The sequence below is a fragment of the Camellia sinensis genome, chromosome 3, assembly GCF_055761805.1.
Source record: "Camellia sinensis isolate YWXY chromosome 3, ASM5576180v1, whole genome shotgun sequence".
NCBI lineage: Eukaryota > Viridiplantae > Streptophyta > Magnoliopsida > Ericales > Theaceae > Camellia > Camellia sinensis.
In genome coordinates, this window is record NC_138963.1 from 186464315 (window position 1) to 186608493 (window position 144179).

At 37.7% G+C, this 144179-nt stretch overlaps 3 protein-coding genes and 1 long non-coding RNA gene across 16 annotated transcripts in view; 1 reads left to right on the plus strand and 3 right to left on the minus strand.

Annotated features, from left to right (window-relative positions):
• Nucleotides 1–12845: 12845 nt before the first annotated feature.
• Nucleotides 12846–29103, minus strand: LOC114287940 (uncharacterized). Of its 9 annotated transcripts, none has more exons than XR_014362914.1 (16): nt 28839–29103; nt 28394–28453; nt 26960–27053; nt 24934–25112; nt 23970–24020; nt 19596–19652; nt 18402–18522; nt 18172–18238; nt 18023–18064; nt 15800–15905; nt 15623–15733; nt 14818–14889; nt 14630–14731; nt 14497–14543; nt 14175–14321; nt 12846–13256 (listed from the first exon to the last, which is right to left on the minus strand). XR_014362914.1 is itself a non-coding variant. In XM_028231400.2 (16 exons), exons 2-16 carry the CDS (start codon nt 28409–28411, stop codon nt 13155–13157), a joined length of 1197 nt encoding a protein of 398 aa, XP_028087201.1. In that variant the 5' UTR covers nt 28412–28453; nt 28839–29103; the 3' UTR covers nt 12846–13154. The 9 variants fall into 9 exon arrangements, 6 of the variants coding, with proteins under 6 accessions (XP_028087201.1, XP_028087204.1, XP_028087202.1 ...); XR_003638077.2 differs by lacking the exon at nt 28839–29103 and adding an exon at nt 28652–28814; XM_028231400.2 differs by having other exon boundaries at nt 14294–14321.
• A 2987-nt stretch (nt 29104–32090) lies between these two features.
• On the minus strand, nt 32091–33554 carry LOC145822990 (uncharacterized). The gene is made up of 3 exons (XR_014364999.1): nt 33418–33554; nt 33180–33247; nt 32091–32317 (listed from the first exon to the last, which is right to left on the minus strand). It is a non-coding gene; the product is annotated as an uncharacterized LOC145822990 (long non-coding RNA).
• Nucleotides 33555–33764: 210 nt separating this feature from the next.
• On the minus strand, nt 33765–77418 carry LOC114287941 (uncharacterized). The gene is made up of 5 exons (XM_082918691.1): nt 77226–77418; nt 70676–70863; nt 36634–36783; nt 36416–36460; nt 33765–34541 (listed from the first exon to the last, which is right to left on the minus strand). Exons 1-5 carry the CDS (start codon nt 77416–77418, stop codon nt 33963–33965), a joined length of 1155 nt encoding a protein of 384 aa, XP_082774817.1. The 3' UTR covers nt 33765–33962.
• A 23500-nt stretch (nt 77419–100918) lies between these two features.
• The window catches only part of LOC114275677 (isoamylase 3, chloroplastic), a 44142-nt gene continuing 881 nt past the window's right edge, over nt 100919–144179 (plus strand). The window contains exons 1-24 of one of the 5 annotated variants that reach the window (XM_082917515.1): nt 101033–101317; nt 101430–101487; nt 101575–101649; nt 102582–102641; nt 103040–103197; nt 111129–111222; nt 115289–115525; nt 115776–115880; nt 119766–119870; nt 123699–123833; nt 123942–124028; nt 129207–129264; nt 130104–130167; nt 130618–130717; nt 131074–131174; nt 132056–132107; nt 132351–132413; nt 137072–137161; nt 137248–137320; nt 138078–138157; nt 139277–139381; nt 139460–139558; nt 143266–143327; nt 144077–144179. The exon at nt 144077–144179 is cut by the window's right edge and continues 6 nt beyond it. In XM_082917515.1, the coding sequence (XP_082773641.1) occupies nt 101169–101317; nt 101430–101487; nt 101575–101649; nt 102582–102641; nt 103040–103197; nt 111129–111222; nt 115289–115525; nt 115776–115880; nt 119766–119870; nt 123699–123833; nt 123942–124028; nt 129207–129264; nt 130104–130167; nt 130618–130717; nt 131074–131174; nt 132056–132107; nt 132351–132413; nt 137072–137161; nt 137248–137320; nt 138078–138157; nt 139277–139381; nt 139460–139558; nt 143266–143327; nt 144077–144179 (2313 nt within the window). In that variant the 5' untranslated portion in view covers nt 101033–101168. Of the gene's footprint in view, nt 101318–101429; nt 101488–101574; nt 101650–102581; nt 102642–103039; nt 103198–111128; nt 111223–115288; nt 115526–115775; nt 115881–119765; nt 119871–123698; nt 123834–123941; nt 124029–129206; nt 129265–130103; nt 130168–130617; nt 130718–131073; nt 131175–132055; nt 132108–132350; nt 132414–137071; nt 137162–137247; nt 137321–138077; nt 138158–139276; nt 139382–139459; nt 139559–143265; nt 143328–144076 lie in introns of all 5 variants that reach the window. The other 4 variants (XM_082917517.1, XM_082917516.1, XR_014362916.1 and 1 more) reach the window with 4 other exon arrangements.

A 144179-nucleotide genomic window follows, 5' to 3' on the forward strand; every position in this document is an offset into this window, starting at 1 on the left:
ATTTAACTCATGATAAAACTAATAATATTAAGGCATTATTCAACATTACATATCTATATCATCCTAATACCATTAAAATTACAAAAAATCAATTAACAAAAATAAAACTTGATATGATAATATTAAATATTATATATATATATATATATCTTATTAAATAACATTTATGCATGGTTCAAGATTTATTAAATATTATATCTATATATATTTTTTAAAATTCGGTTCAGTACGATTCGAACCGTGATTTTTTTATAAAATCTATTAACCGAATCGTTTTACAATTCTCGATATTTTTTGAACCGAAACCGAACTAGTTCTTAATATAATCAAACCAAACTGTACGGTTCAGCCTAGTTCGATCTGGATTATCAGTTTGAACGAATATTTAAACAACCCTAATCACTAGTGACATTTTAAATGATATGTAAAATTTAATCACCATATCATATCATTATTGATGTAATTTTTATAATTGAAAAATGATATAAAAGTTTAATTTTTATATACACTTTTTAGATCTAGTGAAATGTTAAGAAGATAATTAATTGATAATTAGAGAATATTTAATTATCAGTCAATTATTTTTTTGAAACTGGTTGGAATAGTAATATTTAATTATCAACTAATTATCTAAAAAATAAATCTAATTTTTTAACCTGAATAGTACTATTTTTTTATAATTAAATTTTATACATCCAACTTTTCTCTTTCCAAATTCAAAAATAATAATAATAATCCCCATCAATAGGAAACTGCCTGGAATATTTGGGCAAAAGAATTTTGCCAGCTGTTCAATGAGGCTTTTTTCTTGAATGTTGATTCTTTGTTGATTCTTTCCAAAAACAAAAGCATACCCGCAAGCAAGGTTTTTCTAGAGTATTTTTTTTTAAAATTTTTTTAAAGTGGTGTATTATGTGGTCGAGATTTAATGATAAGTCACATTAATTTTTTAATATTAAATCTCAACCACACAATACACCACTTTAAGAAACTTTAGAAAAAAAGAGTAATGATTCATCCCCCTTTTCCCCCCACCCCCTTTGACCCCTTTTCTCTCTCATTGGTTACCTTTTCTTTTTCTTTTTCTTTTTTTTCCTGCTCCACCAATCACCCCCTGCCACGTGGCAAAGGGGGGGGTGAGGGGGTGACCCCCAAAAGGGGGTCCCAAGCATTATTCAGAAAAAAAATACTCTAGAGGATCCTTGGTGATACCCAACCCCCCCCCACACACGGGGTTGATTGGGAGAGAAGAAAAAAAAAAATTACCCAACCACGTCGTAGAGGGGTCGTGAGTAGGGGTGTGCATAATACCGCCGAAACCGCTGAAACCGCCAAAACCGCACCGAACCGCACCGCCAAGGCAAATTCGTTATTATTTGCCAATCGAACCGCCGGTTTTTGGTAAGAAAAATGACAAATTCTAGTGACACTTTTATCAATCCGCCGGTTTCTATTTTTCTTCCAAACCGCACCGATCCGCACCGCTATTAAATCATGTTTTATAATATTCTAAAAATTCTTTTTTACTTAAGTTTGCTTGTTGTTCTATACCTTAGAATATACTATTACATTACTGTTCGAGGGGAATTCAAGATGCCAGTAATCCAAAATAAAGTTATACTCCAATTCACTTTTCAATCTTTTTTTTTTCTAGCAATGTTGCAAACTTGCATCTGCTCACTTTTCAATCTAAATACTTTTCAACAGTAAACATTTTCAATATATTGTAAACCCTGAATGATATTAATTTTATGTATTGTATTTGATCATTGTAGCCTCCACAGATGCTTATAATGAATTGATGGCATAGTCGTTGATATTATCATGTTGTTGCTACATGTGCTGCATCAGAAAAAAGCTTCGCAAGATGCTTAACATCACGGTATCTCTCGTCTTTTTTTTACTCTTTGATTTAAGTTTTGTAATTTGAATTATATTTTTTATAAACCGCCAATCCGCCCGAACCGTCAAGGCAAATCCGTCATTATTTGCCAACCGAACCGCCGGTTTTTGATAAGGAAAATGACAAATTCTAGTGACACTTTTATCAATCCGCCACCCACCATACGGTTTCTATTTTTCTCTCAAATCGCACCGACCCGCACCGCACACACCCCTAGTCGTGAGGGTCACTTCGGATTTTTTTCCATTTTCCAAATGCATAATGTTTTAGACCTTCATTGGGATCTGATTAGCCTGAATTTTTTTTTTATTTTTTCTTTTTCCAATAACCAATCCCTATGTGTGAGGTGGGAAAAAGTGAGGGTCTCAATCACATTTGTTTCCAAATATCCATTAAAGAAAACATTATACCGTTGGATCACATAACCAACCCTCTTCCACATGACCGAGAAGTTTCCGGACTGGCCAATCTTGAATGTAACTGTAGGTCTGGCCATGCTTGAATGCAACTGTAGTTCTTTCTATAAATTAATTATAAAATTAAATATAATTTTAATATGAATATTATTATTTAAGACTAAAAATTTAATTCAATTTTTGAATTCAGTGATGCGACAATCAATTAAAAATAATACTCTTTCTCATATGTTTTTGTAATTATCAATCAATCATATTACTAACACTTTATTAAATCTAAAAAATAGATTTAAAAAGTGAGTTTGTACATTATGTTTCTTTTTCTTTTTTTATATAGATGTGGAGTTCATAAAAAGTTATGACCCATCTCTTGTACTAATTAGGCTATTATATTTGATTTTGTAATTAATTTGTGTGTTTTTAAACTTTTTAATTAGCCATCCAACACCAACAATAACATCCTCGTAAGTCTTGTTATTATCAGTAATATTATGAAGCTCAAACATATTATTTGAAAAATTAAAATAATTATTCAATAATCTTAAAATATCGTGAGACATTATTCACGAATGCTCCATATCAATGATGGATCAAAAAAATTACATGTAAAATAATATTAATTTACTTTTGTTAGATAGTTAAGAGATATTAGATGAGTTACTTAACATAGTTTGCAATTCGTCTTTTGTAGAGAACATCACATAGGTAATGTCACATACTCCTTCGGTCACTTTGTTTGTCTGGCACAAAAAATAACAATTTAAAAATAATGTGTTTTCATACTAGAACTTTTGAAAAAAAAAATTTCCACCATTTAAAAGATCTCATTTAGTATTCTTAATTTGTTTAAAAAGAGAAAAAAAAATACAAATTTTAACACAATAATACATTATTTTTAAGTTTTTATTTTTTGTACTGAATAAAAATTTGGAATGGAGTAAGTAGAGATGTAATCAGTTTGGGACGGTCGGTATTTAGGTAAAATGTTTCACCAAATCAATAATGTCATTTTATTATTTTAAATACAGATACAGACCGCTTCTCTCATCAAATCATACCAAATCGAACTGATTGAAACGATTTGGTTTGGTGCGGTTTAATCAGTTTAGGATTTTTCAAACTTAAACAACTTTTTAATATAGTGACAAATCTATATAAAAACATTGAATTAATTATTTGTCTACTATTTTGAACATATCTAATCCATACATTTAATAAATACTTTTCAATTCCTACAACCAAAAAAGTTAAAAAAAAATACTTCAATTATAATGAGTTAGAGTTAAAATAATATATAACATGAGTTTACAAAAAGTTATAGAGATGATAAGATTAATTAATTAAGGTTAATATTTATGGGATTTTTATTGATAAGTCCAATTTAGAAGTGTTTTAACCCAAGAAGTCCATGAAGGAATTTTTTAACCCATTTAGTCCCATGTATGTATAGTTTTATTCCATAAAGTCCATTTTCTTGATTTACACTATTTTCTTGGACACTTATGCCCTTATATTTAATTTTGATACCCTTATAAATATTTTTTCAATGATTGGCAATTTAATGATGTAAACATTCATATTTTAAAATTCACATTTGTAGGAATGTAAATTGGCCCGTGGGCGGCTCGAAACCCGCCTGCGAGCCAGGGCGGGCCCGGCCCGTTGACAATGTGAATATTCACATTGACATGTTAAAATTCACATTAATAAGAGTGTAAAATTGGGCCCCGTCCCGTGGCGGCGCGAAACCCGCCCGCGGCCCATGGGTGGCCCGGGACGGGCCCGATCCGGCCCGTTGACAATGTGAATATTCACATTGACATGCTAACATTCACATTGATAAGAGTATAAAATTGGGCCGCGGCCCATGGGCGGCCAAAAGCCCGCCCGCAGCTCGGGGCGGGCCCGGCCCGGCCCGTTGATAATGTGAATATTCACATTGACATGTTAACATTCACATTGATAGGAGTGTAAAATTAGCCCGCGCCTCGTAGCTGCCCGAAACCCGCCCACGGCCCGTGGGTGGGCCCGGCCCGGCCTGTTGACCATGTGAATGTTCACATTGACATGTTAACATTCACATTGATAAGAGTATAAAACTAGACAGCAGCCCAGGGCGGGCCCGACTCGGCCCGGCCCGGCTCATTGGCAATGTGAATATTCACATTGACATATTAACATTCACATTAATAGGAGTGTAAAATTGGCCCCCGTCCCGTGGCGGCGCGAAACCCGCCCGCGACCCATGGGCGGCCCGGGGCGGGGCCGGTCCGGCCCGTTGACAATGTGAATATTCACATTGACATGTTAACATTCACATTGATAAGAGTATAAAATTGGCCTGCGGCCCATGGACCGCCAAAAGCCCGCCCGCTGCCCGGGGCGGGCCCGGGCCGGCCCGTTGACAATGTGAATATTCACATTGACATGTTAACATTCACATTGATAAGAGTGTAAAATTGGCCCGCAGCCCGTGGGCGGCCCGAAACCCGACCGCAGCCTGAGGCGGGTTTGGCCCAACCCGTGACAATGTGAATATTCACATTGACATGTTAACATGCACATTGATAGGAGTATAAAATTAGCCCGCGCCCCGTGGCTGCCCGAAACCCGTCCATTGCCCGTAGGTTGCCCGGGACGGGCCCGGCCCGGCCTGTTGACAATGTGAATATTCACATTGACATGTTAACATTCACATTGACAAGAGTGAACAATTAGCCCGTGACCCGTGGGCAGCCCGAAGCCCGACCTCGGGCCAGGACGGGCCCGGCCCGTTGGCAATGTGAATATTCACATTGACATGTTAACATTCACATTGATAGGAGTGTAAAATTGGCCCGCAGCCCGTGGGCGGCCCGAAGCCCGATCGCAGCCTGAGGCGGGCTTGGCCCGACCCGTGACAATGTGAATATTCACATTGACATGTTAACATTAACATTGATAGGAGTGTAAAACTTGTCCGCTGCCTGAAGCTCGCCCACGGCCTGGGGTAGGCCCAGACCCAAACCCGGGCCGCCCACGGGCTTCGAGCCGCACACGGGACGCGAGTCAATTTTACACTCTTATCAATGTAAATGTTAACATGTCAATGTGAATATTCACATTGTCAATAGGCCGGGCCGGGCCGCCCACGGGCCGTGGGCGTGTTTCGGGCAGCCACGGGGCACGGGCTAATGTTACACTCTTATCAATGTGAATGTTAACATGTTAATGTGAATATTCACGTTGTCAACGGGCCGGGCCCGCGTCGGCCCGGGGCCGGGCTTCAGGCTGCCCACGGGTCACGGGCTAATTTTACACTCTTATCAATGTTAATGTTAATATGTCAATGTGAATATTCACAGTATCAACGAGTCGGGCCGGGCCCGCCCTGGGCAGCGGGCGGGCTTCGGGCCGCTCACGGGCCATGGGTCAATTTTACACTCCTATCAATGTGAATGTTAATATGTCAATGTGAATATTCACATTGTCAACGGGCCGGATCGAGCTCGCCCCGAGCCGCCCATGGGATGCGAGTCAATTTTACACTCTTATCAATGTGAATGTTAATATGTCAATGTGAATATTCACATTGTCAACAGGCCGAGTCGGGCCCGCCCCGGGCCGCCCACGGGCCGTGGGCTAGTTTCGGGCAGCCATGAGGCGCAAGCTAATTTTATACTCTTATCAATGTGAATGTTAACATGTCAGTGTGAATATTTGCATTATCAACGGGTCGGGCCGGGCCCGCTCAGGGCAGCCCACGAGCCGCAGGCGGGTTTCGGGCCGGCCATAGGCTGCGGGCTAATTTTACACTCTTATCAATGTGAATATTCACATTGTCAACGGGCCGGGCCCGTCCCGACCGGGGCCCGGGCTTCGTGCTGCCCATGGGTCATGGGCCAATTTTATACTCTTGTCAATGTTAATGTTAATATTAATGTTAATATGTCAATGTGAATATTCATATTGTGAACGGGCCTGCCCGAGCCTGCCCCGGGCGACTGGCTGGTTTTGGGCCGCCCACGGGCCGCAGGCCAATTTTACACTCCTATCAATGTGAATGTTAACTTGTCAATGTGAATATTCATATTATCAACGAGCCAGATCGGGCCTATTTTTTTGGCTTGTGGGCCGGCTCGGCCCGACTCGAATTTTTCCGGGCACCCACGAGGATTGACATGAGCCGGGCCCTTACACATTGACGATATAAACATTTATATTGACGGTGTGAACATTCACATTAAGGGTATTTTGATAATTATGTCACCCATAGGACTTATTGAAACATAAGAAAATAATGTGAACTAAATGGAACATAAGTAGATGAAAAGGGTATTTTGGTCTTCTTTTCTCAAATTGGACCTAATGGAATAGTCAAAAAGAATATGGGTTGGATGGAATAAAGCTCTTAGAAAATGAATTTATCAAAAAAGCTCCCATAATTTATTATACTTATTAATATCATTGTATAATTATATTATAAATGTAAACTGTTTTGGTTTAATTCAATGCACAAGGTACTTGAACAGATACAAATCGAAACCAAATCGAAAATTGAAAAAAATCAAATTAAAAAATAGCACAAACCGATTCTTGTTAAAAGATAAATCAAATATAACCGGATTGGTCCGATTCAATAAGTTTGCTTGATTTTTTCGATTTTTCTTACATTTCTAATAAGTAATATTCTTGGACTACCAAATATTTTTTGAACAATTATCAAAAAAATAAAAAATATAAATCAAATTCATTGTAAACAAGATTCACATTACAAATTTAAATCTCCAATACATATTTTATTTTCTCTTAACTTTTTGTGCTACTATTTGTGGCTCTCCAACTTTTTCCTATTAGCACAGGAGACAAAATTGAAACACCTCCGTTAGAAGCATTTTAAAACAAAATTTGTGTTCGTGATTTTATGCAGTTCATCCTTTTAACATTATTCAATGTCCAATCTAATAATTTTTTATTATCTGCTAAAAACAAACATGTATTGAATGAACACCTCAAAAATTAATTACATGTATATGAGAACAACAAAGAATTCTTTATTTTCTTCACAATCCCATGGAAACCTAGCTCTTACATTCACAAATCCATGCAAAAGTGTACATGCTAAATAAATATATTTTGTAGCTGAATCCATTCACTCAATTCTTTTTTCTGTTTCTTGTAAAAACAAAAAACCCTAATTACAATTTTTTTTTACACAAAACAAAAATAAGAGAGAAAAAGTATAAAAGATTAAAAAAGATAATCAAGAAATCTCCATTAATGGACCCTTGTACTAGTAGTAGTGATCACCCTCTCCCTCATAGTCCTTGAGTGCATCAAACCCCCATCGATCTTCTTCCTCCTCGGCCGAAGAAACTTCGACCAAAACCCATCTTTCTTCTTCCCATGATCTCTTCCCTCTCCATCTCTCGTTCGATTCACAACCGCCATTGATCTACTCTTTCTGAGTGCATTCCTCAACCCTTTTGCCTCCGAACCCAAACTAAACCGGTCATGAACCGGAGATGACTCGGAAGAAGAGTAATGAGAAGACAAAGAAGATAGAGACGATAAAGAAGAACAAGAAGAATCCTTAGTTGTAGTATTGATACGTGAAGTTGTTGATAGTTGAGAGAGTTTTTCTCTCAGGCAAACCGAGCAGACGCCCGGTGATTGCTGGTGTTTCGGGTGCTTTTTGCACCCTATACCGGGCTTTGTTGATCGTCTGGGTCTTCTGTTTTCCATTTTTTGGGGGCTTGCTTGGAATGTGAAATCAGTGGTTTTATAAATGTGTAGGGAAGGTGTTTTTCGATGAGGGTTCATGAGAGCTTCGTTGTGAGTTTCATGAAATATGGCTTTTTTGACGGTTTGAAAAGTCGGTTGGACTGAGTTTGGACGGTTGAGATGTAATGAGAAGGACTGAGTCGGTGGTTGAGATGTGTTTGTGTGGAAAGCACCAAGCGTCTGCGTGGGGGGTGCGTGGAAAAGTGCATATCCACATTAGAAATCAGGAAAAATAAAATAAAATAAAATAAAAAGTAGAGCGAATGTAAATCAGGTATAGAAAAATGATTCATCTATATAAAAAAGAAAATTCTAACTTTCTTAAATGACCTAGTGAGTCAGTTTTAAGTTGCCTCATATTTAAATAAAAAAATATTTGGAAGCATTAATTGAACATTTTAATTCACCTTTAATGATATGAAATGAACCATATGAAGCGGTGGATCCACATTCTTCTCTCTGTTCTCTCTCTTTCAACTCATTAGGGATCAAAATGGGGTACCATATTAGAGGATACAGCATGGTTGATTCAAATATTTCTTTAAAACGCTCCTTATATGTATTTTGTTCTATCACCTCATTAAAAATATTGTAAAAGAAAGAAATTGTGTGAATATAATACTGTTATAATATAAAACAAAGACTAATGCAAGATTATATTTGAATATTGATGAGAAGTGCATTCTTAGAACGATAAGGATCTATCAAATGTATTTTTTTATTTTATTTTATTTATTACAGTTAGTATAGATATTTATGATTAATTCTCTTGCTTAGAAATAATTATTAAAGAATTAATAAAAATAAATTATGACTTGCCAAGTATTTTGGTAATGTAAAACTGGGATAAATATAAATTATATATAACTAATTTCAAGTAATTATTATTTGATGTGTGCCATCACTGTATTAACAAACAGGAATTGTGGACCTTTTAAATCAGTACAACAGTCATCCTTATGATAGTAGATGCGTTACGATATATATAAAGGGAAATGTTAATTAAAATTTGATACCTAGACTTGTCCGCATTGATGTGGTAGCGAATTAGGTTTTAAGTGGATATTTTTGGAACTAATCAATAACTGATGTAAAGTGGTCCTTATTATTGTAGGTAAATTTAAAAGGAAAAATTACATGCAGGTGGCAGAAGAGAAAAAATTTACAAATATATGGAAAGTAAGTGTCTGTGATAGAATGCAAATAAAAGGCCGTGAGGGTGTAAGTGTCACTTGTACCCCTCCATGTGTTAGTAATTTTTTTTTCCTTTTCTTTCACCTGCATATAGTTTCCCCAATTTAGAAATCAAATCTCAAGTTTTTTTTTTTTTTTTTCCCATAAGAATATGTAGACTGTTAGCATTTATTCTTGGAAAAATTACCACTCAGTGGTACTTGCACAAAATTATTATAAATTGATGAAAAAATTTAAGACATTAATATCAATAAAATTTCTAATTATTTTTAGAATCTATACAGATATAAAAATTCCCTTTTAATTCTTTCTAGAAATTTTGTAACTACCAAATATGATGCAACAAATTTTATGCACAAAATAACACACTCTTATTTTAGGCGGTGGAATCAAAAAATAAGGCCAATCAAGCAGTAATGTTATGAATATAGAAATCAAACACAGAATGGGATTATGAGAGAATTGTATCCCATTCTATGTTTAGTTTCTGTGCATGTATAGGTACTGATTTAGTGTCATGTGAGTCATCATGCTCAAATGACATTTAAATGTGTTTATCATAACATTAATTAATTGTGTGAGATTTAAAAATAAGAAGAATATTCATAGAGTCAATATTTGGAAACATTAAAGATTGAGGCCTCGAATGTGTGGAGCGCGAATGGCGCGAATAGTACGGAAAATATTATCTTACCGGTAAGAGAATAAAAAAAACCCTTAAAACGACGTCGTTTTGAGATTTCGAGCCATTCGCGCCTTTAATATTTCGAGGTACGTAGCATTCTTCATTTGGAAAATATGTGTATCGTTGCGTAAAAAGCGCAATGTTCGCTGCTTAGATTTTATTTATTTATTTATTTTGCTTCTCTACTTAGATCTTAGAAGACTCTTCAAATTAAAATTGTCTTCTTCTTTTCTTTTTCGTTTTTTAATGTTTTGCCAATTTTTTCAAAATGAGAAGTTTCTTTGATTCAAAGTTTCTTTTAATTGATAATTATTTAATGTATGCATGTCTACATGGAATAGCAGTTACAGCTAAGATGAAATTTATAGCATGGAATTCTCTAACTCAATACATTCTCGGTTGTATAATCATGTATCGTGTGATTGAAAGTTTATTGAAAACAAAAGTTAAAGATCCTGACTAAAAATTGACAAAATAAAGTCTTCTTTATTTCATAGAATTTTATCACTATTACTTACCAGCTCTCTTTCTCTTGAAAAAGAAATAAAATAATAATCTTATGATTTAACTAAAAGTGTTTCTAGAACATAAGAAAAAAGATTAATAAATACATAGATAAATTGAAAAACATAAGACGCTTCTCACTAAATTCAATGTATTTTTTTTATTAAATTTAATACACTTTTTGATATTTTTACTTATTTTTAAGACACATTTCATGCCAATCCTAAAATTAAATGATATCCCAAAGACACTACTTAGCATTTGTCTAATCTTACTAACATCTTAGAGTATTCAGGCGGTGGAAAGTTGTAAGGAGTTACACTTGAATATAGGTCCAAGCTTATCTATATATATGCCTGTAATAGCCATCAAACACAGACGTTTTGTGAATAGAATTCATTCCACTTTTCCTATATGGTTGTGTAAAAGTGTTCAGTGAGTAGATTTTGTTTATACATTTAAAATTTGACCATTCAAGAACAAGATTCAAAGACTTAAACATCATGACAGAATGTATTTTTCTTTCTAAATTAATATTATTTTAATTCTCACAATTGGAATCCCGCTCTATCCAATTAAGAGGAAATTCACATGATTTTTAAACAATCAATGGCTCATCCATCAATGTGTTGACTATATATAGTGAGCCCTTTGAAGAAGTGATTTTTTTTTTTAAATCAATAAGAAATTAATTATAAATATAAGAATAATTATATTAAATTAGATAATTATAGCTCAACAATCAACCACCACAAAAATAATTCAATACAAATTTCATGATGAAAAAAAAAATCAAATTGCCTTTAACAAGAATTAATTTTCTAACTTAAATAAGAAGTACACAGAAATAGATAATTAAACTGACTCTGCACGACGCAAGAGAGCCATTCCTAATTGGTTCCTTTGGGTGAAGTCCTTACCAGACCATGATATGATGAACTTGATCTGTTACCCAACTTGATGTTGGATTGTGTTGGAAATGAGCTGGGAGCAAGCTGGTCAATTTTTAGAATGGAACACATCTATTAATGTTGCCCACCCCAATAGAGCAGAAGAAATGCCTACAATTTTTTTTTCTCTTCATATTTTAAAGATAATCCCTTCCTTCTAAATTTGTTTTATTTGAATCATAGCAATCCTGTGGTTGAGTTTTAAATTTTTATTTTAAAAATTAAAAACAAAAAAAAAAATGAAAATTCAGGTGGGTGCAACCCTAATATCAACTTTGTAACATTTTCTATTAAATTGACAAATTTTCTATAAACTAAACACATGAATATGAACCCTCAACATGAATGCAAATCTCACATCTCATATGTATAATTGATAAAATAAAAATTAATAAAAATTTGATAGAGATCTCTTATTATTTTCAATTGAATATTTGTATAGCATTGCCCACGCCATCCAATCGTTGATGCGTTGTCTTCTCAATTTGGGTGGGCAGTGCTGTTGTTTAAAAATAATAAAAAATAAAGGGTAATTATAAATATATTTCACTTAAAAAATAATTTATCCTCTGTAATTTTAAAAATTACATCATGTCGCCTGAAATTTCTAATTTCATAACAAATAATTTTTTAATTAATAAATTATTAAATCAATTAATAATTTTACTGATATCAAAAATTGATTTCAATTAATAATTTAAATAATTTTATCATTGTAGAGCAGAATAATTCATAATTTCATTTTTTTAATTAATCCTGTTAAATGAAATTTGTTGACAATGGAATAGTTATAATTTTTAAAACTATAAAAGATAATTCATAGTTTAAGTAAAAATCTCAAAGGTGTTTTTGTAATTTATCCCAAAATAAAATAAAAATGAAAAATGATACATAGGTGGGTGGGTAAAGTCGGCGTATGTTGAATTGCTCAACGAAAGCAATTTCTACAATTGCTGGAAATAAGACAACCCTTTTTTTTTTTTTACATTTTTTTAATTTCAATTTGGAAACACTTGATTTCAAGCACAAGAAAAATGTTTCTCACTAATCCTATGCACAAGATTCATTACGAGTAATGTTAAGTGGCCTACTGGATTGATGATATCTAAATGTAATATGTGGTCAGTCCCAGTAGTATAATCTTATTATTTTACTATTATTATAATTAAGTAATCTATTCAATGATAATATTAAGAAAACAAAACAGATCTCAAAAAATTGTTCGTAGTAGTGTAAACGAGACCTCTGACTGGGAACGAAAATGACTACTACTGGGTCAAATATCAACACACTGAAACAAGCTGGCAGGGCAAACCCACATTGCCCTTCCCTCCTAATTCATTCATTCATTCAATGAAAGCCGTTCGTTCAACTAACTCCCACTTCTGCACGCAAAAGGGTACAGTTGTTGACTCGCCCAGAAAAGAAAAGAAAAGAAAAAGTAGGTTACCTGTAATTGAGAAAACAACAGATAAGAGTCCATGAAGACAATGTCACTCTGAAGCCTTGGTGGTAAAGGGAGAGAAGAACATCATGTCCAAAGTGAAACTTTTAATTGATAACAAAATTGTCCTCCAAGGACAAATTCCTCTAGTTCAGTATAGTTCCGGGTAATGCAGCATATTGAACTACAAAATATATGCTGCCGTGTATCAAACTACTTCTATGTCACTTTCTTTCACGTAAAACCTGTAAAAATTCCAGTTGATTAACTTCTGTCTTCATGTACTTTTTACTATTCAATATTGGGATGATGCGAATGGAGAACAGCAGGAAGAGATATCGATTCCAGCGACCTCCATGGCATTGCAGACCCACTCGGGAACATCACCCTTTGGGAACTGCAAAATAATATCAACAGCAGAATTCTTAAGAACTCGTTGCAAGTAGCACAAGAAGATGAAAAGCCTCCTTGCCCAATTGAATAGTTATATAAACAAAACTCTAGGATTATTCTGTGAGCACTATATCAACTATCCAGTAGCCAGATTTAGATAATTCTAGGTAAATCAGGACATAATGTGGAATGACACATGTAGAGAAGGAAAAGCAAATCAATGACAAATTATAGCAATCATTATCAAAAATAATTTACAAAGCAAAGAATTAGTAACCCCATTTTCTCTCTGCTGTCTAAAAAGAATAAAAGAAAAATACAGAACCATATATCAAATCTCTGCATGTATATATATACACGCATGCACAGACGTTGGACATTACAGCATGGTTCATCCAAGGTACCTTTTTAATTTTCCTATTGACACACTTTATGATACTATGAAAAAGTAAATAGAAAGGAAGGAAACTGTAAATGGAGATAAGAGTTGAAAGATACCAAAAACTACATAATCTATGATCTTACTGTTTATTTGACAAGCACCCTAGAGAAAACCCACACAGTAGACTCCATGTTAAAAAATAAAAGTGTATATGAGATTCTACATTTCAGTAAATTGGCACATGGCAATATATGTTCTTACAGTTCATATCAAGGCTTCAAAACTCCAGATATACCATATTAGAAGGTAAATATCATAACAAGAAGCCAATGGATTCCACAGGTAAACTCCAGTGGTGTTAATACCCTAGACCTGGGTTCAAGTCATGTATAGGAACTCGAGCACCATCTTCATCACATAATCTAATATTATCATTTGATAATTCATAAACATGCAAGTGCCAGAAAGAGTACCAGACTGCATCAAATGCCCACAACACAACGAAGAGACTGCAGTTGTTAGTAACACAGAAAACTTTACCTCGGTTGAGAGAGACAGAGAGAGTCAATCAGCATTGTGCACAATAACATCTTGTCAATGTGCTAGAGGAAAAGTAAAATCACACAAAGAGATTAATATAAGGGCCACTCTCAGCATACCATTTTCTGTAAGAAGCCACAAACAAACCTGCAGGAAGGGGAAAATGTAGTGTTAACCAAATAAATATAACTTCAGAAATTGACTGAAGAGGATACATATATGCATAAAGTTCTCCACTGTAAACAACTAACCGGTAGAGATAAAAATGAGAACAAAGAAAAAATAAAAGTTGATAACTAAACAAAACAAAAGGCACACATACTCGGGAAACTGTCCTCCAATAATCGACGAGTGTAGATCATTGCTAAGCTGCAATTTTGGGAATAATTTTACATTCAAATATATATAAACAATCAATCAAAAATTTATTCAGTACAAAGTTTTTAGGTCAGTACCTTCATCATGTAATACAAGTTGTGATATGACAGAAGCTGAGATCCCATAGCATCTTTTGTAACAAGGCAATGAATGTAAGCTCTTGTATAGTTTTTGCAGACCTAAAGCAAGATCAATAAAACAAGTTGGAGATATGCCATAAACCAATTTACAATCTGAGGCAATAAGCCTTCCAAATACAGCATACCATGCACATGCATGTAGGATCAATGGGGCGGGTATCATCAGCCATTGCTCTGTGCTTCAGCTTTAGAACTCCCTACATGAACAACTTTGTATTAGTGGAAGCAGTAGGAAAGTCGCTCTTTAAGCTAATAGTCATGCCCCATTACATTAACCACTTCGTAGGGTTAATAAAGTCTTTGCCCCCGGGCAAACAATGTGCTCCTCATTTAAACATAAACATTGTCTTACTGGTTTTTTTGGTGTAATTTGCTGTGTTCAGAAAAATAAACCTAGTAGACCTTATCTTTACTTTTCTCCTCAACCTACAATACTCTCTAGTATTTGTCCATTAGTTTCTTGTTGATTTTCTTGTGTAGGATTGGTCCCCTCCAAAAAATCTACCGGAAGCTTCAAATAAGTTATTCGCATTAAAAATATCAAAACCAAGATAACAACATGCTTAAAAGAAAGATATGACGTTCCTCTGAGGGTGTAGCGTATACAAAAAAATGGTAACATGGACAGTTAAAGAGTCTTCCAAACAAGTAATAATTGTTTTTGAAACAAGTAATAATTGTTGGTCTGTGTAAAATACTCCTCTCACCCATAACGTAAAGTATTAAAAAAAGGGAGTTCCTAGGCGTGAATAAACTAGCATTAATTTATATATATATATTCACTCCTTTTGAGTTTTTAGTAGACAAGGAACCAAATTAGTGAGATATTTATTGATCAGATGTGGCAAGCAAGCACTTCTTTTGCATCTATGTTGGTGTTAAAGTACAATTCAATTAAGTTCAACGTATATTAAACAAGAAGCCACAAACCTCAGGTATAAGAGCTGTGCCAAAGCGAGCAGTACGGGTAGGATAGACACAGTCATACATGTCAGCACCCAAAGCACTGCAAACTACAATATCCAGTGGATAGCCAACGCCCTGAGAAAATAACAATATATCAAGAAAATGAGAAGTAGAAGCTGAAACTATATTACTGTTTCATACCATAACATATCGTGGTTTATCCTCAGGCAATGAAGCAGTACACTGAGCAACAACACGCCAAAATGAATCTTTATCTTCACCTCCTGAAAGACCACCAATAGCATAGCTGTCTCACAAGTAAACTCAGTTATTTCAATCCCTTGATCACTGACCACAGTACTGCCAACATAGTTCTGAACTAAAAAAAAATTATTACCAAGCAATCAATTCCCAGCAACACGTGCAAGAAAGTTCAACAAATAGAGTTGTAATTCACTAGCACGCGTAAAAGTCTCTGACTGAACAATTTAGCCATTGAAGATGAAGGGCATAAAAAAAACATTTAAAAAAAAAAAGAAGCAAAGCATGACCAACAAACACCACCACCAGCCTAATGCCACTTGTCTACAGTATATTGATAGGGTAATAAGTTCAAGTTTTCCCAGAAAATTTTTAAGTTCAATGCCACTTGGCCCAATATCTTATAGGCAGGCATTTGTTACCTAGTTGCTATGAACACTTAAAAGTTAATGTACAACAAGAGAGAAAAATAAAAATAAAAATAACCTATTAGATTATCAAAATAAAACATGACCCCGTTTCCCTTTAGACCATTGATACAGGACAAAACAACCTATGGCATACAATTACATGACTAAGAACGTCCAAACTTTTACCAACAACACTCAATCTAGCTTCAGTTTCAGCATACTATTCCTTAACTTGGCAGAATTGGTTAAAAACAAGATTCTTTGTAGCTCCTTTCCTCCAGCAATGAATTTATCATGAAATGGCAGCAACAAGCTCATGATATACCACCAAAGCGGGTTCTGGATATTGTAAGACACCTATATAACGGTCTATTCAGTCATGCTGCCACAAATGTTCCTTATAGTTGCCTTTTATTCCCATTTTTATGCATTTTTTCAGGCAAAGTACGGAAAAGCTTGGCAGAAAAGTTCATAGAATTATTGGAAATACAGGGTTTCAAAAGGTACAACAAAGGGGTAGGGTTTTGAGAACAAAAATATGAGATATTGGGGACTGTTATAGGGTTATTCCTGCCCTATGAACAGTACCCCAGAACACTTCTTTTATTAGCAATAAAGATTTATTAATAATAAAGAAAGAAATAGAGCATACGAGGAGAGAGCAAGGAGGACGAGATTTACTACTAATAAAAATAGAGTGTATGATATTTACTGCCCTTCAATTACTATTTACTACTAATATAAAAATAAAAATTAAAAATTAAAAAGGAAATTCCTTTAAAAGGTGTCGAAACTGATACCCAAAAGAAAGTCAACTAACAAATCTTATCCCATAAACTAAAATTATCATCATATTTATCTTCAGATACCCTTGCATTTCTTCCTAACCATAATAGCCACAACACTGCACAAAATTGCACAACTCCATTGGGCCTGTGACATATTTAAACCAAAGCCAATAAAGTCAATAGGAAACAATTGATCAAAGGAACATGGAATCAACGAACCACATCTCTGAAATAATTTCCACCACAAGCCCATGGCCATGGTACTTTTACAGTATTTCTATGTAAAAGTGCAAAACAATAAAGTTGATGCTCTTTGAGGTGGTGAGGTCATCGATAAGTCTTCTCACCCCTCCTACACATCACACACTACTGTGGGGAATAAAAAAGTAATTATGTCTCCTTCTCTGATCTGAACCATATCATTAGTATTAAGTTTCTTATAAAATATAGACCTCCCAAAAACTTTAAGGGACACATTTGCACACAAAATTACCTTATGTGATAAAATAAATTAAAAAAATAACAATAGGATCAATAATGGAAAACCTATCTAAGATCAAATAAGAACCATAAATGAAAACCAACTATATAACCAAACTCATAGAAACAAAAGACTGGGGCAAGGAACAAAATGCCACAGTATTATGATAAAATTTCTAAATAATAATATGGGTAAATTACACTTTTCACCACTGAAGTTTGACCTAAATTTCACTTTGGTTCTTAATATTTCTATTTGAACAATGTTGGCCAAAGTCAAATCCAATTTCAACTTGGTCCTTTTTTCCCAATTGCCGTTAAATTTTTCAGTGTGTAATTCTCTGTGACGGACAATTGTTATAAAATAGCGAGTTTTAACATCCAATTTGGACAGAAGTACCAAATTGAAAATGGACTTAAAATATGCACAATTTCAAATGAAGATGAAATAAATAAAAAAAACAGTTGAGGGGCTATAAACTTACCCAGGTAAATTTCGGTCCACCAAACCTCTGACACATATATCCCTGATAACAATAAATTAAGATATGAGAACTTACAGTCTTACAATTCAAATGAAACATATATGTTGCCCGTTAAGAAACTGAAGATTACATGCTGAATTGAAATTCACCTTAATACAGGATCTAAACCCCCTTGTACAATACCAAATAAATTCTGCTCATTTGGTCTCTTGTGAGCTGTTAAAATCAAATAAACAGAAAACTTTTATAATTGAAACAAAGAAAGAGAACCAAAGCAAGACATGGGTCCAATCTCTAGATATGCACATGCATGTTTGGTTTGGATTTTGAAAGCATGTGAGAGGAACTTGTTTAATAATTTAATATTAAATAGAATTACCTTCTATACACCTATCTATCCAACGAAGAGTGCGATACATAGCCTCTTCAATTCGTGGACCAGTAATGGTGGTTCTCACAACATCATCAAGAGCCATGATAATATCTGCTCCAATTCTATTCTACAAAAGTTATAGACAAAAAACACAAACAGATGAGATGCTGATGATCCAATTCCATTCCACAAAAGTTATAGACAAAAAACACAAACAGATGAGATGTTGAAGAGTGAAGCACCTTAAAAAGAAAAGCTGAACAGATATAAAATAACAATGAACCCATAAAATTCTCACACAGTGCTTATGATAATCACTGCTTAATGCAAATCCCACAGATGACGTGATTGATTAAAAACAGCAGCCATTTTGTAAAAACATTGATGTATGCGAAATTTATATAATGAACATAATTATTTTTTAAGGTGCTTAATTCACAAAAAATTGGAAAGCTTATTTTTAATGGCATAAGTCATGACTCATGTATTATAGTCCCCCAACTGGTACAGTTACACATTTAAGAAAAAAAGATGAATCAATGTAATACAGAAATCTAATCTACAGTCCAATCTGTGAGTTGATACATCAAAGTAGCACGTTAAGGAGGGTTTATCCATCAATCAATGGATTAAGAGAGTATCCATCACCCTCCCAGCAAATTAAGAATCCTGGGATGAGATTACAGATAACTAAGAATTGCTAGCTGACTGTTCAATGTGAGGTGTATAAATTTGAATAGGAAGATGTTTCAAGTAATAACAAAAAGGGGTGGTTTAAAAAACAAAAAAGACACATGCTAGTTTTGGCCAGTTAATCGACAGAGTTAGGAGGGGTGAACCTGATACAAACATAACCTTTGGCATTATTTGCATGCAATGGCTACTCTCACACAAACTTGTATTCCCATGATTGCCAAGCCAGGGATTTCACCATTGAACTAAGCAATGCTGCTTGAATGGTTCGAAAAGTACAAAACTTCGAAAGAAAAAGAAAGAGGGAAAATTTAAGAGGAAGTGGCACAAAGAGAGAATTAAATCCATGCACATACAAAGAAAAGTCATGGCCACAATATGGCGCCTTTGTTAACATAACAAACCATACTAAAATTTTATTGGCAAGAAAATATTACTATAAAAATTATGAGTCTGTAAATAAAAATTGATTCTCCAGTTTGGCAAAAACAAGCAAAATGTACCCACTTGGATCTGAATTGATTCTTCAGGTGTTAAGAGCATTGGCTTTCCATCAACCGGTGACTGCAATAAGATAATTAAGCCTCAGTTACTAGCAACATCAAAAACAGATGTGAATTCCCATACTTGGTAAGTTTAAGAGTGAAAACTAATAAAACAGGGGGAAAAAAAAAACTCATAAAAGTTGTAATTAATACAACAATAGCTAAGTAATTGAGCATTGATGAGAATGTTTTCTACTATAACAAATGCATTATTTGCTAGCACAACGTACAACACATAATGACGAAAAAAATCATAACCACAAGACAACTTTCAACTTTCCTGAATCCTAAAATAACCAGAAGTATCTCGAGGAAAATAACCTTTCAATGTGTTTCATTAATCAAAACATAGTTAGGGTATATCTGTTAAAACCTATCACCTACTTCACCTACTTAAACCTACTCCACTTTTACATGGTATCAGAGCAAGGTTAAGACCTTAGTATTTCTCGCTTCACCGGCGGGCGGCAACCTCGCCTTGGCCGCCCGCCGGACCTCAACCTATTCCGCTTATTTTCTACACATACCTTGACTTCTTCAACATTTTCTTACACCCCTCCTCCGCTATGTCGGCGGCGGCACCCGCATCATCGTCTAGCCTCTATCGCCGTTCACCTCGCCTCTCACATATCCGTGGTTGTACTCTTACTCGTCGTCGTCGTTGGCGTTTCTGGCGCTGCTTTTCTGCTCGTCACTGCTGTTTTTTTTTTCCCCGATTTGCTCTCTCTCTCTTAGCCATGGATTTGGGTGTGGGGTGTAGAGCTGTGGCTCTGTTGTTGGTAGCCATGTTTGCTGGCTTGAAGGTTTCAATGGCAGCAGTGTACAAGGTTGGGGACTCCGCTGGTTGAACCATCATTGGGAATATTGATTACAAGGCCTGGGCTGCTTCCAAGACGTTTCATGTTGGAGATGTCATCATTTTCGAATACAATTTTCAATGTCACGTGTTGCAAGTGCCCCACAAAGAATACCAAGCCTGCAGAAGTGTAAGACAGTAACATGCATCTTCACATACAGCTTGGGTAATGTGTAACTATCAAAAGCACAAGCTTCTTGGACATCCCTCTCTCTCTCTCTCCATGGACCCAACATCATCATCATGCACCCACTCTATCTCCCTCTCTCTCATCTTTTCCCACTTTCAAACCCACTTTAATCATATCTCTCCTTTCTCTTAATTTATTTCATCCACGTTCTTTCACCCTTTTCTTTTATTTTAATATATATATATATATATTTTATTATAATATATTTTCCCTATCCCTTGTTAGTAAGCATCACCCGTTTTCCATTCTCTTATTATTATTTATTTTATATTCCACCAAAAAAAAAATCACACTGCTGTTTTTCTTATCACCCATCCACAAATATTTTTCTCTATTTTCTTTATCCATTATTTTCTTTTATTTTATTTTTCTTATTAAACAAAACAACACCACAAAATAACACCAACAACATTCCACAACCTTGTCATTTTATTCATATCAGGGGATCAACCCCGATCACACTTTTACATCAAAAAAAAAAAAAAAAAAAAAAACCACACAAACAAAAACAAAACTACCACACCCACAGTGGGATTTTTCTTCTCTACTCAGCCGCCGGTCTTTTCTTCTTGCCTCCGTCCTGGGTGGTCCTTGCCGGTGTTGCCTCTGTGCTTCCTAGACCACCAAGCAAGTTGCCTCCTCCCTGCTCCTCCACTACAGCATACGGTGGACCTCCAAATCGGAACATCACGGTGGCCTTCCGCTTCAGCTCCTTATTTTCCGCCTTTAGCACACTTAACTCTGCTCGCGCATCCTTATACATGCGTTGGAGCCGAGCCAGTTGGGCGTTTAACTGTTGCACCTCATTTGTCCTACTCTGCAGCCGGTTCGACAAATTTGTAACCGCAGTCATGGTTTCCACACATGACTTCAATGTATACTGATTGGCCTCCACATCCGACTGCACTGCCATTCTTTGCTCCACCGACCGCATCGGAAAGTTCAACGGAGCAAAACCAGAGGTGTTTGGTTGAGGTTCACGGGCCTCCGCACCAGTTATCTCTCTTGTTGACTCGTTGAGGTCGGGAAAGAGAGTGAGTAGACCACGGGATGAAGAGGCCATATTCTGGGTAGCTGAACGGGAAGAAGAGGCCATGTTTTTTGGGTTGCTGAGTGTTTCAGCGAAATAGCAATTTCAGACTGATAATGTTCGGAAGGGGAGTGTTTCACGATTTGCAGCTCTTAGAGGCAATCTCTCAGAAAAACGAATATCTCTCTCAGAAAATGAAGAGTTTTTCAGAAGTTTTTTCTCAGGTTTTTTTGTCTTCGCTTCTGCCTCAAGCACAGCCTCCGCATTGGTTTATATCGACACTGACGACGCGGCCGACACGCCACTCTGTCGCTCACGTGCCTCGCCGCGTCTCCGGCTCACCTTTTGATGGCTCGACGCTTTTTGTCGGGCACGACTTTTGATGAAGTGGGCGCGCCTTTTGAGGGCGCAACTTTTGATGGCACGTCTTTTTATGGATTGGGCACGCATTTTGATGGCACGTCTTTTTATGGATTGGGCACGCCTTTTGATGGCACGCCTTTTGAAAGATTGGGCACACCTTTTGAGGGTGCGACTTTTTAGGGGTCCGACAAGACTCTGTAAACTGTCCCGACATTGATTCCGGTTAGCTCCTTCATGGGTCCGACAAGACTCTGTAAACTGTCTCGACATTGATTCCGGTTAGCTCCTTTATGGGTCCGACAAGACTCTGTAAACTGTCCCGACATTGATTCCGGTTAGCTCCTTTATGGGTCCGACAAGACTCTGTAAACTGTCCCGACATTGATTCCGGTTAGTTTCTACAAGGGTCCAGCAAGACTCTGTAAACTGTCACAACAACTGTCACAACATTGTCTGCTCCAACGGTCCGACATGACCCTATAAACTGTCTTCTACATCGGTCTGACACCACCATACAGTGTCCTCTACAACGTTATGACACCCCCATACAGTGTCCTCTACAACGTTATGACACCCCCATACCGTGTCCTCTACAACGTTATGACACCACCATCCAGTGTCTTCACCAATGGTCTGACACGATCATACAGTGTCACCTATCCTCTTTTATTTTTATGTATTTTCTTGTTTTGTAACTCTCTCCAAACTCAAGTTGGTTAGTTCCTATCCCCCTTGAGTTTGAGGGGGGCTGTTAAAACCTATCACCTACTTCACCTACTTAAACCTACTCCACTAAACCTAACCCACTACACCACTACCACCTCACCTACTCCACTAAACCTAACCCACTACACAACTACCACCTCCACTTCACCTACTCCTTACCTACTACACACTCACCCTCTTCTATATATAGGAATCATGAATCATTGTAATAAATCAATAAACATCAATCAATAATACATAAATTTTTACAATATCCATCCCTTAACTCATTGATCTGGTTCCCAGTTCGCTCAAAAGCTCATGCAAAGGAAGACAAAGAATACATACATGCAAGCTCATGATGCATTTGTTTGCAGGCAATCATGTAGTTGACTACAAGACTAACAATTGGAAAAGAACATTTCACAAAATCGTGTAAACAGAAAATGGCTAGAACCCAACATTAGTCTCATCTCTTTAATATATATATATATATATGGTATTGGTCCCACCATGACTCAAATCACATACTCAAACTAGAGAACTTGAGCTTTTACCCTTGGAACAATACTCTAACTACATCGGTTAGTTGCTTGCACAAACATAAAAGATTTTACCCTAAGCGACCCACCCATCCTAGGATGTGAAGGTGTGAAGTCACTAAAAAGCCAAAAAGCCAACAAACTATACAAAAAAGTAAAAGATTCCCCTTTCTCTCTATTTGCACATTTTTTTCATAAAAAGCAAGTCATCCTAAGCATACTAGTTTTTTTACCTCATATTTTAGCCAAAAAGTTACTAAAAATAGCATGTTCTCAAACAAGACCTGAATGGTTGTGATGCTCTAGTATAACTAAATTTACTAATAGATTTGTCAGCATAAGAAGTTTGGAGCAGCATGAAGTCATATATATGTATGTACAGATTTACATGTAAGTAGCTGTTCAAATAAAATAAAATAAAAAGGAGTATAACTAAATTTACTAATATACATTAGTCAACATTAGAAGTTTAAAGCAGCATGAATCGTATATATGTATATGCAGATTTGCATGTATGTATGTACAAACAGATAAAGATATTTATCTATAAGAAAAAAATTATCCACAAGCTTGGTTAACATAATACAAGTACATCAACATTAATATCATAATAAATAGTGGCTACACCAGTAAATGCAAAGAAAAAGTACCTGAAATGTGACACCTTTTTCAGTAATGTCAGCCAAATGCAGTAATGAGACCTGGAATCATCAACAAAAAATATGCTTATTGCATTTATTATCATTTCTCAAACCTATTGGCAGAATAAAATCCATAAAGATTGAATCACCAAGGCAACGAACTTTATAGCATGAAACGATCACAAGCAATGTTTAAACATTTTGAGTTTACCAAAAACCGCCATACTTTTTAATCCTGACAACTAATCATGGAAGTACGAAACACTTGCTGCAACTTGTGGCACTGCATCTTATAACTATAATATCTATCACTCAAAACAACTATAAATAAATATTATAAAATGGGTCCATTCACGTGGTTTTCTTTGTTGCAAACTTGCAATACTAACAATTCAAGCTCGAAGCTGCATACATTTCCAATTTTGAGTCATCATCTACATCTAAAATTTCTACTCCATCCAGTATGTCACATGAAGATGTAAGGGCAATAATCTCATTGATTTTTTTTTTTCTTTTTTCCCCAAGGTCCCCTTGATGAAGAAAACATGACAGCTTTCTAAGGTAATTTCATATACATTTACAATAATACAGTGGTGAGGCAGTGCAGCACGCACATGATCCATAAGGCATAGTAACAGGACTTTAATTCAAACATTTGGCATCTTGTACACCAAATAACAAGGTTCAGAAGACAAGGAAGGGACATGATACACATGAAGCAATGCAGCATGTATGTAGCCCAGAATGCATGCTGTGAAAACGTAAAATTCAACATTTAGCATCATGTAAACCAAACAAAACAGATCAAGAGTCAAAGCAGGGACATGACACAATGTGTCAAATTCTTTCTAATATAAAACTGAGACCTCATGTCCACCAAGTTCTAGAACACAAAGAATCACAAAACTGTGAAGAACAAGAATAACTACAACAATTCACATGAATATAACACTACATCATCATAAAAAACAACCATTTGAAAGCCACCAGAATCAGTAAGCAGAGCCCTTGGCCAGTTCATAAATTTGTGCAGGCCTCCCAACTCGTCGATCAGTTCAGAAGTAGGTCGAAGTGCCAAGTGATATGTATTCCCAAGTATTATTTGGCAACCAATTTCCTCAAGCTGGCTAGTTGTCAAACCTTTTATTGTCCCTGTAACCATGAGAATCCACCTTCTTTAAGTCAATGAATTAGAGGGGGTGTTTGGGAAGAAAAAAAATAGCCCAATTTAGGCTAAAATTCACAAAAAGACAAAATAGGCTAAAATAGTTAATAAAACAAAATATCACATCAAACTCATAATCATTTCACTTTTTCTCTCACAAACATCACATCCAACCACAAAAAAATCCAATCATCTTCCCAAACACAAAAATTTTAGCCTACTAAAATAGCCAAAAACTAAAATAGCCTATTAAAATAGCCACTTCCCAAACGAGGCCAGAATAGTGCATGCAAGGTTTCAAAAAGTGGTGTTACGTAACGGTTGCGGTGATAGGCACTACCCGTTACACCCGCTTGTGCGGTGTGATGGAAATTCACACGTGTAACGGCCGTTTCAGTGTTACGTAACGGCTGTAGCGGTACCGTAACGGCCCGTTACACACATTTACAATATTCTGAAAAGCTTCCTTTCAAAAAAAAAATCTACAAAATGTACATTATACACATTGTGCAATATTCAGTAGCTCAAAAATAATTTTTTTTTATGTCTCAATTTTTATTTTTATAATCATTTCATTTAATAATTGTAAACATTTTTTATTTAGTTAGCTCAGGTATTAGTCAAAAATAATTTTGTAGATATTTAAAATCAATTATTCTTAAAAAATAAATAAAAAGAAGAGGTACAATATGGATTTATGACATATAAAGTCATTAATTATTGAAATAAAATGTAAAAAGCACTTTTATAGTGATTTAAAAATATGAAATATAATGGATCATAATTAAAAACTAAATTATGGTTTTTAAAAAAAAAAATATGCGTGTTGGGTAAGTTTTTTTCAAATTGTGTGAAAAAAAAAAAAAAAAATCACGGTTCCAATTACGGCAACCGTTACGATACAACATTTACACCCTGGAACTGCAACCGCACCATCACAACCGCTTTTTGAAACCTTGAGTGCATGTAAATACAAATGAAATATGCATAACTTTATGCGAATTATGAAGATCATTTTGTAAAATAAATTATAAACTACTTCAATGAAATATATGAATACAAAATTACAAAGTATCTCTACCAATAACCATAGTTAATAGTCAACTAACCATCCAATTTACCAGTATGGACTAGGCCCAGAGATGCTCATTGCAAATGCCAGCAGAAATAGAATATTCAGTGCCCACAAAAACATTTAACTGATCAATTGAATCAAAATCTAGTGGTTATTAAATGAATGGAATACTCCAATAATTTCCTTTTTTGAATAAAGCAATTAACTATTATAATCTCCATGAAAATGGATGATAAGACTATAAAAGAATATGAGTTGACATAAAACCTGGCTATGCACTATCAAGATACTTAATCCAATATCTTTACAATTCTTCAGTCAAACATGAGTGAAATATGCATGAGTTCATGTAGATTATGAACATTGTTTTCTGAATTAAATTGCTTCATTGAAATATGTAAAATGCAAAGTATCTCCCCCAACCACCATGGTCAATGGTCAACTAATCATCCCATTTATACCTGCATGGACTAGGCCCAGAGATGCTCATTGCAAATGCCGGCAGAAAAAAATAATATTCAATACCCACAAAAACATTTAACTCATCAATTGAATCAAAATCTAATGCCTATTCTATGAATGAGAATAATGAAATAGCTTCCTTGGTTCAATAAAACAAAAAAACTATTATAATCTAAGAAAAATGAGTTGATAGAAAACCTGGCCAAGGAGCTAAACACCATGAAGATACTTGCATGTGTGTGTGTGTCGAAAGTAGTTAAACACTCTTTGTAATAATGTGATAATGAAAGCTCTAACCTTGTGTACCCACTGGCATAAACAAAGGTGTCTGGCAAACAAAGTGAGGGAGTGTCAATTGAGCAGCACGAGCACGATTGAATCTCCCAAGAATCTGATGTAATAAACAAAAAACATAGCTTCCAATAAGTAAACAACCACCATACAACCAAATAGGGGTTGGTCTTAGTTGTGGCCTGCCCAAAAGGGGGTGGACCATCAAGAGGGGTGTTCATCAGAGAGTGGATGCACATAAAGTTTATCCAAGACTCTAATTTACATATACATGTGCCCTTTGGTAAAAAGATCCACATCATCTTAAGCCTAGTACATGGTGACACTCATTAACATGATTCCCTTCTTTTAAAAACAATACTTTATTGTGTATATACTCTAGCTTTTCTTGTTTCTGAATACCTGATTCAATTAGTGATCAAATGAAGCAAGGGTTCACTTGAAAGGAATGCATTTCAATTTTGAATGACATTAATAATGCATTTCAATTTTCAACAACCAAGGAACCATTTGAAAGGAATGTTGCTTCTTAAAATATTTTAATATCTTTCAAAAGAAAAATAAACTCTCAAGCCTTAATTTATCAAAAGAGAAAAAAGGAGAAAAAAACCTCAGACCTCAGACCTCAGACAGGAGTTGTTCCTCAGATTTTCAAAACCATTTTCAGAAACATAGACCACTGTTAGTAATTCACAGAGTATACAATTATGCATTTCAATATAAAGGGCTATTACTCAGTACAATGGTAAAAGCTGGAGTTGCCAGGCATGAAAATGTGGGCTCAAGTCTGATAACAGCCATTTAATGCAAATAAGGCCGAAGTTATATATATCATAAGAATCCACCTTCCATCACCCACAGAAGGAGAACCGAAACTGTCTATCAAACCTTATTTTATACATCTCTAAATTGTAAAGCACATTTCTCGTTTGACAACTCACTGTTTTTGCCTAAAAGTCAAAAAGTCACTAAAAAAAATTAAAAAGCCAACAACCTATATCAAAAAGTCAAAGATTCCTTTTTCTGTCTACTTTTTGCACATCTTTTCATAAAAAATCAAAAAATCATTCTAAACATACTACTAATTTTTTTACCTTATATTTTAACCAAAAATAGAAAAAGTTACTAAAATAGCATGTTCCCAAACGAGATCCAAGTATTATTTTCCCCCAAAAAAAATAGAAAAGTGATACGGAAAACATTTTTAGCATAAACACCCTTTTTTAGGAAACACTGCAAAGGTTTTCTAGATTTTCAAAACCTATTTTCCCATAAAAATGAAATCAATATGAAAACTATGGTGTTTCCAAGCCTTCCATTGTTTTTGTTCCAAAAAAATATAAATAAAAAAATTGCAAATGACACAAAACAAGGCCTAAATATTACTCCAAAATAAATAAAAGGCATTCCACATAATGTGGATCAAATTCAAAGCCACACCTCAAATCGAAGAGCCATCAAATAATAATTGCACCTCTTCCAGCAGCCTATGTATAAAAACTGTCACCAATTTCAAAAAAACAAAAACACAAAACCATAACAATTACTAAAAATAAGATAATACAACCACTTCAACCACATAGTTTTGCCCTTCAATCCCATGATATCAAAACATATTTATAAAGGATTCAGAAATGAAAAGGAAAAAAAGTCGTGTGTAATAATATGAAATATAGTTATATTTTATTCACATTTCACGTTCATTTACTCTTTTTCTTTCAAAATTCTTTCCCAAATCTCAAAAAAAAAAAAAAAGGCACAAGCAAACAAACAAACAAAAAAATGCGGGAAAACATATAGCATATGAGGTAAGTCATGTTAAATGAATGTATATGGAAACAAAGAGGGAGTAGAAGAAAGAGAAAAGAATGATTGAGAAGTTTACATTACAGGGGATATAGAGATAGCGGCGGTGAAGAAACACAGAGCAGCGGCGGCGACGAACAGAGGTGCCCTAATGGGGTGTGTAGAAAGCGTGCCGGCCACGCGTTCTTTCACTTTGCAATATATACAAAGTACGCATTGTATTGTATTGGGCACTGCTAAAGATACGGAAACCGTTACTGGGTAATGGATTGGTTGGATTTTGGACTTGGATCATTTGGAAGCTTTAGTGAGAAAAATATACGCGAAAATTGCAAATCAGTCACTATTACCTCTTTGGGACGTTGATTTTTGACCCCTTTTTTTTCTGTTTTTTTAATTATCACCGTGCTATACAGGATAAAATAATATATTATTTATTAAAAATAAGATAATTATATTTAATTTTTTTATATTTTGTCTCTCGTAAATAAAATTTTATATATAAATTTAAAGGTTTTGTTTCAAATGTTCCTTTATTATGATATATAATATACATAGATTAAAATTATTGTATTGATAATTAATAATTAAAACTATGTTTTTTTTATAAAAAAAAATGACGTAGTTCTAATACTTTACTATTTTAGAATAAAAATATATGAATTTCAAAAAATTATTATATTGGTTTTTGAAAGGAAAACAATTAAATAAATTTTAAAAACTTAATGAATAAGAAAGAATCATCGTAACATGTAAAATCACTAAAATCATTATTAAACTAGCAAATCATTCAAATTAAAAACGATTTAACTTAATCAGTTAGATTAAAAGACCAACCAGTTTACACAAAAATTAATTAATTAAAACTTTTAAATTTAATCTGTTACTAAATATGAAAAACAATCTATTAATTTAAATTTAAAATTGACACAATATAAATTTAAAATTATAATAATCTATCTCATAATTTATAAGTTTTAAATACAAATTTAAAATTATCATAATTATCTCATAATTTTTATATTAAGAAGCAGTAAGAGTGACATTGAAACATATTGAATTGAAACATGCACAACTCTACAATTATCATAATTATCTCATAATTAATTAATTAATTAAAACTTTAGTAATTAATTAATTTAAAATGATCATTTTTATTAATTAATTCATTATAATGATCTCGTATTTAATTAATTAAAACTTTTTAAATTGAAACATGCACAACACTACAATATTAAATGGGATCAGAGTATAAAATTCACTTTATGTGAGTAAAATAATCCATTTTTTCCTTATTTTCATGATGTAAGATTATCAAATAAAAGTTAGTCAATGGAGATTTTCTTAATTGTTTAAAATTAAGAAAATCAAGAAAATTAATATGAGATATTGAAACTCTCACAAGGCTCCTCACTAAATAGGATGAGAGTATAAGATTTACTTCATATGAGTAAAACAACTTATTTTTTTCCTTATTTTCCCGATATAGGATTATCAAATAAAAGTATAAAATCGCTAAAATCGCAGTTAAACCAACGAATCAATCAAATCAAAAATGATTTAGCTTAATCGGCTAGATCATAATTAATTAATTAAATTTTTTTAAATTTAAATTATATTGAATTAAAACATGCACAACACTATAATATTAAATGGGATGAAAGTATGGCTCTGTTTGGTAGAGCTGTGGGAAAATGATTATATATTATAGCTTTACAAATTATAGCTTATAGCTGTGAGTATAAGTTGGTAACGTGTTTGCTGTACCTATGAGATTATAGATTTAAGTAGCAGAGTAGTGTTTGGTAAGTAAGCTGTAAAATAGTTTTTTGCTGTGTAATTGTCATTTTTGCCCTTATGAACAGAAAATTTGCAATTTTGTCATTTTCTTCTCTTTAAATTTTGAAAAAATTATTTCATTAATGGAAGTTAATTAATTAGTTGGTACATTTCATTACCTCAAATTTATTTTTTTATTTTTAAATTTTTTTTTAATAATATTGAGTTGAAAAGGGAACAAAAAAATGTCGTTACAATAAATTACTATTAAAGCAATAAAAATAAAACTTCCTACATATTTAAAGATCTCTTAATTTCGTCTGCAAATTGACATACAAATATTATGTCTCCTCACTTCCATCTCGTTGTCATCACAATCAACATCATTTCCATAGCGTACTTGTTGAGACAAAGATCCTTCATCTTCGTTAGGCACATAATTCGTGAATATATCATAAGAGTCAAATGCAATATTGCGGAACTCACTTCGTCGGATGAAATTATGAATTGTCATTGTTGCACAAACAAGTTTCACTTGGGTCGCCCAGTTGTAGTTTGGTAGGATATTCTTTATCATCGGTCATCTTGCTTTCCAAACCCCAAACGTTCTTTCTATTACACTTCTAAGTGATGAATGTGCTTGGTTGAATTTTTCTTATGCATTTTGAGGGGGTTGACCATGTTCAAATTAAGCTATATTGTATCTCGCTCTTTTGTAAGGTGCAAGATATCCTTTCATGTTTGGATACCCAGCATCCACTAAGTAAAACTCATCTATTTTAAAATTACAAAATAAAATTAAAAAAAGTAATTATAAATGTAAAAATAAATATAGAGATGTGAGTGTGGTGCATCTATTGTAGCAATCAAATATAAAACAGTTACCTCCTTATGGTTTTGGAAAATTATAATTAGGATTCCTAATTGTATCCAAGAAAATTTGAGTATCGTGTGCACTTCCTTCCCATTCTGGTAAGCAAAATGTGAAACACATATCAAAGTCACATGCAGCCATTATGTTTTGAGTTGCATATCCTTTTCTACTTATTAAATGAGGTTGCTTATCTGGAGATATATATGCTTTGATGTGTGTTCCGTCAATTGCTCCAATACAATCCTATTATAAAATAGTTCATAAAATTATTTTTAGTCACAGATTATTAGAAATATCCGACCAACATTATTATATGCAACACCCAAGTTCCACTTGTAATTATTTTTTTACCTTGAAATGAGAATAATATTTGCGCTTGCTTCGAATATATAGATGCACACCATTTCTCGATTGAGGCTTTACCCAATCAATAGACATCATTGTAACAGCTTTTAACACCTTCTTGAAGTATTTTGAAATAGTCTCGTCGGAATGTTGAAATCTTTCTTGGGCATTTCTGTTTCGAATGTCACCGCCAACAATATACAAAAATATTTTAACCTGCTCCTGAATCGAGACTTTTTGTCTAGTTTCAAGGCCATGCTTTGTCTGTAACAAATCACACAATTGATAACATACCTCTCTTTCCATTCAAAAATTTTCAAATATTCTTGTCCGATTCCCTTCTTGTAATTCTACCATCTACTTCCTCCTTGTTAAACTAGATGTCCTACATAATTCTTTTATCAAATAATTTGTCGCATATGTCACTGCAGCCATTGCCGCCGTAGCTAAGAGCATATTACTATGTTGTTGGGTTTGCAATGTGCTGCATTCATCTTCAGTATCTTCATCATGGTGATCATCATTCCATTCGTCATCACTGTTACTCATTTCCAAAATACCTACCCATTTAGAGGCTTAGTTACTATTACAAGAATGACCTTACTTTATTGTAATTAGATTTTAGTTCAAATTAAGCATTATAAATCATCATGACTTCACGCAAAATTAAGAAACATCAAATTTTTAAAGAATAAATTAAACTTTTATTCTTATAGTTTAACTCAAATTTCATTTTTAATTTTAATAATTTAGTCCATACAATTTTACTCCAATTTTAATTAGGTTATTTCGTTCAATTTGGCTCAAAATGTATAAATGGAAAATTAGATTTTTTTTCTTTGTTATCCAAATGTGAAACCACAGAAGGCCTCACTAAGTTTTGATACACACCATCCAATTTATAATTAACTTAAAAAGGTCATCTGAAGATACTCCATTCCACCCATCAAATTAATAAAGAGAGAAAAGAATTGTGATTATGAATTAACTCCTATCATCTTTATTTTCAATGTTTTCCTTTTGTTTTCGAAAATAGAAACACTGATAAGTTCAATCACCCCTACCTATTGTTTCACATCATTTTATTTTCTACTAAAAAAAAAAAAAACTTCTAAAGGTATTTCTTAAAAAATAAATGTATATTTTTTAAAGGATGAAGCATTTTTTCTAAAAATACTTTCTCATATCTGTTGTTTGTTTACCACATATAATACACTAATGAAAATCTGACCTCACTCTTTTTTTAATTGCATGTTAGATGCAAATGATTTTGTATAAAATCTGACCTCACTCTTTTTTGTATAATATTTTTTAATTGCATTATGACGATGATCATTATATATAATATTTTTTTTTCATTATTTTGATAACGCTGCCTGTGCGGGAAATCCCACATCGGTCTGTGAGGGACTACTTTCCTACCTTTTAAGCAGACTGGCTCCTCTTACTTTGCATATGCCATTTCCCGCACACTGCCCATGTAAACGAATCTGCTGGAGCAAATTTGTGCCTTATTAATACATATAATTTACCCACATAGAAAAAAACTTTGCTTTCCCTAACTCCTGTGCAACCTATTATTTGGGAATTAAGAAGAGCAACAATAATGATAACCTTACAATTACCAAAAAGTGTATAGGCTGTGTTTTTAAGAGTTTACCTCTCTGTTATACAACAGCAACAGATTGAAATTCAAACCAGAAACATATCCAAATTCAGCACAACAATAGCAACAAATGGAAATTCAACATAGCAACAGATGGAAATTCAGCACAAAAAATAAATACAGCACAACAAACATAAGGTAATTCAACCTTTCTCATAACCAGCTGGAGAACATCTACATATATATAAAAGTCTTCATTATTCACCTACTATTCATATTCAAGATTGAATTCAACTAACATTCAATCATTCAACTAACATTCAACAAGTCAACCATTTATCTACCATTCAATTGAGAAAATGCCACCTACCCACCAACCATTCAACTAACAAAGTCCAACATAATCAAACTCCAACAAAATATTAATAAAAATCCAAATAATAATGAGTCCAACATAAAAGTCCAACATAGTCAATATTAAAAAAAGAAAAATAATAATAAGTCCAACACAACAGCCCACAATTAATAATAAAAGTTTTAATAAAGGTATTAAATATGAACTAATTAGGAAATTCAAAAACATCCAACTTCAGAAACAATTAGCCGCGATAACCTATGGTGGTCTTCTCCATCTCAATCTCCAACTTTAGAAACCTCAGGCGAACTTCATCCGTAGGAAAAGTTATGAAGCACCTATGACGCTTGTCTCGTAAGAACAATCTGGCAGCCCATACATACAGCTCATCATCCGGGGACACACCAGGGATGCTTTCCAACTTCGCCAAAAATTCTGCAATTGAAGGATATCTTGATGAGGTTTGTGTTGAAGTTGCTGAAGATGACTCAACCACATTGACTATACGATCAAGTGTCTTGATAAGCAGAGCTGCACTAGTAAATTTCTTCTTTGTCTTGCTGTTGGTTGATGAACCATCAGTGTTTGATGAACGCTTTTTGTTTAACTCGGAAGAATGAACCACCTCTAAATCATCGTCATCATGAAATTCAGCATCATGTGGGGTATGAAAGTCCTCCACAATCTCATCAGTGTGAGGCATAACCCTTGAGCTAGGGATGTATGCCCATTCCCCTGTAGCAGCTGCATCTAAGAATAGGATGTCTAAGTCTTCACTGAATTGCAACGGGATATGTCGAAATTTAGCAGCATCAGGATACCTCTGCAACAATTACAAAGGAAAATTTAACAATTTCAAGTAACAAATTTGGTCTGTTTAAACATAAAAAAAAAAAAAAACAGAATATAGTCATTAATTAGGAAGAATTGAATCCAAATCCTCTAAAATTGATTGGGAATTTAAAGATGTTATAAATGGCCATTGTCTTTAATTCTTAACACTATTGTGCACTTTGGTCCTAAATTCCCATCAACACAATCAAACAAACAGATAACTAGCATATAATGGAGAGCATGTTTGGTGATAGGGAAATCAAAGTCCTAAATAGTGTAAAGAATTGGCTTGTTTCTCTCAATTTAATAAATCAGCTTCCTACTTTGTTGTTTTACAGTTACAGAGAATGAAAAAACAAATATGTGCCTTTAGTCAATATGATTAAAGAAGCCCTGATTTGTGGTTTTGGATATAATGTTTATGTGCTACTAGCTTTCTAACATATTTTTCTGCAGAGTGTTAAGTTGGTCTAACTGTAAGGAGGAGAGTTGAGTAATGAAAGGTCTATGCAGGTTTGATGAGTGAAAGATGTAAGCTTAGAGAGTTGAGAGATAGGAGTCTCATATTGTTTTTCTAATTGTTTGTTGTTGCAGATTCTAAGCTGGCCCTTAGGTAAAGGATATTTTCAAAGAGGTGTGGTCACTTGCTATACCAACTTCAATGAAATAATTATCTGTCACAATAAGTATTTGTTTATACCAACCATTTGCTATACATATGGGATTCATAGCCAAAAAAATGTAGTGGTCATTCTTTTAAATAGTGGAGGCTCTAATCAAAGCACAAAAGAAATAAAGACAGACAAACTAAATCAGTGGCTAAGGAAAAGGGTATTAACAAGACATACCAAATCAAACAAGATGGAAGCCCAAAAAGAAACCACAAAATGTCACAAAGATGGTCCACTTTTTTGCATAAATTATTAAAACTTCACCACTTATATATTTATTTCAGTTTGGCCTCGTGGAAAGTGGTAACAATAGTTACAAACTTTTTTCTTATCAAAACAATCCTTACACTCAACAGTGCATGTGCTTGTGTGCTAGGAAGCTTACTTGAGCAATGCAATAATGAATTGAAACCAAACTTTGAATCCTTCCTGAACCACTATACTATAAATGGCCGTATCAATATCAAAAAGTGAAAAACCAAACTGACCTCTTTATATTTTTGTCTTGTTTATTTATCTTCTATTTGTGACCATGAATTGATTAAGGAAAATTCTCTATTAGTAATTGCCATTATTTGAACTCATCAAAAGAAGGGTAACAAATATCATGTATTTCACAAAAAAATTTTGTCAAGCAAGCACATAAACCATACAAGAAATATTTTCTGCCATGGATGTGAGGTCGGCACTACACCAGGGAAAGCATTTAAACTGCCCTTTCCTTCCAACTATAATAGTTACTAGAGAATGACATTTGTTTATACCAACTTCAATGAAATAATTATTAGATTAACAGATCAATCAAATACCTATTATGAATTTCCATTTTCTCCACAAACCCAATTTTCATAAGGATCAGAGGATTATTGCAAGATGTGTTTAAGAAAATCTATGGCATTATCAATTCAATTCATTTCCTTCTATTATAATACAAAAACTAGCAGAAAACTAAATGCTGATTCAAGATTTTGTCAACATTAAAACTGATTAGGCCAATCTTTAAATATATATAATATATATAATTTAAAAAAAAAATTGAACCAAAAATGATTTTGATTTTAACACTACAACAAACAAGTGAACAAGAATTGAGCAGAGATTGAACAAAAATTGAGTAGAAATTGAATAGAAATTGAGCAGAAATTGAGCAAAATTTAACAAGAACACTGAAAATTGAGCAGAAGAATCTTACTTGAGTACTCAGGTGTCGAACTCGTCCAACGGCTGCAAATGGTGGCTGGGAAAAAAAATAAACAAAAAGATGATGAAAATCGGAGAAGAAGAAGAAAACAAAGAAAGGAACATGGAGTGTGATCTGGTCTCTGTCTGTGTAAACCCTAACTCGATGTGTGTATACATATATATATATATATATATATATATCACAAACAAAAAGGCATGAACTCTAACCTTTTTGGTGCAGATCAACGGAAAACAGGGAGGAAAGGAGTTCGATCGGTTGATCTTGGAGATGTGGAGGAGTTTGATCGACTGCTGTGGAGGATCGTCTTCAGTCGGCAAGAGAGGAAATGAGAAGAGGAGTGTGAGGAGATGAGCGGGCTAGGGCAACAAGAGGGTTTATATAGTGGCAATTCTGTAATTGTTGAAGTTTTGGAGGGGCATTTTAGTCATGTCATCACCCATGAATCAACTGCGCGCTTAAGCTATAATTCATAAACATGCCTCGAGTTGCTTATAAATTTGAGCTGAAAATAGCTTTTTTAAAGCTATAATCTGTTAATATAAGTTGTACCAAACACAACATTATAGCTTAAATTAAGTCAAAAGCTCAAATAAGCTGCTTTTAAGTTATACCAAACAAGACTCACTTTATATAAGTAAAACAACTCATTTTTCCCCTTATTTTTCCGATGTGGGATTTTCAAATAAAAGTTAGCCAATAGAGATTTTCTTAATTGCTTAAAATTAAGAAAATCGAGAAAAATAATATGATATATTGAAATTCTCACAAGACTACTCACTAAATGGGATGAGAGTATAAGATTTACTTTATATAAGTAAAACAACTCATTTTTTTCCTTCTTTTCTTGATATGGAATTATCAAATAAAAGTTAGCCAATAGAGATTTTTTTAATTGTTTAAAAATTAAAAAAATCAAGAAAATTAGAATAAGGATTTGAAACTCTTAAAAGGCTTCTCACTAAAAAGTTCATTTTTCTTATATTATATATATATATATATGTTAAATACTCAAAAAAAAAAAAAATCAAAATTTCTACACAATATTCATATGGTGTGTGAGTCTCATATAGTATCAATTCTATTCATATGATTATTGTGTAAAATATTTGATAAATTTGTTTAGACTTTTAAGAAGTTGTTTGAGAAGTATTTTTTTAATAATTTTTTGACTTTTTAATTACAATGTGAGGTGAAAAAATTTAGTTAAAACTTTATTATTTAATTATTTTAAAATTGTCATTTTTATTAATTAATCAATTATGATAATTATAATTAATTAATTAAAACTTTTAAAATTTAAACTATATTGAATTGAAATATGTACAACACTATAATATTAAATGGGATGAGACTATAAGATTCACTTTGTATGAGTTAAACAACTCAATTTTTCTTTATTTTCCCAATGTGGGATTATCAAATAAAAACTAGCCAATGGAGAATTTTTTAATTGTTTAAAATTAAGAAAATCAATAAAATTAATATGAGATATTGAAACTCTTACAAGGCTCCTCATTAAATGGGATGAAAGTATAAGATTTACTTTATATGAGTAAAACAACTCATTTTTTTCCTTCTTTTTCCGATGTGAGATTATCAAATAAAAGTTAACCAATGGAGATTTTCTTAATTATTTAAAATTAAGAAAATCAGGAAAATTAGAATGAGGATTTAGAACTTTTAAAAGGCTTCTCACTAAAAAAATCCATTTTCTTTATATAATATATATATATATATATATATATTTATTTATAAACAGACAAAATAAATTAAAATAATCAATAAAATAAAATGTCACATCACTAATCATTTTTTTTTCACAAATATCACATCCAACTATAAAAAAAATCTACCTATCGTCGTAAATATAAAAATTTTAACCTACTAAAATAGTTAAAAACTAAAATAACCTATTAAAATAACTAACTTCCTAAACGATGCCATGTTTGGTTTCACATTTTGAACTCAATTTTACAAAAATTTAGCCTTTAAGTCTAAAAATTCAAAAAATGTTCCAAAATTTTATTAACAATTTGGGAAAAAGAAATTATGGGGTGGTTTAGCAAGTTGGATTTTAGCCTTTTTTGGATAAAATTTACAAAATGATAAAATAGACTAAAATAGCTAATAAGACAAAATATCATATCAAATCCATAATCATTTTACTTTTTCTCTCACGAATATCACATCTAACTAAAAAAAATCCAAGTATCTTCCTAAACACAAAAATTTTAACTTACTAAAATAGTCTTCTAAAATAACAACTCTCCAAACACCCACTATGTGTCCTTTATATTAAATGATTAGATATTTTCTGGAGAGACCCATTGAATTGGGCTTGGCTTTGGTCCAATCCACCATCGGACTGGACCGTGCTGTTGGACCCGTGGGGGTCCATCACGGGTCCCGTTTTGAAAATATGAACCGTTCAATGTATAGAACTCTTCGAGTACTATATCTCTGTGAAAAATCACGTTGATCGGATATCGATAGCTATGTGATCAAAATAGTTTTTTATCAACCGTTAATTTATTCACCGTCTATTTTTTTATACAAAACTAATTTGATCGCATAGCTATCGATATCCGATCAACGTGATTTTTCACAGGCATATAGTACTCGACGAGTTCTACATATTAAACTGTTCAGATTTTCAAAACGGGACCCGTAATGGACCCCTACCGATCCAACAGTACGGTCCAATCCGATAGCGAACTGGACCAAAGCCAGACCCTTTGAATTTACTTACAAAATTTAACTCCAACAATCAAACAATGGTCACTTTTCTAAAAATACTTTTTAAAATCAAATTCTAAAAATTAATTCAAAAAAGTGAAACTAAACGAGATAACTTAGGTCAAGTTTGGCATATTGAAAAAAAGTCAAAAAGTCAAAAAATTACTCAAAAAGTTAAAAAGTTAACACTATTCACTAAAAGTCAACAATTACGGTTGCACAACTCCCAATCCTAATTTTTCCCTACAAATCAATTTCTACAATTTTTTATTACACATTTTTTATAAAAAGTCAAAAAGTTAACCCAAACATCCATATTTTCTTCCTCAATTTTTTAGTCCAAAAAGACAAAAAATGCACTTATTTAAGACACTCCAAACAACCCCTTACTAATTTTATAAAATATTATAAATTTATGGGTAAATTACACTGACACCCCTTATGATTTAAGTTTAATACAAAATTTTCCTCATATTTGAAAAATTATATTTACCCCCTATCAGATTAAAATAACATATTTACCCATTACCCTTTATACATATAAAAAATAAAGTAATATAGATATTTTGTTCGTGTCATTTCAAAGGAAATAACAATCATCTTCTTTGCTTTAACTCACAAAAAAAATCAAGTTTTTTTATTTTTATTTTTACTAATTTTTTTTAATATCTTAAACAATTTTTTTTTTTTAGATACACCTAATGTAGATATATTTAAGAAGTATAATATTTTGTGGTTTTTTTTTTTAAATTCACCAAATATAAAAAGAAATAAAAAAAACGACAATGCTAGGTAGCTCAAATTTTTGTGGCTCAAATGGCTCAAATCTGTCAAAACGACGTCGTTTTGACAGATTTGAGCCATTTGAGCCACAAAAATTTGAGCTACCAAACATTTTCCTAAAAAAAAATACAAAAATTCAATGCGTAGGTTCTTTGGGATGTGGGTTGACTTTTTGACTATTTTAGTTTGGGGCTAAAAAGCCTTGTTTGGAATAAGTTTTTTGACTTTTTTGACTTTTGTGAGAGAAAAAATGAAATGATTATGGTTTGGATGTGGCATTTTGTTTTATTTGACTAAAAAGCTCATTTTGTCTTTTTGTGACTGTTTTAGCCAAAAAATCCTCCTTTAGCTTATGCCAAACGCGGGCATCATCTTATTTTGTTGTATTCAATGGATTTTTTTCAATTTTGTTGTACAAATTTTATACTTTTTAAATATATCTAGATTAAATTGATTTAATTTAGATAAAATAGTGGAAGTAAAAATGAAAAATTATATTCATATATAAAAAGTATAAAAATGTTGTGATAGTGATGTTGTTGTAAATATAAATCATATTTATGATTGTTTTGTTTTAAAGTAAAAGACCACTATTAAGTTATATTATTGTGTTTGAAAATTCTATAAAAATTTATGTTTATATATCATCACTCAATAAAAATATGTTAATGTAGAATTTAATAATAAAAAATTTTAGAATGCAGTCATGATGATGGAAAGAATAAATGGTAAAAAAGAGAGCAAGATGGTCATTTAAAAAATTTTAAGGTATGACATTAACAATTCAGAAGGTAATTTATAATGAGGTTGCAAACCTTAAGGAGGGAAATGTAATTTTTCAAATGTGAGGAACGATCTATATTAAACAGAAACCTCAGGAGGTGTCAATGTAATTTACCCCAAATTTATTATGGAAAAGTTTATAATTTTAATTGTTAAAGTTGGTAAAATTTAACATTAATTTGAAATTGTTTTTGAAAATATACACTGATTTGACATTTTCTCAAAATAAAATAAATGGTAAGAAATATGCTTTTACTTTCATATCCCTTGTTTTTAAAATATAATAAATAATAAAAAAAATTTAGAAAATAATGAGACCAAAAAATTTATAACTCTTGAAATTCATGTTTTGTTTCCCGTCAAATTATAAAAATGTTTCTCGTCAAAATATAAAAATTAGGGAAACTTCTATTTACATACAACCAATCTCCTTCACTCAAATTATCCTTTTAAAATTTCAGCAATGCTACAGACCCCCACTGGGGATGACCCCCAGTGACCCCCCAGTGCCACGTGTCGGCCTGGGGTTGGCTGAAAACTCAAAAAAAAAAAAAAAAAACTATTTTTTTTTGGACCAATGGGAGGTGACCCCAGTACCCCCACTGGGGGTCCAAAGCTTTATTCTTAAAATTTTATTGAATTATTATTGTGCTTATAAGGAAATTAGCATTGACACCTTCCCTCCCAACCCACTGTCGACAATTGTCACCTTCTCTCAACCCTACTATCTTGGCCCCTTCACAGGGAGCAAGGATCTTCTCCTTATCTTTCCTACTTCACTTACTTCACTTTCTCCTTACAATGGTCAAGATTTATTTTAAGAGAATTTAATGGTGTAGATCATTCTAAAAAAATTATTTTTTAATTTTTAATAAAGTAATCCAAGTCATTAAATTCTTTTAGGATGAATCTTAAGCATTACAAGGAGGAAGTGAAGGAGGGAATGCAAGGAGGGAATCCATGCTCCTTCGTAGGTACTCTATCATTATAAAATTAAAGAGTAATGTTAGACATATCAAATTTTTTATCAAATATATTTATCAAATGTTTTTATGAACGTAAGATTCATATTTATGTGAGACATTTAATAAAATTTTTGATAAAAAAATCAGGAGCTCTAGCATTTTTCTGAACTAAAATATCTGAAGTGTGAGAAATAAGAAGAAGAAGAATGAAATGAAGTGAGGTGTGATGAAGAGCGACAATAAACGAGGAAAGGATTGACCGGGGAAGGGTGGGTAATTGGAAAGGTTAAAAACACGATAGTAGAGAGGAAATGATTGGGCTAGCCAATAGAGGTGGCCATTTGTATCTTGTTAGTGATTTTTTTTTTTTAAGTTATGCCAAGACTTTACATTCAAGTCTGTGTTGCGTAGACAAATTTAAAAAATAAAATAAAATTTAAAAAATTAACACAAAAGAAGAAGGGCACCGAAGTCATAAATTTAAATTTAGATTTTTTTTATCTAAAAGTCTAAGCGTTAAAATATTAAGACATAAAGACAAACTTTTGCAAAATGACCAAAATAGCTGTAACGATCCCATCACGTATAATGATTAGCATTTAATTAATTAAAGAGATTTGAAATTTAATTGCCAATTATTCTAATTTAATCTGAGATTTACGAAGATTATGGAGATTGATTCATATATGGTTCTATTAAGGATTTATTTTGGAATTAGAAATTGAAAACCTAAATGGCTCAAGAAAATACAAATAGTGAATTGAATTATTTAAACTTCGAGTATCGGAGCATATGGGAGTTTAATTAAATATTCAATTCAGATCTATAAAACTAAAATTTGATTAATTGGGTCCGAATTGGAGTTAATTAAGTTATACGAATTAGGAATTAAGATTATTATGAATTAAATTTAATTATGAGGCGTTCAATTGATTATGTAATTTATTGATGAAGATTTTGAAATTTAAGCTGAAATTGAAGGACCTAATGATTTGGGAAACCAAAATTGATGATGGCAAAAGTTTAATTTAATATTTGGAGCCTTCGAGAGAGTTTGATTAAAATCTGATTTAGAATGGTAAAAATTAAATATAATTAATTGGGCCTTAATTGTAATCAATTAGACTAATTAAATTATGTTAGACGTGTAATTAGTTATGATTAATTAAATTAAGTGCTATTCAAGTGTTAATTACAATTGGTTGGGATTAAGTGATGATTAAGTAAATTAATGTGTAATTGGTGTGCCAAACTAATCCTATTCAATTAAAATGATGTGCAATTAGTAAGTTAGGTTAATTCTAATTAATTATAAAAAAAGAAGAGTTGAGAACAATTGAGAGGGATGAAGAATTCAGTTTGCTGGGGCAATGTTTACTTATATGTGAGAAGAGAGAGAGAGGAAGTACTCAATTTATTTGTGGCTGGAGCATTGAGTTGAGAACTCTAAACAGAGTTGGTGAACCGTACGGACAGAAAAGAGAGAGAGAGAGCGCTTCATTATCTATATATATCCATACATTGTGGTTAAATTAGCTCGAGCAACCCAGGGGTGAGTGGCAACTTAGTAAGGGTCTGAGGTTTAAGTCCCTAGGTCTTGGGTTCAACTCCCTTCTGGGCCAATCTTTTGGGCGTAGCACAGTTGGTTAGGAGGTTGACCTCAAGAATGCCTTATCAGCTACTTGGTGTGGGTTTAATTCTCCCCCGCTGTGCGAGTCCTGACTTAAGTGGAGCTTGCCTTGGGAGGTCGGGACAAGCTTCCTGCCTTGGACCTGCGGGAGAGTGGGAGGATTTTCCTGTAACAAAAAAAAAAAAATAGCTCGAGCAAACCTGGGAAAGGTTAAAGAAAGGAAGAAGAATAAGATGGAAAAATGGAAGAACATCGAGAAGTTTATCAAATTAAAGATTAAAGGTAAGGATTCAAGCTTGAATTTTGTAGAATCCTTATATTACACTTGAATTAAAGATGAGTTTGGGTTCAATTTCATATAATTTGAAAAAAAAAATTAGAAAACAAAGATGAAGAAATTAAGGTAGGTTCATGGTTATGAAAATTAATTATTTTGGATTTGTTGATGTAGTCCTGGATAAATTAAGCCTCATTGTTACATGCATGGGAAAACTCTGCAAGATTAATACTTCAATTAAACATGCATTGTAGAATTTCAAGGTTTTGAGATTTTAATTCATGTCTAAAAGGTTTATGGATTTGAATTTGGGTCTAATATGAACAAAATTAATAATAATCCAAATTAGAGCTATTCTAATTAAAATTATTTAGTTTTGATCTTAATTTCATACATGCAAAGTTTCATTACTTCAATTTCATGATTTAAAGGAAAATAAAAAGAGCTTGAAGTCAATTTTATGTAATTAAAAAGAAAATGAGAAATTGGAGCTATGTTCAAATTTATGGAAATTAAATTAGAAATTAATTACTTTGGATTTGAATTTAATTGTCTTAATATGAAAACGAGTTTTAATTGTACATTCATTATGATTTTTTCAAGAGTTTTGAAAGTTTAATTCATATTTTAAAATTTGTGAGTTTGAAATTGGGTTGATATGCAGAACATAAATTAAATCTAAATTTGAACAAATTTAGAAATAAATTATAATTTATATTAGAGAATCAAAAATTAGTTTGATTTTGATTTAAATCTCTTACATGTAAATATTTTGAAAGGGCTTTATAGCTTTAATTTATGTTTTATAAAACAAAGAAGAATGTTGGAATTGTTATACTCATGAAATTATTAGTTTTAATCTTAATGATCAAAGATATTTTTGTATTAGAAATTGACTTTTGTCATAGGTTCATCTTTATTAATAAAATTACATGTTTGAATTGGTTCCTACAAGAGTTTAAGTTTTGAAAATGTGTTTAGAAATTATTTGTTGATTTTAACAACACAGGAAATTTGCTGGCTGCACGAGCGGAAAAGCCGCCGCTTGAGCGAACATTAAGGCCAACCAGTATTTTTATAAGCTTTGCAATTTTCAGCATATTTTGAAAAATTGCATTTAATTCGCATTTTTTTATTTTCATCTCTATTCAAAGCATTCTAGACATGATTTATAGCTCAATAAGGATTAATAAGCTAACAATCAACATTAATTAGTTGATTAAGGAATAAATCATTAACTTAGTAATACTTGATTAAGAAACCAAGTAAGAAATTGGTTTATTCAGAAAAGAATGATTTAGTAATAAAAAGGGTTTGTGAAATGAGAACCCGATTCATTTAACTGAAGAAAGGATAAGCATGGTAGACCTTCGGATTATTTAGACAGAAAACAAGAAAGTCAAGTTTGATCAAGAAAGTAATATTGTGCTTCAATGTGTATATATTATGCGTTTGTGTAGGTCACGCGTTATTATCTGCCTGATCTGTCTGATCTGCTTCTGCTGTTATCTGTGAGTAATAACTTTATAAAGTTATGTTCAATCATAAGTATTTTCTGAATGATAATAGATGATCTGTTTCTGAAATATTAGTTTCTGTATGAATGAATGGTTGTCCAATGTTTTTGAAATGTATTCGTGGCATTCTTAGCTTCAGATGATATCTGTTATCTGTTCTGTTACGTCCTAATTATGGGTCAACTGTACATCTCATAAGCCAACTGATACGGATCCTTATGTGTACGTCCCATTTATGGGCCAATTGTACGTCTCATGAGCCAATTGTACCGTCTTCGTGCACGAGAGTCAACTGTATGTCTTTATGGCCGTCCCTCTATGGGTCAACTGTTTCTGCTAGTGCTAATGAATGTACCACGTATGATTACCTGCAAATTCTAATTATGAATATGATTCTGAATTTGTATCTGTTATGAACTATGATTTCTGAACATGATTATGAATCCATTTCTGATAACTACTGAATTTTGTTTTTTGTAACTGTTATGGACAACATTCATTAAACCCTTTATTCTATTATTATTCACTGAGCTCCAGCTCACTGTTTATATATATATAGGTGATCAGGCGCGTGACTAGGCTTAGAGGCGTCTTCCTAGAATCAGTTTTTGTCAGCCAACCTATGTGCTTCCCGTGGAGGTTCCAAATATATCAAGTGGTAATGGCTACGTGATTTGAAGTTTAAGTTTTGTCTTCTTGTTTGGTTAAACAAGTCTTTGTGTATTTTGTAAATTGGACTAAGTCCATTTTTGTCTAATCTGTATATATATGATGACGTAAGAATGATGTGTATATATGTATGTAAAAGTTTAAAAAAAAATTATGTCTCATATAAGTCTGCACAACTCAATGGACGTTGTATATTTGTTATTTGCTTCCACTAGCCCCTAATATTTTGATTTCTGCTTAAAAGGCCTTCAGGTAATCCACGGTTTACTGGCCGGTTACGACGCTAAACCTATAGGGGCCGATTTGGGTTGTGACAGAGTGGTATCAGAGTACAAGTTAATACCTCACACACCTATCCATTGAGCATTAGAATGTCTAGAATGAATTTAAGTTTTGTGCATCCATAAATATGTATATATGTTTGTGTAATACGTTTAAGTATTGAAACTAAGAATTAAGGGCTATTGTGGACTTTTGATAATTATAAGGAAACTGGAATGTGTTGAATCAGTTTAGCATTGAGGCTAAAAGTTAAGAATTATGGTGAAATTTCTGAAATTTCTACTGTTATAAGAAAATCAGAATATTTGACTAGTATGTTAGTGAGAATAAGTATGTTGATTTGTGGAAGCATAGTATTATGCAGAATTAGAATCTTTAATGAAAGTCATGAAAGCTATATGGGTTATATGTCAAATTGGACTATGAGAATATTTGGGAATTAAGGAATTTGATGACCAATAAAGTATGTGAAACTATGGTAACCGAGGATGAGAAAGTTATTTGATATGTTAGATGACATATTTTGGCAGGAACCTATCATGTGAAATGTTAAACCGTAGAGTCTCATGCCTTTGTTGAACAACCTTGAAAGTCCGATTAAAATCACGTTTGGCCAGCGTAGCTTCAAATCGAAAATTCTTGGTAAATTCTATGGGAATGAATAGGTTACCCTACCAGTGTCCTTATATGCCTATATGTGTATGTCTACTTGTATATGATATGTGCTTTGTGTTATAATCTAAGTTGGCTAAATTAACCCAAGTGTTTTCAACCATCATCTTGTGTTTAACCATTTTCTTCTGTCATTAGGAAAATATGGTGAAAAGTGTGAAGGAAGTAGGAGTTGAATCCTTATCGAAGCGCCTAGACAAAGTAGAAAAAGTGTTAGAGAATATGATGAAAGCTATGCAAACATGTCATGAGAAAATACAAGATCAAAAGAAAAAGCTAAGTGTGAAATCAATGAAGGGACCAAAGAATATGTTTGAGAGTTTGTGATAAGAGAGACGAGCAATCTTAAGCAAGGTCGTAAAAGAAGTAAACCTACCCCAACATACCTAATATGTCTCAAACGTCATAAACAATTATGTTATCGACTCACAGGAGCATGCTTTAGATGTGGAGTAAACCTACCCCAATATACCCCTTCTTATACATATACGCATAGAACAAGGAGTATCTATCTGTTTAACCTATTTGGAATTTTATTCTTTTTTTCTCTCTTTATCTTTCTATGTCTCTGTCTTTGTCTCTCGTTCTCTCTTACACACTCCTTCTCTTGTCTATCACTCTCCACCACCACCCCAAACCCATACTTTCTTCTCATGTGATCTTTTTATCTCTCTATGTCTTTCTCTCTCTCTCTCTCTCTAAAAGCCAAGCTCATCTCTCTCATCTTGACCTTTTGGATTGTAGGCCTTGGCAATGTTGAATGTCAATCTCATGTCAGAAGCAAAATCCAACGATAATCTATACTCTTTCTTATTAAGCCTTGACTTCACCACACACAGATCCATCGGTTGCTTGATGATTTGGTGGTAATCGTGAAACACTAAACTAACCAAATCAACAGGTGTATTGAACACCCAACCATGCTTGTACTTCATTAATTTGCCCAAGAATTGTCTGCATCTTTTCGTCATACTCATCACCAGCTTATCCATATACAAATCCATTGCTATATGTCGTTTCAGATCTCTACTACATAAGAATGGAAACACATGTTTCTGCCATGAAACATTCTTGTTTTTGTTGGTAGCAAAATCAGCCACCGATTGAAAACTGATTTGCCTTAGGGATCAATTTTTCCTTCGAACCGGTAGCAAAAGGGGACACCATTACAGAATCCAGCTGAAGTAGTGACGGCCATAGAACCATGGATATGATGTCTTTGCTGTCTCCATGATATCCAGATCTGTAATCTATGGCACAGTGGTTGTCAATTCGACTCTAGATCTATAAGCTCATCCAAATCAATACGCTACAAGATTAAAGGTTAAATAACCCTCGTGAGATGATTCTCTCTTGCTGTTGGATTTATTAGGTTTCCGATTAAGCTCCAACGAGTCCTCCGAGAGAGCCAATAGCTGCGGAGTAGGTCTCTAGGGTGATCCATTAGTGTACCAAGCATAAGCCTTGGTAGAAGAGTCATGGACCTGTCTGTTATGAGTCCGGATCCTCTCCGTGAGACCCCTCCTCCATTCCCTACTTGCAACGGTTCAGATGAGCCGTTGGACATCCAACGGCTGAGATTAAAAAAAAAAAAAAAATTGAAATTTCGTGGATCTCCCGCCCAAACAAAACACACCTCTCAACGTCCAAACAAAACACAGCTCACACAGCCTTGAGTCCACCAGAAAAACATAAATCCAAAAAATTTGGGGAAAAAAATGGATTTCATCGTGATTTTTATGGTTAGCACCACACTGGCCCTTCTGTGTTCTCCATCAACACATGCCTAGACTGCTGCACCTGCATGACTAGCCCCGACTCCGGCGCCTGCATCAGCACCGGAGTTCGTGAACCTCACTAACTTACTCTCCGTCACAGGCCCTTTCCAACCCTTCCTCAGTTACCTCGAGTCCACCAAAACCATTGAAACTTTCCAAAACCAAGCCAACAACACCGAAGAAGGATTGTGAACTTGGGTGTTTGAAGTCGGCTGGTTTTGGCAATTGCTAGTGGGCTGGTTGTGTTCTTTTGAAAGAGGGTGTAATGGGTATTTTTAATTTATGTTAAGAGAGTTCATTGATTCATTTGCTTTGATTTGAAGCCATTTTTTGGATTATATGTTGTTGAATACAGAGAGTATGAGAATGTGAGTTACTCTTGTAATTACTTTTTTTTTTATTTTTTATTTTTATTATTATTAATGAAAATGGCCTTTTGCTTGCTTTCTGGTTTAATTTGTGAATGGTTAGCAGCATCTGAATAACACATATAGCAACCAAGTTTCCAAATTTTGAATTCCAATTCTCTATGGGTACAAAATTTGATCACAAAACTGGACATAATCTGTAACCATTGCAAAACCATTGCAAAATATAGACAAACTGTAACCATTGCAGAACCATTGCAAAACCATGTCCATCTACAGAACCAGAACCACAACCGACATGGACAATAATGATAAACTGTAAAATTTACTAGAATTCATACCAAATCAGAAGCATACCAGCAGAACCAGAATTCATGTATGTTCAATACAGAACCAGAATACATGCAGAATTAGAATCAGAATACATGCAGAATCAGAATTCTGTTATATTCAAGCAACCAACATGGACACCAAGTTAAATAAACATGAACATCAGAGGGCATGACTTCACTTTCCAGCCCAATTTCACCATCAGTTTGCTTCTGTTTCTACTTCTGTTTCTGCTTCACAATTAGTTGTATTAGTTCAATTAGCCAATCTGTTAAACTCGTTATGATAGAAAGCAGAATGAAAATGAATAGCTTGTCTATTTAGAGAATGTAAATTACCACACAAAAAAAAAAAACCAAATTATCAATAAAAATATATATATTGGCATCATCTCATAAAATCATAATCGTATCTGTTGCAATGGATTCAGAAATTGTAATTCTTTAACACTTTTGAACATGTAACTAAATCAACATTTCATTAAGGCATTTAAACAAACATCTCAAATTCACAAACAACTCAACCCAAAATTCTACAAATCAATAGCCACTGCAAATCCACAGACTTACAAATCATTATAAAAATAAGAAAAAAAAAACCCTAAAATGCAAATTTCTATTTCTCTAAGCAACTGCAAATTCACAGTCTTACAAATCATTATAAAAATAAGAAGAAAAAAAAAATTAAAATACAAATTTCTATTTCTTCAACAATCTTCAGTTTTCAGATTGACTCATATTTTTTGGTGAAATCTTGTCAATGACTTTCAAATTAACGAACGATATTCTGCAAATGAACAACAACAGTTTCAGCAACTTGAACAGCATCAGTTTCAGCAACACTTTTCGAAAGCTTTCATTTATGAGTTGCTATTGTTGAAGCTATAGAGACTGGTTTGCTCACAGGGGAACTCTGGTTCTCGAAGTGAGGGCAGAGAGAATGAGGGCAAAGTAATGGGTTAGGTTTGGGGAGTGGGTCTCCGTTGAGAGGCTCGTCGGTGAGACGGGTTCAGTGGTGATAAAATCTGAAGAATCAAAGCTGACCTTCTCGTTGAATTTGATCTAAATCTATAGATACAGATAGATAGATAGATAGATAGATAGATAGATATAGATTCCAGAGAGAGATAGAGAGAGAAAAAGAGACAAGGGTTTGAAATTTGTATAACCAAAATCTGTATAGGCTCTGTTCTGTGTCTTTGGGCGGGAAGATGAAAATGAAAATGAAATTTCAATTTTTTTATTTTTTTATTTTTAATCTTAGCCGTTGGATGTCCAACGGCTCATCTGAACCATTGTAAGTAGGGAATGGAGGAGGGACCTCAAGGAGAGGATCCGGACTTGTCTGTTATGGACTCAATTGAATGCTTGAACAATTGTTTTTTAGCAATTTTTTTTTGGCAGATCTTCGGTAAACAATTGTTTTTTTGTTTTGTGCCATTGTCTTATTGGATTCTTCATTTTGATGTTCCTCATCTTGACAAATATGTGAGAATCTGTATTTAATTATTCTTATAAATGTATTATATGATGTGAATAATAAGTTAAATCTTATATGAACTAATTAATAAAATCAATATTGAGTAAATTAGGTAAAAACTATTCCAATTTAAAATACTAACAAAAATATTAATAAGAATAATAATTTTAGGGGTATTTAATATTTATTATTTGTAATTATTTTTAACAATGATTCAACCTAATAATTACTCTTATTAAATACCTTAGTTGAACCCAAGGGGTTGTGGCATTGTAGTAAGGCCTTGGGTAAGCCCCAAGGTCACAAGTTCAATTTCCTCCTTGGGCCAATCTCCTGGGCAAAGCACTGTTGGTTAGGAGGTTGGACCTCAAGGATGCCTAATCAGCTACTTGGTGTGGGTTTAATGCTCCTCCGCTGTGCAAGTCCTGACTTAATCGAAGCTTGCCTTGGGAGGTCGGGACAAGCTTCCAGGTTATAGTCTCTTACTCGGAACGGACAACAGGACACCCTGGTGATCTCCTCATGGGGCGCTACCTTGGACCTGCGGGAGACTGGGAGGATTTCCCTGTAACAAAAAAAAAATACCTTAGTTGAAAAACCTTAATTAATTCATTTTAAAAAACCGACACAAATACATCTTTATATAAATTTATCATCCAATTCAAAAAAAAAAAAAAAAAGATGGGGGGCATAGGTGGCTGGTAGGGTTAAGTCACCCCACCACTTGTGACTTTGCATGGTAGATATTTCACCCCCGTACAGCTGGTTATGATTAAAACATTGGATTTTGAAAGATTTGTCTTCATACATCATAATGAAGATTTATCTATATATGCATACTGTGGAGGATAAAAACTAAAGCCCAAGCAAATTAAGATATGGCCCAAAGCATTTTTATTCGACCAAGGCAAAGTTCCAAATAAAGGCCAGGCCCAGGTCCTGAGAAAATCTAGTTGCAAAGAAAGTAAAGTCATGTGATAGGAGATTTAAACAAGATCGCTTTCTGAAAAGAGATCAGTGATATGAAGGAAAACCTTTGGATAAAATAGAAATCAATGATAGCGATCAAAACTGACAGAAGTAATGATACGAGATCAACCGACTCTAACAAACTAAACATCCAATAAAGAAAATTCAACGATCAAGAATGTGAACACATATCTGAACTAAATCTAGGCCATCCAAAATATAGCATCTCTGACAATAGCAGATCAAGACAACTGGTCCACTTGCCCAACTAGTGCTTGAAGACATAAAACGCCATTAGATCGGGACAGATATCCAACAGTCAAGATACCAGTGTAGACACCCCATTTTTGACCGTCCTCAAGACTTGGACGTCACCGTTTGAACACTCGGTGATTATCCATGTTTGTGTTCGTTTGGAGTTCCCGGAGGCCTCGGCTCGCGCGCCTTGCCTCAGAATCTCCGAACTTGACCGTTTGGTGTCTGGTTTTGCACCAAACACTTGCATCTTGCCTTTGAGAGGCAGGGTAGGGCTTGTAGACCATCCCTACCCACCACCGGCAATGGCTAGAGGCCACCGGCTGGTGTTTGCTGCCACCGGCAACGTAGTTTGCCGGCCGGCACTATTTGTTGCCGGTCAGCACTTTGTTGTGCCGGTCGGCACTTTTTTTGGCCAAGATGGCATTTTTGGCCGGCCGATTGCTGTTCATTTGCTTTTGCAGATATTTTTAGACAGCTGTCTTGCTTTGGCTCCCCTCCATACACGTGTATGGAGGGATCTCCCTCTTGTAAAGCTTGTCTTGTAAGCTTTACAAGAGATATAGAGAGGCTCTCTCTTGACAAAAAAGAAAAGAGAGGACTTAGGTTAGAGAGAGAGATATTTTGGGAGCAAAAAACAGCCATTGTTGAGCTCTTGTTCTAGGGTTTGAGTTAGATACATTTTCTATCTCTCTTTCCCTCTCATTTGTTCACTAGGTGCTTTGTGTCTTACTATTGCACACAAACACCTAGTGTTTCACCTTCCTCTTGGAGCTGAGGTTCTAAAGGGTTTGTTTTGAAATTTTGGTGTTGGATTCAAGCTAAAGGAGGCCTTTGGAACACCATTTGTAAAGGGGTCATCAAGGGTGAGAATCTAGTCCCATTTTCTCCCATTTTTGCATTGATTTTATACCTATCTTAGAGCTGTTTTTGTGCTTATTGTATAACATAAAAAAGTTCTGTTTTTAGACCCTCTTTGTTGTTTATTAAGAGTGTTTTGTTGTTTGAGGGTTGTTGACCACCCTTAGGCCTTGAAAGGCCTCATTTTGGACCATTTTGTGCTAGCTCCGGGATTTTGGTGTTGGGGTCTCTTCACCACTGAAATCTTGAGGGATTTCAGTGGTGAAGATGATGCCTTGAAGTCCCAAGAAGGAGAGGGCCACCCCCTCTCCTTGTTGTCCTTGAAAAGGACATATTTTGGCCTCTTAAGGAAGCCTATGCTTGAGTGTGTGTTGAGCATGTTTGGTCTGTTTTTCATGCTTATATATCCATAATATAACATGATTTCAAGTTGGTTTTGGTGCTCCATGCATGCTTAGCATAGTTGCCATGTAATGCCTTGTTTATGCCTTAATGTGCCTTAGGTTGTTAGCCTTTGCGGGAGCATGTTTTAGGCTTAGTCTTGTGAAGATTATGTGCTTATTTTGCCATGTTTTAGGTCTGTCCATAAGTGTTTGGGTTGATTTTGGCATGCTTGATATAGCTCCTTTGTATTTGGGCTTGTTAGCCTTGAGAGTGTGCATGTGTAGCATGCCATCTTTGCATTGTTTTGGTGATTTGGGATCATCCTATATGCCATTTCAGTCCCATTTCCATGCTTGTTTGATTGCCTTGCATGCCTCTTTAATGCTTTGGAAGCTTGTGTAGCAATGCTCCATGTTTTGACCATTATGCATGCCTTTGTTTTCGAGCCATTTAGATGCCATCTAAGTGGTCCTTAGGCTTTGTATTAATTCCATAAAACTCTGTTTTGGGTCAATAAGCTCATACCATGTTTAGTCTTGCAAGTGTATTTCAATGCTCCTTGGATTTGCTTTGAACACTTAGACTATTTGTTGCATGTTTAGCTTGATTTGTTGCTTGGTTTGGCACCATGTATTAGCATGATTTTCAGAGCTTATGTTGCATGCTTTTAGTCCATGAATGTCTCTTTCAAGTGTGCTTGAATGTTGCTTGCTTTGGGCCTAAGTGTTGGGTCTTAACATGTGTGTGTGCATGTGTGCTTAGTATCCATTTTGGGCATTAATGGCCACTGTTTTAGGCCTTATTAGAGCTGCCTAATTCATGTATAAGACCACCTTAGCATTAGTTTGCATTGCCATACGTATGCTTGCATAAGTTCATTGCTATGCCATGTCGCATCCTTAGCTTGTATGCCTAGGTTGCATTGCATCTTGCATGCATTCCTTGTCCCTTGACTTAGGTGATAGGGATTGGGAGTTTTGTTTGATTGGTTTGCATACATTTGAAATCAAAGTTGCATACTTGGTTCTTTGGGCCATCATGCATGGAAATGCGTGATTGGTGGTCCGAAAATCGAGGCACATGCCCCTTTGAGTCATTATCATGATAAGGGACATGATTATTGCATACATGCCTTGAATTGTGCTGCCATGCTTTGCCTTGCCCTCTGTTGCTGTGAGTTGCAGGTTCTGCAGGCCTTCTTTGCCGACCGGCAGTGTAAGGTGCTGGCCGGCAATCTTTTCTCTGCCGACAAATCCATTATGTGCCGGTGGTAATTCCACTCAGCCGGTGGCACTCCCTAGTGTCCAGGGATGCAGTCCTGAGGTTTTGACAGCCTCCAGAGGAGCAGAGGAAAGAAAACAGAGGCAGCTTGCGCATGGCGGCACGTTTCCCGAGACGATTTTCCTGTTTTAATTAATTTATTTAATTTGTTAATTAAATTAATTAATTTGTAATATTAATTAGCTTGCGTAGTTAATTAATTTGTAATATTTATTTGGTCCTTCCGAGCGAGGGCAAATCTGTAATAAGTGTGCGTGGGTGGTGTGTATGTCTTCCAATCCCCACTTCTTTCTTCCCTTTTACTTACCTGCTTTGATGGTTAGTATTAGGGCACGCTTAAATTAGCATACCTTATGCTACGCATGCGTGCATTCATGCATTTGTATTACATATATTAGGCTCGGTACATCATGCTAACTGCATTTGTACTTCAAATTCTAAACTGAATATGTGATAGTTGTGCATTTCTCACATGCCATGTTTAGGATAGCCGAGCCTATTCTAGCAACACTTTGTATGCGATGCATTAGGCACTTAACATGGACTTGGATCACGCATGTTTGCTAACGAGTTCTTTGTTTTGGCACGGAGTACGATGTAGGTATTTCCGCTTTAGCATATCGCATGAGTGTGAATGTTGCCATGACAGCATGCTTAACATGTGGCTAGATGCTTATGTGTTATAAACTGCTTGGATGCCTGTGGGTGGAGGTTGGATTGTTTGAGTTGGAAAAACTCATTGAAATCCGTGTTTTAGCCTACTTGCGAGTAGCAAATTCCAAAGCATTTTCAAAACAAACGGATATGCAATGTTTCCTTTCCAAATTAGGCAATCTAGTCTATACTTGTTTGCTGTGCGCATAACATAGTAATTCTAGGCTAATAAATGGAATAAGAACACATAAAGTTTTCAAAAACGGATATCATGGTTAGTAGAGGCCGGTCTTCGGACCGGGCGAAAGGGGGTGCTCATAGCTGACCTTCCCCGATCGTACCCAAGCTCCCGAGCCGAGACAACTCCGGTGATGACGGACATGTGGCCTTCGGCACCGAGTCAGGGTTTCCTAAATTCTCCTATAAAAAATATTTAGGTGGCGACTCTGTATCTGGCAAAGCAGTCCATGTTTGGCACTACTTTTTCAAAAATCTGTTTCTCAAAACGATTTGCCAGATTTGGACTCTTTGGTTCAGATTAAGAACCGTGACACAAATCGAGTCCGAACTGTAGCATAAGGTCCCCCCCCCGCGGGCATGTTACAGTTTCTGGCGACTTTGCTGGGGATTTTAGAGAGCTTGACTCGAACTCGTGATATCCTGTTTTGATCTCATTTATGTGTTTCTTTGCATTGCATGTGCATTGGTGCGCCTAGGAACACAGTGTTTGCCATCTGCCATTCCTGAACGGTTTGCTGGAGGCTTGTCTTGTCAAGGCATGTCCATAAGGCTGACCGGCTATGGGCTCTGACAGTATGGGAACACAAACCCCGGTTTTACCGGGGCACCCCTTCTGACCATTCGACCTAGTACATGTTCGGATCCATAGTGACCATTCCAAGAATAGGACAGGTTGCTTACCCCACGTTAGGTTGTTTGAAAACCGCTGCGTGCGTAGTGAAACCCTAGCTCCTGACAAAATAGGACAGGGAAACCCTACCCTAATATAGGGGTGTTTTGGCTCTTCTTACTTGCTATGTGCTTTTAGAGTGTATCTCTACAGGAACGCATATGTCAGTTTGCAAGCTTGAGTATTGGGCCCGAGGGCACCAGAATCAGTATTGTTGAGAATCAGTTATTAGGAATCAGTTATCCGCGGGTATCAGATTCAGTATTTTGGGAACAGAAATCTGGGAACAGTGATCAGCAGTAGGGTACAGTTGTTTGGCTACGCCCGTATCCGATCAGTTTGAGGCTGAAATGCTGTTTATTTCTCATTTCAGTTCAGAGAGTCGCAGAGTTGATACAGAATAGCCAGTGTCTCCCCCTTGCTGAGGCAGGATTTATGGCGGCACAAAATTTAGAAGAAGTTGTGGTTATGACGGTTGCATTGGAGCAGGGGACCGCTCCGCAGAGTGAGGCCAGCATCAGTATGTCATACCCGCCCAGGTCGCCCGTTGTGCACCCAGTTTGGGCTCCCCAGTTATATCAGGCTCGTGAGCCCACCACCTTCGAATTGATGGGAATGATAGGGGACCTCCAGAGGACCGTGGCCGATCTAGCTTATGGAATGTCGGCTTCACCGCCAGCGGCGCCGTATGCCGGGAATTTCGTACCACAGGAGCCCCCGCTACTGGGGCGGATTGTGATAGAGCTCAGCCAGCCAGAGGTGGCTTCCGGCTATAGCCACGACATGCCAGCACCAACCCAGACCCTTGATCAGGCTGAGGCCAGAGGAAAGGATAAGGCAAAGGTAGATGCCGACCCCATTGAGCAACTGCTGTGGGCAGTCGAGGCTCTGAAAGTCAGAGGAATGAACAAGCAACAAACATCTACGATCGTGATCAAAGCTGTGGATGATGCTTTCCCCGCTCCGATCAAAGGCAGTTCAAGCCAGACAGAAAGCCGGGATGGGCCCCGTCATGCCCAGACAATTCCTATAGTTCCCAACCCTGCACCGGGAAAGGTTCAAAAAGCCAAGGCAGCGCCAGCCGATCCTTTCGCCAGCGCATCTGGCAAGAATCCTCAAACTGCAAAGTACCTGCCCCGAGGGCGCATGGTCTTTCACAACCTCCACATGCCTTTGTCTAGGGCATTGCTAATACTGGCGAAGAATGGGCATCTTAAGCCTTTGGAGCCCCGGCCACTCCCGAAGAATCTCCCCGCCACTCATGATGCTACCTTGTACTGCGCGTACCATCAACAGTCCGATCACAGTACCGATGGATGTTTCCGCCTTCGTCATGAAGTGCAGGATTTGATTGATGACAAGGTTATCCTACCACCCACCTCAGGCAAGCCCGTCACCACTCAGTTGTTGGATTTCGAGGGCTCAGATACTGCGAGTATGTGAAGTGGACCGCCTGCGGGCAACATTTGGTGTATTTTTGAAGCGTCTGGCACGCATTTTTGAGCATCGGTGAAACCGAGTTTTGTAAATCCTGGCTTGGATGTCGAGTCAATCTTTTGTTTTGGGTCTGTCTCTTTGTCTTGAGTCAGTCTTTTTTGCTTAAGGGTCTGTCTGGTTGTATCGAGTCAGTCCCCGTTGTATATAATACCAGGTGATTCTGGGGTTGTTGTCCCGAACGCCATTTTATTATTATCTGTTTTTGTTTTGAGTCTGTTTCTGCCAAGGGGCCAGTTGCACCAACAGAGCCGATTGAAGCAACTATTGCTATCTCAAACTTCATCCTTGCTTTCAGCATAAGTGCCAGAGAATTTGATTGGGCTGACAGTACATCTCGCCTGCTCTCCTGCGCGCCAAACTCATTGCATTAACCTAAGTTTTCCAAAAACAAACTTTTTGAACACTGCGGTGATGAAAACGAAGAGGAAGGAATTCCTCGGGTTTTGCAAAATTTTGATCGTTTTGAGAGAAAGAGAGGCGTGCTAAGCCTTTTAATGAATGAAATCATGCTTGTCGGCGTGAGTAATGAGAAGGATCCTGGCCTGATCCAGATTGGTTCCACACTATCTTCGGCGCGAGCGATTTGTCGCTTTCTTAAAAACTTTCAAAAACAAATATTTTGCGCAGTCCTTCGAAGACTTGTGTGGGATCACTCTTGAGATTGTGCAGCTTAGGATCGCTCTCAGCCTCGAGATTCGACCCCTCACTTTCAAACCTTGAACCTGAGTTCAGAACGTTCAACGGTCAACCACAACGTGAGGCCTATGTGGCCATTTTGAAGCAATCCTCGAACAAGAGGCACCAAAGTCAGATCAAGAAGATCAGATCAAAGGAAGCTTGTAAAGCTAGATCAGAAGCCCCCCTCAAACTAGGGGCAAAAATGTCAGATATGCTCGAAGAGCCAAAGATGGATCCTTCAGAAAATCAATACAACAGCCACTCTCCTGGATACGGATGGCTTCAAAACCCTAAAACCATTTGGCATGGACTTGCTACACTTTTACCCTTTGAGAGGCTCGCTGGGCCGAAAACCCGGAAGGGCGACCTAGGCAAAAGTTAGAGCAAGAGAAAAATACAAAAAGAAAGAAGAAAAATGCAAAGAAAAGAACAAAAAAAGGAAAGAAAAAAAAATGCAAAAAAGAAAAAAGAAATGAATAAAAGAAGAAATAGAAAATGGAAAGAAGCTCGCAAGGTCGAAAACCCGCATTGGGCGCCTTGGCAAAAATGAGAGCCAAACAAAGTGAAGGTTAAAATACCCGAGTGTACCTTAGCCGGAACTACGTGAGGCTTGATTCCCATGTTTGGGATACGTAGGCAACTTCATCATGAAGTCCAGCCCCCAACGCTTTCATAGCGTCTCAGTCCATGCAATGGTTTCGATTTCACCCAAAAGTCCAGCCGCCAACACCCTCCAAAGGCGACTGTGTCCATATATTTGTTGTGACCGTCTTCGTTATCGCTGTGTCCAAGAGCTCGACCACCGCCAATGAAGACTGTCTGCGGATTGCTGCGGCACCACCCAAACAAGGGGCAACTTTCCGTTGCCGCGAGCCGCCATTCAAACCAGGGGCAACTTTCCGTTGCCTCCCACCCCCTTCAAACCAGGGGCAATTTTCCATTGCCTCCGATCCGAGGTTGTGCATCTCGAAGAGTAAGTTCCATGCCTGTTGAGCATCAGCTGTTTGAAAAATAGTTTTTGAAAATTTTTACTGAGGTTGACTATTTTCTCGAAAATTGTTCCACTTTCCAAAACTGGACCATTGTCTTGGACCCAAAAAGGAAAATTTTCAGTGCTTACGGCCTGACTTGCATGCTTTTCAAATCAAAAATCGAACAAGTACGTTAATTCGACTCTCATTTTGATCAAAACTGTTTTAGTAGAAAGCAAAAACAAAAAATGGTTAAAATGATGAACTAGGGGCACAGTTGAGTCAGGCGTTCTGTCTTTCCCCCGTCATCGACGTACTTACCAGAAGGTCGCTCTGCCCGCCAGAAGAAATAGCTGTGAGCTAACGGCATCGGGCGTGAACCCGCAACTCCCTGTTCATTCATCAGTCACCCCGGGGAGGGATGGAAAATGAGAGAATGAAGAATAGAGAGGTGTAAGTTGAGAGAAAAGTGAGGAAAAGGGTTTCGAGAGAAAATCCGAGCTTGAGAGTTGAGTGATGTGAGAATCACAAATCAGAAAGGGTGGGAAACAATGCCTAGAGAAACTGGCCCCTCGTGATCTAAGGTCCCCCATCTTCGTTCACGCGTCTGTGTGTCGTGTTTCTTTGATTTGACGCTCTCGTCTTTTGTTTTTAGTCTTTTCCGAGCGTGTCTCGTTGTGTTTAGGTCGTGCACCTATATTTCAGTCCTCCCCGCTGTGTTCAGTTGTAGGCTCGATATCCCGGTTTGAAAAACCCTCATTCGATTTCAAAAATCATTTATGCCTAAGATTGCTGTGCCATTCTCTACACTTGAGCGTGTTCCGACTCCAACTGGTTCCACCTTTGAGGTCCGTCCTGTTAGATTGGGCCGTTTGTTCAGAATTCGCCGTGTGCAGAATGAACCGAATGCTGTGTTATGGACTGTATGCAGATTAATCCCTAACAGAGTTAGGGCTGTGTGTCTAAGGATCAGGCAGCGGGTTGCTTGGGTTATTTTGGCTGTTGGCTGTTTAAGTTATCTGATTATTACAGTGCAAGTGTTTAATTTTCAGACAACCAATCAGTTCCATTTACATTGAGGTGTAACATGATGAGATGCAATGCAATACATGAGATATGTAAATGTAACACTTTTTAAGTAAAAAGTCCGTTTCATTTCATTATCTTTTCAAATGTACAAGTTTTGGAAACAAAAATCTGCCTGCGGCAGTACAAGGTAATCTATCTACCAACAAAAAGAAAAGTACAAGAAAGAAGAAGATAGCAAAAATCTGCATCCATGTCGAGCACTCCGGGGGGCCGTCAGTCCGTCCTAGTCCTCTTCCTGGACGAGGGTCCAGGAGCATCATCAGCGTCGTCATCAGAGCCCGAGCTAGAACCGTCTCCGGTCTCCTCCTCCGATGACTCGGACTCCGCCTCTGACTCCTCGTCATCATCATCGTCCGGGACTGGAGCTCGCGAGCTACTCCCGACATGAATACGCCCTCCCCTAGTACGGGGAAATATCCTGCCCCCCTCATCTCTCCCCCGGGCAGGGACAGAAGGTCCCGCTGGAGCACCTCCTGCCATGGGAATCTGGAAAGGAGGCTGAAAAAGTACATAAAAGGAAAATGCATCAGTATACTGTGAACAGTTTAAAGGTGCAGAATGCAATGCCGAGTATAGTGTATGAATGCCGTGAGCAGTTTAACAGTGCAGAATGCAGTATATGAGTACAGTGTGAATGCCGTGAGCAGTCTATCAGTGCAGAATGCAGCGTGTGAGTACAGTGTATGAATGCCGTGGGCAGTTTAACAGTGCAGAATGCAGTGTATGCAGTGTGTCAGATGCTGTGAGATCGGTGTATCAGGTGTTGTGCCGTGCATCAGATTATGCAAAGCAGTGTATGAGTGGCTTGAGGCCAAGGTCAGAAGGACATGCCGGTATGCTGTAGAGGGCTAGGAGATCAAATGTCCGCTGGAGCATCCCCATCATCGAGGCATTCATCGCCAACGACTGACGGGTGTACCCAGAAGAAGCCTGCAAAAGCATCAGATGCATCAATATTCTGTGGAATATCAAGTAAACTGAGATGAATAACTGTACAAAAATACAGTAATACGTACCGGAGGTAAGTCGGGGACATCAATGAACTCGTGACCAGCTGGTGGAGGGGCGAAGGGGATCTGATAGGTCGACCCACCCTGCCCCTGGAAAGTCAGTACAGCGGGCAGGGCAGGCCAGCCAGCTCCCCGTCCTCCCTGCACTCCGTCCCTACCACGGACCCGGGCCCTCCTCGAAGATCCAGCCCCTGCTCTCGCTCCGGCCCCAGCCGCCGATGCCACAGGCCTGGCCCCCTCTACTCGACGGCCGCTCAGGGGGCGCATCAGGTACGTCCGCACGTACTCCTGATAGTCTCCAGTGCCTCGAAAGCCGGCCTCCTCCCAGCCGATGGAGTAATCATCCAGCTGCTCAGTGGTGAGCCCCTCGGTCTCCCTCATGTCTGCAGGAGGGGGAACCGGGACTATCTGCTCAGGTAACCCTAGGGTCTAGCGTAGAAAACGCTCCCCCAGGTACCAAGCCCGACAGACCGGGCCCTCAAGCAAAATCCAGAAACGCAAGGTCTCCTCCGCACCAGGGAACCGACCCCGCATCGCCGCCGGCATAGGAGCCCACGGCCGCCATGTGATCTGAAAATGGCAGACAGTTTGTTATCTACTGTTTTGGAAATATACAGTGGAAAAGCGAAGCTTAAATGAACTGTAAGTAAAACATACCTCGGCAGGGGTAATGGTATCGAAGTATCGGCGGAAGAAGCCGAAAGTCTCTCGTGGTCGCCGGGTGCATCTCCCGTCGAAGCGACTCGAAAAGGGGACGGCCAGGGGAGTCTCCGCAACTGGCACGGGGGCAAGCCTAGGGAAGTAGGCGTAAACCCACAACTGCAAAACAGATGTCAGTATGACCGACAGAATAAAGCAGAAAGGGCAGAGCCGTGTGTTGTGCAGTGTATTGTGTGCAGTGTACAGTGTGAGCAGTGTACAGTCAGTGTAAAGCAGAATGTATGTGTGTGCCGTGTGTACAGTATACAGCAAGTGTAAAGCAGACTACAGTGTGTGCAGTGTACAGAGTACAGAAAGTACGAGACAGAAATGAAAAAGCGGAGAAGAAGTGTACCTCCCAAGCCCGCCAGTAACCTCCAAGTAGCTGGCCGCTGCCGCGCGAAGCCGAGCTCATGTACCTGTAAAGGGTGGCCAGAGCAGCACCGCCCCAGTCATAGTGCAGAATGTCCCGGACGTCCACCAGTGCGCTGAGAAGACAGAGAGGCACGGTGTTCGCCCGGTCGGCGAAGATGGTAGTCCCGAACAGGAACATGAGGAAGCCGCGAGCATACCTCTCCTCGTCCTCCGGGGTCATCTGCACCTCCTCCTCCAACACGGGCTGGACTCAAAACTGGACCTCGAACCAGGGGTATCGGACGAAACCTGGGCGAGCTAGGGGTGGCGCCTCCCCCAGTAGATGGACCTGAGTGGCGGTCCACTCATCCATGTTTATGTCAAAAGGGATCGGATCCCCCCTACCCCGATGCCTGTGAGCATCGAGAAGTCATGAGGGGTCATCGTCATATCCCCTGCAGCAGAGAAATGAAAAGAATCGGTGGTGTCCCACCACCTCTCCGCCAGAGCGGCGAGGAGAGGTCTGCATGTGGACAATCTGGAGAGCCCTCGGCAGAAGGTGCCGAAGCCCGCCCGGTCCACGATGCGTCGGACTGCGTCGGGGAGCTCATCATACCACTCCCGTGCACCAGTATTCCTATACCCGCGAATGGTATGGGAACCCTCCTGTAAACAGAAAATAACGGTGGCAAGACAACATTCAAAATGCAGTTTTGAAAGGACAGATATAGCATGTATGCAAGTTTGTCGGATTCAGGCAAATACCGGGTGCCAGTGTGCTTACAGTGAAATACATGTGATGTGTCAGCGTGTTTGGGTGTTTCAGAACAGATATAGCATGCATGCAGGTTTGACAGATTCAGACAAATACTGGGTGCCAGTGTGTATGCAGTGAAAAACAGTGAGTGCAGTGTGTTTGAGTGATTCAGGGCTAGTACAGTGTGTGTGCATGTGTCAGTCTCAAACAGATATCAGTTGTATGTATGTTTACAGTCAACTACGGTCTACGGCATATCAGTTTTTAGCAGTTAAAGAATATAACTAACTATGACAGTTTTTGTATCCTACATTGCGAAAAGTAAAGCAGAAGACAGAGAGTTACCTCGGAAGTGCCGAATGAAAGGTGGGAGGTAGGCTCACGCAGCAGTAGCTCAGGCGCCACGTGCCTCTCGAAGCTCCGGAACTGACGCAGGCCGTCGGGGGGCAGAACATGGATCGCCGGCCGGTAGGTCGCCGGGTCGAACGGGCGCTCGTTCAGTGGTAAGAGCTCGACCCCGGGATCCATCTCGTGGTTCGGGGGAGTCCCGCCACGTGGAATGTTATCCGCCATGTAAAGGATGATGTGAAAATGGCCCGGAAAAGGAAAACCGGGTCGGAATACGAAGAGTCAACCAAAAAGTCAACTCCCGAGAGGGTCGGAAATGGCCGGGAAGGCCGGAATGTGAAAAGGCACGGAAATGAAGAGGAAAGTGAGGAGAACAAACCCCGAAAAAGCGAGAACGCCAAACGAGGCACCGAAACGAAAATGTGATCGGTGGAAAATGTCCGAAACGCGAAGAGAATCGCGAATCCGATGATGAAACGAGCGTAGAACGCGAAGAAACGGGCGAAAAACGAGAGAGAAACACTCTAGAGAGAGAGAGCAAGGGATTTCGGCGGTAGGAAAGTGAGGAATAGGGTTTTGAAACCCTATTTTATAACACCCAAGGTGAAAAGTCAAAACTGCCCCGCATCAGTAACTGTTTGCCGGTCGGCAATGTTTTGTGCCGGCCGGCACTTTTTTGTGCCGATAGAATTGTTTTTATGCCGGTGGCCAGCCGGTGGCCTCCTCTTTGGGCCGGTGGGGTTCCCACAGCCTTGTTTAGGCCATTTGAGTTGTTTTTGGTCTTCATAGCTCAAGAAAGTGCATCTCCGACGCTCAACCGGCCTCCGTTCTGACCGCAGGCCGTGTCTCCCGTGCGTGGCACTCGAATTAGTGCAAGGTGTATCCTTTTTGTATCCTTTTAAATTCAAAAGTTGCCCCATGTGTGTTGCACGAGTTCATCACACTACTTCGGTGCATTACATCGCGCTGTCATGCGCCACACATTTGCATTGTTATGCACGTGTTACATGCATTGCAACACGCACCCCTTTGCATTGTCGTGCACATTTCTCGTGCATCATCATTGCATTTCCATTCCATGCATTGTCATGCATTCTGGAATACGTGCGTTGTTGCGCATTTAAGCCCATTTACATTCCGTGTGGCATGCGTGTCACACTTATTGCCGCACTGTTTTGTGCATTGTATTTCACTCGCGCTGTTCTGCGCATTGCACTGTTCTGTGCATTTCAAATTGTCGCACTGTTTTGTGCATTGTATTTCAATCGCGTTGTTTTGCGCATCGCACTGTTTTGTGCACCACACTTACATTTTGCTCACCACACTTACATTTTGCTCATGGTCTGGCGAGACCTTAAACACGTACGGTCTAGGAGACCTTAAATCCTTGGGAGGTGCGAAACCTCCGGTGCATTGATGTGCACGTTTTTTTTTATTTGGCATATAAGTCCATTTGCATCAACTTACATTCCATACGGCATGCATGCCTCATTCTTGCATTGTCATGCATATTGCTAACAATATTGTACCTGTTAAGTTTGTTTTCTTTTCAGGAACGGTATCGTATGTACAGTTCATTTGAGGCTGGAGCGACCAGACGAACCGGACAGGTATTTAGCGGTCTGGCGAGACCTTAAACACGCACGGTCTAGGAGACCTTAAATCCTCTAAAGGTGCAATTCCTTTGGTGTTTGTCGTGCCCGAACGACTTTCGGTGGTCTGGTAAAGCCACCTGCCTGTGTTTGCGATAAGTTCCTAGAAGACCAACTGGGACGGTGGAAACTAGAGTTTGAACGGCTTATGCCTAGAACGCAAAGGTTCGGGAGTTCCGAGACTAAAGTCTGGTTTAAATACCCAGAGGTTTACCCTCGGCTTGAAATCTGTATGGAAGCCCCATAGGTTGAGGCGGCATGTCTACGCCTCAGTTCTGGATACTGAACCAACCTAGTATATCACCCTGTTGGTAAGATAGGGAAAGTTACAATCATAGTCATTGCATCATAGTGCATTGTCATGCATTTCCATCGTAGCTTGCATGCATCCATTACATTTTCCCCAGTAGGTCGCATTGCACTGCATTGTCATGCATATTTGTAAATATCCACTCCATTGCATATTTGTAGATATTGCATTGTAGATTGCATGCATCCATTGCATCGCCTTCCGCCTATGGCTTGCGCCTTTCCAGGTTGAGCTTGGTTTGGTATGTGTCCTTACTTTTCATGTTAAAACACAGTTCTGCATGTGTATCGCGCCGATTCCACGCTGATATGTTGGTTGAGGGTTGCGGCACCTTTTCTGTGTTACACATGGCTCGTACGTGTACATGCCTTTCCTAGGCAAAATTTGGTTTGGCTTGCGCGCCATATCCATTGTATCCATATCCACTCCATTGCATATTTGTAGATATTGCATTGTAGTTTGCATGCATTCGCTGCATCACCTTCCGTCTATGGCTTGCGCCTTTCCAGGTTGAGCTTGGTCCGGTATGTACCCTTACTGTTCATGTTAAAACACAGTTCTACATGTGTATCGCGCCGATTCCACGCTGATATGTTGGTTGAGGGTTGCGGCACCTTTTCTGTGTTACACATGGCTTGTATGCGTACATACCTTTCCTAGGCAAGATTTGGTTTGGCCTGCGTGCCATATCCATCGCCATCTTCCTAGCATATCCATATATATTACATTGTAGTGTAATTTTTGCATTCGGCATTAGGATTGTAGTCCTTTCTCCAGCGGGTCGTTTCCCCACTTATGTCAATTCCACCCAATACTTGTTCTTGCGTCTGTCTACAATGCTCATAGTTCAGTTGACCGTTCTATGGTAGACAGACTTGTTATCTCCATCAATCTATTTGACATAGGTGTGGTTTCGAATCGCTCGTGATTGGATCGCGATTCAAATGCTTTGCATGTAGCTTGCATTGTTTCAATTACATTGCATCTTCATTTGCATTGTTTATACATTGTTTTGTATATATTGCATTTCGTTTTGCATCCACATTTGCATTGTCATGCATGTTGCTAACCATATTGTACCTGTTAAGTTTGTTTTCTTTTCAGGCACGATATTGTATGTACGGTTCATTTGAGGCTGGTGCAACCAGACGAGCCGCACAGGTATTGTATCTCCCGAGTGAGACGTATTGAGAATTCCATAATTCTCTTACATCCTTTCTGCATTGTAGTGTAGTTTGGTATGCTAGCTTAAAACTGTCGCTTGTTTGCTTCGTTACAGCTTCCTTTGCATGATCATAAGTTATGTCCGGCTCTGTGCATTGTCTTGCATTCCGCCCCTGCCTTCGGGCGCATATCTTGTTTATCTTGCATGTTTGTCTAAGTCTTCGGCCTTGCCAAAAATGGGTCGTCTCTGGGCTTTGACATTCACTCCCGTCATTGTTATGACTTTCGAGTTCTGTCAAAGAGGGGCAACTGTAGACACCCCATTTTTGACCGTCCTCAAGACTTGGACGTCACCGTTTGAACACTCGGTGATTATCCATGTTTGTGTTCGTTTGGAGTTCCCGGAGGCCTCGGCTCGCGCGCCTTGCCTCAAAATCTCTGAACTTGACCGTTTGGTGTCTGGTTTTGCACCAAACACTTGTATCTTGCCTTTGAGAGGCAGGGTAGGGCTTGTAGACCATCCCTACCCACCACCGGCAATGGCTAGAGGCCACCGGCTGGTGTTTGCTGCCACCGGCAACGTAGTTTGCCGGCCGGCACTATTTGTTGCCGGTCAGCACTTTGTTGTGCCGGTCGGCACTTTTTTTGGCCAAGATGGCATTTTTGGCCGGCCGATTGCTGTTCATTTGCTTTTGCAGATATTTTTAGACAGCTGTCTTGCTTTGGCTCCCCTCCATACACGTGTATGGAGGGATCTCCCTCTTGTAAAGCTTGTCTTGTAAGCTTTACAAGAGATATAGAGAGGCTCTCTCTTGACAAAAAAGAAAAGAGAGGACTTAGGTTAGAGAGAGAGATATTTTGGGAGCAAAAAACAGCCATTGTTGAGCTCTTGTTCTAGGGTTTGAGTTAGATACATTTTCTATCTCTCTTTCCCTCTCATTTGTTCACTAGGTGCTTTGTGTCTTACTATTGCACACAAACACCTAGTGTTTCACCTTCCTCTTGGAGCTGAGGTTCTAAAGGGTTTGTTTTGAAATTTTGGTGTTGGATTCAAGCTAAAGGAGGCCTTTGGAACACCATTTGTAAAGGGGTCATCAAGGGTGAGAATCTAGTCCCATTTTCTCCCATTTTTGCATTGATTTTATACCTATCTTAGAGCTGTTTTTGTGCTTATTGTATAACATAAAAAAGTTCTGTTTTTAGACCCTCTTTGTTGTTTATTAAGAGTGTTTTGTTGTTTGAGGGTTGTTGACCACCCTTAGGCCTTGAAAGGCCTCATTTTGGACCATTTTGTGCTAGCTCCGGGATTTTGGTGTTGGGGTCTCTTCACCACTGAAATCTTGAGGGATTTCAGTGGTGAAGATGATGCCTTGAAGTCCCAAGAAGGAGAGGGCCACCCCCTCTCCTTGTTGTCCTTGAAAAGGACATATTTTGGCCTCTTAAGGAAGCCTATGCTTGAGTGTGTGTTGAGCATGTTTGGTCTGTTTTTCATGCTTATATATCCATAATATAACATGATTTCAAGTTGGTTTTGGTGCTCCATGCATGCTTAGCATAGTTGCCATGTAATGCCTTGTTTATGCCTTAATGTGCCTTAGGTTGTTAGCCTTTGCGGGAGCATGTTTTAGGCTTAGTCTTGTGAAGATTATGTGCTTATTTTGCCATGTTTTAGGTCTGTCCATAAGTGTTTGGGTTGATTTTGGCGTGCTTGATATAGCTCCTTTGTATTTGGGCTTGTTAGCCTTGAGAGTGTGCATGTGTAGCATGCCATCTTTGCATTGTTTTGGTGATTTGGGATCATCCTATATGCCATTTCAGTCCCATTTCCATGCTTGTTTGATTGCCTTGCATGCCTCTTTAATGCTTTGGAAGCTTGTGTAGCAATGCTCCATGTTTTGACCATTATGCATGCCTTTGTTTTCGAGCCATTTAGATGCCATCTAAGTGGTCCTTAGGCTTTGTATTAATGCCATAAAACTCTGTTTTGGGTCAATAAGCTCATACCATGTTTAGTCTTGCAAGTGTATTTCAATGCTCCTTGGATTTGCTTTGAACACTTAGACTATTTGTTGCATGTTTAGCTTGATTTGTTGTTTGGTTTGGCACCATGTATTAGCATGATTTTCAGAGCTTATGTTGCATGCTTTTAGTCCATGAATGTCTCTTTCAAGTGTTCTTGAATGTTGCTTGCTTTGGGCCTAAGTGTTGGGTCTTAACATGTGTGTGTGCATGTGTGCTTAGCATCCATTTTGGGCATTAATGGCCACTGTTTTAGGCCTTATTAGAGCTGCCTAATTCATGTATAAGACCACCTTAGCATTAGTTTGCATTGCCATACGTATGCTTGCATAAGTTCATTGCTATGCCATGTCGCATCCTTAGCTTGTATGCCTAGGTTGCATTGCATCTTGCATGCATTCCTTGTCCCTTGACTTAGGTGATAGGGATTGGGAGTTTTGTTTGATTGGTTTGCATACATTTGAAATCAAAGTTGCATACTTGGTTCTTTGGGCCATCATGCATGGAAATGCGTGATTGGTGGTCCGAAAATCGAGGCACATGCCCCTTTGAGTCATTATCATGATAAGGGACATGATTATTGCATACATGCCTTGAATTGTGCTGCCATGCTTTGCCTTGCCCTCTGTTGCTGTGAGTTGCAGGTTCTGCAGGCCTTCTTTGCCGACCGGCAGTGTAAGGTGCCGGCCGGCAATCTTTTCTCTGCCGACAACTCCATTATGTGTCGATGGCCACACACCAGTGCCGGTGGTAATTCCACTCAGCCGGTGGCACTCCCCAGTGTCCAGGGATACAGTCCTGAGGTTTTGACAGCCTCCAGAGGAGCAGAGGAAAGAAAACAGAGGCAGCTTGCGCATGGCGGCACGTTTCCCGAGACAATTTTCCTGTTTTAATTAATTTATTTAATTTGTTAATTAAATTAATTAATTTGTAATATTAATTAGCTTGCGTAGTTAATTAATTTGTAATATTTATTTGGTCCTTCCGAGCGAGGGCAAATCTGTAATAAGTGTGCGTAGGTGGTGTGTATGTCTTCCAATCCCCACTTCTTTCTTCTCTTTTACTTACCTGCTTTGATGGTTAGTATTAGGGCACGTTTAAATTAGCATACCTTATGCTACGCATGCGTGCATTCATGCATTTGTATTACATACATTAGGCTCGGTACATCATGCTAACTGCATTTGTACTTCAAATTCTAAACTGAATATGTGATAGTTGTGCATTTCTCACATGCCATGTTTAGGATAGCCGAGCCTATTCTAGCAACACTTTGTATGCGATGCATTAGGCACTTAACATGGACTTGGATCACGCATGTTTGCTAACGAGTTCTTTGTTTTGGCACGGAGTACGATGTAAGTATTTCCGCTTTAGCATATCGCATGAGTGTGAATGTTGCCATGACAGCATGCTTAACATGTGGCTAGATGCTTATGTGTTATAAACTGCTTGGATGCCTGTGGTGGAGGTTGGATTGTTTGAGTTGGAAAAACTCATTGAAATCCGTGTTTTAGCCTACTTGCGAGTAGCAAATTCCAAAGCATTTTCAAAACAAACGGATATGCAATGTTTCCTTTCCAAATTAGGCAATCTAGTCTATACTTGTTTGCTGTGCGCATAACATAGTAATTCTAGGCTAATAAATGGAATAAGAACACATAAAGTTTTCAAAAACGGATATCACGGTTAGTAGAGGCCGGTCTTCGGACCGGGCGAAATAGGGTGCTCATAGCTGACCTTTCCCGATCGTACCCAAGCTCCCGAGCCGAGACAACTCCGGTGATGACGGACATGTGGCCTTCGGCACCGAGTCAGGGTTTCCTAAATTCTCCCATAAAAAATATTTAGGTGGCGACTCTATATCTGGCAAAGCAGTCCATGTTTGGCACTACTTTTTCAAAAATCTGTTTCTCAAAACGATTTGCCAGATTTGGACTCTTTGGTTCAAGTTAAGAACCGTGACACAAATCGAGTCCGAACTGTAGCATAAGGTCCCCCCCCGCGGGCATGTTACAACCAGGTATAAAAGGAAAGAAGAAAGTCGTTTAAAGAGAGGTACAAAAAAAATATTTTCTTTCAAAGAAACAAACAATATGTCTGAATTGTATTCTAACTTGATTATCGGAGACTCCTACTGACCAACCATGGTTGAGAGAGATCACTGACGTTTTAGTATTTGTCTTTTCTACAGAGCAAAGAAAGGAACATCTCATCTCGATTTCCCTGTGAAGAATAAATTTCACCATTCCACAATTGGTGCGGTCTATGGGAAACTCAAGAAAAGATGAGTGCCCATCCTGCTCTGAACAAAATACCAACTCACCCATAAAATTTTCCGATCAAAAATATGGCTAGTGAAAATTTCGGCCACGATCCCAATAATACACCTAAAAATTCAGTGCTAGTAGCTCAGCCAGATCTCGAAACCCAACAAGGCCAACTTGTTGAACAATTAATGGCAGAAGTGGAAGCACTTAAGGAAGAAACTACGCACGACTTGAAGAAGGCCCGTCAAGCAAGTCGGAACTACTGATCGACAGAAATGACCAAATCACCATCGGGCCACGAGCCAGACCTCCAGCAACAACCCCGATCGAATGCAGAAAAAACGTCAGGTCACCCAAAGGGATTCTTCGAATAACCCGGAGAATGACCTGAGAAGCTGGCTTAATGGTCGAACCAAGGGCCATCTAGAATCCTTCAGACGAAAGCTCTTTACAAATGATTTAGCATCCCCTTTTTCTCGAGCAATAGAGGTGCGGATCTGCTGTGGCTCGCCTTTTTTGCTCCCCCTTTCAGAATGTTTGAAAGCAAGGTCTCACAGTTGGACTCCCGTGGTTCTGAATCTAATTTCACAAGTGCAATATGAAACTGATAAACACCAAAGAGTCCAAATCTGACAAATCTTTTGAAAAATTGATTTTAGGATAAAAAATGCCAAAATTGGACAGCTTTGCCAGATACAGAGTCACCACCTAAATATTTTATTTTGGAGAAATTTAGAAAACCCATGACTCGTGCCAAAGGCCACGTGTCTGTCATCACTAAAGTTACCTTGGCTCGGGAACTTGGGTACAAGAGGGGAAGGTCATGAATTGAGCACCCTCACTTGCCCGATCAAAGATCTTCCTCTACTAATCATGATATGATATTTTATAAATATTATGTGCTCTTATTCTGGTTTATTAAACTAACATTACTATGTGATGCGCACAAGCAAGTATAGACTAGTTTGCTCAAGTTGGAACAATTCAACTCATGTTTCTTTGAGAAAATGGTTTGAATTTACCACCTAAAGTATGCTTAAAGATTGCGGATTTGCCACCAAACATAGTGGGCTTAAAACATAGTTTGCCACTCAACAAAGTGGGCTTAAAACATGCATTTGTTGAATCGTTCCAATTCAAACAACAAGCCTTCATCCACAGGCATTCAAGCAGCTTAGTATTTAAGCACATAGTCTCATGGCAAGCATGCTAGTCATGGCAATCACTTACACTCATGTAAGTATATTAAAGCACTAAAAACTTACATAGTACTCCAAGCTAAGAATATATGAGTTAGAAAAATATGCGTGGTTCTTGTAACATGCCTGAGGGGTACTCGTTCATTTTAAACAGTTCGGACCCTCGATTTCTGTGATCTAGTCTCACTAGTGCAATGTGAAACATAGATGAGAGTTCAGATTTGACAATTTTTATTAAAAATCCATTTTATTGCAATTTTGTCAAAAATTGACTGCGTCATCAGATCTCAGAGTTGCCACCTAATATTTATTTTGGAAAAATTAGGAAACCCCGTGACTTGTGCCAAAGGCCACGTGCCCGTTATCACCAAAATTGTCTAGGCCCGGGAACTTAAGTACGAGAGAGGAAGGTCATAAATTGAGCACCCCCGCTCACCCGATCAAAGATCGGCCTCTACTAATCATGATATGAATCTTACTTTGCATTATATGTTCTTGTTTCGGTTATTAATCTAGCATTACTATGTGATGCACACATACAAGTATAGACTAACTTGCAAAAATTGGAACACTTGAGTCATGTTTGTTTTCTAAAAAGAGTTTGAATTTACCACTTGAAAAGTGGACTTAAATGTGCATGACTCAAATTATTCCAATTCAAGCAATTTGCCTTCATTCACAAGCATACAAGCAAGTATACTAATTAAGCATTTAGCCTCATGGTAAGAATGCTAGACATGGCAACAATTACACTATTGCAATATGCTAAAGCAAGTAAAGGCTCACCTCGTACTCCAAGCCAAAAAGACATAAGAGAATTAAAAAAGATACATAATTCCTAACTATGCAATATGACTAATGCAACACATGTGATATGCAATCTAAAATAAGCTCAGCTACTTAACATGGTAAATGAATCAATTGATAGCATGTGATTTAAGCACGTATTCAAATAAGTATTAAACTAACAACGCAGTTGGAATGATGAACCGAGTCTCGGTGCATGCAATACAAGTGGATGCAAACATGAAGAATGTTAATTTAAACGTGATGTCCCTATACTAACCACCATAAACAATTAAATAAAAGGGAGAAAGACGTGGGGTTGGAAGACATACACATTATTACAACATTATGCTCTCACAAAGAAGAGTCCGAATGAATAAACTAACTAGCGAACTATTTAAGCTAAGCTAATTAATTAACTATTACAAATCAAATGAAATAAATTAACTCATAACTAATTAACTACTTTAGCTAATTAAATAATTACAACACAAGTATCATTAAAAGAAGTAAGAAAACTAAACAACTAATTACTCCACCTCGAGAAGTGAGGAATGTTTATGCATATGCTCGATTTCCACCTGAAAAGCCACTGTTTTGCTTCTAGAGAGCCTCTGTTGCACAATGGAACACATACACTATTGCCCCACTTCTAGAATGGCTCTACTCTGCCAAAAAAACACATTGCTGAATTTTGCATTAGTGGCCGGTCGGCCACTGGTGAGGGATGCCGGCCACTGTTGGCCATGGGAAGTGGCTTGCCGGCCACTGCTGCCCAGTTCACCTTGTTGCAACAGAGGACAAATAGAGCATGCACAGGGTATTCTCTAGGGTAGTCTGCTCAACTCACCCTTCTTTTTCATGAATGAATCAAAGGAGAAGTAAACTTAAGCCACAAACCACTAACTCAAACAATTTCATTACATGATGGCTTGTGAATCAAAGTGTGCAAGTTCAATAAATGCAACAAAATATGACTCTAACCTCTTCCCTTTCATGAATTGATCAAAGGAAGTGGTGACCTTGGAAACTTGAATCATTTTATCACTAATGTGTATAAACTGCCTCAAGTTTCCATGTGTTCAATTAACGTCCGATTGAACACAACCAAATTATTATCTTGCACCATTTAGCCTCAATTTTAGTTACTCAATTTTAAATTTACATCCAATGGTGAGTTTAAGTCTTCTAAATGGAAAGAAGCGTCAAACAAGGCGTTGTTCTTGGTATGAGAGAGATGTAATGCCCTGGTAATGAACCGCCGAAGAGATTAAACCATTTAGCATGGAAGATCTTTTTCTCATACTAAAAATAACATATATGGGACATCAATTCATCACTTTCAAACTACAACAATATATAAGCAACAAAATTATGGAGTAAGCAACAATATAGGTATTCTACTGCTTAACTGCCAGTGTATGTAAGCAACAATAAAAGTAAACAAAAGAGCAAAATAAGTAAGAAATGTAAGAAAATGAAAGGTTTGTAAAATTCACCTTTCAAGGAAATGATGAACTCCTTAGTTCACAAATTTCCTCTTGATCACCCTTAAGTGTAGGAAGTGTGTTCTCAAATTCTCAATTCGAAATTATGGAGTTTATGGTATGCATTGGCCCAAGTTAAAATGTTTTTTTTCTTTTCTCTCTAACGCTCTTCAATTCTCTTCAGATTAACCCCCCCTCCTTTGTTGAGCCTCCATTGCTTTATATAAGTAACACAACAACATATAATATAATAATATAATAATATAATAATATATAGTTATATGCATATAATATAATATATATATACCTTATGTTGTTTGATTTGGATGTCGGGAGCCGAGGGCTGACTGGCATTAAAAGATTTTTATAATATAATATATAACATATATAAATTATATAATTTATACTAAAATGCTAAACATATAATATAATAATATAGCTATATATAAAATACTAAACATATAATATAATAATATTAAACATAAAATATAATAATATAACTTTTTTATTATTTTCTTTTATATATATAAAATATATAATTTATACCAATTTATATAAAAACACCAAAAATATGAACAAACACATAAAATTATGCAAAATTACAAAAATACTAAACTAATGAAAATATTTAGTATTTTAAAACAATTTAGCCATAACAGTGAATGTTGGGTTTAAAGTTCAAATTCCATCACTCTTATTGAGGATTCTGTGAGAAACACATTCTACTTATCATCATTGGGTAATCAAAAGAAAACGTCCAAGTCTTAGGGTCGGTCAAAATGGGGTGTCTACAGTTGTCCCTCTTTGACAGAGTTCGAAGTCATTTCATGACGTGAGTGAATGTCAAAACTCGAAGACGACCTTTTTGACAAGGTCGGAAGACTTGGGCAAACAAATAAATGTGCAAACAATTTGTTGAACCCGAGGGTTGCCTACGTATTTTTTTGCAAGGAATCAAACTTGCGTAGTTCGGGGGCAAGATGCAAATGATATGCATAATGCAAATGATCATACAAGATGATGCAAGAAGCAATAATGAATACAATACGCAAGATAGAGAACAGCATATGAACTAACAACACTCTACCTGTCCCAAAACACAGGACGAGGAAAGAAAACATCGCTTAGGGATACATTTCCCGCACCCTGAGAAATAAGAAGACGAAAATCGCTCGGGATCGTGTTTCACACGTCCCGATGTGAAAGCAAAACAGCTTAGGGCCGCACTTTGCGCGTCCTACGATAGAAACAAAACCGTTTGGGATAGCGTTTCACGTATCCCAAGAGCAAACACACCTAAGGTCGCGTTTCACGCATCTTGAGATAGAAGAAGAACCGATCGGGATCATGTTTCACACATCCCGAGGTAAAACCTACTTAGGGCCACGTTTCACACGTCTTGAGGAATAAAAATTGCTTGGGGTTGTGTTTCACACGTTCCGAGATAAAACCTGCTCAGGGCCGCATTTCACGTATCTTGAGAAATAAAAATCGCTCGGGGTCATGTTTCACACGTCCCGAGATAAAACCCACCCAGGGCCGCGTTTCACGCACCTTGAGAAACAATAAAGAGGTGTGTGATAGATACACAAAGTGATCGAGGGCAATAAATGCACAAAATGAACGAGTGCGATAGATGCACAAAGTGAACGAGTACGATAGATGCCCAAAGTAATCAAGTGCGATAGATGCACAAAGTGAACGAGTGCGATAGATGCACAAAGTGATCAAGTGCAATAGATGCACAAAGTGATCAAGTGCGATAGATGCACAAAGTGATCGAGTGCGATAGATGGACAACGTGAAGGTGTGCAATAAATATACAAAGTGATCGAGTGCGATAGATGCACAAAGTACAAGAGTGTAATAGATGCACAAAGTGATCGGGTGCGATAGATGCACAAAGTGAACGAGTGCGATAGATGTAAAAAGTGATCGAGTACGATAGATGCACAAAGTGAACAAGTACGATAGATGCACAAAGTGAATGAGTGCGATAGATGCACAAAGTGATCGAGTGCAATAGATGTACAAAGTGATCTTAACTACAAAGCCGTGCAGGTTCTCCTACCAAGACACGAGACACAAATAACTTATCCGAAACTCCTCTGAATGAACCGTACATACAATATCGTTTGGTTACAACAAAACCAACAGACGTACCTAACCGTATCTTATACAGAGAGATGAGGGGTTTTAACTAGGTAAACATTAAATCCTAACACGTTTCACGTGAAAGGAACAAAGGTGATATAACCAACAAGCATACCTAATCGCATCTCATACAGAGAGAGAAATATTTTAATCGGGTAAATATCAAATCCTAACACATTTCACATGAAAAGAACAAAGGTGAATTCGAACTCCAAAAGGTATAATAGAATGATTTTTTTTTTTCAAAAAAAAAAAGATTTTTTTTTTTATAAATACCAAATACCGTATACAAAAAACACATAGATATATACATATGGTATACATATACATATTCAGGAAATATTCTGTTTGCTTGAATATTCTGTTTGTGGTCGTTAGTGGGAAGATGTCGTTACTGAGAAGGCATATTCCGTTTGTTGACGTCAACGTGCGTACGCAAAACACGCAAAAAGAAAGGAAAAACACAAATGCATAGATACGGGGGTTCGAGCCTCTAACTTAGGCTTCTTCGAGTCCTCAACCACTGAGCCAAACCACTTTTGTGACAAAATATTCAAATATATATATATATATATAGGTATACGAGACATATGTACATAAAACCAAAACAAAACAAAAGAAACACTTGTTGCTATGGGGGCTCGAACTTCTGACTTTAAGCTCAGCCCTTTAATCCTGAACCACTGAGTTGAACCACTGAGCCCAAGCCACTCTTTTGAGAACCAGAATCTATCAGTACACATGCATTTTGAGAAGATACAGAGAGTATACCTGACACCACAGTATAGGTGTTGGGTACGTCACCAGGCACTAAGGCGAACACTCTTCCTTGCCTCAATGTTTCATTGTTTGCATTCCCTCTAACATCGGTCCTTGCATTTGGTCTTGTTGTGGAAACAGACCCGGTGGAACTTGTCATAGGACGGTTAACCTCGTTGGATCTCATCGGGCAATCCTTCACCATGTGGCCAGTCTTGCTACAGCGAAAACACGCACCTAATGCCCGATAACAAGCACCTCTGTGCTTCTTTCTGCAGTCGGGACAGTTCGGAGTAGATCAGCTACTTGGGCTAGAGCTGCCGGAGGATCCTGTATATTGCCTCTTCGAAACTGACTGGCCTTTCTTGAAACTGAATCCGATCCTCTTTCCTCTCCATTCTGTTGTTGGTGTTGTAGTTTGTTTCTTAGCTACTATTGTGGCTTCTGTCATCAATGCCCTGTCAAGTACCTCCACGTAAGTAGGTAACTTTAGGACACCCACTTGGTCAAATATTTCCAGGTCCAGCCCTCCCTCAAACTTCCGTGCTTTCTTGTAATCAATATCCACTATATGTGGAGCAAAACGTGCCAACTCGGTGAATTTAGCTTCATACTCTGCTACAGCCATTCTTCCCTATTTAAGTTCTTGGAATTCTGACACTTTTCGATCCCTGAAACATTGGGGAAAGTACTTGTCGTAGAAGATAACATTAAACTGTGCCCATGTCATATTCCCATTGCCATTTCGGATCAGTAACCACCACCTGCGAGCTTCATCTTTCAGAGTGTATGTGGCTAGGAGGACTTTCTGAGTTTCGGTACAAGGGAACACTTCATACAACTTCTCCATTTCAAGCAGCCACGTCTCTGCTTTCAAAGGTTCAATTCCACCATAGAACGTTGGCTGTTTCATTTTCATGAATTTTTGTGTCAGATTGATGATGTCATTATTATCTGCCTCGGCTTATGCTGGTGGAGGCGGAGGGGGCAAAGGTTGTTGTCTCTGTTGTTGTGTCCAGGCTTCAGTCAACGCTGCTAACATCTGTTCCATTCGGCCCATGCGAGCCTCTGAAGATACACTTTCACCACTTCCCCTTGCATTGTCCATCTTCCTATACAGACATCAAATGATAATAAACACAGGCATAATCTTATTCATTTCTTTCAATTCATTTGATGTAAATGTACATTCAGTTTTCATATTCAGTTGAATTACCACACACTCACACATGCAGATGGAATGCCCCTAACTCTTACTAGGACATCCTAAGCTCATACGGACCTGTGTGTGCGGTAGAAAACGTGCTCTGATACCACTCTGTCACGACCCAAACCCACCCCTGTAGGTTTAGCACCGTAACCGACCAGTAATCCGTGGATTACCAAAGGCCTCTGAACAGATTATCAAGTAATAAGGGGCTGCGGAAGCAATAATACAAAATAGACAAGGTCCAATGAGCTGTGACAACGTACATGGGACAGAAGATTTTAAAACTTATTTATATATACATAAACATGCCAGTCTAGATACATAATATTTACAAAATATTTACAGAAGTGAACTTCCCAAGATCTGACTTTACAAACAGTTACAGAGACTAGCATGAAAGCAAAAACAGTCATGGCATTAAACTTCGATCGGAACCTCCACAGGAGGCACAACGGTTAGCTGACAAAAACAGTACAGAAGGCCGTCAACTCTGGCCCTGGTTATGTGCTGGCTCACCTACATACATAATATAAACTGTGAGCGAAAACCTAGTGAATAATAATAAAGTAAATGGGTTATATGAATGATGTCCATCATAAGTTAGAATCCAGTATTTAAATCAGAACATATTCAGATTTCAAAACAGATATGGATTCAGATATACACTCATGTTCATATTCAGATTTTGCATTAGATCACACGTGGTACACCCATTAGCTATCAGAACAGATTGGTCCAGAGACCCACATACATAGTTGGCACCAACGACCATAAAGGTCCATAACTTGCACGCAAGTAGCCATGGTATTATTACTCCTAGGCAAGGGCCACGTGCAGATTGGCCGCGGTATTGTTACCCCTGGGCGAGGGCCACATGTAGATTGGCCGCGGTATTGTTACCCTCGGGCGAGGGCCACGTGAACTAAGGGTGCCACAAATACTTTTCAGAAAATTGGACATTCATTCATCATTAGTAAGATAGCATTTCAGAAAACAGACTATACCATACCAGTCAGAAAATACTTAGGTTAAACATAACTTTATAGAGTTATTACTCACAGTGGGCCTTGAGTCAGACAGACGGAGTAAACTTGGTCAAACGGTACGTGGTACGTGACCTACACAACACATAGCAGATGCACAAATGAAACACACGTTCTAATTGTACAAAACTTATTTCATTGGCTCTTGGTGTGTTTCTAATCTCTTACCCTCACTATAGAGTCTTAAACATGGCCTAGGAATGCCTAGGATGGAATAAGGATGCAAAGATGCGCTTTAAAACACTTTCAAAATTTTGCTGAAACAGGAGTCTCGCTCGAGTGTGGCCTTCTACGCTCGAGTGGACATACAGACAAAAGGAATCCGCTCGAGCGTGAATTACTCCGTTCGAGCGGACTACAAGCTACAGTAAAAGTACTGGATGCATGAAATTCACGCTCGATGGGCGCTCGATACCTGCTCGAGCTCGGCTCGTTTAGTAGGGCTGTAAACGAACCGAGCCGAGCCGAGCTTTGCTGAGCTCGAGCTTGGCTCGTTTACTTATCGAGCTCGTTTATTGAGCTCAAGCTCGGCCCGATAAAGAACTGGGCTCGAGCTCGGCTCGGCTCGTTAATTTTAATGAAACTCGAGCTCGGCTCGGCTCGATAATTTTTTTTAATATTATTTATATTATTTAAATATAAATATTTAAATAAAAAATATTATTTATATTATTTAATATATAAAAAATGTATTTATATTATTATTTATATATATATTTATATTTTTTTAATATATAAATAATGTATTTATATATATTTATATATTATTTAATATATAAATATATTTTTATTATATAATTTAAATAAAGATTAGCCGAGCTTATGCGAGCTCATGCTCGGCTCGTTTACTAAACGAGCCTAATATTCGAGCTCGAGCTCGAGCTCGGCTCGTTTAGTAAATGAGCCGAGCCGAGCCGAGCCGAGCCGAGCTTGTTCATGAACAGCTCGGTTCATTTGCAGCCCTACGTCAAACAGACGGAGTAAACTTGGTCAAACGGTACGTGGTACGTGACATACACAACACATAGCAGATGCACACATGAAACACACGTTCTAATTGTACAAAACTTATTTCATTGGCTCTTAGTGTGTTTCTAATCTCTTACCCTCACTATAGAGTCTTAAACATGGCCTAGGAATGCCTAGGATGGAATGAGGATGCAAAGATGTGCTTTAAAACACTTTTCAAAATTTTGCTGAAACAGGGGTCCTACTCGAGCGTGGCCTTCTATGCTCGAGCAGACATGCAGACAAAGGAATCTGCTCGAGCGTGGATTACTCCGCTCGAGCGGACTGCAAGCTACAGTAAAAGTACTAGATGCATGAAATTCGCGCTCGATGGGCACTCGATACCCGCTCGAGCGTGAGACACAAGTCCTCGCTTGAGCGTGCATTACCCTGCTCAAGCGGATTGTAAACACATGCAAAGTACTAGATACACGCATATCCCACTCGAGCGTCACTTTCCCCATTCGAGCGGACTGCATGAACTCAGTGTGTATGCTCGAGCGTGGAGTTCCCCGCTCGAGCGTGAGTCCAAAATCTGGAATTTCCAGATTTGAACCTCAAGCTCAAAACTCAACTTAAATGCATCAATTTCGATCCTCTTGGACTAATTTTCTGGAAAACTCTTGTAAACTCATAGTATGACATGTTTTGAAGATCAATTTGCTAAATCAAAGCCCAAAGGTAGTTCAATTAAACACAATTTTAAATAAAACTTCAAGAACAAAACAAGAGCTTACATGCAAGTGTTCATTTTAAATCTAATGCTCTAAAACATGACCAAATGTAAGATTGAGCTCAAAATCATGATGAATTCATGGACTAAGGCTAGAATATGGGCTTGCATGCAAGAACTACCATGAAAACACTTCAAAATGCCAAGATATGAACATGCATGCATGAATTAAGCCTCAATTTAACACTTAAAACCAATTCTTGACTTTAAACTCTAATCTTCCATGAACCATGCAAGAATTAAACTTAAATACACAATTGAAAGGGAAATCTCCTACCTTAAGTCTTGAATTCCAAGCCTAGAAGCTCAAATACGAAATCAACCCTCAATTTCTCCAAGTCTCCAAGTTAAGTTTGATGAACACAAGTCTATACTCCTACTCTCTCTCTCTCAATCGGTTTTGTCTTCAAAGTGGCTGAGGAAATGTTGTATGATCAAGTGCAATAAGGCTTCAACATAGTCTCAGGTAGTGGCCCACTCAAGGGAAATTTCGTAAATAATTAGACTAATGTAATTTAACGTTATTTAATATAATTTAATCGCTCCGAACCAAATTTTAATTAAACCTACCATAAAATTCTATAAATCTTAACTAGCACATATATCAAGTCAATTTCTGATTCGGACGCCGATAAGGCTTTCAATTCGCAATTTAAAGTCAAAGACATGAACATATCATTTTATCGCAAACAGATAGAAACACGTAAATAATGCAATACACATGCATATTAATTCCAAATCCTTCCTAAATTACTGTTAAGCATAATTAATCATGAATTAGCATTAATCGGAGGTCGGGGTCATTACAATTACATTCTCAATTTCGTAAAAGTAAGGAATCGACAAAATTACAAGATCGCGAAACTTATTCCAACAATATTCAATGAATACATATTCCTTCTCCGATCTATCCTCTATCCTATCCAATTGAGGCTTTTCCAGCTGTTGGGCCCTTATTCAGAAAAAGAGTTGTTCGGCCTCATTTCAAACTCTGTTTGTTTCAGGGCCATCTCCACTTCATCCATATCTGCATAGTCCCAATAGGTCGAGTCTTTATTCTTGAAATCTGCATAGTTTTCAAGAAGATTCTCTGATTCATACTGAGTATGGATGTAAGTAGCATAAATCTCATCCAAAGCTTGACAGGTGGTCATATTATTCTTATGCCAGTGAAGCAAAAGTGGGAGCTGATCCAGAAAGGTGTAAAGTTCTGCCTGATAATTGGATTAAGAACATGGCATCCCGAAACAATATCACAAGCCCATTGAAGATTCTTCAAGGGAATGTCATTATGAAGAACTTCGAAGCATAAATGGAAAAAGGTTACAATAACGGTTTGGGCCTTATACCATTGGTAATCCAAAGGGGAAATAGGGGCTCGGTAGGCGAGAAAGTGTTGTCTTTCAAAAAGTGTGAGTTTTAATTCCTCGATCCAGTTTGAATTCGAAGGCAAAGCACGTACCGTAGGGTCCAAACTAAAAAATAGAGAATAATGTGGTTCATTTACAAAATTACGCCAGTCAGATGAGGAGAGCTTTGCCTTTTTGGTCGAACATGATGGACTAAATCCCAAACCCTCAGTTGAATTCGGGACCTTCCGTATTATTTTGCTCGGAAGGATCAAAGTGTACCACGCCGAAAGAAGATTGTCTTCCAAACAACGAATTCGGTCGAATGGTACGTAAGGATATACCACCGAGCTTTGATGAGATGGATGAACCAAGGTCGGATCATCAAACTTCACAAATCTGTGGTAAATTCACTCCATTGTTTGGGGATAGGATGGTTCTGGCCAAGTATCCTAGCCAGTAACAGCAGGAGCATGGACTGCTTTACCACACGTCGACATTTCAGAAGAGGAAGAAGAACCTCCAAGATCCATACAAGCAAATGTTGTTCGAAGCAAGGTTTGAATTCTATCATGACTTCCACAACTTGTTCCACAACTTGTATAAATGGAGGAAAGCAAATAAGACTACTTAATGAGGAGGTATTATTTCAAGGCTGACTATCTATTTCCCCTACTGCAATAGAGAACTTGTAGCTTAAGAAGTGTTGAAGACACACACACACATACACGCACACTCTTAAAGAGAGAGAGAGAGAGAGAGAGAGAGAGAGAGAGAGTTACTAGTGAAGGAAATGAAGTTGAAATGGAAATGTCAAAACTTTCCACATTAATACCCTAACTTAGAGAGAGAGAGAGAGATAGAGTTACTAGTGAAGGAAATGAAGTTGAAATGGAAATGTCAAAACTTTCCACATTGATACCCCAACTTTATATGGAAAAAATGAACCTACCTTTTAGGATAAAAGCCAAGAATATGGAAAGTTTCCACATACACTCACACTTTCACACACACAAACACACACACACACAGAGTTACTAGTGAAGGAAATGAAGTTGAAATGGAAATGTTAAAACTTTCCACATTGATACCCCAACTTTATATGGAAAAAATGAACCTACCTTTCAAGATAAAAGCAAAGAATATGGAAAAAATGAACCTACCTTTCAGGATAAAAGTAAATAAACTTTTCCTCTCTCCTTCTCTAAAGTTGTGTAACCATCTCTACATCTCTCTCTTTTTTTCCCAATAAACAAACAAATAATGGATTGTGGAAGCTCACTATACGACTCTTTTGAGCTTAAATCCTTTGAACGCCAACTTCACTTCACCATTTCTTTTAGAACCCTCTCTATGCATCGCTTATCCGATCACCACCACCCGCCACCACTTCTGCCACCGTAACAATCACCACAACCCATCTCCAAAAAATCCTCAAAATTTTCTCGGTCGTTTCACAAACTTCTTCGACCCATTTTTAGCCCCAAACAAGCGAAAGCAAGATCGTAAAACCCATTTCTTGCTATTTTCGACAGGTCGGGCCCGCTTTCGACCATTTTAGAAGTGCCGGAGAGTGGTAGCAGCGACGAGATTTCTCTGGAGTTTAAGTCGGTGGAGAAAACATTAGTTAAGCAAGCGGAGGAGTCATTTACTCTCCAAAAGCAAGTTGAGGATGTCGGGAATTAAGGGTCCGCTCAAATTATGGCCTTAACGACGCAAGTTAACAATCTGCGTACCCAGAAAGAAGAGATTGAAAATAGAAAGCTGATAAGCTTTCCAGTCTTTTGAAGAAACTTGAGGAGAAGAAGAAAGATTTGTTGTCTTAAATTGAGGATATGACAACATGGATTAACAATCTGCAATTGGAAGTGGAAACCTTACAGACCCAAAAAACCAAATTGGAAGAACAATTGGTACGTGATAGCAATGAAGCATCGGGTCAAGTCAAGGACCTGTTAGACAAGGTCAATGAAAAGCAACAGGAGCTAGGAAACCTAAATAGCTAGAAAATTGAATTTGAATCTCAACTGGAGAAAAAAATTCTAGAAATGTCAGAATACTTTGTTCGGATAGGAACACTGGAAGAGGAGTCAGAAAAAAATATTGCTGATCAACGGAAGATGCTCGAAGAAAAAAAGGGTCTTATGGTACAGGTGAAGGACCTAGAACGGGAGGTGGACTCTCTACGGAACCAGAATAGTGATTTGGAAGAGGAACTAAGAAGTAAAAAACACGAGACTGATCAGATGCTAGCAAAAAAAAGAGGTTGCAAGATCAAATTTCTGGATTGGAGGAAGACTACTGTGTTTATGAAATCCTGATCGAGGAACAACTAGGGGTCCAAGAAGAAGGAGAAACGAAGAGCTATGAAGATGATGATGATGATGATTTTGAGTTCCCTTGTGTGTGTGAAGACCCCACCTTTGTCGATGAGATCTTCTACAACGGCTAGGTCAGGCCTGTTTTCCCTATTTTCAGTAGAGATTTGTTGTTTTCTGATGTTGAAAATTGTAAAGGTGAAGTGAATTCTTATAAGCCTCCCACTCCGCCACCGATTCGAATTCTCAAGGACCACGATCCTCCGTCATGGTCCTCTTCCGAAGCCGACGAGCTCAATGGAGTTCTAGCAGGAACCTACTGTATCTGGAAACCAAAATTTGATACGTCTGAGGTAGCGAAGTCGCCAGAGAGATGTAAGAAGAGCAGCTCGACAGGATCATCAAAGCGGTGAAAGTTTCGCAATCTTCTCTATGGGAGCAACATCGACGACAAGGACACCTTCGTCTTTCTCGCTCCTTCGAATGCCAATTCGAAGAAGAAGAAGAACAATAAGAAGGCCTTCGAGAGAGCAATAGAAGTAAAAGTCGCCGGAAGAGTGAAGTCGACAATGGCTGGAAGAGGAGTGATGGTGGCGCAAGAGAGAGATTGGAGGCGGTTGTTGATGTTGTACAAGCAAGATTTGGTAGGGTTCTTTGCTAACGTGAACATGTTGAGTAGAAATCTCAAGGGAATGCTCTCACAAAAGAAAAAGGGAGACAAAAAGGCTAGGAATTCAACCCTTCGTCTGCTCAGGTAGTGTAACCAAAAGTTTAACAAATGCAAAGGTAGGAATGATATTATGCATACCTTTCATGTATCAAAACTATTTTACAACATATACGAATGTACAGATTAAAACAAAAAAAAACACACAAAAAAAAAAAAAAACACAAAAGTAACACAAGATAGAGACAAAATGGCCCCCGAACAACATCTTTACAAATTATCCAGCTCGGAAGGGATAGGAACCTTGGGATTCGACAAAGGAACTTGGGAATATAGCTCGGATGACTCTCCAACCTAGGGCTGGGCATAGGGTCACCCGACCCGCCCAAACCACCCTACCAGATCCGAACCGCGCATGTATTGGTAGTTTCGCAAACACATTAGGGTAGGGTGCGGTTTGGATTTGATCTAATTTTCGGGTTGTGGGCGGGTTGCAGGTTTGACCCGCACCCGCCCAACCTGCCCGCATAATTTTTATTTTTATTTTTTTTAAAATCTGACTGTTCAAAAAAGTTTGGCAACAATTTTTTTTTAATTGCATTTTGGTTTTGGATGAATGTAAGATAATGAATTTTTATTTTTATTTTTATTTTTTGCATTTTGGATGAAGGTAAGTTAATGAAGAATTACTTCTTTTTTTTTGTATTTGGGTTAGGAATGATGAATGTAGGATTTTTTAATTTGGGTTAGGAATGATGAATGTAGGATGAATGCAAGTTAATGATGAATGTAGATTTTGAATGATTTGTTTAGGTTACGAATTGAGATGAATGCAGGTTAATGATGAAGGTAGACTTTGAATGATTTGTTTAGGTTACGAATTGATTTTGTTGTGTTTTTTTATTTTATAAGTTTTTTTTATAAATTTTAATTCATTAATTATTAATGTTAGAGCATTTTAGAAAATGGGAGAAAAAAAGTCTAAAAGACATATTGATAAAAAATGGGGAAAAAAAAAGGGTTTAACAAAAAAATTTTGAAAACAAATTCAATCCGCAAACCGCCCGCAACCGCCCGCGCAACTGCGAATCCTATCCGCACAAACCGCAAACCGCATTGCGGACGGTTGTGGGTTGACTTTTCCTCAAACCATATACATGCGGACGGGTCCAAACCGAACCGCAAACCGTCCCAAACCGAACCGTGGACACCCCTACTCCAACCCCAATTCATTTCATTTCCGATCTTCAGCTTTCTTGGAAAAAGAAGTTTTACAGTTTCTTCATCTGGTTGGCATACACAGCATTTGCGTCATTCTAGGTGGCCTCAATACTCGCCTTCAGCTCTATCTCAAGTTGGCCCTTCATTGTCTCCTCGTCGACCCTCAAAGCCTCATAATTCGATCTTAATTTATCAAGCTAACGGGTGGCCGCTTCAACATTTTCTTCGGCCGACATCTAGCCTAGTTCGACTATTGCAATTCTATTCTCAGCACGTGTCAACTCCTCCTTCGAATGTTCCCTCTCCGTCAACAATCATTTCTTTTCCTCGGCGATAGATCTTTTTTTTTCTTCGATCTTGCGTTTCTCTTTATCATGTCAATCCTTCTCTTCGGTTAACCGAACCTCAGCCTCTATAAATTGGTTGACAGCCTATATCATCATACTCGTTAAAATTATAAAAGGCAACCGAAATTAGACATATACCATGATAAGCTTACCATTACCAGATTCTGGATTCCTTGGCCCAGAATTTGCTAGTTCGATTGTCCTTCCAGATGTCAGATATCCTTTGGAATATGCATACCTCGCGCCATCGCAAAGGCAACCCTAGCATAAGAAAATACAGAGTCAAGCGTATTTAAAGATCGACTCCCGATCATTGGTTGGAAAATATGTTTAATCGGGACCTCCACAACGTTCTTCGCATGCTCTTTGCTTACCTGAACACATTAACGACTTGACGACAGTTCTGCCATTTTAGGTGGATGATCGGCCGCTTTGCGTAAACTACGATCACTGGCATCCTGATTAGCCCTCTGAGCCGCCTTAGATTGCCTGGTCATCCGAAGACTCTGACAAACCAGTCGATAATAGAATTACCTCCGGTAAACGACTTCCTCGGTCTGCTTCTCCTAATAACAACGCATGCGACAATCCTACCTCTTGAGCTTCCGGAGCACAATCGAACACAAGGGACAAGACTACTCGTGGCAGAAATTGATCAATCAACACCTCGACCGATCGTGAGGCAGTGGCAGAACACCTCCAAACTACTTGTAATGCTTGCAAATTTACATCCAAGGACTCGTTTTGCCGATCTGTATTTATCACGTGATGATCTATAAAAACAAAATAAAAACAAGAGATAAAAAAACAAACACAACACAATGACGATCCACAAAAACAAACAAATGAATGACAGCTATATAGTCATGGAAATTATTGCGGCTCACTAGCACCCAGCTTTCGGGGTACAGTTGCAGCACCTTCAGCAAAAAGAGAGGAGGCAAACTGCTAACTCCTAGAGACCATGACCATATCTTCTAATTCTACGTCAAAGGACTTTCGGAGCACCCGAATAAGTGATCTGTCCGATCATGGTGCTTTGATGCAAAATAGAACGTCCCTGAGGGAGCTTGATATAGACTATAGCAATATTGTAACTCTCTCAAACCCAAATCCAAGCCCAACATATTATTCAGTGCAAGCATTGCATTTATAATCTTAAAAGCGTTTGTTGTCAGGAAAAAGGGTGGGACTCTGTAATGGGAGAGGATTTCACAAAGTCAGGGGTAGAGGGGAAACCTAACTCCACCATCCACTATCAAGGATACTAACCATGGAACCCTCTCGTCGTTGGGGAATAAGAAAATATCATCTGGACGTGGCAATTCACGCTAACAAATATATCGCAAGTAGATCGAAAATGGGATATACCATCAAAACTACTAAGTAGATACGCATACTTCCCCATCTGGATACAAACTCCTGGTAAAACTAACACCATATAAAAAGGATACACAAACACTTATAATTTGGATGATGATTTGAATTGCAGAAGTAGAGGACATGTGTCACCACCAGAAAAATCTTCGATTGATAAAGCGGTGGAGGCGCAGAATCCCGACTATTAATGCTAATGATTTAAGTAAAATGAGAGTAACCAGCACTCCCTTCTAACACGACTATTGCCTTCTTTAGATAAATGTGCCATCGCATTTAATGTGAAATAGTGATGGACATGTCGGACTGTCAACACATGTCCACGTGACGTCAACATATTGAGAACCTAAAAGTGAAAACCCTAAAAACCCTAACCCTAGCCGTATTTGGCAAAAATATTATGTCGATCTCTTGTTTTGCGCAAGGAACGGGTCTATGAGGATTCTCTCTTAAAACCTATCCGAGGGATAGTACTTTGGCTATTCGTTATGCCGATCTCTTGCTTTGCGCAAAGAACGAATCCATGAAGATCCTCTCTTAAAACTTATCAGAGGGATAGTACTTCGGCTATACGCTATGCCGATCTCTTGCTTTGCGCAAGGAATGGATCCATGAGGATCCTCTCTTAAAATCTATCCAAGGGATAGTACTTAGGCTATACGATATGCTGATCTCTTGCTTTGCGCAAGGAATAGATCCATGAGGATCCTCTCTTAAAACCTATTTGAGGGATAGTACTTCGGCTATACGATATGCCGATCTCTTGCTTTGCGCAGGGAACTGATCCATGAGAATCCTCTCTTAAAACCTATCCGAGGGATAGTACTTCGGCTGTACGCTATGCCGATCTCTTGTTTTGCGCAAGGAACGGATCCATGAGGATCCTCTCTCAAAACCTATCTGAGGGATAGTACTTCGGTCATATGCTATGCTGATCTCTTGCTTTGTACAGGGGACGAATCCATGAGGATCTTCTCTTAAAACCTATCTGAGGGATAGTACTTCGGCCATACGCTATGCTGATCTCTTGCTTTGTGCAAGGAACGGGTCCATGGAGATCCTCTCTTAAAACCTATCTGAGGGATAGTACATCGGCCATAAGCTATGTCGCTCTCTTTGGCCGAAGGAGCGGGTCCATACGGATCCTCTCTTAAAATATATCCGAAGAACAGTACATCAGTTGTACGATATGCCGATCTCTTGCTTTACGCAAAAACAAGTTTATGGAAATTCTTTTTCAAGATTTATCCAACAGATAGTGTAAATAGCTGAAACAAATTAGCCGATCTCTTGGAGTCTGCTCAAAGAATAAGGCTTTGGCATAAATTTAAATTTAAATGCATATAACTCAAGTAGTGCGATTGTTTCATCAAACACAGATCTATTAACTCAAAAAGAAAAAATTCGATTCATCATCTCTCTCTCTCTCTATATATAAATAAAAATAAACACACACACACACACACACACAAATGTTTCTCCTAACCTTATCCCAAGTATTACCAATCTCTACTCTCTCAGCAGTATTCTGATTGGCGACTTTGGGGCGTGGGTAAGAAACATTTTTGCTTAGCTCAGAGTCTGTTGGAACATTCGTGGCCTCCAGTGCCGATGTCTAGCCATCCTCAAATAACGTGTTCTCAAGCTTGACAAACTGCATCTCGCATACAGCGGTAGCCTCATTGTATCATTCCTCTTTCGCTACCTTTACCGCATTAGCCAGATTCTTCTTCGACGCAACAAGTGTTTCGGAAAGTTGTTCCTTCTCCATCTTCAAAGCATTGATCTCTTGTTCTATAGATATTAACTTTAAGTCCATAGCTTGAAGCTTTGCATCGGACTCTGCAACTTTGCCCTCCACACTTGCTACTCGCAGCTTAAGCTCTTTGGTCTTCTCAACTAGTAAGTCATTCGACGACTTCAACTTATCTACCGCCCTGACCAGTTTGTTATGGCGCACCATGGCTTCATACATGGAAAACAAACCCTACATGTAACCATTCAATTCAAACAAAGCATAGCCAACTAACCAACCAAAAATAAACGTACAATTAAGCAATAAAAAGGAGACACAACCACTTACTATCAAAGAAGAATGTAGAGTTTGTGAGAAAATAGCAATATTTGACTGTTCGGCAAGGTGTGGGACGTCAACCAGTAAAATTGAACTGCGACCAATCGCAGTAGCAACTTCAGCGCTACCCATAGCCGAATATGCATTCGTCAACTACTAATCCTTAAGGGCAGGCACCAAAGTGATCGGACAAATAACGACCACTGGTTCAGAAGCAGAGGCTGGAGATGATATCGTGGCAACCGCCGAAGGATCAGCGCAGCTCTTTTTCAGAACTTCGGTCGATTGATCGGATAGTTTTTTGCCCAATCATTGGACAGGAGAAATAGGGTCATCATAGACCACTACAGGATTAGGAGAATCGCTTACTATGACAATCGGCGAATGCTGGGGCCAATCGGCAGTTGTAGGGTTAGAAAACGTTTGCGAAGCAGATGTCATCGCCGTAGTTCATTCACGCTTCCTGGCCGCGATAATCTTCAAAAAGTTCTTCGGCGGCATGATGCTAGATATAGTGGCCTCCGAACTAGATGATTCTTCTTGGGATCCTTCTTCAAGAGCAACTTCTTCAACGTTCTCACGTAAATGAAGAAGGATAAAAAAATCAAAACCACCGTCAGCACCAAGATCTATGCCATCTGTGGTTATTACTATTCCGCAATGAGAAACGTATGTGAGCAAGACACGAGCAGCCCAACCTTGCCCTTGTTGTTCTGGTGGCCCTCTGTACGACTAAGCTAGCTGCAAAAGGGAGAGGTTTACTTGATCTTCCCACTCACTGGGATGGGTAAAGACTTCGGGAGCTGTGGTAAATGAACACAATTATTAGTAAAATTAGATGGAAAGACAGATACAAGGACAAAACAAATAAAGGTTACTTACAACCTAGACGCCTAGTGACCTTAGGAACAGGTCAGATCCAATCAATGCCACGAGGAAATTCCCAAATTCCCTCTATTATAACAAACACACGCCTTTACCAGAATCATGAAGCATTTGAACAAGTTGGCGCTTCACCGACCTGGGTTTGAAGTAAAACTTTGTTCTTTCTTTGGTGGTGGGAACAAAATTGTAACAGTACCTAATCTCAAATAGACCTAAGTTGATTCTAAGAATATCGTTCAGGGCCACTACTCCTATCACTATCCTAAAGAAATTAGGGGATAGCTGGGAAGGGGGTACCCCATAAAAGTGAAGCACCTTTCGAAGGAGGGGATGCAAAGGGAATCTAACTCCTTCCTCTACTATATCTATCAAGAGGAGAGGGATTCGTTCTTCAGAACCCTCCGACAAACTATCATCGGAGGTGGGAACTCAGGGATATTATACAAAGCCCTGAATTCAGCAATACTTTTTTTGGATTCGAAAGAGGACCTCAATCGATTCATTTTAGTCAAACAAAAGCTAACAAAAATGCAAAATCATAAGAAGAAAGGAGATGAACTTACAAATAACTTTTGCTGAAGGATATGGAAATGAATATAAGAGGTGAGGACGTGATGCGATGGGAGACGAAAGAGAAAAGGGCCAAAACCTTCGATTAAATACGTCCGACGCGAAATGGTGCATTGAAGAAGGAAATGACGGGTGTCATTATTTAAATAAGGATATTTAACGGATGCGTGTCACAGATGGCGCTGTTTTCCTAGGAGCCTACGAAAGTCGGCTAGGACACTTTCGGCAATCCTTTAGAAAAGAAACGTCGAAAGGGGGCCAATTGTGGAAGATAAAAACTCAAGCCCAAAGCCCAATCAAATTAAGATACGGCCCAAAGCATTTTTATTCGGCCAAGGAAAGTTCCAAATAAAGGCCAGGCCCAAATCCGTAAAAAATCTAGTTGCAAAGAAAACAAAGTCACATGATAGGAGATTTAAACAAGATTGTTTTCTAAAAAGAGAGCCGTGATATGAAGGAAAACCTTTGGATCAAATAGAAATCAACGATAGAGATCAAAAATGACAAAACAAAGGATATGAGATCAACCGACTCTGACAAACTGAGCATCTAATAAAGAAAATCCAACGATTAAGAATGTGAACCCATATCCGAACTAAATCTAGGTCATCTAAAATACAGCAGCTCTGACAATAACAGATCAAGACAACTGGTCCACTTGCCCGACTAGTGCCTGAAGACATAAAACACCATTAGATCGGGACAAATATCCAACGGTCAAGATACCAAGTGTCCACACTATAAAAGGGAAGAAGAAAATCGTTTAAAGAGAGGTACAAAAAAAAGATATTTTCTTTCAAAGAAACAAACAATATGTCTGAACTATATTCTAACTTGATCGTTAGAGTGTCCTTCCCGACCAACCATGGTCGAGAGAGATCACCGACGTCTTAGCATTTGTCTTTTCTACAAAGCAAAGGAAGGAGCAGCTCATCTCGATTTCTACAAAGCAAACTAGTATTTTCCTATCATTTCACTATCTCATTTCAATCTCATTGCTAAGTAAGAAAACTCTCAAAACCTTCTCTCTCTCTTTTTTTCTTTTTTTTTCTCCCTTCAAAATCAAATTTTATTCAAATGCCTATGAGGCTAAAAATCTTGATAGAGTTTTGTTTGTAATTGCATATGAATTTGGTGTTATATATATTAGATGCTTGAAGGTTATTTATACATTAGTAGTAGTAGTAAAATTATGTGGTTCTTAGTCTGATCATGTGGTTCTTAACTATGCCAAAATATTGCATAAATTTTAGAAAATTTTATACTCAAAATTTCGAGATGGTTTTTTTTCTACAAAGTTGTTAATAATGATGTCTAATTCATTCAGAAACTTTTGTATCAATTATTCTAGCTTTGTATGAATTTATATGAAATTTTGATTAAATCTAAATTTTTAGACAGATTCTGTTTCATGTTTGAAAAATTACTAAAAATTCTATATTAAATCAAATCTGATATTTTCTAAGTTAAAAATAAAATTTTAGAAGTCTAGGTTCATCCTCAATTTTTAGATTATGGATTTGATTTATAGATTTCAATGTGGAATTATTTTAAGAAAATATGACGAACCTGTGTATCATGTAATTTTATAGTATTATTTATAACTTATTTTTAGGAAATTCTTTCTGAAAAATGACCATAACATGTTTATTAAACATTTCAGATAATTACATGAATTTTAAAATTGTCTAAATAATTTAATTGTAATTTTTACCACGAAGATTGTGTTCTGAAAATTCTAGACAGAATATCAAAGAATTAAGATTATCAATTCAATTATTTATTAGAACAAAAAAATAAGTGTTGTGCTAATCTATTTAATTAGATATTGTAAATTAGTAATTCATGCATGTGTGTTGTTGTGATTTATTTTAGTATTTAAAATTATTATTTCACACCATAGCTTGATTTAACTGTTTACAATAATTTGTAAACATTGATGAATTATTGTAGAATGTATATGTTAATATTTTCTGTTGAAAATGGTATTAATTTTTGTAATTATTAGTGTCTATTATGGAAGTTAATTAAAATGATCAACGAAGTGTACGAAATTAACGGTAGATGGTTAATACCGGTTGTTCAGGGTGAGTCCTAGTTTTAAATAGTTTAAAAAATTAATGGTTGACAGTTGATATTGGTTCAGGGTGAGTCAGGGTTTTGAGAATTCTTACATGAGTTGTGTCATGAAACCCTAAGATGGCACATGACTTATTTGAATAATTTTCAATATTCAGTTTTGGAATAAGGGTGGTGGCACATAGGGAGGTTACATACCCCTGACAGATTGTTTCCCTTGGGGCAGACCACGTATGCCACTACTTGGGTATGTAACTCTGGGCGTGGGCATTCTTGGTAGTTACGGTTGGTAACACTTGAATATTTGACCAAGGGGGGTTTTCAAATTAACCATGGTCATGACTTAGTGGTTGATAAGTTAACTCTCTTTGGTGAGATTTTGAGTGCCACCTAATTTATTAAAATAGTTAAAATTATTTTAATGGTTGTAATTTATATTTGTGAATATATTGTTATATCATGTTTACAATCTCGTTATTTTCCTCTTAAAAAGAAAGATAGGTTTGTTGTTTTTTTCTTACGAAACTCATGGCATATGTTTTGTTACCCTAGCGTTTTATGCTAGATTTTGACGATGAAGGAATAGAAGCTGAAGATGGAGTTAACGCTAACATAGAGCCTTAGCTGACTTGAAGCCATGACTGGAGTTGAATAAATTTTATTATCTTATGTATTAGCTATTAAGGACTTTATAATTTCATTAAATGTTGTATTTGGATAATTTTAAGTTTTTATTTAATATTGTTTGAACCTTTGGTTATGTACGAGAGTTGGAATTTCCTATTATGATGTCTAGTTTTTAATTTATTATGTCATTTTGTTTATTTTATTGCCCTTGATGTTTAAAAAATTTGGGGTGTCACAAGATAAGAAAAAAATAGGTGTTTTGTGGAGAGAAAAATATAGAGATTTGAACAAATAATTGGTTTGTGGAAAGTGAGAGAGAGAAAAAGATTTGAACAGATAGTGGGTTTATGGAGAAAGAGAAAAATTTGAACAAATAGTGAGTTTGTAGAGAGAGAAAGATAATTTGAACAAATAGAATATAAATTGTAACAGATAGAAAAAACAAGCTTGTTGAATTTCAATAAATAGGAAAAAATAATCTTGGAAAATTTCAAAACAGATAGTGGGTTTATGGAGAAAGAGAGAAATTTGAACAAATAGTGAGTTTGTAGAAAGAGAAAGATAATTTGAACAGATAGAATACAAATTTAAACAGATAGAAAAAACAAGCTTGTTGAATTTCAATAGATAGGAAAAATATACTTGGTAAATTTCAACAGATGGGAAAAAATAAGCTAGAAAAATTTCAACAGATAATTTTAGCATACAGATTTTTGAATAGATAATTTCAACAGCTAGATTTTTTGAATAATTTGAACAAGTAGATTAAAAAAAACTAACATAAAAATGTAAAATTGAAAACAAAATGTCATCCAAAATAACACAATGTATTTCTCACCACAATATTTTACAAAGTATGTACTTCTCACTAAGAAAAACTATCCTGTGGGTCTAACGCCTCAAGGAATACTCAAATTGGATTTATCATCAGTTTTTCAAAAAAGAAACCCAACAAACCCACTATTTGTAGTTTTTTTTTTTTTTGGTCAATTGTGTAAAGGAAAAAAAAAAAAGATCCATGTAATCGAGTAGAACTACAAAATGTAATTGTTGGCTTATTTTTCTTATGAAGGAAAATATCATAAATGCGAGCGTGCCAGCAAGGATTTAAAAATTCTTACAGATTAAATTTAAGCCAATTATCAAGCGATTATGTTGACGATTCTTTTGCCTCAATGAAGAGGACTTCAAAATTGCCAAGTGTAAAGAAAAGAAAAATTAGCAGAAGAAAGATGGAGACAGAGAAAGATGATTGAGTGAACAATCAAAGTAACAATTACTTATCTCTACTCATATGCTTTGAAAAAGAAGTGCATAAAATGCTTTGAAAAGGAAGTGCGCAAAATAAAATGCAGAAAAATATAAATGATAAGAAAAATATAAATTAATTGTCTTTGATTTGAGTTCTAAATCTCCCTACAATGTAGTCATAAATGGCTATTTATAGGCAAACATTTGTTAAAAAAAAACTACCTAAGAACTTTCTTATTCTTCCATCTCCTCCATTTCAATCTCCATGATCTTCCATAATTTCTTTCAACCTCCACTTCATATTCTATACTCTTCATGTTCTCCATCATCTTTTTACATTTCATAACCTCTCATAACCTCTAAATGAGGAGGAGAGTGCCACATGTTCTGCAATTGTACAAATAATAAATAATAATAATAATTATAATTTATGGTGCCAACAATAATTTATTTATTTTTTTCAATTTTTAAAAATGAAAAATAAAAAATAAAAAAGCGTAACCCCACTATAATAAAAGCTACCTAACTCTTACGCAAATTTTTAAAATTATACAACTATAAAGTCCAATAAATTTCACGAAAGTATTAAAGCTTGAGACATTAATGTCCATGCATGAACATGGATCCATACACACAGGACGCTCACAAAGAGGCAGCCATGATGATCCAAGAGAGTGGACAAACCCGGATACTTTTCAGGTGAAAGGATGGGAACAGTTGAGGGACAACAACGTTTTGAAATCACGAGTCATGACCAGCATAAAGTGAAGTGACCCTTTACTCTTTTCTTTTCTATTATAAATTATAATCGATTATTTATTTATTTTTTATTTGTGGAAAATTTGAAGTTGAAGTTTGGCGACAAAGCTCTTGTGCAATTGCACTACAAGCTTATTATTTTGTATAAGTTGGTTTGCACCAAAGAGAGCTTATTAAATGTTTTGCTTTGGATAATTCAAGAATAGGTAGATCATTTTAATTTGGGGACTACTAACTTGAGAATATATTGACGAATGCTTATCATAATTGGAGAGGAGGTATTAGCACCAAAGTTTGAAGTGTCAATCTTTGACTTATATAGGTTATGGCGGTGTTTGGGAGGATGTGGGGTGGGTTATTTTAGTCTTAAATTTGAAAAAAGTCAAGTAGCCTTTACTGTAGCTGAACCAATGATTTATATTTAAAAAAAAAAAAACAGCTCGGCAGCCTACATTGCCACTTGACAGTGCACTAACAGCCTACCACTGTCACTTAGCAGGCTGTCCCACCGGTAGTAAATGACACTTTTGCCTCTTTACACCAATTTTGAAAAAAGTGAGATTAGAGACAAATTTGTCATTTCAGTCTCAAATATCATTTCAAACACATTTTTTAATACAACAATTCAAATAAAAATCTATCTCATATTTCCAAACACAAAAACTAAAATGGTTTACTAATAGCCAAAAAGCCTAAAAGATAGCCATTTCCCAAACACTCACTATGTTTGGTGTGTGCTTTTTTTTTTTTGTGTGTGACTATTTTAGTCAAAAAAATAAAATAAGTTAAAAAGTTAATAAGATAAAATGTCACATTCAAACCATAATTATTTTATTTTTTTTCTCACAAAAATAAAAAAATTCAAAAAATTCATCCCAAACAAGACTTTTTAGTCCCAGGCTAAAATAGCCAAAAGATTAAAAAGCTAAAAAATTAATCCACATCCCAAATTAAGGCATAATGTGTTATTGAAAACCCTACCACAAGAAAAACAGAAAAAAGGTGAGTTTTTTTCCTAACCCAAAAGTAAGGGAAGGTAAGATGAGATGACTATACCATTTGATGGTAATGGCTTGCCTCCAGTTCACCATTTAAATTGGAGTGTAGAGTATGGTCTATTGGGCTCATTTTTTTGGTTTTTTTTCAATAATTTGAACAGTTCACATTTTAGGGTTTATTGAGTACATTATTTCTGTAAAACATTATGTTGATCGGATAACAGATACTATGTATTTGGATCACTTTTTTATGAACAGTTAATTTTTTGACCATCTATTTTTTTAAACAAAAGTGATCCGAATACATAATATCCGTTATCTGATCAACGCGATTTTTTATAGGGATAATGTACTTAACAAATCCTAAAATATGAACAGTTCAGATTATCGAAAATGGGCTCAAAAGTAGGCCCAATGGACCAAACTAGATTGGACTGTCTCAAACCTGAACTAGAGGCAGTCCAAACCCCCGTTTGACTATACCGTTTTTTATATGCGAATATGTAGGTGTTCCTTTAGCTACTCCTCTGATTTTGAAAAAAAAAAAGAAGAAAATATTAATTGAAAACTAAAAAGAATATGGATACACTAATAGAATAAGAGTACCTTAATTTGATATGTCAAATTTGTGGTAATTCAAGAGCTTTATTTTGACATATCAAATGAACTCCATCTAGTGTACCAAAAGTTGATATGACTTTTGGCCATGAAGACCACTTCATGCCTTTTTTTTCTTTTTTTCAAATAGAAAAAGACTAAAGGTACACAAAAGAGGTTAAAATTTTAAAATAATAGAATAATATATTTAATATATCGGGTAGAGAACATTCATGTCAAGTTGACATATGTTAATTTGCCATCCAAACTATCAAAAAAATTTGATATACCAAATTTTGAAGGTTTGAGTGAACATGCTCCAAGGTCACAATAAAATGACAATGAGAATGAAAATAATTATAAAATATTGGCGATAAAAAATAATTACAATAGAAATGTAAAGTCAACAAACTTTCTCCATTTTTCGATTTTACTCTTTCCTCTTATTTTTTATTTTCCTATGCAACTCTCAATCACCAACCATCATCAGCCATCACCATTGTCACTCCAGCTCTCCTCGCTATTATAACCACCATTGCTATCCTCTTCACCACCTTCAGCCCCACATCTACCAACCCACAACACCTTTTAGTATTTTGCTAACCTCATCACCAATGTCCAACCTTTTCACTTACTTTTCCCATATTGCAACCCCCTCTTCTATCACTCATAGCAAAATCATACATATCTCTCCCTCATTTTTGTTGATTGTGATCTTAGTGTTTATTAAGAAGGCAACAAATGAGCTGAAGAAAAAAGATAGCAAGGTATGTGATTGCAAGTGGAATGAAGGGATGCTCGTTGTAAGGAAAGGTTGGGTAAGGAATGTGAAAGAGGAATGAGTGGCATTGAGGGAGGGTATGGAGGGTTGAGAAGGACATATTATATTTTGGGTATGGCTTATAAGTTATTTTTTTGCTTATTATAAAAAGATGTATAGAAAAGTAAAAATATGATGTGGTTCAAATAAGTCTTTTTTGGGGTAAATACGTGATTCAAATAAGTCAATAAGTTAATAAATTGGCTTTTTTAACCTTCGTTTGGGATGAATTTTTCTAACTTGAATTTTTTTGACTATTTTAGTAGGATTAAAAAGTTGTGTTTGGGATGATAATATGTGTGTTTAGTTTCAATTTTATAGATTAAACTTTTTGAAAACTGAGTTTTTTTAAGACTGAGTTTTTTTTTTTTTTTTTTTTGTTTTTTATGTTTTTTTGTTTTTTGTTTTTAGTGAATATTTTTAAAATTTTAAGTATTTTTTTAACTTTTTTAGATACACCTCACTTAAATGTATCTAAAAAGTAAAAAAATTGTGAAAAAATATTTTAAAAAATTAATAAATATATAAAAATATGAAAAATCCACTGAATTCTCGTATTTTGTTTTATATTTTTGATATTTAGTGAATTTTTAAAAAAAAAATTCACAAAAATTATACTTTTTATGTGTATTTATGTTAGGTGTGTCTAAAAATTTAAAAAATTGCTTAAAATATTAAAAAGATTCAGTAAAAATAAAAAAATAAAAAAAACAAGAAAGTAGAGTTTTTTGAAAAGTATTTTTGAAAACAACAATGATTCATCCCCCCTTTTCCCCCACCCCTTTGACCCCCTCTCTCTCTCATTGGTTACATTTTCTTTTTCTTTTTCTTTTTTTTCCTGCTCCTCCAATCACCACCTGCCACGTGGCAAAAGGGGGGTGAGGGGGTGACCCCAAAAGGGGGTCCCAAGCATTATTCTTTTGAAAAATAAAAAACAAGCCAAGTAAATAATTTTTTTTTTGTAACTGATTTGATGGTTATGAGAGAAAAAATAAAATAATTATAATTTAGATATGATATTTTATTTTATTGATTAAAATAACTTATATTATTTTAATTGACTAATTTAGTTTCAAAAAGTTCATTCCAAACAACACCTTTGGTTCATCCCAAAAGGGATTTAGAAGGAGAGAGAGAAGAGAGAAAAGGGAAGGATATTTTTGTCATTTCAAGATAAATTTTATAATAATTTTTTTCAAGTTTATATATATTGCAATTTTTTTCAAAAATATTTTCATATTTGTTTTTTTAAAAAATAAAAATGAAATTGATAGGAATCGGGTTGGGCCACCGCCGTAGGTTGCTTGTTTTCTTCTTCTTATTTTTTAATTGGCTCTTTACCGTTTCGCTGTAATTCCATTGGGGTTCTCCCCGTAAAAAAAATTCAGCTCCCCTTCAATCACCAAATTGCTGGAAGACAGGCTAGATTCATCAAAATAATATTAGAAATGTCGAAAATTTTATTAAAATTTTTATTAAACATCTGTGTAAAATCTATATTATATGATTTTTATATCATCTATATAAGATATTTAATAAAATTTTGATAGAAATATTTTTTATTTATAGATATTTAATAAAATTTCAAAATAATATTAGAAATGTCGAAAATTTTATTAAAATTTTTATTAAACATCTGTGTAAAATCTATATTATATGATTTTTATATCATCTATATAAGATATTTAATAAAATTTTGATAGAAATATTTTTTATTTATAGATATTTAATAAAATTTTGGTAGAAATATTTTTTATTCATCAATGCTCATCAAAGATATGCGTGATATTTTGTACAGTCGGGCCAAACGCATAAAATATCGGAAGCAACACGTGTCCGTTCATTGAGCCCAATCTCCCGTACCCGTTCACGTGGCAGACACAAGGCTTCTATGCCGCACTCTCGAATTCCAGAAAGGCTCGAATCGGATTGCAAAAAGTGTTTCTTTTCACAAAAGTCGCTCATAAAATCTCCGCCAAAGGTCCCTCTTCTTCTCTCTCTCTAAATATACATACATGTGCCATGGATGCTCTGCTTTCACCACAGCAGGGCACGAAGATGCCCCACTCACCTCTCTGTGATTCTTCTATAAAGTCTAGTTCGTTTGCTTTAGCTGTTTCTAGGAATGTTCATCGTTCTTTCATTACATCATATCGTACCTCCCTCATGGGGTAACAATTCAACAACTTCAAAACATTATTGAACTCTCTGATTTTCATTAGAATTTGGCTTGAAGGAAATGGTTTCAGCAATTTGATGACTCAAATGTTAATGTTGTATCAGGTTGAAGTTAAGTAGAAGAAGGCAGAGTAATAACACTGAGCAAAGAGTTTTCAGTACGGTATGCTATATGTATGTATATATATATATATTTTATAAGGTTATTAATAATTCCCCATTTAACCCCTTGACTATTGGCTTGGCTTAGGTTAGACAAGGGGGCCGTGGCAAACATAAGACTGCTAATGTATATGGTCGCCGTACAGAAGAACGTATGCTTGAGGTACATTTTGTTTGTATATATGTTTATGGGGCTGGTTGTTATGGCTTAAAATCAGTGTGTCAGATTGTTTGACGTAGCTTCTAATTATAGTTATTAGTCAGAAATAACTTAAATAAGCTGAAAAGGTGTTGATTATTTGGAAGTTGAGGAGGGATTCTTTCAGCTTTAAAAAAGCTCTAGTTTTGCATTTGACAACTTGGTTTCAAATATTTCTAGTGGCTGCTCAAGGTCTTCTAGTTATAGGCTAGAAGGGGAATCACACACACATACACACACACACAAGTACCTTTAATGCTTATTTATCTTTGTCAATATATCTTGTCATTGGAGGTAAGAGAAATGTTTAGGAAGAGTGTATAGGAAGAGAATTGTCAGTGGAGGATAGGAAGAGTGTATACAAGTACCTTTCAAGTTTTAATTGCTAATGCAGAAAATAGTCCCTTTAGGGTCAGAGTCTGGAGTGGAGGTGCTTGATGTTGGCTGCCCTGGTTTGGTTAGGGTCTTTGTTAGGCCTATGTTTTAATCAGAGTCCTTTTTTCTCCCCTTCTCCATTGCTTGTACTTGGGTGGTGCCCCTTGGCACCTTCTTCATTCTCATGTTTGATTACTTAAAGAATAATGCTTGGGACCCCTTTTTTGGGGTCACCCCCTCACCCCTTTGCCATGTGGCAGGGGGCGATTGGAGGAGCAGGAAAAAAAAGAAAAAGAAAAAGAAAAAGAAAAAATAACCAATGAGAGAGAGAGGGGGTCAAAGGGGGTGGGGGGAAAAGGGGGATGAATCATTACTCTTACTTAAAAGGAGAGAAAAGTTTTGTGAGGGAATTAACATTTTTAAGTCCCTTGAAAACACAACAAAAACACACACACACACACACACACACACACATATATATATATATTTATATTTTGACATTAATGGAATTCTCTTTTTAGGTTTGCGTGCAATTTAATGTATCCCTTGTTGAGAGGAAGTTGGTTCTTCGATCCTTCATTGTAATTAACCTCACTCTCGTCCGACGTTACTCAATTTACTGCATGGCTGGTCAATGTTGATGTAAATTTTAGTTGGCATTGATAAAAAACTATACCAAGTACCAATTATCATACCCAAGACAAAGAGGGAAAATGGAAAACCATTTATGTGAATTTTGAATAACATTACAAATTATTGTTCTCTTAATTTCCACTAATATGGATATCCCATAGTACAATGCAATTTGTCCATAAGATGAATCTGATTCTTTCATGGCTTTTTATATCTATCATTCCTTCATTGTGTGTACTGCCATTATCAACTGGGTTTTAGCTTCAATTATAGTAAAATTTTGTGACATGCACAAATAGACATTCACGTTTTCCGCTTCTTTATGTATGGAATTTATTAATTTTAGGAAGAAGCTCCTGAAATGTTAGAGAGCGGGCCGTTATTCAGAGTATTTCCAGGTCAGGCATATCCACTTGGAGTCTCAGAACTTGAAAGTGGAATCAATTTTGCTATTTTTTCACAGCATGCAACTGCAGTCACACTTTGCTTGTCACTTCCAGACAGGTTAGAATGCTATTTCTCTTATGTCATCAAGTTAAAGTCTAATCATGATTTATGCATTACATCGAAAATGTAAGAGAAACCTGACTTCTATTTAGTTTTTGTTAGAATTTCCCATCTTTACCTTCACCTACTCCACTACACACTCCACTTCACCTACCTCTACTCCACTACACACTCCACTTCACCTAACCCACTATCACCTCCACTACACCTACTACCACATTACCTTCACCTACTCCACTACACACTCCACTTCACCTACCTCTACTCCACTACACACTCCACTTCACCTAACCCACTATCACCTCCACTACACCTACTACCACATTTTCTTCTATATATAGATTGTATAGGAATTGTAATTCATGAATCTTGTAATCTATCAATCAAGACATCAATCAATAATACATAAATTCTTACATGGTATCAGAGCAAGGTTAAGAATTTAATATTTTTTCGCTTCACCGGCGGGCGGCAACCTCGCCTTGGCCGCCCGCCGGACCTCAACCTAGTCCGCTAGAATTGTCTACTACATACCTACCTCCTCATCATATCTTCATAACATCTCATTCTCTCTCGGCATCATAGTAGCCGTGATACTGCTCATACTTCTGGACAGCGGAGAGAACATCGTCTTTCTCGATCTTTCCGCCGACGCCGGTGGCGAGATCCAAGGCTCCGGCTTTCGACATCACTCTCCCCAAATAGTCCATAGCAGCTTCTCCACCGGAAAGATACTCCTAACAGCAGCGGAAAAAAGGTGTTTCCCTCAGCCAAACAAGGCTCAATAGCTGTGGTCCTCATCAAAATACGTGTAATTGCTACTCCTGAACTTGGTTTCCCTATCCTTGCTAACAAGCTTCTCAAATGCTTCCGGGCCATGTTCTTCTATGTACTTCTCAGCAGCAGTTAGAATGTCATCTGGCTTACTGAAGATGTCCTTCTTCCTTGGGACATACTAGACGTTAACAGTCTGCTGTGGGTTAAGAAAGAAAGGCCTCAAATAATGCTCATAAACATATGCAGCACCACTGATACTCTTTATGATGGTGGATATTTCAATGCCATTACAACACAGCACCTTGAAATTTATTTTATTTTATTTTCTTATCTCTCTTTCTGACCATTACAACACAGCACCAGCACACTTGTTCCCACCTTTCATCATGGTCTCCACTTTCTTTTTCTTTTTTTATATTTATTTTAATCCATCTTTTTGAAAACAAAACCAATATCACTTTTTTTAATTCCTTAATTTATTTTAATAACATGAGTGGCCTCTCTTTTCCACCATCTCCCTCTTTTTCTACACAATATTTTTGTACCACCGCCCACTCCATGATTTCCATATTAATATTATTATTATTATTATTATTATTATTATTATTATTTTCACAAAAAAAAAAAAAAAAAAAAAATTCATTCCAGTTGATTTTTCTGCCTTACCACACCTACCATTCGAGTTTGCCAAACACACTTATTTTATTCATGTCAGGATCAACCCCGATCATAATTTTACACGAGAAAAAAAAAAAAAAAAAAAAAAAATAACACACCCAACACCCACAGTGGGATTTTTCTTCTCTACTCTGCTGCAGATCTCTTCTTCTTTCCTCCGTCCTGGGCGGCCCTTGACGGTGCTGCCTCCGTGTTTCCTACGCCGCCGAGCACGTTCACTCCTCCATACTCCTCCACTGCAGCATACGGCGGACCTCCAAATCGGAACATCACAGTGGCCTTCCGCTTCAGCTCCTTATTTTCTGCTTTCAGCACACTTATCTCTGCTCGCGCATCCTTATACATGCGTTGGAGCAGAGCCAGCTGGGAATTTAAATGCTGCACCTCATTTGTCCTACTCTGCAGCCGGTTCGACAAATTTGTGACCGCCGTCATGGTTTCCACGCATGACTTCAGAGTATACTGATTAGCCTCAATATCAGTTTGCACCGCCATTTTTTGCTCCACCGACCGCATCGGAAAGTTCAATGGAGCAAAACCAGAGGTGTTTGGTTGAGGTTCACTGGCCACCGCACCAGTTATTTCTCTTGTGGGCTCGTTCAGCTCTGGAAAGAGCGTGAGCAGGTTCTGGGTAGCTGGACGGGAAGAAGAGGCCATGTTTTTGGGTTGCTAAGTGTTTCAGCGAAATAGCAATTTCAGACTGGTAATGTTCGGAAGGGTTGGTGACAGAATGGCAACAAAGTGTTCCACAGTTTCTCTCTCCGCAGAGGCAGAGTTTTTTCAGCGAAGGGTTGGTTTCAGAGGTTTCAGAATGGTATGCCTCAGCCTCAGCCTTCGTCTTGGTTAAATAGCCGAGGCAGCCACGCGTATCGCGCGCCTCTTGCCGCCCGACAAACTGGCACGCCTTTTCATGGCACATCTTTTGACAAAGTGGACACGCCTTTTGATGGCACGCCTTTTGATGGCACGCCTTTTTATGGATTGGGCACGCCTTTTGATGGCACGCTTTTTGAAAGATTGGGCACACCTTTTGAGGGTGCGACTTTTTAAGGGTCCGACAAGACTCTGTAAACTGTCCCGACATTGATTCCGGTTAGCTCCTTTATGGGTCCGACAAGACTCTGTAAACTGTCCCGACATAGATTCCGGTTAGTTTCTACAAGGGTCCGACAAGACTCTGTAAACTGTCCCGACATTGATTCCGGTTAGTTTCTACAAGGGTCCGACAAGACTCCGTAAACTGTCTGCTACAACGGTCCGACATGACCCCATAAACTGTCTTCTACAACGGTCCGACATGACCCCATAAACTGTCTTCTACAACGGTCCGACATGACCCCATAAACTGTCTTCTACATCGGTCTGACACCACCATACAGTGTCCTCTACAACGTTATGACACCCCATACAGTGTCTTCACCAACGGTCTGACACGACCATACAGTGTCTCCTATCCTTTTTTATTTTTATGTATTTTTCTTGTTTTGTTACTCTCTCCAAACTCAAGTTGGTTAGTTTCTCTCCTCCTTGAGTTTGCGGGGGGCTGTTAGAATTTCCCATCTTTACCTTCACCTACTCCACTACACACTCCACTTCACCTACCTCTACTCCACTACACACTCCACTTCACCTAACCCACTATCACCTCCACTACACCTACTACCACATTACCTTCACCTACTCCACTACACACTCCACTTCACCTACCTCTACTCCACTACCTACTCCACTACACACTCCACTTCACCTACCTCTACTCCACTACACACTCCACTTCACCTAACCCACTATCACCTCCACTACACCTACTACCACATTACCTTCACCTACTCCACTACACACTCCACTTCACCTACCTCTACTCCACTACACACTCCACTTCACCTAACCCACTATCACCTCCACTACACCTACTACCACATTTTCTTCTATATATAGATTGTATAGGAATTGTAATTCATGAATCTTGTAATCTATCAATCAAGACATCAATCAATAATACATAAATTCTTACAGTTTTCTACTCTCGTTAGTCTTTGGGTATTGTAATTTCATTGCCATAACTTTTCTCTTCAAACCTTACTTTGCTTTTTGTTCCTAGTCAGTCTGACATGTGATTATTACAGGAAAACTGAAGTAAATGAAATTCAAACCTAAGATTTAAGAATATGACTTAATGAAATGGTGGACATGGACCAGTTTGTGCCTAGAGGGTGGAAATCCTCACTGTAATCTCCCCTCCTCGCAGCTCCATTACACTCAAGCAATGACTAGTGGATGGGTATGCAATGCCAACTACCATGTGTTCCCCACAACCCCCCCCCCCCCTCCCCTCTTTAAAAACCTCTTGAATTGAACTCTCAGTTTTGATCATGAAAAGTAAAAATTCATGGAATGAGAAGTTCGGGTTTCTAGATGTAAAAATCAATGTATAAAGAGAATTGTATAGAGAATGAATGATGTATTATTGATCGATATAATGTTGATTTCTATTACAATGATTCATGATTCCTATATATAGAAGAGGGTGAGTGTGTAGTAGGTAAGGAGTAGGTGAAGTGGAGGTGGTAGTGGTGTAGTGGGTTAGGTTTAGTGGAGTAGGTGAGGTGGTAGTGGTGTAGTGGGTTAGGTTTAGTGGAGTAGGTTTAAGTGGGTGAAGTAGGTGGAGAGTAGGTGGATTTTAACAGCCCCCGCAAACTCAATGGGGGATAGGAACTAACCAACTTGAGTTTGGAGAGAGTAACAAAACAAGAAAATACATAAAAATAAAAGAGGATAAGAGACACTGTATGGTCGTGTCAGACCATTGGTGAAGACACTGGATGGTGGTGTCATAACGTTGTAGAGGACACTGTATGGGGGTGTCATAACCATGTAGAGGACACTGTATGGTGGTGTCATAACAGTGTAGAGGACACTGGATGGCGGTGTCAGACCGATGTAGAAGACAGTTTATGGGGTCATGTCGGACCGTTGTAGCAGACAATGTTGTGACAGTTGTGGTGACAGTTTACGGAGTCTTGCTGGACCCTTGTAGAAACTAACCGGAATCAATGTCGGGACAGTTTACAGAGTCTTGTCGGACCCATGAAGGAGCTAACTGGAATCAATGTCGGGACAGTTTACAGAGTCTTGTCGGACCCTTAAAAAGTCGCACCCTCAAAAGGTGTGCCCAATCTTTCAAAAGGCGTGCCATCAAAAGGCGTGCCCAATCCATAAAAAGGCGTGCCAGATATGATGGCGAGGCACGTGAGTGCCTTGGCTGGCGCGCCCGTTTGTCGTCTGGCGTCAAGTGGCGCGCGATACGCGTGGCTGCCTCGGCTATTTAACCAAGACGGAGGCTGAGGCTGAGGCAGAAGCTGAGACAGAAAAACTGAGAGAAACCTCTGAAAAATTCTTCCTTTGCTGAGAGAGAAATTCTGTAATACGCTGTAACACTCTGTTACCCAGAAAATGACTTCGTCTTCCCGTGGGCTGCTCACTCTCTTTCCCGACCTCAATGAGTCAACAAGAGAGAGAACTGGTGCGGTGGCCAGTGAACCTCAACCAAACACCTCTGTGTTTGCTCCGTTGAACTTTCCGATGCGGTCAGTGGAGCAAAAAATGGCGGTGCAAACTGATATTGAGGCCAATCAGTATACTCTGAAGTCATGTGTGGAAACCATGACTGCGGTCACAAACTTGTCGCACCGGCTGCAGAGCAGGACAAATGAGGTGCAACAGTTAAACTCCCAGCTGGCTCTGCTCCAACGCATGTATAAGGATGCGCGAGCAGAGATAAGTGTGCTAAAGGCAGAAAACAAGGAGCTGAAGCGGAAGGCCACCGTGATGTTCCGTTTTGGAAGTCCGCCATATGCTGCAGTGGAGGAGCAGGGAGTAGTGATCATGCCCAGTGGAGTGGGAAACACGGAGGCAACACCGGCAAGGGCCGCCCAGGATGGAGGCAAGAAGAAAAGACCGGCGGCAGAGTAGAGAAAAAATCCCACTGTGGGTGTGGGTTTTTGTTGTTGTTGTTTTTTTTTTTTTATATATATGATGTAAAATTGTGATTGGGGTTGATCGTTGAGATGAATAAAAGATGGTTTGGTGTGCAAAGCTATATGGGTATGAATGGAATTGGAAAAAGATGAAAAATAATGTGAAAGAAAAATAAAGAAAGAAATAATAAAAATATATTTGAAAGCAAAAAAGAAAGATGGGAAAAATAAGGAAAGTGGTTTGGAGAAAATAAATAAAAATAATGGAGTTGGAAATCAAACGGAGGAGAGATGATGATGTTTTTTTTTTTTTTTTTTTAATATAATATAATAAAAAGAGATATATATATATATATATATATATAAAATAACGAAAGTGGGGAACAAGAAGTGCACCAATAAGCTTTATAATAAAAAAAAAAAAGTTTGGGCGGTGGATGCAAAGTGAGGAGAGAGAGTGTTGGGTTATGTGGGTGGAGAATAAAGAAAAGAATCATACAGCTGTGTGTGTATGGCAGTCCTTTTTTTTTTTTTTTTTTTTTTTTTTTTTAGAGACAAAACTGAAATTCAGTCCACCAATTTAGAAAACCAGCCACCATATTAATCTACCCCACGTGCTAATCGGTTCAAGTTTAAAACCAAAACAATAAATAACCTCTTGGAGGCACTAGCAACTGTGGGCCCATGTGTTTGAAAATGCATACATAATATATAAATATAAGAAACTCATATATATATATATATATATAAAACAAACCAGCCCATGTGCATAAATATAAGAAACTCATATATATATATATATAAAACAAACCAGCCCATGTGCATAAACTTTGAACCACGCTGTCAATCATATCAAAACTTAACCCAAATTTTGAGTTCCCCTCCATGCTACTAGCATGTGCCGAACCCAAAAAAAAAAAAACTGCACAAGTACCAAACAACCCCTCCTGCAGTAGCCAGCTCTACAAAGACTTGAATGGTACACTCAACCAAACCTCAAAACCAGCCCACGGTTTACTACGAAACCACCCACAACTCAGATTAAAATAATTAAGAGAAGTGGGGACTAAACTTGATTTGAGAGAAGACAAGCAGTTCCAGATTGATTATCCCGGTGCATGTACAATTTCTACAGCACAGGGTGAAGAACTAAAGAAGCAAATAGGAGCCGTGGCATATGTAGAGTGCAGCTCCAAGACCCAGCAGAATGTGAAGGCTGTCTTTGATGTTGCAATCAAGGTGGTTCTACAGCCTCCAAAACCAAAGAGAAACAAGAGGAGAGGAGAGCTGTGATGTTGTGGGCATTTGTGGTGGTGGTGAAGATGGATGAAGGTATGTGTAGAAAATTTTAGCGGACTAGGTTGAGGTCCGGCGGGCGGCTAAGGTGAGGTTGCCGCCCGCCGGTAAAGCGAAAAATACTAAGTGCTTAACTTTGCTCTGATACCATGTAAAAATCAATGTATAAAGAGAATTGTATAGAGAATGAATGATGTATTATTGATTGATATAATGTTGATTTCTATTACAATGATTCATGATTCCTATATATAGAAGAGGGTGAGTGTGTAGTAGGTAAGGAGTAGGTGAAGTGGAGGTGGTAGTGGTGTAGTGGGTTAGGTTTAGTGGAGTAGGTAAGGTGGTAGTGGTGTAGTGGGTTAGGTTTAGTGGAGTAGGTTTAAGTGGGTGAAGTAGGTGGAGAGTAGGTGGATTTTAACACTAGAGAAAATGAAAAACCTCAAAACTGTGCTCTCTTAATGTTTGAGAAAACATGAAAGTATGAGCGTGTACTCGAGCCAACTTCTGACACACAACACGTGGAAACCATTACAACAAATTCAAAGGTCAATACAATGGAGCCCAAGTTTTTGTCACACTGAATTGCAAACACACACTGCATATTGTAAGACCCAGTAAGGTTTGGTCCCAAAAGCAGCATAACTGTATTACAAAGGAATTGTTGCAATGGCCTAGTTATGAGGAGGAGGAGGAAGATGAGACAAACCTTATTTTTCATACCTATTAAGAAATCTTCGAAATTGCAAAACATTAATTCGATCATTATTCCTCGTACTAGAGATGATTGGGTTCTTCTATCATTTCCCTGAACATAAGAATCAGTTTTGGACCTAGAATCATAATAATACCAGCCATCAATTTACTCATCAGAGTTATAGAAACCCAAGAATAAACAAAAACCCTGTAACTGTTTGCTGGTATGGTAGTGTGAAGGATTTCTTCTAGTTGCATGAACAATAATTTCTAGTTTTATACTGTAAATCTATTGTAACATAACTTTTTCGTTACAATTTACAAATGACTGCAGAACTGAAATAGAATGCATGATGCTATTTGAAGTTGGGATTAGACTGTTATGATTTTTCTTTCTGAATTGAATTTGGAAGTGATATGAATTATTTTTTTCTTCTTTTCACTTGTTCTTTTTCTTGTAGTCTACTGTAGTTAGTTTTTCTATGATGTAAATGATTCATTATTTAGGGAAGAACACGACAAGCCAGACGGTGGAATGGTAGAGCTGAGACTGGATCCTCACATGAATAAAACTGGAGATATATGGCATATATGTGTCGAGGTAATCTTTGCTATTCAGATTCTATTAAAGCCACCTCTTTTTGTGATAACTTTGATTAACATGGATGGCATTCCTGATTGTTCAGCAAACTGTTTCCTATATGTACTTGTATTAGGTTAAAACTTCATATTTGCATTAACTTTAAACTGGAAAAAGATAAAAAATCAGTTAGGTTTAGGGTGTGTTTTATTTTGTTAAAGCAAATATGTTAAAATTTATCACCTACTTCACCCACTTAAACCTACTCCACTAAACCTAACCCACTACACCCACTTAAACCTACTCCACTAAACCTAACCCACTACACCACTACCACCTCACCTACTCCACTAAACCTAACCCACTACACCACTACCACCTCACCTACTCCACTAAACCTAACCCACTACACCACTACCACCTCCACTTCACCTACTCCTTACCTACTACACACTCACCCTCTTCTATATATAGGAATCATGAATCATTGTAATAAATATAACATTATATCAATCAATAATAATACATACAATTTATTCTCTCTCTTTCTCTATACATTATTTCTTACATGGTATCAGAGCTGGTTTAAAACCTAGTATTTTTCGCTTCCCCGGCGGGCGGCAACCTCACCTTAGCCGCCCGCCAGGACTCAACCTATTCCGCTGATAAAATCAACAAAGATTTGTGCAACTGTAGTCATGTGTGAGGCTGATGGAGAAGAATTCTTCACCTCATATGACGAGACAGTCTGGAACTGGAAACACTGCAACATTCTGCTCTGGAATTCTGCAGCAGCTAGATTATAGCTTGGTTGAGTGCCAAGCTTTGGTTCTTCCACCCACTCTTGAACTTGCCCAGCAAAGTGTGAAGGTTCATGCTTGTGTTGGAGGGACTAGTGTGCGCGAAGATCAGCGCATTCTCTCCAGTGGGGTTCATGTTGTTGTTGGTACTCCTGGTCGTGTGTTTGACATGTTGCGGAGACAATTACTTCGCCCTGTTTGCATCAAAATGTTTGTCTTGGATGAAGCTGATGAAATGCTGTCACGAGGTTTTTAAAAATCAGATCTATGATATTTTCCAGTTGCTGCCACCCATAATCCAGGTTGGGGTGTTCTCTGCCACAATGCCACCAGAGGCTCTTGAAATCACCAGGAAATTCATGAATAAGCCTGGAAAGAGAAAAAGCTCATGCTAGGATTTGCGAAGTGATTCGCTGCAGGAATTTTGGCTTTGGATGAAACCCTTACCATACTCCACTCATTCTCTCCAACTGTTCTAACTTTTTATTTTTATTATTATTATTATTATATCAAATAATCAATGCACTCATGTTCCCCATTAACAGTGTCCACTTTTGACCCAAACCATTTTCAATCCATCATTTCTCCTTCACCTTTTGCACCCCACTCACCGACTCTCTCTCCACTTTATCACATGGGTTTGTCCCTCTCTCTCCTCCATTTGATTTCAAATATCACTTATTTTTATTTATTTTTTCCAAATCACTTTTCCTCTTTTTTAAATACCCCACTTTATTTTGAAACAATCGCACTGATGTTTTTCATATAATCCATCTATAAATATTTTTTATCTATTTTCTTTCTCCCTTGTTTTCTTTCATTTTATTTTTATTTTTTCAACAAAACACTCCCAAAACAAAAAAAAAAAAAAAAAAAAAAAACAACATTTTACAAACTTGTCATTTCTTCATGCCAGGGATCAATCCCGATCAGCATTTTACACCATAAAAAATAAAAAAAATAAAAATAAAAATAAAAATGAAAAAAAAAAAAAAACACAAAACACAAAACAAAACAAAACACAACCAACACAAATCGGAACAGTGGGATTTTTCTTCTCGCCTATTCCGCCGGTCTTTTCTTCTTGCCTCCGTCCTGGGCGGTCCTTGACGGTGTTGCCTCCGTGTTTCCCACTCCACTGGGCACGATCACTCCCCCATACTCCTCCACTGCAGCATATGGCGGCCCTCCAAATCGGAACATCACGGTGGCCTTCCGCTTCAGCTCCTTATTTTCCGCCTTTAGCACACTTATCTCTGCTCGCGCATCCTTATACATGCGTTGGAGCAGAGCCAGCTGGGAGTTTAACTGCTGCACCTCATTTGTCCTGCTCTGCAGCCGGTGCGACAGGTTTGTGACCGCAGTCATGGTTTCCACACATGACTTCAAAGTATACTGATTGGCCTCAATATCTGTTTGCCCCGCCATTTTTTGCTCCACCGACCGCATCGGAAAGTTCAACGGAGCAAAACCAGAGGCGTTTGGTTGGGGATCATTGGCCACCGCACCGGTTATCTCTCTTGTTGACTCGTTGAGGTCGGGAAAGAGAGTGAGTAGACCACGAGACGCAGAGGCCATATTCTGGGTAGCTGAACGGGAAGAAGAGGCCATTGTTCAGATGTTTCAGAATGCAAATATTCAGATGTTTCAGAATGAAAATTTTCAGAGGTTTCAGACTGGTTTGTTATGCTTCCCAGCCTCCGCCTCCGCTTCGGTTTATAAAGACCATGACGAAGAGGCCGACACGCGCACTGTCGATCACGTGCATCGCCGCGTGTCTGGCGCGCCTTTTGATGGCTCGTCGTTTGATGCAGTGGGCACGCCTTTTGATGGCACGCCTTTTGACAAAATTGGGCACACCTTTTGAGGGTGCAACTTTTTCAACGGTCCGACACGACCCCATAAACTGTCCCGACATTGATTCCGGTTAGCTCCTTTATGGGTCCAACAAGACTCTGTAAACTGTCCCGACATAGATTCCGGTTAGTTTCTACAAGGGTCCGACAAGACTCTGTAAACTGTCCCGACATAGATTCCGGTTAGTTTCTACAAGGGTCCGACAAGACTCTGTAAACTGTCCCGACATTGATTCCGGTTAGCTCCTTCATGGGTCCGACAAGACTTTGTAAACTGTCCCGACATTGATTCCGGTTAGTTTCTACAAGGGTCCAGCAAGACTCCGTAAACTGTCACAACAACTGTCACAACATTGTCTGCTACAACGGTCCGACATGACCCCATAAACTGTCTTCTACAACGGTCCGACATGACCCCATAAACTGTCTTCTACATCGGTCTGACACCCCCATACAGTGTCCTCTACAACGTTATGACACCACCATACAGTGTCCTCTACAACGTTATGACACCACCATCCAGTGTCTTCACCAATGGTCTGACACGACCATACAGTGTCTCCTATCCTTTTTTATTTTTATGTATTTTCTTGTTTTGTAACTCTCTCCAAACTCAAGTTGGCTAGTTCCTATCCCCATGTTAAATCTATGTCATTCTAGTTCAAAGTCATATTCAGGCTTCATTTATTGTAGCATTTTTTAACCTACTATTGACTCTGTACTTTCATTAATTCATCATTACTTTCCATGTGCATAGCATTGCCATGAATTGAGTATTTTTAATTTATGAAAAATATGTATGCATGAAATGGCCCAAATCTATAGAACCATAGTGGCAAAGTTGCTGGTGTGGCATCTAAGCAATACGTGTAAGGGTTTGAATCCTATCATTTATCAGAGGAAGACAAAAAGGAGAATTTTCTGAATTATGTAGTTCTGTTGACAAATATTATGTTACTCTGGATTTGTAATAATTTGTTTCATGTTTAAATAAAAAAGGCAAATATATGCTCCATTTTTTAGTACTTGAAAGTTGAAACCATTCATCTGGGGGACTCCTTCAACCACATTGTGCAAGAGCATCATCTGAAGTCATTTTTAAAATGATCTAGATCTATTAGGTACTCAATAAATTGCTATTTTCTTGTTTTATATTTCAGAGAACCTTTTCGGTTCAATCTGAATTTCTAAGTCTACTCCTGTATCTTGGGAAAATTCTTATTTCTAAGCAGTCATTAGACAGTATATCTTATTTTGGGCTTGTTCTACTGGAATGTTTATTAGTGTATTTTTTATTATTAGTGTTTGTGGCAGATCTAAAATTCTATCAGCAAAAGCAATACTTCTTTTCAAGTAATTGGAGATACAATTATTTTATTTATTAGAAGTGTTTATTGTTGAGTACAATTGAAGGTGCTCTTATGAATCCAGGATCTGCCTCGGAGTGATGTCCTGTATAGTTATCGTATGGATGGTCCTCGAGGCTGGCATCAAGGGCATCGATATGATGACAACATTATTCTAATTGATCCTTATGCAAAACTAATTGAAGGCCGCCGGTTTTTTGGTGATGCAAGTCATAAGATGGCTAAATTCTTTGGAACTTATGATTTCAACAGCTTGCCATTCAGTTGGGGAGAGAATTACAAGCTTCCAAATATACCTGAGGTAAATATAGTGAGTTACTTAACTTGCATCAGTTTTGACTTATAAAAAGAGAACGATTAATTGCCGAAAAGGTTGTCCCATCTTCAAATTGCTAGCCCCTCTTCTCCATATGTTCTCTTATTTCATTCCATTCTATTGTTGGTTCTAAGTTGCATGATTGAATATTTTTGTGTTGGGTGTCTTAATTATTTTTACCTATTACCTAAGTGCTTCTTTGTAATCTTTGCCTTTTTTGCTATTCTTCTTGCAGAAAGATCTTGTTATATATGAAATGAATGTTCGTGCTTTTACAGCTGATGAATCCAGTGGGCTGAATCCAAGCATACGTGGCAGCTACCTTGGTGTTATTGAGAAGGTAATTACTTATTTATTGAACTGAATACATTCTAAAAAATGCTACGAGCACCCACTCTTATAACAGTTTACAGTTTCAAGTTATTATCTTGAGAAAGGTTCTAGCAATTGTTCCTTTTAACATTGGTAACTGATTATTGAATTCCTAATAGATGCTTAAATTAATATGGTGTAATTCTTGTAACGCCCTCAAAAAAAACAACGATAAACCCATCTAATAAGACATACATTTACATATAAACTAACCACATTCTTTCATTCATTAGAGTTCCATTACATAAGTATTACATGTTAACCTCATAACAAAATGCCCTACGGGCTTACAGCTTTCCAAGTTAACACTTGGTTACAACAAAGAGTTCTAACTCGTTTACACATTAAGCCCTTGGCTTGAAATTACATGTAATACATCAACAGTAAAACGACATAACTATGTCCGCCACTAGCCTCCCAGCTATGTCCTTGGAGGTGGCATGCTTCCTGTACCTGAAAATGATATTCCCATATAGGGTGAGCCACAGCCCAGTAGAAATACACTAAACCAACCATGGACAATGACTAAAACATTAGCAATTGATAGTTGGTCAACACTGATACAATCACATAAATTACATATTTATGCCAACGACTTACAAGTCCCAATTACTTTTCATTTTCCCTTTTTCAACAGATAAGCATGCTAGCTCTATCATCATTTCCACAGATATGTATAAAAACTATATCTCACATTCAGATAAGCATAAAAGCTATATCCACATTCTCAACAGATATGTATATCAACAATATCCACAGATAAGCATACAAGCTGTATCCACACTCTACAACAGATATGTATATCAACAATATCCACAGATAAGCATACAAGCTGTATCCACACTTCACTTCACAAAGATAAGCATATGAGCTCTATCTTCACTTCTCTAGACAAGCATATGAGCTCTGTCTACGGAGTACATCCCCTATCTCCTCCAAATACCTATCCGGTTTAGAGGTACATCCCCTATCTTCCCCTAAACCGCGGAGTACATCCCCTATCTCCTCCTCTACACATAACGTATATAAACACATTGGTTCTAATACAATCACACAACACAAACAATTAATGTATTCTAGCAACTGTCAAGTTCCATAACACATTCCATTGATTAGTTTCAGTTTGCCTAATCAACATACATTGTCTACAACAATCACGACTATCCTCCACCGATAGCCCCAAGCAGTTATTTCTAAAACAGAAATTAAATGCGCAAATGGATATTCAATCAACATTTCATCTCCTCATTTCTCACCAATTAATTATCCCAATTAATTAAACAATGTAATTAGGCCATTTTCCATAATTACCATTTCAACCCTTAGGTCCCATTTTCATCAATGACTCAACAATCATTCCATTTTCTTCATGCCAAACATGCATCTAGGTTTATTATGAATGAAACCCCAACCTTTGTAAAATTACACAAAAGCCCCAAACTTTCACAAAATCACCCAACCAAGCCCAACATCTCAAAATACCAAAATTTAAAGACAAAACCCATAGAGAGGAGTAGGATATCCCTACCTCAAATTCGGAGCTCCAAGGGAGAAGAAGACAAAACTCAACGTGCTCCAAAACCCGAGATTTTCAGATTAAAATGAAGCCCTCGACGATCAACAACTTTTTTGTAAAGGCCAAAGGTGAGTAAATCACTCCTACTAGATCAAAACCTAGAGAGAAGGTAGTATCTAGAGAGAAAGACTCAACAATGGTGTTTTTGGAAAAGTAAGAGAGAGAAGATAAAGTGAAAAAGTGATTTGAAGAGTCACAAATTCGGGACTTTAACCCAGGTCTCCGCTCGAGCGTAAAACACCCCGCTCGAGCGTACACTCACAGACTTCCGCTCGAGCGGCCAACCTCCCGCTCGAGCGCAGAATGCACTCGCCCAGCACTTTTGCAGAACCAGGCCTACGCTCGAGCTCCCAACCCTACGCTCGAGCTCACAACACTGCACAACAAGATACTGGATGGATGTATTCCCCGCTCGAGCGCCAACACCTCCGCTCGAGCGGACAGGCCAAAAATCTGGGCAACTAGTTTTGATTTCTAAACTCAACCAACCTGTAACAAACCCGCTCAACACATCCTATAACTCAAATACAAAGTAAGAAAGGATGCAAACAAGATAATAAACAACTACCAACATCCACGGACACATGTCCGGATCACTATACAACAAGGGTAAACCCGGGATCGCTATAATTCTCTTCTTGGATGATTTGCTTATATAGACAAGTAGTCTTGTTCCTGAAACTGAATCCACGTTTGGCCAGCATTGTCCAATTCTAGATGAGTGCTTGGGAAACCATAGGGATCTACTCTTTCAGAGGTTGGCTGAATGGGCACCAAAATCATTTTTAGGATAGGATCACCGTAAGAGTTTCTAGGACATGTTTGTGCTTACTTTCAGTTGAGCACTGTTATTTTGGTGATCAAAATAGAGAATCAGCATATACACATTTGTGGTTGGAGATCAAAAGAAAAATAGTTAGCATGATTAATCCTAATAATAATTGTATTTGGTAGGGAAGAATATGGAAATTGTAGTAGGAAATCCAAATTGAAGAGAGCAATCTCTATTATAGTTGGTTAATTGTTGTTATGATGATTGGAATGACAGTTTTAATCTATCACTTTGGTAATATTAGCGAATTGAGGATGTTTCTTAAGTTGTATAGGTTTTGATCATAGAATTGTTACATATTAATTTTATATACTGTTTAAAATTTTTGGTTCTAACTCTCCTTTCTTGTTAAGCTATCCCTACTAGAAACATTTCTTATTACAATCTTGGTTAACAACACTTGGTTTGAAGTAAACATTGACCACTTTAAGCCACATGCAAGATTGGGAAACCATGTAGCTTCTTGTTTCAGTTCTGAGGCTATCTGTGGGTCATTGGTTTGGATACCTGATGTGCTTTGCCACATTCTTTTTATTGATTTTTGTTCTTTGAATCACAAATACAATGTGCCTTTATTGACTTGTTTTGCCAGATCGGTGAATTTTTCTAGATCTGAATTTCCTACAGCTGTAAGTTAATATACAAATTCTGGACTTATAGAATTTTGACTTGATTTTTGTAACTCCTATAGGCATAAACCCAAATGAAATCACTAAACTACATTCATTGATCAATAAAATTTCCTGCAAAATAAAGTTTAGTACCATGAATATGGGTCAGCTGAAATTTTTTAAAGGTGGTGTAATATTTAACATGGGTGCATATCAACTATCAGGGTGGTACCACCTGATTTTTTTGAGGATTTGGAATACCACACATTGATCAATCAAATAGAAATTCTAGATTCTTGGGGATCCTTCCTTTCTTCAAACAGAATGAACAGAGATAGAAACTGACCGATTCCCGATATGCCTTTAATTAGAAATTGACCGATTCCCAATATGCCTTTCTGGATATTCCAATGTTATCAAAGAACTGCTTTGTTCTTTTTTTGGTCAATCACCAGATTCAGATTCTGATTCTGCTCTGGTGCCTTATGTTTTATCTTGCATTCACTTCTGTTTATATATGTATATATATTTGTTTGTCCAACATTGGCTATGTTTTATCAAGTTTTTGAATACTTAAGTTTTTCCCTTTAATGTGTGGTTGTGGTGAGGAAACAAAGAATGATTGTACTACTGGAATCATAATTTTTTTAATAATAAATTTGCAAATTGCTTAGTTGTTTGAACTAATTTCACTTGAAAAATTTTTTGCTCAGGTTTTCTATTATGCACTTGTGATGAGATTTATGTATGTTATATAATTTTAAGTCAGAATTGACCATGGATGTAATCGTTTTTATATATCATGGTTTTTATAACATTTATTTCCATTTTAAGATACCACATCTTCTTGAGCTTGGTATCAATGCTGTGGAGTTGCTGCCTGTCTTTGAGTTTGATGAGTTTGAGTTCCAGAGGCGTCCAAACCCTAGAGATCACATGGTAATTCTTTACCTTTTTTGTTTTTTTGTTTTGTCGTCTTGTATAGTGTTAGTTGGATTTATGTTATGATATTTTCTTTATGAAGATTACAATATTTTTCTTTCCGTCAGTTTGCCTTCTTGAAACATTTTTTATCATCTCATCCTATTTAAATATATCTTCCCTCTTTTTTGATCTCTCTTAGAAGGAGTTTGGTTTATTGACTTGGAATGAAGCTGTAGAAATTTAATATATAAAGAGAAATGATTGTATTATTGATTGATATTGTTGTGTTTACATTGATTTCTATATATAGGAGATGGTGAGTGTGTAGTAGGTGAGGAGTAGGTGAGGAGTAGGTGGAGAGTAGGTGAAGTGTGTGGAGTAGGTGTAGTGGTAGGTTTTGGTACATTTTAACATCCCCCCGCAAACTCAAGGGGGATAGGAACTAACCAACTTGAGTTTGGAGAGACTAACAAACCAAGAAAATAATCTGAAAAATAAAAAATGGATAGGAGACACTGTATGGTCGTGTCAGACCGTTGTAGAAGACTGTATGGTTATGGCAGACCGATGTAGAAGACAGTTTATGGGGTCATGTCGGACCGTTGTAGCAGACAATGTTGTGACAGTTGTTGTGACAGTTTACGGAGTCTTGCTGGACCCTTGTAGAAACTAACCGGAATCAATGTCGGGACAGTTTACAGAGTCTTGTCGGACCCATGAAGGAACTAACCGGAATCAATGTCGGGACAGTTTACTGAGTCTTGTCGGACCCATGAAGGAGCTAACCGGAATCAATGTCGGGACAGTTTACAGAGTCTTGTCGGACCCCTAAAAAGTCGCACCCTCAAAAGGTGTGCCCAATCTTTCAAAAGGCGTGCCATCAAAAGGCGTGCCCAATCCATAAAAAGGCGTGCCATCAAAAAGGTGTGTCCAGGTTGGCGTTGAGCGCCGAGCGGCGCATGATGCGCGTGGCTGCCTTGGCTATTTAACCAAGGTTGATGCTGAGGCTGAGGCAGACAAAAAACTTCTGAAAATCCTCTGAAAAAACTCTTCCTTTGCTGAGAGAGAAACTCTGTAATTCTCTGTAACCAACCCGTCTCTGAAACACTCAGCAACATGGCCTCTTCTTCCCGTCCAGCTACCCAGAACATGGCCTCCTCGTCCCGTGGGCTGCTCACGCTCTTTCCAGAACTGAACGAGTCCACAAGAGAAATAACTGGTGCGGTGGCCAGTGAACCTCAACCAAACACCTCTGGTTTTGCTCCGTTGAACTTTCCGATGCGGTCGGTGGAGCAAAAAATGGCGGTGCAAACTGATATTGAGGCCAATCAGTATACTCTGAAGTCATGTGTGGAAACCATGACTGCGGTCACAAACTTGTCGCACCGGCTGCAGAGCAGGACAAATGAGGTGCAACAGTTAAACTCCCAGCTGGCTCTGCTCCAACGCATGTATAAGGATGCGCGAGCAGAGATAAGTGTGCTAAAGACAGAAAACAAGGAGCTGAAGCGGAAGGCCACCGTGATGTTCCGTTTTGGAGGTCCGCCATATTCTGCAGTGGAGGAGCAGGGAGTAGTGATCATGCCCAGTGGAGTGGGAAATACGGAGGCAACACCGGCAAGGGCCGCCCAGGACGGAGGCAAGAAGAAAAGACTGGCGGCAGAGTAGGTCGGTGGGTGGCCGTCTGCAGAACAGAAAACAAATCTTTGGGTGTTTGTTTGTGGTTTTTTTTTTTTTTTTTTTTTTTTCTTGTGTGTAAAAGTGTGATCGGATTTGATGGATAAGTTTGTGAAATTAAAACGAGTTAGGTTTTTTTTTTTTTTTTTGTGTTTTGTTTTTTTTTTTTTTTTTTTTTGTTTTTTGTTTTTTTGGTTAAATCGTCCTTGTGCCGTGGGTAAGATATTATAATAAAATATATATATATATATATATTAGTAGTGAGGGAATGATGAGGATAATGTGGTGTGGTGGGTGGAGGATGAATCATTTATTTTAAAAAGAGAGTTGATGGGAAGGAAAAGACAATGATTTTGAAAAAAAAAAGAGAGAGTGGGAGTGGGGAACATGGACGGGAGGGTATGGGATAAAGAGAATAAAAAAGTAAAATAAATAAATAAAAGAAAAAGTGTGCTAATGGTGTGAAAGAGTGCTAGTGGTGGATTTGTGAAAAGTGACCTGCCTAATGAATGGTCTTTCTCTCTCTTCACATGGGCTGCCTCTCTCTTCACGGAACCAGATTCTCTCTATTAGCTGAGCATTGACATGGACAATTGCAGGCAATAGGTAGGCAAGTGCCTTTCCTGAACCTGTGTCAGCAAGTCCAACTAGATCACGGCCCTTTAAAGCCATTGGCCATCCTTGAGCTTGAATAGGTGTGGGTTCAGTAAAGCCAGCTTTTACAATTTCTTGAATGATGTATTCTGGAAACCCAATGTCCCTGAAAGCCTTGACAGGCTTGGGCACATCCCGGCCTTCAACGGTGATTTCCCTTCGATGCCGATACTCCTCAGCTTCACTCTTCGACATTGCTGCCACAGCAGGCGACTCTGTGTAGAAATTCTTCTCGAACGGAGTCAACCCATCCAAATCCAACTTGCGCGGTGACTCTGAACCATCGTAGTCCTTCTTGCTCGACGATGAACGAGCTCCACCGTAACTCGAAACACCACCAAACCCTGAATCAGTTCGGCGGTCGCGGTAGGAGCCGGGGTCGGCGGAGCGGCTGTCGTAGCGGCTCATGGATTGGGATTAAAGGGCGCGGAAGGCGGTGAAGGCGATGGGTGAGGTCGGTGTGACGGCCGGTGATCAGAGTGAAGGGACTGCAGCGACGGGTTAAGGTCAACAGTGGTGGTAGATGAAGACGACCGAGACGGTGGTGTAGGGGAGGACAATAGTGAGAGGAGGGGCAGTGGTGGTGGACTTGAATAAATGTCAAGGTATGTGTAGAAAATTCTAGCGGATTAGGTTGAGGTCCGGCAGGCGGCCAAGGTGAGGTTGCCGCCCGCCGGTGAAGCGAAAATACTAGGTTCTAAACCAGCTCTGATACCATGTAGAAATTTAATATATAAAGAGAAATGATTGTATTATTGATTGATATTGTTGTGTTTACATTGATTCCTATATATAGGAGATGGTGAGTGTGTAGTAGGTGAGGAGTAGGTGAGGAGTAGGTGGAGAGTAGGTGAAGTGGGTGGAGTAGGTGTAGTGGTAGGTTTTGGTATATTTTAACAGAAGCCTTGTAACTTTGGGGATATTTTCCCTTTACGTTCCGTTTTTTTCAGCGGAAAACATTTTTTTAGAAAAATATTTTCCATAGAAAATGTTTTTTTATGTTTGGTTGCGTTATTGAAACTAATGTACTAATGGTTGCCTTAGTGGTGGTTACAACTTGTAAAAAAAATTGATAATCCTGGTAAACTTCACTTGTTCAGGCTTTACCCTTAAGGAAAAAAGTGTTTGTGAGCAATCTCTAAGTCTGTAATGTGTCTTGTCTTATATTATTACTAAAGCAACCTTTCCTGCACCAAAGATGATGCATGAAGAATCCAACTAAGAAATGTCTGCATGCAAACTGTGAGGAAAGCACTTTTACGACAATCTGAGAGTTTGATGCTCGCATGAATAAAGGAGATATGATCATGTGCTTTCACTACATAAGTTTCTTGACAAAAATCTTTTTCATCTGCTCTTTGCAATCTACTTTATAGGTTGGAATAGAAATATTTTGAATTTTACTTTTCATATGCGCTAGCAGTTTAGCATTATTTCATGCCTTAATTATTGACATGGCCTTATTTGGAAAATCCAAATATGTATTATGCTTGGGGACATCTAACCACCAAGATCAACACCTGGGGCTATTCAACAATTAATTTCTTTGCTCCTATGAGTCGCTATGCAAGTGCTGGTGGAGGTCCTGCTAATGCTTCCAGGGAGTTTAAAGAAATGGTTAAAGCCTTGCACGGTGCTGAAATAGAGGTATTAAATGCATTTTTTGCACTTCCAATGATTTTCTTTTTCTTGTTTCTCTACCAAAAGGTTGAAGCTTTTGTTGTTTCAATATGGCGATGCTACTCTTTTTAACAGGTCATTTTGGATGTTGTCTATAACCATACTAATGAGGCTGATGATGACAACCCTTATACGACTTCCTTTCGTGGCATAGATAACAAGGTGATTTGCAATAAATTTTTTCAAGTTAAATGCAATGCTCTCTCTCTCTCTCTCTTCAAAGTATTTGGTGACACTACTTGGGGATTGTTATCTTTATCTTTTAGTTAGATGAGATTGGGGCGGATTAATTGAAGTATATAAAATTATCTTTTCTGGATATAGATTGCTGTCACCTCAAATTAATAACTAGTTAATGAGCACTGCCCTTTTGGAACAGTTAGAAATTGCTAAAATTGAATAACTGCATAATCAGAGCTGTCATTTTGTAACATTCTGGAATTGCCTGAAGATAGAATATCTATGAAGCTGCAAAGGTCATCAATTTTAGGGTTGCATGCAATTAGAACACTTGTTCTCTTTTTGTTTGGCATTGATAGAAAGCTTTTGGGTAAAATATGTTATGGAGGATATGATTGTAGTGAGCTAATCAATGATGATTTGCTTGCTGCCTTATATTTGCCCCAAGTTTGTAAGCTAGATAGGTGACTTCTAAAGCAGTAAATTCTTTGCGGAAGAAATGATTACGGGAGCTTCTTTGATATTGGTATTTGTCTTATTGGCCATGTAATGCATTCAGAACTCCTGGGCTTGGGCTGGAACAATGCTATCTGCATGGTTTTAACTAATTTACCTGGCACAGTAAACAAGTATCTTGAAGATTATCAAACAAGGATTTGTATTACTTAAAGGCAGCTTGTTCTCATTTACCACCCAAAAGAAATGCAGCTTGTTCTCTTTTGGTTTTTGTTCGTGACATTTCTTGAAAAACAGAACCATATTTGAGCTTCATTTTATAGGTCAGATGGATATTGGGACTCATGCAACTTGGCTCTAACACAAGTTTCGCCAAACATGTAGTAGACTGATAAGCTGTGACGATTTTCTTTATAGAGAAAGGAAGAGAGGAGAAAAGAGAAAGAGGAAATAAATTGGAGAGGTATATCACAACATCGACTGCCATGCCTCCCAAATTTATAAGTAGAGATTCGACAAAGATAGATAAGAGACTAGAAGATGGAAAATGGAGAGAGAGAGAGAGAGAGAGAGAGAGTGTGCGCTCAAACCCATCAAAATATTTTCTTTGTGAAGCTTTTATTTATCTATATGATTTTGTTAGAATTTACCATAAACCTACCACCACTACCACCTCACCTACTCCACTAAACCTAACCCACTACACCACTACCACCTCCACTTCACCTACTCTCCAACCACTACCACCTCCACTTCACCTACTCTCCACCTACTCCCAAACACACTCCTATATAATAGGAATCCTTGTAATTGTAATAAAAACAACACATATCAATCAATCAATAAATACATAAATTCTTACATGGTATCAGAGCAAGGTTAAAGAAGCTAGTAATTCTGCTTCCCCGGCGGGCGGCAGCCTCGCCTTGGCCACCCGCCGGACCTCTACACACTAACCGTCTCTCTTGAATACTGCCTTGATGCTTTTCTCCAATCCGTCCCGGCCTTCATCATTGATGCAAACTCTTCATGACTTATACGTCCATCCTTGTCGGTGTCCACATCCTGCATGATGGCATTAATGACTTCTTCATTGTTGGTCTCGACTTCATCAGCCAAGGTATCCCTTAGTTCTTCAATCTCTATATAACCACTTTGGTTTTGATCAAAGAATTTGAAGGCTTCGAGAAGGTGATCATCATTACCCATCTTTCTGAGATGAACAGAAATAGCAACAAACTCCCCGTAATCCAAATGTCCATCCTTATCCACATCACCCAGCCACGTGTACGCTTCATGTGCAGCTTCGGCGGCAAGCACCTTCCATGACCCCCACGCACCAGACTCCGTCTAGCTCCTTCGCAGCCAGAGCAGCCCACAACTTTGGATCTTCAAAATTCTTTATAAGAAATGAAGGCTTTGCTTCCATTAAAAAAATGCTCCGGGTTTCCAGTCAACAGATCAACAACCGGCATCCCAGCTGCCACACCAGCTTTAATTCCAGAAACAGAATCCTCAAATATGAAAGTGTGATCTTTTGACACCTTGAGTAGTTCAAGAGCCTTCAAGTATGGATCCGGGTACGGTTGTGCATGCTCACAATCGCTCCCCAAAATAACAAATTCAAAGAAATCAGAAAGTCCGAGCGTTGCCTGATCTCTTCATCTCTCTTTCACTTGCCGTGGTCTCCCACGTGCACTTAATGATGCACACATTTGTTTGTTTTTTTTTTTTTTTTTTAATAACCCCACTCTGCACTCTCTTTTGCAGGGCACTGCTCCTTTTTTTTTTTAAAAGAAACCGCATCACAGGCTTTGCACACACACACCCTTGCAACCCATTTTAATATATTAACATCACTATCCTCGCCCACCGGTTTCGAAAACCCCCACCAGATTTATTTTATTTTCATCATCACTTTGCTGGTCATTCTCATTATTTTTATTATTATCACATGGGCGTGTTGCCCCTCTTTTTTTTAAAAACAAAAAAAAACAAAAAAAAAAAAAAAAAACAAACAAAACAAAACCAACCAATTTACAAATTTACACAACACCCTTATTTTATTCATCTCCGGGATCAACCCCGATCACAATTTTCCAAAAAAAAAAAAAAAAAAAAAAACAAACAACCAAACAACCATCACCCACAAACACCCACCCACAGTGGGATTTTTCTTCTCTATTCTGCCGCCGGTCTCTTCTTTTTGCCTCCGTCCTGGGCAGTCCTTGCCGGTGTTGCCTCCGTGTTTCCCACTCCACTGGGCACGATCACTACTCCCTGCTCCTCCACTGCAGTATATGGCGGCCCTCCAAATCGGAACATCACGGTGGCCTTCCGCTTCAGCTCCTTATTTTCTGCTTTCAGCACACTTATCTCTGCTCGCGCATCCTTATACATGCGTTGGAGCAGAGCCAGCTGGGCGGTTAACTGCTGCACCTCATTTGTCCTACTCTGCAGCCGGTTCGACAAGTTTGTGACCGCCGTCATGCTTTCCACACATACCTTCAAAGTATACTGATTGGCTTCCACATCTGACTGCACTGCCATTCTTTGCTCCACAGACCGCATCGGAAAGTTCAACGGAGCAAACTCCGGGGCGCTTGGTTGAGTTTCCAGTGCCACCGCACCAGTTCTCTCTCTTGTTGACTCGTTGAGGTCGGGAAAGAGGGTGAGCAGCCCGCGGGAAGACGATGCAGCCATTTTCTAGGCAACAGCGTGTTACACAGTATCTCTCTCAGCAATCTCTCTCAGAAAACAGAGTGTTACAGAATCTCTCTCAGAAATCTCTCTCCGAATATCTCTCGCAGGTTTTTTTCCTCAGCCTCAGCCTCCGTCTTATAGCCGAGGCAGCCACGCGCATCACGCGCCTCTTACCGACAGACGACAAACGGGCGCGCAAGCCAAGGCGCCCATGTGCCTCGCCATCATTATGTCTGGCACACCTTTTTATGGATTGGGCACGCCTTTTGATGGCACGCCTTTTGAAAAATTGGGCACACCTTTTGAGGGTGCATTTTTTAAGGGTCCGACAAGACTCTGTAAACTGTCCCGACATTAATTTCGGTTAGTTCCTTTATGGGTCCGACAAGACTCTGTAAACTGTCCCGACATTGATTCCGGTTAGCTCCTTTACGGGTCCGACAAGACTCTGTAAACTGTCCCGACATAGATTCCGGTTAGTTTCTACACGGGTCCGACAAGACTCTGTAAACTGTCCCGACATTGATTCCGGTTAGTTTCTACAAGGGTCCAGCAAGACTCCGTAAACTGTCACAACATTGTCTGCTACAACGGTCCGACATGACCCCATACACTGTCTTCTACATCGGTCTGACACCACCATACAGTGTCCTCTACAACGTTATGACACCCCCATACAGTGTCCTCTACAACGTTATGACACCACCATCCAGTGTCTTCACCAATGGTCTGACACGACCATATAGTGTCTCCTATCCTCTTTTATTTTTATGTATTTTCTTGTTTTGTTACTCTCTCCAAACTCAAGTTGGTTAGTTTCTATCCTCCTTGAGTTTGCGGGGGGCTGTTAGAATTTACCATAAACCTACCACCACTACCACCTCACCTACTCCACTAAACCTAACCCACTACACCACTACCACCTCCACTTCACCTACTCTCCAACCACTACCACCTCCACTTCACCTACTCTCCACCTACTCCCAAACACACTCCTATATAATAGGAATCCTTGTAATTGTAATAAAAACAACACATATCAATCAATCAATAAATACATAAATTCTTACAGATTTAATACCATTTATCTATGAGATTTAATACCCCAAGTATTTCCGAGAAACTTCTATTTATTCATCTAAAAGGTTCGATAATAGGTAAAGTCTATTTCTAGGCCTGATGTATTAGAACTTGAATGGGCCTTGTAGGACCCCCAAAACATGCAGAAGTGGAACAATTCATCTATTTTATTAAAATTCCTGATGTTGCTTAAACCGCTGAAATCATATCATCTGCTGGGTTCTACATTAAATCTATCACTAAAAGTTTGTTTCCATAGTGGAGTTCTTGATGGTTGAAGGCCTGTATTTTAGGATGAATTGGGAACTTCTTCTTACATTGTTTTCTTAGGTCTTTGTGGACATAAATTTATACAATTACCGTTTACCAAGATACCTTCAGGCAGAAATGTCAGGATCCTAAATTTTTCCTCTGGAGAAGTACTCTTTTGGATTGGCTTTCAGGGATATACTATGAATTATTTGATTGTGAATAAAATTTCCAATATGTGCATAGTGAAAAAGACATTCTACTCCACCAAGTATTTGCAGTAATTTAAAAAATAATATACCTTTTTATTTTTTCTTATGGTATTGGGAATTCAAAATAAGTTTTCAATTCATATCTCAGTTTGGACCCCTCTCCTTTCTTACAAATTGTATAGTACTAGTTATCAACTGGTACTAAATGCAGAAAAAGTTTACGCTCAGAAAATGAAAATCCTGGACTGATCGTTAATAATCCTGGAGTCTTACATCCCATCATGAGTTAGTGATGACCCTAACATTCCGGTGTATTTCATTTGCAAGTTATATCTATTGCAGTCATAGGGAGTTCAATAAGATGTATATACATCCTAGTTTTATTCTTTCAACTAGTAATGTTTCTGTTACTCCTTTTTTCATTTTTTCAAATTATAATGCCACTAAACCCCGTCTCCAGGTTTATTACATGGTGGATCTAAATAACAATGGCCAGTTGCTGAACTTCGCAGGCTGTGGTAATTTCGATAAACCTTTCTTGACTTTTATTGCCTTTTGTTTGCTGTATATCTCTCTTCAGACATATTTACTGAATTTTAGATCCTCTCATCATTATATAAGAATAACTTTGCTTTTGTGTTTGATATGGTAATCTAGGAACTGTTTCTGAAATGTTATGTACAGATTTGTTTCCTTACTTTTGTTTGACTAAAGTTTTTTTTCCCTTTATGAATGAGTTCAGAAAGAGAAAAGCAGATCAAAGACTATGTTCTTGAGGATATACGCAATGACAAACTGTTAGTACACCAATTGTCTCAAAAGCTTAAACTGTTTGGAAATGTGTCCAACAATGCATATCAAGCCATCCAATGGCTTTCCTCACATGCAACCCTGTCTTGCACATAGAGATGTGAATAGACATACATAGAGAATTGCATCTTCTATGTTGACTGTTATTCTCTCTATAGGGCAATACTTCTGTACTATCACCCTTAGCAAATGGCAGAGTGCACAATTTGCAAGATAGCCCCCCTCAATGACCATTGTAATAATCAACAAATCAGGCCTAGGATCTGTGACCTACAAAAAATCAATTACAGATAAATACAAACATCAAATTGTTAGTCGACATTGATCCCAGTGTATATAAAAAAAACAAACGTCAAATCTAAACTTCTTAATTAGATACCTCATCCGAAAATTGAATATCCAAATTCTGCTCCTGCATGAGCACAGCAGAGCAACAAATCAGAACTAGCAATTATCATAAGCCTACCTTTTGAATGTAATTAGTGTCATGAGTAATTATGTTGAGCCTCGAAAGTGATTTCAGATGAAGTTTTCTGTTGATATGCAGGGAACACATTGAACTGTAACCATCCTGTGGTCATGGAGCTTATACTTGACAGCTTAAGGCATTGGTATGGATAAAATTCCTTGAATTCTTTGGACAACATTTTAGTTTGCATATTCTTGTTTTATGATTCAGACATCAACCTTGAGAGATTTATTATTGCATAAATGTGATCCAACAAAAGCCTTGCCAAATGTGGCTGAATAATTGGTATTTACCAGTTCTTTTATATGAACATCTGTACACTATGCTGCAGTTGTTTGTGTGTGTGTGTGTGTGTTTTATACATATATACATATATATATATATATATATATTTATATATACTATTCATATATATTTTTTGTGCAATAGGTAATATCCAGTTGACGGTGCCACTGCTTTAACCATGTCATAAATGGATACAGTTCATTTTGAAATCATTGCATGTGTTGTTTCTTTCTGTTTATTTTTGTTATCATTGATTACCTGTATTTTTCCCCTAGCTATGTTATTATCTTCTTTTAACCTACTGAAGGGTTGTCGACTATCATGTGGATGGTTTCCGCTTTGACCTTGCCAGTGTTCTTTGTCGAGGAACAGATGGTTCTCCACTTAGTGCTCCCCCAATTATTCGGGTGAGTCATTTTTGCATACATTTATCTATATATGTTCTACAGGGATTAATGCACACAGCATCCTTTTGAAAGAAATGGAGATCTTAAAAGAATGCTAATCAATACATAATCACGATTCAATCTAACGGAGGTGGGTGTTGTAACCCCAGGTTGATCAAATTAAATCAAAGAAATATTCTCCTATAACAAATTAGACTTTGGTAAATGAAATAGAGGAATTGTCACACCTTAGATATTTATGCATCTTGGTGTGTCTGTATGTAAGATGGTTTTGCTTTTTCTTGTGAAATTTGTGAGAGAATGAATTCTGGTTGAAGTATCTTTAATATGTGGATTATTATTGCTTTGTGGAGCAGGCAATTGCCAAGGATCCCATTCTATCAAGGTGTAAAATTATTGCAGAACCTTGGGACTGTGGAGGCCTTTATCTTGTTGGAAGATTTCCAAATTGGGATCGGTAACTCCTGTTTAACAGTTTCCATTTTTTTAGAGTACATTTGACATGAATCATGCAGCAGTGCAGAGAATATTGATTCTTGCATTAATGCTATGCGTCAGGAAAAAAATTTCGTTGATCTATATCTAGAAAATTCTGTAGGTCCCATGTCACTTCATCTGGCCACATAAACTATATAGTTGGAAAGGTAGGTGAACTGCTAGATTAGGTTTACTACCATGCCCCTTCTTCAATGGACTTCAATTCAGTTGTTGATTTCAGCTATGGAAGATAGAGTGCACAAATCACATGGTGTCACACTTTTGGATCATATGAAAATTGGTGGAACTTTATCTAAGAAACCTCCCTTTCAATCCATGTAATTCACTTGTTGAGATGAAATTAGATGCACTCTTTTCAAATTAATGATATCGATAATAAAACTTGTTTATGATAGGTATCATTTTTGTGGGTTAAAATGGAATGGGAACTCAATGTGTATGGGTCAAGAACATACATTTTCTAAGTGATGGAATCATGGCCCCATCTCTGATGGGCAAGAAGCATATGCCAAAGTTAAGGCACATTTGGTGATTTTATCTCCCCGAAATGGCATGGCAAATCCTGTGAACAAAGTGTGGTAGAAGAATTGAAGAATTTTGTTTACAGAGTGAAGATTTATGCCCAACCACTTTCTAAAACAGTTTGAGAGAGATTGCTTTTAGAAGCATGCATGATGCATAATCAAAGCAGAGGAAATATCATTTTGGTCTAAAGTCAGTTGTCTTTTCATTTATATGATTGGAAAGGAAAACATCTTTGACGAGCAAAGTGTGGATTATTTGTTCAGCTTCATGGGCTATTGCAAGATACGCACCTTATCTTTACTATTTATTTTGCAGGTGGGCTGAATGGAATGGGAAATATCGTGATGACATAAGAAAATTTATAAAGGTGATATTAACTGGAAAAACTTTCCAAGTTATTACAGATTTATTAGAAGATCATTCACATTATTTCATTCTTAGTGGATATGCCCCATAGAAACCAATCAAATAGCCACAAAATTACCGAAGAAGGAAAAATAATAAAAATAATTGCATGCTAATAATCTTGCATTTAACACCCCCCCCCCCCCCTTTTTTTTTTTTTTTTTTTTTTTTTTTTTTTTTTTTTTTAACATCGTTCAAAATATAGGGTGATGCTGGTATGAAGGGGAGTTTTGCAACTCGAGTTGCTGGTTCTGCTGACTTATATAGAGTAAGTGCAATAAATAACTTAAATCTTATATATCATGTCCTTGTTCTTTTTTTCTTGTCTCATCTTTTTGTTAATCAACTAAGTTATTGAACTTGTAAGAAAATGATATATACACACTTGGCTAGGTACTCCATTCACGAAATTAAGCATATTGTTCCAGAATTTAAGGTGTCCATGGATTAGATTGGTTAATGAGATGGGGGCTTATTGTTAGGAAGCTGGGTCTCTGTGCATACCTTCTCAGTATGTTTATAATGGTTTGAGGCCATAGTGAGCATTGGTCTTTAATTCCTCCTATCCCTATGTACTGGAATTCAATGTCACATTAAACTGAGGTCGATTAGCTATGAAGCACAGACACTTCAAAATAGGTGCCGTAGCAGTGTCAGACATGGGGACATGTATCCTTTAATTTTATTATTATTATTATTATTTTTGCACGGGACATGGTAGGGCATGCCAGGGACACGTGTGTCCAAATCTGGACACATCAAGGGACACGACATGCTAAGAACACGATAGGGACATGCAAATTTTACTTAATTTTTTGCACGGGACATGCATGTACAAATATGAATGATCTATTAATTTGTTTAAATGTATTGGCTTATATATATATATATATATATTGAATTAATATTAGTTTTTATTAATTTTAATTGTTTGGTAACAATATTAATTTACATAGCAAATATATATTAAAAAAAAAAAAAAATTGCCGTGTGACACGCCATGTCTGTGTCCCCATTTGTTTGAAATCACTGTGTCCCGTGTCAATGTCTGTGTCTGTATCCGTGTCTGTGCTTCATAGTCGATTAGTTTAAGGAGATTTCATATCCCTCTAGTGATCTTTGTTGTGCTATCAGAATCTGACATTATGAACTTCAATCTCTTAAGAAACAAAAGACTGCCGTAAAGAATTACTAGGTTTCACATAAGAGAGAATAAGGCCTCGTTTGGCAAGTGGCTTTTTTAGCCAAAAAGCCAAAAAGTCACTAAAAAAATCAAAAAGCCAACAACTCATACAAAAAAGTCAAAGATTCTATTTTCTCTCTACTTTTTGCACATCTTTTCGTAAAAAGTCAAAAAGTCATCCCAAACATACTAGTTTTTTTTAGCTCATACTTTAGCCAAATAGCCAAAAAGGTACTAAATTAGTCTGTTTCCAAAAGGAGGCAGAAGAGCCCCATAAATGTATTGAATGATCGCCTGTCAATAGTAGGCCAAAAAAAGGGAAGGCATGGATTGAACATGATGGGTTCAAAAAACAAAGTGTTGATGGTGAAATTGGTGGATGCTGAAGACAAACATGACATCATTATTAGGAGGCCTGCTGGTTATTACAAATTTTACCATCGTTTTGGGATTTCTCCCCTTAGTGTGATATAGCTTTCTGAAGGGGTGGATGTGGATTGGCTCATCATTTTTTATTGTTTCGGCTGGTTCAAGAAGTTATTTGAGACTAGACCACTTTCACCACCAGGAGTATATATTGTTAAAATCCACCTACTCTCCACCTACTTCACCCACTTAAACCTACTCCACTAAACCTAACCCACTACACCACTACTACCTCACCTACTCCACTAAACCTAACCCACTACACCACTACCACCTCCACTTCACCTACTCCTTACCTACTACACACTCACCCTCTTCTATATATAGGAATCATGAATCATTGTAATAGATATCAATACAACAATCAATAATACAATCATTTCTCTTTATACATTAAATTTCTACATGGTATCAGAGCAAGGTTAAGAAGCTAGTAATTCTGCTTCACCGGCGGGCGGCAGCCTCGCCTTGGCCGCCCGCCGGACCTCCACATTCCTTCACTCCGCTGCCACAAATTCCACATCTCTCTCTCAATTTCTTTTACACTCTCCTGGCATCAAACCAAGGAGACCCACGGCTCTCTCTCCCTCTCTCTAGATTTAGTATATACAGAGAGCTATGGAGTCTAAGCCAAGCTTACTGAGGAACATTCTGGTTCGACTCTTTGTCTTCGGTGTTCTCATCATCGCCATCCGATTCGCCTACGTCGTCACCATCAGAGGCGAATCCTGCGATCTCGGAAGCTTCTGCTTCTTTTCCTCGCCGGAAAATCTCAACCTCGTGATCGGCGTCCAAAATCGCAGGTCATCGGCGATCATTTCAAACGACGCCGCCCTGATTGCATCGTCAGCGACATGTTCCATCCCTGGACTGCCGACCTTGGTGCTCGCCTCGGCATTCCCAGGTTCTTGTTCTATGTTACAGAGACATTTGCTTTGCCGGGTCTCCCCGATGATAACATCATATTTTCCAAGAGAAAAATCCCATACTGGTTTAAGGAGAAAGGAACTAGTTATGGACAAATAATTGACGAGGTCATGTTACTTTCCAACCCATGTGCACTTTTGTTTTTATTCTACTTTTTGACATACCAACTCATGTGCACTTTTTTTTTTTTTTCTCTTTTATTCTACTTTTTGACCCATCATTCCACCACCTTCCTCTTTTTTTCTAAATCATATTTTTATCACCGCCCACTCCATGATACCTATTTATTATTATTATTATTATTATTCTTATTAAAACAAAAAAAAAAAAAAAAAAAAAAACACCAAACACCATTGCAAACTATTTACAAATTTGCACAACCAATCATATTTTATTTATCTCAGGGAACAACCCCGATCACACTTTTACACACACACACACAAAAAAAAAAAAAAAAAAAAAAAAAAAAACCAAACAAACAAAACAACCACATCCACCGGCGGGATTTTTTTTTTCTTCTCTACTCTACCGCTGGTCTCTTTTTCTTGCCTCCGTCCTGGGCGGCTCTTGACGGTGCTCCCTCTGTACTTCCTAGACCACCAAGCAAGTTGCCTACTCCCTGCTCCTCCACTGCAGCATATGGCGGCCCTCCAAATCGGAACATCACGGTGGCCTTCCGCTTCAGCTCCTTGTTTTCTGCCCTTAGCACGCTTATCTCTGCTCGCGCATCCTTATACATGCGTTGGAGCAGAGCCAGCTGGGAGTTTAATTGCTGCACCTCATTTGTCCTACTCTGCAGCCGGTGCGACAAGTTTGTGACCGCCGTCATGGACTCCACACATGCCTTCAAAGTATACTGATTAGCCTCCACATCCGTTTGCACTGCCATTTTTTGCTCCACCGACTGCATCGGAAAGTTCAACGGAGCAAACCCAGTGGTGTTTGGTTGAGGTTCACGGGACACCGCACCAGTTCTCTCTCCTGTGGCCTCGTTGAGATCGGGAAAGAGAGTGAGCAGCCCACGGGAAGACGAGGCCATTTTCTGGGCAACAGAGTGTTACAGAATATCTCTCACAACAGAGTGTTACAGACTATCTTTCTCAGCAAAACGAAGAATTTTTCAGAGGTTTCTCTCAGTTCTTCTGTCTCAGTTTCTGCCTCCTCCGCTTCGGTTTATAAAGACCATGACACAGAGGCAGCCACGCGCATCGCGCGCCACTCGACGCTCGCCGACAACCTGGCACGCCTTTTCATGGCACGCCTTTTGATGACTCGGGCACGCCTTTTGATGGCACGCCTTTTAAGGGTGCGGGCACACCTTTTGAGGGTGCAGCTTTCTACAACGGTCCGACATGACCCTATAAACTGTCCCGACATTAATTCCGGTTAGCTCCTTTATGGGTCCGACAAGACTCTGTAAACTGTCCCGACATAGATTCCGGTTAGTTTCTACAAGGGTCCGACAAGACTCTGTAAACTGTCCCGACATAGATTCCGGTTAGTTTCTACAAGGGTCCGACAAGACTCTGTAAACTGTCCCGACATTGATTCCGGTTAGCTCCTTTATGGGTCCGACAAGACTCTGTAAACTGTCCCGACATTGATTCCGGTTAGTTTCTACAAAGGTCCAGCAAGACTCCGTAAACTGTCACAACAACTGTCACAACAGTGTCTGTTACAACGGTCTGACATGACCCCGTAAACTGTCTTCTACATCGGTCCGACATGACCCTATAAACTGTCTTCTACATCGGTCTGACACCGCCATACAGTGTCCTCTACAACGTTATGACACCACCATCCAGTGTCTTCACCAATGGTCTGACACGACCATACAGTGTCTCTTATCCTCTTTTATTTTTATGTATTTTCTTGTTTTGTTACTCTCTCCAAACTCAAGTTGGTTAGTTCCTATCCCCTTGAGTTTGCGGGGGGCTGTTAAAATCCACCTACTCTCCACCTACTTCACCCACTTAAACCTACTCCACTAAACCTAACCCACTACACCACTACTACCTCACCTACTCCACTAAACCTAACCCACTACACCACTACCACCTCCACTTCACCTACTCCTTACCTACTACACACTCACCCTCTTCTATATATAGGAATCATGAATCATTGTAATAGATATCAATACAACAATCAATAATACAATCATTTCTCTTTATACATTAAATTTCTACATATATATCCATCATATGTTTTCATTCATTTTGCTGGAACCAAAAGTTCCCTGAGCCAGTACATCTACTTTATCGCTTGTGTCTGAACAATCCTCAATGTACAGATCTGGCTCTCTCTGTCTTTTTATTTATATTTATTTAGCTTCTGGAATTCTTGTTTTCTGTTTTGTCACCTTGATATTAACTGATTACTCTATGCAGGTGAATAAGCGCAAGCCATATCACAGTATCAATTTTGTTATTGCACATGATGGGTTTACACTGTACGACCTTGTTTCATACAATTTTAAGGTGTTCACAAATTCAGATAAAACCATCTAAACTTGTTTTTAGAACTTTGGATTGTGTTGTTATTATCTCAGTTGTTGGTATTGTAGCATAATGATGCTAATGGAGAAGGTGGTAACGATGGAAGCAATGATAATTTTAGCTGGAATTGTGGTTGTGAAGGTAGGATCAAAATTTTCTACTTCATGCTATTATATGATACTATATTAAACATATTACTACCGGTTTATTTGTATTAGTTTTAAGCATTGCATTACATGCTTGGTTTAGTCAATAGCAAGATGCCTACTTGAGGAAATCACAATTTAATCCCCACGCCACCTGTCCAGTCTGAATTTTTTCTTACTTCATCCTCTTTTTGTGTGTGTCTGTGTGTGTGTTGAAGAGAGTGAGTTTATGGTTCAAAGTTGGTAAGAATAGTTTCTGAGGCCTATTAAGTGATGTCAAACTTACATCCTGAATTTGCAACTGAAGTCTCTCTAATTTGGATTACTTCTTGTGGAGAGTCTATTTGGTGATGTAGCATTGGTCTCTGATCTGTTTAGTTTCTGTTATACTGCTGGAAATTTGTGTTAATGCATATAATAAGATAGTGGCATATGATAGTGGTGTTGGTGGTAGATAGTGGCATGTATAGAATATGATAGTGGTGTTGGTGGTAGATAGTGGCATGTATATAATATGATAGTGGTAGATAGTGGTAATATATAATATGTAAGTGGCATATAATGGGTTATAATGATGTTTGTAATATCTCCTATATAAGGAGTGTCATTTGGTCTTGTAAAATAAGAAGTTTTGAATATAACAGAAATATATTCCTTCTTCCTCATATTTTCGGAGTTCTTCTTCCTCATATTTTCTAAGTTATACTTATCAGCAAGGTGAGTCATTTCTTCTGTATGTATTTATTGGACAGGCAAAACTACCGATACCAATATTATAGCTCTACGCTTCCGGCAAATGAAAAACTTCCATTTGGCACTAATGATATCCCAGGTATATTTATTAGACAACCCATTTTTATGCATTTCATATGCAACATTATCATTTGTTATCTCCTTTTTGTTGTCTGAAGCATACTTTTATCTAAATTAGTTGTTTTAGGCATAAAGCTTGAAAATTTATCTCATGGATTTAGTTTGCTTAGGAGAAACTGCTTTAATTTTTTTCTTTTATCCTCAAGGAAACCTGTCCTTGGGAAGAAATCTTCATCATGCGTATGAAGTTTTAACAACTCGTCCTTTCATCCTCTCATATCTAGCAGATTCATGACTTTAATTTGTGGATTTAGTTGCAGGGAACACTGAGTCTGATTTATTAGGTTTTGCATTTGAAGATGTGAATTACCATTGATATTAAACATTAACCTATCAACATCTATCCCAAATGGATGTTTGTGAGCTTTGTTATGAAGTGTGTACACATTCATGCAATTCTTTTGTTCCCAGTTACTTGAAGTATTATTAATAATGTATTTTGATTCATAGTGATCTGAAAATCTCTCCTACAACTTTTTTCTGTACAAGCAAAAAACATGCAGCTCATTCTGCAAGTACTATTGGTCCTTTCTTCTAATGTCACAAAAGAATTTTATTTTAGAATCTTTTTACTGACATTTAATCCACAAAACCCAGTCATGTTTGATTCAGAAAATACATGATTTTATTCTTCCATCAATTTTTGACTGGTTTGTTAGTCACTGTATCACCGCTTGGCACTTATCATTTGTGATAAACTGGATTCATGTTAGTTCTTCTCTGTTTATAAATTTCCTCTTTTTTAACTTGCTATATCATCTTAGGTATTTTCTGACCAAATATAGTTCTAAATATGATGTGGCCAACAGCCTTCTGCTATCATGCAAAATGATATCGCTATGCAGTTAATATTTTATACTTTATAGGAAGATAAACTCCTAGATTAAAAATGACTTTTTAAACTATATAGTAGTCCCCTCAGACATTTTTAAACTATATAGTTTATAGTTTTTAATTGTTTTATATTTTTGTTCAATTTTAAATCTTTTAACAGTTTACCCTATTCAACTAGAAAAATTATTTTGAAGTTCATTACACCCTCTTGAGTTACATGGGTTGTGTGGTTGCATGTAATCAGGGAACACCAATGATGCTAATGGGAGATGAGTACGGGCATACTCGCTATGGAAATAACAACAGTTATGGACACGATACTGCTATGAACCATTTTCAGTGGGGGCAGGTTTGTGATATCTTCTATTTCATCCCGATAACATTTATCCAAGTAATTGACTGAGGACATGAACTTCTGATAAGACAGTTAGAGGCAAGGAAGAATGATCACATGAAGTTTTTCTCAGAGATGATAAAGTTTCGCAAATCGCGTAATGTATTTCGACGTGAAAATTTTATTGGCCAGGTAAATCTTTCTAGCTTCTCTGTTTCTAGAGATACTGTAGAAATTTAATGTATAAAGAGAAATAGAGAATTGTATTATTGATTGATGAATTGATACATTTTCTGTCTATTACAAATGGTTCCTTATATAGATGTAGGTGTAGTGGATGGTGTGTAGTGGATGGTGATAGTGGTGTAGTGGGTTAGGTTTAGTGGAGTAGGTGAGGTGGTAGTGGTGTAGTGGGTTAGGTTTAGTGGAGTAGGTGAGGTGGTAGTGGTGGTAAGTGATGGTAAATTCTAACAGCCCCCCGCAAACTCAAGGAGGATAGAAACTAACCAACTTGAGTTTGAAGAGAGGAACAAAACAAGAAAATACATAAAAAAGGATAGGAGACACTGTATGGTCGTGTTAGACCGTTGGTGAAGACACTGTATGGTGGTGTCAGACCGATGTAGAAGACAGTTTATGGGGTCATGTCGGACCGTTGTAGCAGACAATGTTCTGACAGTTGTTGTGACAGTTTACAGAGTCTTGCTGGACCCTTATAGAAACTAACCGGAATCAATGTCGGGACAGTTTACAGAGTCTTGTCGGACCCTTGTAGAAACTAACCGGAATCAATGTCGGGACAGTTTACAGAGTCTTGTCGGACCCATAAAGGAGCTAACCGGAATCAATGTCGGGACAGTTTACAGAGTCTTGTCGGACCCATATAGAAGACACTGTATGAGTGTGTATATAGGCTGCCCAAAAGATATACATGTATATATATATATCGAGCCCTCAAAAGTCGCGCCCTCAAAAGGCGCGCCCACTTTATCAAAAGATGTGCCCGACAGAAATCATCGAGCGGCGAGCCATCAAAAGGCGCGCCAGACACGCGGCGATGCACGGGACCGACAGAACGCGTGTCGGCCTCTTCGTCAGGGTCTTTATAAGCCGAAGCGGAGGCTGAGGCTTGGAAGCATAACAAACCAGTTGAAACCTCTGCATTCTCAGAGAGCTTGTCTCGAAGAGCTGCAAATCTTGAAACACGCTGTAACCAACCCTATCTGACAGTACCAATCGGTAATCGCTGCTTCTCTGAAACACTTAGCAACCCAAAACATGGCCTCGTCTTCCCGTTCAGCTACCCAGAATATGGCCTCTTCGTCCCGTGGTTTGCTCACTCTCTTTCCCGACCTCAACGAGTCAACAAGAGAGATAACTGGTGCGGTGGCCAGTGAACCTCAACCAAGCGCCTCTGGTTTTGCTCCGTTGAACTTTCCGATGCGGTCGGTGGAGCAAAAAATGGCGGTGCAAACTGATATTGAGGCCAATCAGTATACTTTGAAGTCATGTGTGGAGACCATGACGGCGGTCACAAACCTGTCGCACCGGCTGCAGAGTAGGACAAATGAGGTGCAGCAGTTAAACGCCCAGTTGGCTCTGCTCCAACGCATGTATAAGGATGCGCGAGCAGAGATAAGTGTGCTAAAGGCGGAAAATAAGGAGCTGAAACGGAAGGCCACCGTGATGTTCCGATTTGGAGGGCCGCCATATGCTGCAGTGGAGGAGCAGGGAGTAGTGATCATGCCCAGTGGAGGGGGAAACACGGAGGCAACACCGGCAAGGGCCGCCCAGGACGGAGGCAAGAGGAAAAGACCGGCGGCAGAGTAGAGAAGAAAAAATCCCACCTGTGAATGTGGTTGTTTGTTTGTATTTTTTTTTTTTTTTTTTTTTTTTTTTGTGTGTGTGTGTAAAATTGTGATCGGGGTTGATCCCTGAGATGAATAAAATATGGTTTGGTGTGCAAAGCTAGATGGGATGAATGGAATTGGAAAAAGATTAAAAATAATGTGAAAGAAAAATAAAGAAAGAAATAATAAAAATATATTTGAAATCAAAAATGAAAGATGGGGGAAAGAAGGAAAGTGGTTTGGAGAAAATAAATAAAAATAATGGAGTTTGAAATCAAACGGAAGAGAGAGGAGGATGTTTTTTTTTTTTTTTTTTTTTGAGATATAATAAAAAGAGATATATAGATATATATATAAAATAAAGAGATGAAAAGTGGACGGGTGGTTGTGGGTTGTGTTGGTGTTGTATAATAATAATAATAATAATAATAAGAAGAATAAGAATAAAAAAATAGGTATGGTGGAATGATGGGTCAAAAAAGTAGAATAGAAGAAAATAAAAAAAAAAAGGTGCACATGGGTTGGTATGTGGAATAGCTCCTGGACCTACAGGGATGTCAAAAAGGTGCACATGGGTTGTAAAGTAAGGGGAAACGTGGGTGCAAAAGAACTACTAGCATCCCGCATCTCAGCTGGTAACACACGGAAGATGAAATCCTCTGATAATTTATCTCTCTCAACTAGCCCTGCTTGAAAAGATAAGGATAAGACTTTCACAGAGATCTTCAATCCACTGCCATACTGTGCCGTATGAGCTTCTGGATTCCGTTGCCCAAATATCATCGATCTCTCATTTTCCCAGTCAAACACAGGTTCATAAGCAGGGAGAGGAGACTCACCCAGATGCTTTGAAACTCTTGAATGCGATGAATCAGAGAAGGTAGCATCTGCAAATTGCCTCCCCGAGGTACTGGGGATGTCATCATCAGTAGCATCATCAATCTTAGAGAGTCATTTGCCTGGGCCATTGTTCCACTATTCGATAACAGCATTGCTGCAGCTTCTGGTGGGTCAGCTTCTCCCAGTAGTCCTCTGGCTCCTAGCATCTCTGGGTCAAGCTCCCATGATGGTGTTTCCAAATCAAGTGGAAAGATTGCATTAGATGGGAAGCCTGGTTACTCGAGTGGAAGCTCTGTTGTTGTCGAAATATCAAACTTGAACAAAGAAAAAGTATAGGTTGGACAGAGGATATCACAGTATAGAGGTGTCACAAGGCATAGATGGACTGGTAGATATGAAGCCCATCTATGGGACAACAGTTGTAAGGAAGTTGGAAGATGCAGGAAAGTGAAGGTATGTGTACAAAATTCCAGCGGGCAGCGAAGGCAAGGTTGCCGGTCGGCTGCAGGCCGGTGAGAAAACAAAATACGGGCCTAAATCTTATGGCTCTGATACCATGTAGAAATTTAATGTATAAAGAGAAATAGAGAATTGTATTATTGATTGATGAATTGATACATTTTCTGTCTATTACAAATGGTTCCTTATATAGATGTAGGTGTAGTGGATGGTGTGTAGTGGATGGTGATAGTGGTGTAGTGGGTTAGATTTAGTGGAGTAGGTGAGGTGGTAGTGGTGTAGTGGGTTAGGTTTAGTGGAGTAGGTGAGGTGGTAGTGGTGGTAGGTGATGGTAAATTCTAACAGATACTCTTTCATGTACAGTCATTTTAGGGCCTGTTTACTAATTAGGTGTTTATTTAAGCACTGCGTTTGCTCGGTCTTATGTTGTTCCTTCTTGAGCTATAACCTTGAGTTCAGTTCTTGTTACTTTGCAATATCCCTCATTCAAATAAACATCTATGCAACAAAAAAGCAAACCAAGAAAGTTTCTTTAAGGTTTGACAGAAATTATTGTGAATATTTTTTGTGCTTATATTGTGAGTACATGTTATCCCTTCCGTTTGATGTACTAACCTATTGTGTACATATCCTTACCAATGCCTAATGTGTCCAACATGATTTTTCTATTGAAGTTGTCCTTGCAGCCATTTATTCTTCTATCCATAGGGTTGGCTTCTTGTATGGCTTATGAAATTCTTTACTATGCAGAATGAGGTGACATGGCATGAGAGCCAGTGGGACAATTCTGAGAGCAAATTTCTTGCAATTACGTAAGAAAAGTACTCTTATGCTCAGTATGGTGTTTTTATTTTATCTTGGTAGTCTGTGTTAGCATTGGCATTCACATTCACGTCCACGGCTCACTTAGATCAAATCAGCAATGCAGTTCCAGAAAAAATTCCCAAGTTTGTTTTCTTTCTTTTGTTTGAGTGTGTGTTTATTATCCCCACCCCACCCCCACCCCCACCCCCTCCTCCTCCTCTTTTTTCTACTGAAGACCATGTAACATGGTCTTATCTCATCACCTGAGTACCCAGGGTGGGTAGGGTCTGCATGTACCTGGTCTGCATATTGCAGATGCTACTGAGTAGGCACACTACACATGAGGGAGGGTGTAAAGGGAAGTATGAAGGCATGAGGGCACCCTCACCTCAAGAACTAGCCTTTGGGGTTGGGTTCTATTCAAGACTCTGTATATTAGTTGCATGTTGTAGTTGAATCCTTTGGCATGGCATTTGACAAGCCACAGGTTCGAGGAACTTGGCATGCTTATTCATCATGATAATTAATACTTAAATTAGCATTGGTGTTTTTTCTTTTAAATAATGCCATGGTTTGCATCTAAACATAATATTTCTAAATGGTTGGGCTTGTGGTAATGACAAGGTAGATTCCAGATGAATTTCTGTAATGCTAACAAAATACAGTTTCCTCTATCTGAAACATTTGACATTGTTGATTTTTGAAATCCGTGTTTCAACTCTTGGGAATCACTTATACTGAAATATTTGTTTCGTAGATTTCATGACAAAAATGGAGGAGATATCTATTTGGCTTTCAATGCACATAGCTATTTTATTGAAGTTGCATTGCCGTCACCACCACAAAAGAGGCATTGGTTC

Bases quoted from the DNA above. Each gene is read 5' to 3' on its own strand.
- LOC114287940 (XM_028231398.2), bottom strand. The intron at 24,021-24,933 runs GTTGTTTTTTAT...TGATGATTCCAG, and splicing joins ATTCTGGTGGCTTTCAAATG to GTCTCATTACTGCATTTGGC. The intron at 14,890-15,622 runs GTTTGTGGCTTC...TTGTTCATGTAG, and splicing joins GCACAGCTCTTATACCTGAG to GGAGTTCTAAAGCTGAAGCA.
- LOC114287941 (XM_082918691.1), bottom strand. From the start codon at position 77,418: ATGGTGAAGGATTGCCCGATGAGATCCAACGAGGTTAACCGTCCTATG. The intron at 70,864-77,225 runs GTATACTCTCTG...TATTTTGTTCAG, and splicing joins CACCTATACTGTGGTGTCAG to AGCAGGATGGGCACTCATCT. The intron at 36,461-36,633 runs GTTAGAGTTCAT...TTTTTTTCCCAG, and splicing joins CGTTGATCTGCACCAAAAAG to CCACCATTTGCAGCCGTTGG.